The sequence below is a fragment of the Oncorhynchus tshawytscha genome, linkage group LG09, assembly GCF_018296145.1.
Source record: "Oncorhynchus tshawytscha isolate Ot180627B linkage group LG09, Otsh_v2.0, whole genome shotgun sequence".
Classification (NCBI taxonomy): domain Eukaryota; kingdom Metazoa; phylum Chordata; class Actinopteri; order Salmoniformes; family Salmonidae; genus Oncorhynchus; species Oncorhynchus tshawytscha.
In genome coordinates, this window is record NC_056437.1 from 84,393,630 (window position 1) to 84,537,808 (window position 144,179).

A 144,179-nucleotide genomic window follows, 5' to 3' on the forward strand; every position below is an offset into this window, starting at 1 on the left:
TTCGACTCGACTGGGGAATAGCCAAGTACCAAACGAGCAGGGTTGCCAGGTCAAGCTAAAATAACTAGATCAATGACCAGTCAAAACCTGCCCACAGGTCCTGAAAACTAACCCATATGTTGCAGCAAGAGAGGAGTTGCCACATTTATCCAATGAAGCTTTTTTCACAACATTATGGAGCGAATTAAGAAGGAATATCGACGCAATTTGTAATGACCTAGGCTAAGAAGCAACATTCGGTTTTTCATCAAAATAATAATTCTTCCAAGTTTAAGAATATGTTGCCATATACCACAAACCTCTGTGGTGACTTATTGCTATTATAATCATGTTACCAACGTAATGACAACAGTAAAAAGTAATTTATTGTCATACCCGTGGTACACGGTCTGATATACCAAGTGTTCAACCAATCAGCATTTAGGGCTCAAACCACCCAGTTTATAATAGTAAATAAATCCAGTTTGCACATGTGTATAACTATAGATAAATCCAACAGGAGAGTTTGAGGAGAGTTTGCGTGATGAACGTTGTACAGAGGATCTCGAAATCTCTGTACAAGAAATACTTAGACAAACTTCGAAAATATTATATTAGGCTATTTTCTGGCAATTGTGCCTTTATTATGTGCCAGATGTTAAGACTACAAAACAATCCGTGGTGATTTTAGCATGTAAATCTTGGTGGGGCAACAACATCAAAAAGTGTGATGCATGCCAGCAAAGCCACTACACAACACAACACTAAGCAATACATTAATTGCACTATACCACTGCTATACCACCTGGCTGTCAGCGGAGCCTTGTCTGGCAGCGAAACAGTTCATTCAGCCTAATTTACTGCCTTTAAAAAATATATAGCTGATATGGCTGACTTGCTTAAACAAATATGGTTTCTACTGACAATTGAGATGTACAAACTATGGCATAAGGGGACAACAAGCGGATAAGAGGCAATCTGTAATTTCGATTACGACATTAATGAGCGAGCTAGGATGTACGTTCAGCACTTTTGAAATGTACTGTGACAGAATTCAGAACATGCACCGTTCTTACAGTGTTCTTCCTGTACACCAAGTCAGACAATGAAAGCTCTTACAATATTCAACGATCACGTCTCTCAAAAACAGTTTATAGGCTACATGTGCACCACCAAGTCAGAACATTAGGCTAAATTAAGAGGTGAAAATTATTATGATGAGGCACAGGGGCTACTAACAGCTTACTACACAACATACACTTAGTATTACATTCTTAGTTACAGTCTACATATCTCCAGGGAATATTACATCATTTATGCAGCAGCATACAATACATTGTTGGATGCACCTTGTTGTGCTGTGCTCACTTGAACAGGAAGGTCCTTCATGGCCAATATTTTTTTATTAAACTTTGTCATCAAAGTCTGGAATTCTCTGAATTCATGGTGCTTTCAAGACAACTGGGAACTCAAAGAAGAAGTTGAATCACGATGATGTCAGTGATCTTCAAGTAGTAGCTCTAGAAAGAGGCCCAAGTTCCTGATTTACAATTCCGAGTTGGATGAAAGTTCTAAACCTATTTTCCCAGTTGCAGCTCAGATTATGCCGTCCCGAGTTAACAGTTGTTTTGAGAGCGGCACAAATTATGCATCATTGACATCATGGCCAATTTTTTATTGAACTAGACAAGTCAGTTAAGAACAAATTCTTATTTACAATGACAGCCTAGGAACAGTGGGTTAACTGCCTTGTTCAGGGGCAGAATGAAATAATTTGACCTTGTCAGCTCAGAGATTTGATCTAGCAACATTTCAGTTACTGGCCCAACCTGCCACCAATGTTGAATGTTTATAATTTTAAACTAGGAAAAGAGTCCCTTATTCTTAGACCACACAGCTACAGGCATTCCACTGAATAGCAGGCTAATGATTGCTTTGCATGCTTTCAGTTAGCCACTGATTCCTTCCAAACCACTCATTGTTGAATTTGCAATTTCCAACTTGTTGTGTAATGGCCAATGAGCACTGCTACATTTTATCTATATTTCTCTTCATATTTTTTTTAACCTTTATTTAACTAGGTAAGTCAGTTAAGAACAAATTCTTATTTACAATGACGGCCTAGGAACAGTGAGTTAACTGCCTTGTTCAGGGGCAGAACGACAGATTTTTACCTTGCCAGCTCGGGGATTCAATCTAGCAACTTTTTGGTTACTGGCCCAATGCTCTAACCACTAGGCTACCTGCCGCCCCATATGACAAGGATTAAAAAGGATTTGCCAGTAGATTGTCGACTTGATTATATTCAACCAATCCCTATACCAGTCTGCTGTTCCCACATGCTTCAAGAGGGCCACCATTGTTCCTGTTCCCAAGAAAGCTAAGGTAACTGAGCTAAACGACTACCGCCCGTAGCACTCACATCCGTCATCATGAAGTGCTTTGAGAGACTAGTCAAGGACCATATCACCTCCACCCTACCTGACACCCTTGACCCACTCCAATTTGCTTACCGCCCAAATAGGTCCACAGACGATGCAATCTCAACCACACTGCACACTGCCCTAACCCATCTGGACAAGAGGAATACCTATGTGAGAATGCTGTTCATCGACTACAGCTCGGCATTCAACACCATAGTACCCTCCAAGCTCGTCATCAAGCTCGAGACCCTGGGTCTCGACCCCGCCCTGTGCAACTGGGTACTGGACTTCCTGACGGGCCGCCCCCAGGTGGTGAGGGTAGGCAACAACATCTCCTCCCCGCTGATCCTCAACACTGGGGCCCCACAAGGGTGCGTTCTGAGCCCCCTCCTGTACTCCCTGTTCACCCACGACTGCGTGGCCATGCACGCCTCCAACTCAATCATCAAGTTTGCGGACGACACAACAGTGGTAGGCTTGATCACCAACAACGACGAGACGGCCTACAGGGAGGAGGTGAGGGCCCTCGGAGTGTGGTGTCAGGAAAATAACCTCACACTCAACGTCAACAAAACTAAGGAGATGATTGTGGACTTCAGGAAACAGCAGAGGGAACACCCCCATCCACATCGATGGAACAGTAGTGGAGAGGGTAGCAAGTTTTAAGTTCCTCGGCATACACATCACAGACAAACTGAATTGGTCCACTCACACAGACAGCATCGTGAGGAAGGCGCAGCAGCGCCTCTTCAACCTCAGGAGGCTGAAGAAATTCGGCTTGTCACCAAAAGCACTCACAAACTTCTACAGATGCACAATCGAGAGCATCCTGGCGGGCTGTATCACCGCCTGGTATGGCAACTGCACCGCCCTCAACCGTAAGGCTCTCCAGAGGGTAGTGAGGTCTGCACAACGCATCACCGGGGGCAAACTACCTGCCCTCCAGGACACCTACACCACCCGATGCTACAGGAAGGCCATAAAGATCATCAAGGACATCAACCACCCGAGCCACTGCCTGTTCACCCCGCTGTCATCCAGAAGGCGAGGTCAGTACAGGTGCATCAAAGCTGGGACCGAGAGACTGAAAAACAGCTTCTATCTCAAGGCCATCAGACTGTTAAACAGCCACCACTAACATTGAGTGGCTACTGCCAACACACTGTCAATGACACTGACTCTACTCCAGCCACTTTAATCATGGGAATTGATGGGAAATTATGTAAATATATCACTAGCCACTTTAAACAATGCTACCTTATATAATGTTACTTACCCTACATTGTTCATCTCATATGCATACGTTGATACTGTACTCTATATCATCGACTGCATCCTTATGTAATACATGTATCACTAGCCACTTTAACTATGCCACTTGGTTTACATACTTATCTCATATGTATATACTGTACTCGATATCATCTACTGTATCTTGCCTATGCTGCTCTGTACCATCACTCATTCATATATCCTTATGTACATATTCTTTATCCCCTTACACTGTGTATAAGACAGTAGTTTTTTTTTTTTTTTTTTTGGAATTGTTAGTTAGATTACTTGCTCGTTATTACTGCATTGTCGGAACTAGAAGCACAAGCATTTCGCTACACTCGCATTAACATCTGCTAACCATGTGTATGTGACAAATAAAATAAAATTTGATTTGATTTGATTTGATTTGATTTGATTTATGATGATTACTGCTAGCTAAGATTTTGAAAGTCCAATCAAAGCTACGGTAGATATAACATGATTTGATGTCATTTTATCTGTGGCCAATGACCTTGAGCCTTCTTGGATGGGCACTTCTAATGTAACTCAATGGCAGCACCCAAGGGGCTAGAATTTTCGAGATCTACCCTTAGAATTGGCTGTGACATAGTGTCCACATGAATGACAGAACACTGAGACAATCACGGCGCAACACTCCGTATTTCCTGCTGGCTTGCACCACCACCACCACAGAAGCACTGAGTTAGGCAGAAACACCTGTATTTTGGAGTTGCCTTACTCAAGAAAACAAAAAGAGACCATGTTTTGTATGCGGCTTTATTAACTCAATGATATATATTTTTTTACATTGTTTGCAAACTGACATGTGACACATGTTAATGCCAAAATAACATGCAAAACAGGCAAGCCCCCCCAAAACATAAACAGGTGGGGCTCTGACCCCCCTGCCCTGAATGACGGGTCGCCACTGCAAACAATTCTATATTGCCTATTTACGAGATTGACTTGTTAAGTCAGTAGGCATAGGCTACCAACTAAAATCTGGGTTTATAATTGTAATTCAACTTTGCCATGGTCTGTTGAGCTAGATGCAGGTAGTCTGACCCCTGATAGGCCAACATCTCATTTCAGGGAAAAGTCCACAATGAAACTGACATTAAATGTGGAGAATGATACATTTGCGATAAAGCTGTGACCATGAACACAATTGATAACTTCCAATTTAATTAACTAAACATGGCTGAAGTAATAGACTATCTATTAAATCCATTTGCCAGCTCCAGGTAGGCTACACAAGTTGCAGAAATTTACTTGCAATGACTCCAGTAATATTGTCATTTCAACATATTTATTGTAATAGCCTACTTGATGGCCAACAGATACAAATGTATCCTTCTACACATTTAATGTCAGTAGCATGTGAGGGAGTTTCCACCTGAACAGCACTTGAGACCCAAGAACTGAGCATGAGTAAAACCCTTCCCATGATACTGTTTTCCATATTTTCCAGTGCTTTGCTGCCGTTATATCAGTTCTAGCACGTTAATATGTTTTATGGAAAACGGTTGGAAATAGGTATCTCTATAATGACCAATCTAATTATCCTACCTACAATGATCCTACCTACAATTATCCTACCTACAAGTTGTCACAAGGTGCTTTGCTGCAGGGCACTCTCATCCGGCCCACCTTCCACACCACTCCCTCAGTCAGCAACAGCCGGCGTGCTTACTGCCTGATAGTCAGTAGCAGCAGGTCACAGTAAAATATACTGTATATATAGTTTTTTTTAAAGAGAAATGCCATGGCGGCCGGCAGTGCAATTTAGAAGCAGCCCAAAAACCCACAACCCATGGCCAATACATTTTCACCCACGACATTGTTTTCAAGGTAGCCTAATTGTCCGAAAACTGTGGACATGGCAACCCTGCAAACAACTGTGCTTGCAAATTACTTTAGATGTTTGCTTGAAAAATGAAAAGGGGGGGAAACCGGCAATATTACCCTGGGACAGTGGAGGGCTATGAGCTGGAAATAGCCATCTACGGCCAAACAAGGAAGTGACGACACACCCAAACAAGGAAGAGACGTGCAAGAGAATAAAATCAAAGATAGTACAGGCAGAAACTGCTTCTCCAATAGAAAACCCTGATCACACTTGTAGGTGATGTCAAGGTAATGTTGGCTAGCTAAGCTCATGCGCAGAAGCACATCATCGGGTCCAACTGTTTTCTCGTTCCGAACTGAGCATGTGCAGGCCGTCAAATCAAAGGCACCTTTTCGATATAAAGTTGTTTTTGGCTAAAATTAAAATGTGTCAGATTGTCACTTTCACAAGGTTGGAGTAATAACAAGTTGGCTCTAATCTAGATTGTGCCTTTAGATTTAGAGAAGATTAACAACTAAGGAAGACATTTTCACTTCTCTCATTGACTTCTCAAACCCCAAACCCCGGCTTGGTATGCTTGGCCTGTTTCGCAAGCGTTCCTGGAAGTCTCTCAATGTTGCGCCTCTAGGTTTAGAAAGTGTGATAAAATAGTGTACACAGATACTTTTGGAGGAGATGGGAAACGAAGGTTACGTCTGTAACCATGGTTATGTGTGCTATTGGATCACTTCAATATGCTATTCTTCCGCATACGTTCTTCTGCATACATCTCGAGTAAGAATTTCAGATTAGTCCAGTGTACCGGGTAATGCTGCGGCTGACCCCCTTAAATAGCTGCCTCTGCACTACTTCCACCTTGTGTCCTTTTTGAGGCGCCGGCAACAATGAGTCGATAGTGCCTAGAAAAAGGTGCTAGACGATGTAGCTACTCCTCTAGTAGAATGCATCACTACAGCAGACGGCAGAGGATGGCTGGCCAGCTGATATGCTGTAGTAATAGTGTCCACAATCCAATGTGAGAGTCTTTGTATCGATAGGCTCTGGCCCAGAACTCTCTCACCTAGCAAATGAATAGCCAATCAGACTGTCGTATTGCCTGTGTCTGTGCAAGTGTCCAAGGCCCTGACCCGGGCAGAGCACACTTGGATAAAAACACCCAGCTCACCCGCAGCCGCGGGAGCAGCATATGCGAACAAATGTCAAATCAAATCAAATTGTATTGGTCACATACACGTGGTTAGCAGATGTTAATGCGAGTGTAGCAAAATGCTTGTGCTTCTAGTTCTGACAGTGCAGTAATATCTAACAAGTGATCTAACAATTCCCCAACAACTACCTAATACACACAAATCTAAAGGGATGGAATAAGAATATGTACATATAAATATATGGATGAGCGATACCGAGTTCAAACTTGATGATTGATTCACATGTCTGTCAAACAGGACCTTGAGCAAGAAAGAGAGGTTAAGACGGAGGGTGACACTCCTCTTGTCTGGAAACATTCAGAAAAACATTCAGTGCTCACTGAAAAGGCATGAAGTTCATTCACCCTCTTAGTGGAGGTAATAGCCAACAGGAATTCCACCTTCACGAATAGGTGAACTCTTGGGGTTCGAGACAGCACCACGCCAACGTTCCAGTTTGGCACAGAGCTGGCCACTGCTGGACACGGACGTCGAACTCCCTTCATAAATTTGGAGAGCAATGGGTAGTCAGCCATGGGTCACTCTTGGCATCCGTCTTGGCATGCCGAGACAGCGGCTAAATACACTCTCAATGTGGATGGCACTCGGCCCGCATCGAGCAGTGACTGTGAAAACCGTAAAACCGTTTGCACATATGGCTTTCAAACCAAGGACAGAATATGCCCCACCACATTTGATATGATGCATTGGTGGAAGAAAACATGGCGCCCCGCAATGTGTTCACGACATTGTCCTGAAGGCCTAGACTGGTCCACTAACACCTCTCAGAGGCCAAACCCGAAGCTGGAAGCGGTGCGGGTCCGGATGCCACAGTGTCCCCCCAGCCTGAAAAGAAGGTCAGGCCTCATGTGGTCCTGAGTGGAGAGACAACAGAAGACTGAACCATGGTGGTCTCGGCCAGCATGGAGCTGTCAAGAACAGCTGGTGGCCAATCAAGATGACCCTGTAGCTGTGATCAGGGGAAATGGTGGGAAAGTGTAAAGCGGCATTGCGGGCCAATCGTGAGAGAGGGCAACGAGAACTAGCTGGGGCAATAAGTGTTCTCCTGAAATGCAAACAGGTCCACCTGTGCTCTCCCGAACCTGTCCCAAAGCTGTAGCACAGGTCCTGTGCACTCATCACCAACAGTTGACGGTGTCTGTGTTATTTTGGGTCGGCTGTGGGAGTTGAACCATCGCTGGAGTGGCCTGATATAGAACGCCAAGCGGAACCAACAGTGAAGCCACCAGCATGGCTCGTCCGAGCCGGAAACGGTTGAGGTAGGATAGGATTTTGTTACTCTCACCTGAGGGAGACGTGACCTCATGAGAGTCTATGGGCATCCCGAGGTAGATCACCTTCCGTGAGGAGGTCAGGTGACTCTTCTCCTCGTTTAGGGCAAGGCCCAGAACTCTAATGTGGTTGAAGAGGGTCTTCGTGTCTGTTGTGGCCTGTTCCCTGGATGGGGCAGACTATCCAATCGTTCAGGTAAGGCCCAGAACTGTAATGTGGTTCAAGAGGGTCCTCGTGTCTGTTGTGGCCTGTTCCCTGGATGGGGCAGACTATCCAATCGTTCAGGTAAGGCCCAGAACTCTAATGTGGTTCAAGAGGGTCCTCGTGTCTGTTGTGGCCTGTTCCCTGGATGGGGCAGACTATCCAATCGTTCAGGTAAGGCCCAGAACTCTAATGTGGTTCAAGAGGGTCCTCGTGTCTGTTGTGGCCTGTTCCCTGGATGGGGCAGACTATCCAATCGTTCAGGTAAGGCCCAGAACTCTAATGTGGTTCAAGAGGGTCCTCGTGTCTGTTGTGGCCTGTTCCCTGGATGGGGCAGACTATCCAATCGTTCAGGTAAGGCAGTAGAATGTGCCACCACAGCAAAAGATAAAGGCTGGTGGACCAGCCGAAATGCTGCAGTAACAGTGTCCACCATGTAATGTGAGAGTTCGGTCCGATAGGCTCTGGCCCAAAACTCTCTCACCATAATTAACAAAAACTGATAAAGCTTTCGTATTGCCTGCGTCTGTGAAAAGTGTTCATTGCCCTAGCCGGGCACAACACACTGGAGGAAGCCCCTAGTTCACCCGCAACAGCGAGAGGAGCGTGTGGACAATTGTAATGGCCGGTTAACGTATCTGTCGATTAGAACCCTTGGCCAGAATGAGGGGTTTGGGTGTCGGTTGACTCCTTCATCTGAACTCTTTCGGAAACATCCAGTCAACCAGGGCTTCAACATTATGTGGAAGGACCACCAGAGGGCCAGCTGGGCTCACGGATAGTAGCCCAACAAGGCATGGGAGACAAGGTAACCAGAGGCAATAAAGCACAGCTGACGGTACTAATGACATACTCTCCTTCCCCTATAAGAGAGAGCATGGAACCAGCAGATAGGGGGGGAAAACTATCTCTGGAAGATGGCCACCGAGACAGAGGAGCTATCCATGAAGAACCACTAAGACGGTGACAATCTCGTGACTTTTGTTGTAGTTTAAAGATAATCGTATTGTGTTCCTGTTTCATCTGGAGAAGAAGATGTATGTTTTTCCTTGGGAGAGTTTCATTGATTATGTTGGAGTGTTTGTGTTGACCAAATGCCCTCAATAGAGAACTGTATTCAATCAAGAAAACCTACTCCTGACTCGTTTATTCCACCTTTCCGCTTTAGAGTGACACCCAATTACTTGGTCCGCTCACATTTAGAAGACCCTGAGACATTAGAGGTGCCAGAATTATAGTGGTGGCCAGCATCGGAATTGGAGTTCGCAGCCTTCCATCACTGTATTCAGTGCCCATGGGGATTCCACTTGCCTCTCTCACTTTGGCCTTTGGATCTGTGAGAAGCTGCCAATGCCAGCGGCAAGCACCTCAGGGTGACAGCAGAGTACCACCCTTCTTAGATGCAGTCCGCTGCCTGTGGGCAGGGACTCCTCGCATTTCTCAAGGCGAAAAGCCATACTGGACATGGTAGTTTCTCACTGTGGGAAGAAGAGGTGGATAGTGTATACCCTGCAGTATATCAAAATAATATGGCAACCCCATCTATACACTGTGTAAGACCAGCAGTGTAATCTAGCTGTTATGGGAGTTTCTAAGGGAAACTAGGATAGTTACTGTCTGTACTGTAAACTAATGTAACAAAAATATAGTAAAGTATAGTTCTGACCATCGTTCGTGTGTGTTTTCCTTGTTTTAGTGTTGGTCAGGACGTGAGCTGGGTGGGCATTCTATGTTGTGTGTCTGGTTTGTCTATTTCTATGTTTGGCCTGATATGGTTCTCAATCAGAGGCAGGTGTTAGTCATTGTCTCTGATTGGGAACCATATTTAGGTAGCCTGTTTTGTGTTTGGTTTTGTGGTTAATTGTTCCTGTCTTTGTGTTTGTGGCACCAGATAGGACTGTTTTGTTTTTTTCACGTTTCTTGTTTTGTGGATTGTTGTACTTTCATCTTTATTAAATATGTACAAAACTAACCACGCTGCATTTTGGTCCGCCTCTCTTTCCCCAGAAGAAAACCATTACAGAATCACCCACCAACCAAGGACCAAGCGGCGTGGTAAACAGAGGCAGCAGCAACAGCAGCAGCAGGAGAAGCGACAGGTGCAGCAGAAGCAACAGCAGCAGCAGCAAAGGCAGCAGCAGGAGAAGCAACAGAGGCAGCAGCAGCAGTGGGAGAGGCTGCACTATTTGGAGAAATGGACTTGGGAGGAGATCCTTGACGGGAAAGGACCCTGGGCAGAGCCAGGGGAATATTGCCGCCCCAAAGCCGAGCTGGAGGCAGCGAAAGCAGAGAGGCGGCATTATGAGGAGCTAGCATGGCAGAGCGGCTGGAAGCCCGAGAGGCACCCCAAAAAATTCTTGGGGGAGGGGGGCACAGGGAGAGTGTGGCAGAGTCAGGAGCCAGACCTGAGGCAACTCCCCCTGTGTACCGTAAGGAGCCATGGATGTTATCGGAGCTATCGGTGAAGCTGAGGGCTGAGTCTGAGAGGGTCGAGGAGTTATTGGACAGAATGGAGGAGAGTGAACGGATGGGAGATGAGGAGACACTCGAGGAGGTGTTAATAGAATTGGGGGAGTGTGAAGAGAGAGAGCAGATGATTTGGCGTAGTATGCAAGGCATTCGCCCTGAGGTGTGTGTCCCCAGCCCGGTACCACCAGTGCCGGCACCCCGCACCAGGCTGTCTCTCCGTCCCATCAACACAGGTGCTCCCGCCTGTCCGGCGCTACCAGAGTTTCCGCCCCTCAGTCCAGAGGCGCCAGAGCCCCTCAATCCAGAGGCGCCAGAGCTTCTCTGTCCAGCGCTGCCAGAGTCTCCCGCCTGTCCAGCGCTGCCAGAGCTCCCGCCCCTCAGTCCAGAGGCGCCAGCGCTCCTCAGTCCAGAGGTGCCAGCGCTCCTCAGTCCAGAGGTGCCAGAGCCCCTCAGTCAAGCGCGGCCAGAGCCTTCCTCCTCTCCAGCGCAGCCGGAGTCTCCCACCTGCCCGGCGCTGCCAGAGCTCCCACCCCTCATTCCAGAGGCGCCAGAGCCCCTCATTCCAGAGGCGCCAGAGCTCCTCAGTCCAGCACTGCCAGAGCCTTCCTCTCCAGCACCGTCTGAGCTACCCGTCTGCCCAGAGCCGTCTGAGCTACCCGTCTGCCCAGTGCCGTCTGAGCTACCCGTCTGCCCAGCGCCGTCTGAGCCACCCGTCTGCCCAGCGCCGTCTGAGCTACCCGTCTGCCCAGCGCCGCCTGAGCCACCCGTCTGCCCAGCGCTATCAGAGTCGCCAGTCTGCCCAGCGTCGCCTGAGCCACCCGTCTGCCCAGCGCCGCCAGTGCCGCCGCCAGTCTGCAAGGAGCCGCCAGTGCCGCCAGTCTGCAAGGAGCCGCCAGTGCCGCCAGTCTGCAAGGAGCCGCCAGTGCCGCCAGTCTGCAAGGAGCCGCCAGTGCCGCCAGTCTGCAAGGAGCCTCCAGTGCCGCCAGTCTGCCAGGAGCCGCCAGTGCCGCCAGTCTGCCAGGAGCCGCCAGTGCCGCCAGTCTGCCAGGAGCCGCCAGTGCCGCCAGTCAGCCAGGAGCCGCCAGTGCCGCCAGTCAGCCAGGAGCCGCCAGTGCCGCCAGTCTGCCAGGATCCGCCAGAACTGCCAGTCTGCCAGGATCAGTTAGATCCGCCATTTAGCCAGGATCCGCCATTCAGCCAGGATCCGCCATTCAGCCAGGATCCGCCAGTCAGCCAGGATCTGCCAGAACTGCCAGTCAGCCAGGATCTGCCAGAGCCGTCAGTCTGCCAGGATCCGCCAGTCTGCCAGGATCCGCCATTCAGCCAGGATCCGCCAGTCGACCAGGATCTGCCAGAACTGCCAGTCAGCCAGGATCCGCCAGTCTGCCAGGATCCGCCAGTCAGCGCCGCCCAGCGCCGTCTGAGCTACCCGTCTGCCCAGCGCCGTCTGAGCTACCCGTCTGCCCAGCGCCGCCTGAGCCACCCGTCTGCCCAGCGCTATCAGAGTCGCCAGTCTGCCCAGCGTCGCCTGAGCCACCCGTCTGCCCAGCGCCGCCAGTGCCGCCAGTCTGCAAGGAGCCGCCAGTGCCGCCAGTCTGCAAGGAGCCGCCAGTGCCGCCAGTCTGCAAGGAGCCGGCACGTACCTCCGCCCCGCCGGACACTGAGGAGGCGCGGGTTCAGCCCGTAACGCCCGCTCGATGTCCGAGTCCACCTCCCATACCACCGGTGCCATCAGCTTTGAGGCCGGAAGGATGGGAGTAGGTTCGGTGGACCTATCCTCCATGTCGTAAAGGCGGGACAGTGCGTCCGCCTTCACGTTCTGGGAGCCCGGTCTATATGATAAAGTGAACCGGAATCGAGTGAAAAACATGGCCCACCTTGCCTGCCGCGGGTTCAGTCTCCTAGCTGCCCGAATATACTCCAGATTTTGGTGGTCGGTCCAGATGAGAAAGGGGTGCTTAGCCCCCTCAAGCCAGTGTCTCCACACCTTCAGAGCCCTGACCACCGCTAACAACTCCCAGTCCCCCACATCATAGTTACGCTCCGCTGGGCTGAGCTTACTCGAGAAGAAAGCGCAGGGGCGGAGTTTTGGTGGCGTACCCGAGCGCTGTGATAGCACGGCACCCACCCCAGCCTCGGACGCGTCCACCTCCACCATGAATGCTAGAGAGGGGTCCGGATGCGCCAACACGGGTGCATCCGTGAACAGCGCCCTCAACCTGTTGAAAGCTCTGTCCGCCTCTGCTGACCATCGCAACTGCACCGGGCCCCCCTTTAGCAGTGAGGTAATTGGAGCCGCTACCTGGCCAAAACCCCGGATAAACCTCCGGTAGTAGTTGGCAAAACCCAAAAACCTCTGCACCTCTTTTACCGTGGTTGGAGTCGGCCAATTACGCACGGCCTTACTGCGGTCACCCTCCATCTCCACCCCCGAGGTGGAAATGCGATAACCCAGAAAGGAGACGGCTCGTTTGGAGAACACACACTTCTCAGCCTTGACGTATAGGTCATGCTCAAGCAGTCTACCAAGCACCTTGCGTACCAGAGACACATGCGCGGCGTGAGTGGCTGAGTAGATCAGAATGTCATCGATATAAACAACCACTCCCTGCCCGTGCAGGTCCCTGAGAATATCGTCTACAAAGGATTGAAAAATGGCTGGAGCATTTTTTAACCCATACGGCATGACGCAGTACTCATAGTGGCCCGATGTGGTACTAAATGCGGTTTTCCACTCGTCTCCCTTCCGAATATGCACCAGGCTATACGCGCTCCTGAGATCCAATTTTGTGAAGAACTGCGCTCCCTGAAAGGATTCCACTGCCGTAGCAATGAGAGGTAGTGGGTAGCTGAACCCCACTGTGATGGCATTTAGACCTCTATAATCAATACACGGACGCAATCCTCCCTCCTTCTTCTTCACAAAAAAGAAACTCGAGGAGACGGGTGAAATGGAGGACCGAATGTACCCCTGTCCCAGAGACTCCGTGATATATGTCTCCATAGCCAACGTCTCCTCTTGGGACAATGGGTACACGTGACTCTTGGGAAGCGCAGCGTTACCCTGAGATCTATCGCACAATCCCTTCCCGGTCGATGTGGTGGTAATTTAGTCGCCTTCTTTTTACTAAAAGCGATTGCCAAATCGGCATACTCGGGGAATGCACACTGTGGGACCCTGGTCTGGACTTTCCACCGAGGTGGCACCGACGGAAACTCCCAGACACCTTCCAGAACACTCCTCTGACCACCCCTGGAGAACCCCCTGTTTCCACAAAATTTTAGGATTGTGCCGGGCCAGCCAGGGAATCCCTAACACCACTGGAAACGCAGGCGAATCAATAATATAGAGACTGATACGCTCCCTATGATTCCCCTGCGTTACCATGTCCAGTGGGATCGTGGTCTCCCTGACCACCCCTGACCCTAATGGCCGGGTATCTAAGGAGTGCACGGGAATGGGAGAATCTATCGGCACAAGCGGAACACCTAATTTAATAGCAAGTCCGCGATCCATAAAGTTCCCAGCTGCGCCTGAATCGACTAGTGCCCTATGCTGGGAAGAGGGAAAAAATTTAAGAAAAAAAATCAAGACAAACATGTGACCAACAGGGGGTTCTGGGTGAGTTTGGTGCTGACTCACCTGGGGTGATCAAGAAATGTTCCGCCTGCCATCTCGACTCCCAGACGGACCCCCCCAGCACCGATCGGCCGTGTGTCCTCTCCGACCACAGTTGGTGCAGAGGGAGCCTCCTCCTCCGGTACCCCTCGGCAAAGCCCCTCCCAACTCCATCAAAACAGGAGTGGAGGTGCTGGGTGGTGGAACACACAGGACCCTCTCCGAACGCCCGCGGGCAGCCAGCAGATTGTCCAGTCGGATGGACATGTCAATTAGGTCATCCAATGAAAGAGCGGTGTCCCGACACGCTAGCTCCCTGCGGACGTCCTCCCGGAGACTACACCTGTAGTGGTTGATAAGGGCCCTGTCGTTCCACCCGGATCCTGCAGCCAAGGTACGGAACTCCAACGCGTAATCCTGGGCGCTCCTTTTCTCCTGCCGAAGATGGAAGAGTCGTTCTCCCGCCGCTCTGCCATCTGGAGGATGGTCAAACACGGCGCGGAAGCGGCGAGAAAACTCGGGGTAGTGCTCCTTAGCTGAGTCTGGGCCATTCCAAACTGCATTTGCCCACTCCAGAGCACGACCCGTGAGGCAGGAGATGAGGACATTCACCCTCTCCGCTCCCGAGGGAGTGGGTCTGACGGTGGCCAGGTACAGTTCTAGCTGGAGTAAGAACCCCTGGCACCCTGCCGCCGCTCCATCATAGACCCTCGGGAGCGTAAGACGGAGGGTGCTGGAGTCGGGAGATGGGGAATCCTGAGGAGGGGGGGCCGAAGGTGGAGAGAGGAGACGCTTCTCTTCCATCGGTCCATTCTCTCCATCACCAGATCCATCGCCGTTCCGATCCGATGGAGAACGGTGGTGTGATGTAGAACCCTCTCTTCCATCGATGGGAGGGGAGTGGCTGTTGCTACTGCTGACTCCATTCTCCAGTGGTGCGGGATTCTGTAACGATCTGAGTGTAATTGGTGAGGAGTCAAGCGCAGGAAGCAGAGAGTTCAGGTGAGTGCTATTTTAATGCACCGACAAACGGCGAAAATAAGCCAGCCCTCACGAACACACAGGGCGTAATGAACAAACAAATGCCCCCAAACAGGGGGACTTAAACGGTCCAGGGAAAACCCACAAAATGGGAAAAACACAAAACCCATAGACGTGCACACAAGCACACTAAAACAGATGGTCACAATAATTAATCCCGCACAAGGAACTCTGCGGGCCGGCTGACTAATAAAGCCTACTACCTAATTCAAAACAGGTGCACTCAATCAACACATAAGGAGGGGGAGGAAATAATCAGTAGCAGCTAGTAGGCCGGCGACGACGACCGCCGAGCGCCACCCGAACGGGAAGGGGAGTGTCCTTCGGTCGGAGTCGTGACAGTTTAACAACCCATCCAAAAGACAGCACCCTACACAGGGCAGAGTCCCCAATCACTGCCCTGGGGAATTAGAATATATTTTAGACCATAGGAAAGAGTGCCTCCTACTGGCCCTCCAACACCGCTTCCAGCAGCATCTGGTCTCCCATCCAGGAACTGACCAGGACCAACCCTGCTTAGCTTCAGAAGTAAACCAGCTGTGGTATGCAGGGTGGTATGTTGCTGGTAATAAGAGTATGTTGGGGAAAGGATTTGGTTGACACAGAAGTGGAGGCATTGTACTAAAAGAAAAGCCTAGTGAATGGTTCAATATTCCCCTGTACATACTTCATATTTCCCTGTGTCTCTGTGCTTCATCTTTCCTCCACAAGACACTGGGTTCAGGGAGATTAAATATGGGCCCTGCTTTCACATTGGGATTCCCCAGCATGTTCACGCCACACTACTTTGGTGGTGACACATTGCTAAACTAAATAGATTGGATTGAAAAAGTGCTGTGACTGGGAAGGTCAAGTCTTCCAATACCACTGAAGCAAGCACAATCTGATTCAGCTCGCCTGCTTTAACTTGGTGCTGGGCTGGCAGACCCCTCCCCACCCCCTACTCTCTTCCTACTAATACCATATAGTTAAAGCTGTGTATCAACGCAAACATATCCAGTAGATATGGAAAAAGAAGTGAAAACTGGTGGATGAAATTACAACAATACTATAATTGATTGGTTTCATAAACTGTGATCTGTTATAACAAGTGAATTATGGTCATATATGACATCCCCTTAGGAATAAAAAGGGAAAAAACAGAATGAAATAATTGTGCTGCGTTTAACTGTGTCTTAATCAAAATAAAGCTTTACCTCTTGTCTCAGATCATTCTTTGTGACGTAATGCCCAGACAGAGGCGGAGATGGTCCTGCATACAGAGCCACAGCATACTGCAGCTAGAGAGAGAGAGAGAGAGAGAGAGAGAGAGAGAGAGAGAGAGAGAGAGAGAGAGAGAGAGAGAGAGAGAGAGAGAGACAGAGAGACAGAGAGAGAGAGAGAGACAGAGAGAGAGACAGAGAGAGACAGAGAGAGAGAGAGAGAGAGAGAGAGAGAGAGAGAGAGAGAGAGAGAGAGAGAGAGAGAGAGAGAGAGACAGAGACAGAGACAGAGAGAGAGAGAGAGACAGAGAGAGAGAGAGAGAGACAGAGAGAGAGACAGAGAGAGACAGAGACAGAGAGAGAGACAGAGAGAGAGAGAGAGAGAGAGGGAGAGAGTGCCCATTCACATACATTCATATGCACAAATGTACACACACCCTCACCAATGTGCACAAATCAACGTTCAGATGATCATGATCTATACAACATACACCCCCTGAACATATTATGCATGCAGGCTCTTTAAAGCGCACACACAAATTCACACACAAAGTCTCTGCTCACAAGCGGCAGCAGTCGGGGAATGTACAATGGGCCAGTGCTGAAACCGGGGAAACTATTTATAGCTATTGCCATTCATGGATTAAATAAGGTCAATATATGTATGTCTTTTTTTATCTCTTCACTGTGTCCGTTTTTCTTTTCCTGCAGAGTCTCTCATCTGCTATGTTGCGATCTAAAGCAATCTCTCAATCTCCCAAGCACACTTACACAGTCGCACGCATGGACCAACTCAAAAACACACAAACACTAATAATAGAGCATGGAATATACACGGACATTGACCTAGGAATTCACAGACATGTTTTATGACACATCTATAGACAAGTGTGAACCAGGCTGTATGTAGCCTAGCGTGTGCAAGCTGAAGATGCGGGTGGGGTGGAGTGCAGGCTTGGTGCTGTTTCCATGGAAACAGACCAGTCAGCACATCTGTATTTCTGCCCCTGTCACAGCTGGATCTTCCGGGTTCCCCCTGCTGCTTCTTTACCACTGCCCTCAGTGCGATCTCGTTTCACACCACACCACAGCACGCACAGCCAGCTCTCTAGTATAAACAGGTCTCAGATCAGATTACAGTACTATCACAAGCAGCCATTGCAGAGCATCAATGATGTCATGAGCAGTTGGAACAGGATATTGGAATATGAGGACTGCAGAAACTACACTCTGATCCATCTCCCAATCCCAGCATTTTGTACAAAAACCAAACTCTAAAATCCTCACTCTCACTCTCGTCCATCTCTCTTTCTGTCCATCTCTGTGTCTGTGTGTCTGTCCCCGCTCTCTCTCTGTGTCTCTGTGGCTGTGAGTAAGGGAGGACAGAAGTTCTAATTAGAATGCGAGGGAGCGAGTCACTGCTGTAAATTGAAAACATATTGATTCCCTGTGCTCTGCTCTCCAGAGTGTGGAACCAGCAAAGTGAGAGAGAGAGAGAGAGAGAGAGAGAGAGAGAGAGAGAGAGAGAGAGAGAGAGAGAATGGTGGACTATGGGGAAAAGGGGGATGAGCCTCACAGATAGAGTATTTCCTTGAAATGGACATGGGAACAATAGCATATAGTGGTCTCATAAGTCTTCCAACTGATAGTGCATTCGGGAAAAGTATTCAGACCCCTTGACTTTTTCCACAAATTTGTTACGTTACAGCCTTATTCTAAAATTGATCAAATAAAGTACAGAGAGATCCTTGATGAAAACCTGCTCCAGAGCGCTCAGGACCTCAGACTGCAGCTAAGGTTCACCTTCCAACAAGACAACGACTCTAAATACACAGCCAAGACAACACAGGAGTGGCTTCGGGACAAGTCTCTAAATGTCCTTGAATGGCCCAGCCAGAGCCCGGACTTGAACCCGATCGAACATCTCTGGAGAGACCTGAAAATAGCTGTGCAGCGATGTTCCCCATCCAACCTGACAGAGCTTGAGGATATGCAGAGAAGAATGAGAGAAACTCCCCAAATACAGGTGTTCCAAGCTTGTAGCCTCATACCCAAGAAGACTCGAGGCTGTAATCACTGCCAAAGGTGCTTCAACAATGTACTGAGTAAAGGGTCTGAATACTTATGTAAATGTGTAATTTCAGTTTACAATTTTTGAAAATTCTAAAAACCTGGTTTTGTTTTGTCATTATGAGGTATTGTGTCTAGATTGATGAGGAAAAACAACTATGTAATACCATTTAGAATAAGGCTGTAATGTAACAAAATGTGGAAAAAGTCAATGGGTCTGAATACTTTCCAAATGCACTGTATTTGCTTTAGGCCCATTCACACCATAGAAAAAGATTGATTAATGAAGAAAGGCCAGAGCGAGAGAATGACCAAGCATTGAAGTGGCACAGGAGGGAGAGAGGAAAACAGTGGATAGCGAGGTGTGTGTGTGTGTGTGTGTGTGTGTGTGTGTGTGTGTGTGTGTGTGTGTGTGTGTGTGTGTGTGTGTGTGTGTGTGTGTGTGTGTGTGTGTGTGTGTGTGTGTGTGTGTGTGTGTGTGTTGAGGGTACGATCAGGCCCTTGCTGAGCCTGTATGTCTGTTAGAAACGGAACACAAGCAGAAATGAAATGGGAAAAGACAGATGGTAAGTTCGAAGTGAGTAGCTGTCAGTTTGAGTCGCACACATACCTGTGTGTCTGCCCCTGGGCACTGCAATAACATCCTCACTCAGTACAGCACTGTCTCTAAATAGCACAGCAGTAACAATGAGTGCCTTCAACAGCACCAGGCACTGAACACATACTGCTCCAATGCTGAGATATTGAGTGTCATGTAGACTGGTCACGCCACTCTGCCAGACAGAGTGCCTTGCAGAAAGCATGCACAGCCCTTATGTTTTTAGTTGCACAATTACATTGATGCACCATGTAGACTATGTTTCTGATAGCACTGACGTTGTACATAGGGAAATCACATAAGGTTATGCCAGATAGAGAAACATGAAAAAAGATACAATGCTCCAGTGGGCATTCACAATTTTGTGCAAAATCCCCATATCTTTTATGGAACATTGGGTGACCAAGACAATGACCCAGTATTGGACCCTGATTGGATGCCATCCAGGCGGCCAGTGTGGATCACAACCGCAGAACACCAGTCAGGTGAAGAAGCTGAGGCGCTGCAGCAGAGAGAGACAGCCATGTCAGAACGCTCACTCAGCTCAGCTCAGAGCAGGCACCCGGGGATCAGAGAGGAACCGCTGCTGACGGGGCAGTGTCCTCAACATGCAACACAGCCGCAGAACACTGGAGAACACAGCTACACAAAGACGCAGAAGACTGGGGATCACAACAGTGGAGAAGAACACAGGCTAACACAGGCCAACACCACAGAACACAGTTGAACAGGACAGAGCGGAACCAAGGAATAGAGGAACAGAGGAATACAGGAACAGAGGAGTAGAGGAATACAGTAACAGAGGAATAAAGGAATACAGGAAGAGAGGAATAGAGGAATACAGTAACAGAGCAATAAAGGAATACAGGAACAGAGGAATAGAGGAATAGAGGAACAGAGGAATAGAGGAATAGAGGAGCAGAGGAACACAGGCATACAGGAACAGAGGAATACAGGAATACAGGAACAGATGAAAAGAGGAATTGAGGAACAGAGGAAGAGGAACAGAGGAATAGAAGAATAGAGGAACAGAGGAATAGAGGAACAGAGGAATAGAGTAATAGAGGCACAGAGGAACAGAGGAATAGAAGGATAGAGGAACAGAGGAATAGAGGAACAGAGGAATATAAGAATAGAGGAACAGAGGAATAGAAGAATAGAGGAACAGAGGAATAGAGGAACAGAGGAATATAAGAATAGAGGAACAGAGGAATAGAAGAATAGAGGAACAGAGGAACAGAGGAATAGAATAATAGAGGCACAGAGGAACAGAGGAATAGATGAAAACAGGAACAGAGGAATACAAGAATACAGGAACAGAGGAACAGAGGAATAGAGAAACAGAAGAATAGAGGCACAGAGGAACAGAGGAATAGATGAAAACAGGAACAGAGGAACAGAGGAATAGAGAAACAGAAGAATAGAGGAACAGAGGGATAAGGGAAGAGTAGATAGCTGGGTAGGGAGGAATTGTGGCACCTGACATGAGAGTGATTCAATTCATTACACACATAATCAATCTAGTGGAGAGAGGGGAGGAAGGTGGGGATGGTGGCAGGGAAGATGTTTGGTACGTTGTCTTTTGACTGTCTGAATGTAGTTTGGATTGAACTGGAATGCAAACAATTTTGTGGCGTAGGGACATGTTTCCACTGGCAGCCTGGTTGATAGGCTACTCTCAGTCTGAGAATGGGACTGCTGTGGAGACTGTGGTCTGTCAGTTGGTAACGATGAGAAACAATAAGTAGGTCCATGCCCCCACATCCACCTGGTGAAGAGAAGACTAGCACCCCCTGGTGAATGAGTCTAGCCAGCTGCCAGTCATCAGCTTTATCTAAAATAACTGTCAATGTTCACAATGAAAACATTATGCTATCCATTTAGAGGGGAGGAAATTGTTGTATTTTTACACTGTCCTGTGAAACAGACTGGAAAATGAAAGCAAGGGGTGACATTTGAGTGAGGTCAACAATGGGATGAGCTTGGTGGATTCATGCAGTTTGTCCAACACAACCATATCCATTGTGTACCCTGTTAATATATCTCTCAACATCTCTCTCATCATCATTCAATACCTAGGTTTACCTCCACTGCATTCACATCCTACCATACCTACCATTTGTCTGTACATTATACCTTAAAGCTATTTTATCGCCCCCAGAAACCTCCTTTTACTCTCTGTTCTAGACGACCAATTCTCATAGCTTTTAGCCGTACCCTTATCCTACTCCTCCTCTGTTCCTCTGGTGATGTAGAGGTGAATCCAGGCCCTGCAGTGCTTAGCTCCACTCCTATTCCTTAGGCGCTCTCTTTTGATGACTTCTGTAACCGTAATAGCCTTGGTTTCATGCATGTTAACATTAGAAGCATCCTCCCTAAGTTTGTTTTATTCACACTCTACCAACCGAGATGTTCTAGCCATGTCTGAATCCTGGCTTAGGAAGACCACCAAAAATTCTGAAATCTCCATCCCCAACTACAACATTTTCAGACAAGATAGAACGGTCAAAGGGTGCGGTGTTGCAATCTACTGCAAAGATAGCCTGCAGAGTTCTGTCCTACTATCCAGGTCTGTACCCAAACAATTTGAGGTGAGGACCAAAGCGCAGCATGGTAAGTGTTCATCATATATTTATTAAACCTAGAACACTAAACAAAATAACAAAGGAGAAACTAAACAAAAAAGTTCTGAAAGGTGACATGCACATACATTGTAACAGAAAATAATCACCCACAACTCAAGGGTGAAAACAGGCTGCCTAAGTATGGTTCTCAATCAGGGACAACAATAGGCAGCTGCATCTGATTGAGAACCATACCAGGCCAAACACAGAAATACCAAATCATAGAAAAACTAACATAGACAACCCACCCAACTCACTCCCTGACCATACTAAAACAAAGACATAACAAAATAACTAAGGTCAGAACATGACACCTGGTCCGGGTATCCTGGAAGGATATTGATCTCATCCCGTCAGTAGAGGATGCCTGGTAATTTTCTTTAAATGCCTTCCTCACCATCTTAAATAAGCATGCCCCATTCAAGAAATGTAGAACCAGGAACAGATAGCCCTTGGTTCTCTCCAGACCCGACTGCCCTTAACCAACACAAAAACATCCTATGGCGTTCTGCATTAGCATCGAACAGCCCCTGTGATATGCAGCTTTTCAGGGAAGCTAGAAACCAATATACACAGGCAGAAGCCAAGCAAGCTTTTTCAAGCAGAAATGTGCTTCCTTCAACACAAACTCAAAAAAGTTCTGGGACACTGTAAAGTCCATGGAGAATAAGAACACCTCCTCTCAGCTGCCCACTGCACTGAGGATAGGAAACACTGTCACCACCAATAAATCCACTATAATTGAGAATTTCAATAAGCATTTTTCTACGGCTGGCCATGCTTTCCACCTGGCTACCCCTACCCCGGTCAACAGCACTGCACCCGCCACAGCAACTCGCCCAAGCCTTCCCCATTTCTCCTTCTCCCAAATCCAGTCAGCTGATGTTCTGAAAGAGCTGCAAAATCTGGACCCATACAAATCAGCCAGGCTAGACAATATGGACCCTTTCTTTCTAAAATTATCTGCCGAAATTGTTGCAACCCCTATTATTAGCCTGTTCAACCTCTCTTTCTGTTGTCTGAGATTCCCAAAGATTGGAAAGCAGCTGCGGTCATCCCCCTCTTCAAAGGGGGGGAACACTCTTGACCCAAACTGCTACAGACCTACATCTATCCTACCCTGCCTTTCTAAGGTCTTCGAAAGCCAAGTAAACAAACAGATTACTGACCATTTCGAATCCCACCATACCTTCTCCGCTATGCAATCTGGTTTCAGAGCTGGTCATGGGTGCACCTCAGCCACACTCAAGGTCCTAAACAATATGTTAATAAGAAACAATACTGTGCAGCCGTATTCATTGACCTGGCCAAGGCTTTCGACTCTGTCAATCACCACATCCTCATCGGCAGACTCGATAGCCTTGGTTTCTCAAATGATTGCCTCGTCTGGTTCACCAACTACTTCTCTGCCAGAGTTCAGTGTGTCAAATCGGAGGGCCTGTTGTCCAGGCCTCTGGCAGTCTCTATGGGGGTGCCACAGGGTTCAATTCTTGGACCGACTCTCTTCTCTGTATACATCAATGATGTCGCTCTTGCTGCTGGTGAGTCTCTGATCCACTTCTACGCAGACGACACCATTCTGTATACTTCTGGCCCTTCTTTGGACACTGTGTTAACAACCCTCCAGACGAGCTTCAATGCCATACAACTCTCCTTCCGTGGCCTCCAATTGCTCTTAAATACAAGTAAAACTAAATGCATGCTCTTCAACCTATCGCTGCCTGCACCTGCCCGCCCATCCAATATCACTACTCTGGATGGTTCTGACTTAGAATATGTGGACAACTACAAATACCTAGGTGTCTGGTTAGACTGTAAACTCTCCTTCCAGACTCACATCAAACATCTCCAATCCAAAGTTAAATCTAGAATTGGCTTCCTATTTCGCAACAAAGCATCCTTCACTCATGCTGCCAAACATACCCTTGTAAAACTGACCATCCTACCGATCCTCGACTTTGGCAATGTACAGTGCCTTGCGAAAGTATTCGGCCCCCTTGAACTTTGCGACCTTTTGCCACATTTCAGGCTTCAAACATAAAGATATAAAACTGTATTTTTTTGTGAAGAATCAACAACAAGTGGGACACAATCATGAAGTGGAACGACATTTATTGGATATTTCAAACTTTTTTAACAAATCAAAAACTGAAAAATTGGGCGTGCAAAATTATTCAGCCCCTTTACTTTCAGTGCAGCAAACTCTCTCCAGAAGTTCAGTGAGGATCTCTGAATGATCCAATGTTGACCTAAAGGACTAATGATGATAAATACAATCCACCTGTGTGTAATCAAGTCTCCGTATAAATGCACCTGCACTGTGATAGTCTCAGAGGTCTGTTAAAAGCGCAGAGAGCATCATGAAGAACAAGGAACACACCAGGCAGGTCCGAGATACTGTTGTGAAGAAGTTTAAAGCCGGATTTGGATACAAAAAGATTTCCCAAGCTTTAAACATCCCAAGGAGCACTGTGCAAGCGTTAATATTGAAATGGAAGGAGTATCAGACCACTGCAAATCTACCAAGACCTGGCCGTCCCTCTAAACTTTCAGCTCATACAAGGAGAAGACTGATCAGAGATGCAGCCAAGAGGCCCATGATCACTCTGGATGAACTGCAGAGATCTACAGCTGAGGTGGGAGACTCTGTCCATAGGACAACAATCAGTCATATATTGCACAAATCTGGCCTTTATGGAAGAGTGACAAGAAGAAAGCCATTTCTGAAAGATATCCATAAAAAGTTTGCCACAAGCCACCTGGGAGACACACCAAACATGTGGAAGAAGGTGCTCTGGTCAGATGAAACCAAAATTGAACTTTTTGGCAACAATGCAAAACGTTATGTTTGGCGTAAAAGCAACACAGCTCATCACCCTGAACACACCATCCCCACTGTCAAACATGGTGGTGGCAGCATCATGGTTTGGGCCTGCTTTTCTTCAGCAGGGACAGGGAAGATGGTTAAAATTGATGGGAAGATGGATGGAGCCAAATACAGGACCATTCTGGAAGAAAACCTGATGGAGTCTGCAAAAGACCTGAGACTGGGACGGAGATTTGTCTTCCAACAAGACAATGATCCAAAACATAAAGCAAAATCTACAATGGAATGGTTCAAAAATAAACATATCCAGGTGTTAGAATGGCCAAGTCAAAGTCCAGACCTGAATCCAATCGAGAATCTGTGGAAAGAACTGAAAACTGCTGTTCACAAATGCTCTCCATCCAACCTCACTGAGCTCGAGCTGTTTTGCAAGGAGGAATGGGAAAAAATGTCAGTCTCTCAATGTGCAAAACTGAGACATACCCCAAGCGACTTACAGCTGTAATCGCAGCAAAAGGTGGCGCTACAAAGTATTAACTTAAGGGGGCTGAATAATTTTGCACGCCCAATTTTTCAGTTTTTGATTTGTTCAAAAAGTTTGAAATACCCAATAAATGTCATTCCACTTCATGATTGTGTCCCACTTGTTGTTGATTCTTCACAAAAAAATACAGTTTTATCTTTATGTTTGAAGCCTGAAATGTGGCAAAAGGTCGCAAAGTTCAAGGGGGCCGAATACTTTCGCAAGGCACTGTAATTTACAAAATAGCCTCCAATACCCTACTCAATAAATTTGATGCAGTCTATAACAGTGCCATCCGTTTTGTCACCAAAGCCCCATATACTACCCACCACTGTGACCTGTACGCTCTCATTGGCTGGCCCTAGCTTCATACTCGTCGCCAAACCCACTGGCTCCAGGTCATCTACAAGACCCTGCTAGGTAAAGTCCCCCTTATCTCTGCTCGCTGGTCACCATAGCAGCACCCACCTGTAGCACGCGCTCCAGCAAGTATATCTCTCTGGTCACCCCCAAAACCAATTCTTACTTTGGCCGCCTCTCCTTCCAGTTCTCTGCTGTCAATGACTGGAACGAACTACAAAAATCTCTGAAACTGGAAACACTTATCTCCCTCACTAGCTTTGAGCACAAGCTGTCAGAGCAGTTCACAGATTACTGCACCTGTACATAGCCTATCTATAATTTAGCCCGAACAACTACCTCTCCCCCTACTGTATTTATTTATTTTGCTCCTTTGCACCCCATTATTTCTATCTCTACTTTGCACATTCCTCCACTGCACTCCACTCCAGTGTTTACTTGCTATATTGTATTTACTTGGCCACCATGGCCTTTTTTTTGCCTTTACCTCACTTATCTCACCTAATTTGTTCACATTGTATATAGACTTATTTTTCTACTGTATTATTGACTGTATGTTTGTTTATTCCATGTGTAACTCTGTGTTGTTGTACGTGTTGAACTGCTTTGCTTTATCTTGGCCAGGTCGCAATTGTAAATGAGAACTTGTTCTCAACTTGCCTACCTGGTTAAATAAAGGTGAAATAAAAATAAATAAATAAATAAAAAATATAGACTACAGAAGCACATGATGCACTTTACTGTTAGCCCCTATGGCAGCAGTGCAGCCCTGTCTCTGGGATCCCTTCCTCCCTGCCTCAGAGCAGAGCTGTAGAGCCTAGAGAGATCGGCCCCAGAGACCAAATGGCTCCAGGGGAGAACCTCGCCCAGAGACTCCCACTTAACGGGGATCCCCTTCATTTAACAGGGATTGAGACTATCGTTCAAAGGGCTGCTGCCTCCTTCAAAGTGGGCCAACACTTTTCTTCCCTCTCCTCCCTCTCCTCCATCTTTTTTTACTCCAGAGCACAATTTACTGAAAGCATTCCTTAAGCCAATGCTCCAGGGGTGCTTTACCAAGGCCCTGATTAGGCCGGACCTATAGATTGACATCAAGAGTCCATTTGGGAGTTGTGTGGGTGCGGAACTGGGCTCCCTCTGATTGGTGCAGGCTCGCCTGTCAGGGGTAATTGTTTAATAAACGTGAGGGTGTCCCAAATCCTGGCTGCGGCGGCGAATCAGAGAGGTCTTTAGTCAGAGCACAAGGCCCCCCTCCCAGCTGGGTAGTGGTAGTGTGAGTGAGGGATCTAGATTGAATGAAGAGAGGGGAAGGGCAAGCAAAAGAAGACACAGAAAGACAGATGAAAAATACACACAAATATGAGGGTGAAATGAAGGTGCTGTTTATTGACTTAGGAAAAATTGCATTTTCCACAGGACTAGGGATTACAGAGAATAAGCATTTTTCATCTTGACCCAGATGAGGGGAATGGAGGAAGAAATAAGTAAAGGAGAGAGAGGACACAGTGAGCTGAGAAAAAAGTATGTGAGGTTTCCATTCAGAGCAAGACTCCGATGAAAATGTTTAATCTCAGTCGCACATTAAAGACCTACAGTGTGAGGGAGTGTTTCTCTGTTCAGAACTGATAAATGCTGAAGTAAGAGAAACACACATCACCTTGTCCAAACGTGTCACGGAGACATTGGCCACAGCTCATAACCTAATGCTTGGGAAGAAGATGATGATGACTTTTTTTTTATGATGAAGCTCCCAGCTATTCAACCTGCACAGACCAGATGACAGAGCCAGTGGTATGTGTGTGCCAGGGCCAGGTTTCTGCTCACCTTATAGGCTCAAGTGTTTATTTGATATACAATGGAAGGGCTGTATAAATCAGAGGTGGGTCCCATGGGTCTAATACATCAGGCTTATTAATGAGTGGGGCGCTAGGGACTGCCAATACAGTCAGTAACCAGGTTCAAAATGGCCTGCATTATAAAAACACTAAAATTAGGACGGATGACTATGGCCAGCAGGTTTTCGTGATCATATGACTTGCCCAGGAAAGTCTCTTGGCCCAGTTAGATGGTACCTAAAACTAGGCCCAGAGTTTTTCCAGATCATGTCGATCTTGTGTTGACATCTCACTCCATCCCTATGCAACAGTCGCTGTGTACCCAATACCCAGCTCCCAGTCCCCAGCTCCCAGTCCCCAGCTCCCAGTTCCCAGTCCCCAGCTCCCAGCTCCCAGTCCCCAGCTCCCAGTCCCAATCCATTGTTCATGCATCAGTTTATTTTCTCCATCGGTTTGTTGAGATCACAGAGTCCCTGGCCAAAACTAGCAGTGCTATTTGTTTGCTAATTGCTCGGTAAAGCCACTGCGACACGGGCTAATGGGCCCCCAGATCTGTGTACATGGCTGGGTTGGGTAAACATTAGAGATGAGTGATGGAGGGAGAAGCCTGCCATAGTTGAAGAGTTGAACTGAAGAATCACCAGGAAGATCAAATGAATGGGCCTTATTGCGAGGAGCAAGAGTCGACACGACTCCACCCTAATGGAATGGCAGAAAAATATCCATACGCAAACTATAGCCATACATTGCATGAGTTAATTGCACAAATGTATGGTAGGCCTATGGTTGGTTCTCTAAGGCAGTCCAGAGAGCACATATTAATACAACAATTATTGCATTGTTATGTCGAGATCACAACTTATTTATCTTCTGATCACGACATAACCAAAGTTGTTTTGTCGAGATCACAAGATAAACTCTATAAATATGAGTGGATGTATTGATGATAGATTGACAGCAGTGTCATAGTGGACCAAAGGCAGTAAGACTCTACAAAGATCTAAGATCTTTGATTAGAGCACAACTGTTGTCAGTATCCTATAGGCCTGAGCCTTCTTATCAAAGCAACAGCAATATAAGACAAACTGAGGAATTACAAACTGTACATGTTACAGTATGGAAAGGAGATACCTAGTCAGTTGGACAACTGAATGCATTCAACCGAAATGGGTCTTCCGAATTCAACCCAACCCTTCTGAATCAGAGAGAGATGCCGGGGGCTGCCTTGATCAATGTCATCTGCACAGTGGTTTTTGGGGGTAAACTGCTTTTCTCAAGCGCAGAACAGCAGTTTTTTCCCACCTTGCAAGCTCTTACTGGCCCAACGCTCTTAACTGGTAGGCTACCTGCCGCCCGAAATGTGTCAGTGAGATGATTTTTATAACAGGTCCTTCAGTAACACAACATTTTGCCCACTATTTAAGGCTGAAATGAGAAATAGACTGTAACCTTCATGAAATGTTTGAGTATTTAGAAACCTCAACACTTCACCTGTTTTACTAGTTGTATTTTTCTGTACTAGTTTTTAATTGTTGTTTGTGACTGTGTTTGGCTGCTATTGACAGGACAACCTCCCTGTTAAAACTATTCAAGAAATTCAAATAAACTTTCATTGGTAGTCTGCAACCACAAACCTCAATGTTAACTTTTCTTGCCATAAACATTCAACATTCAATTTAAAACAGTAGTGCAACATCACTTTTACATCTTTAAAATTGGGTTGTACTGGAGCCAAAACTGGAAGCAATATATAACAGCCAGACAAAATGCAATTTCTGCCTGGGTTAATCCCTTATCAATATAAAAATGGATGCATTGATCCACCCTTGGCTCTACCTTAGCCATATTGTCAAGCTATCATCAATACATCCACTCCTATGTATAGAGTTCATCTCCTGAACTCGACAGAACAACGTTTGTTATGTAATGATCACTAGAAAATGACCTTGTGAACTCGACAAAACAACGTCTGATATTTCATGATCACAAGAAAATATCTTTACAATAGGAGGGAATATTTTTTTTATTCATATGTCCTCTCTGGATTTCCGTAGTTCTTTCTTTTGCTGTTGGAATGAAAAGCTCAATTGCAGTTACGGCACATGAAAGCTAGGGGGAGACAAGCTCCTGAACACTGAACGACGATTACGGCGCGCGAAGAGAGCTGTTCTTTCAGCACCTTTAGGGTGGACCACACATTCAAGAGCAGTGGCGGACAACTCGCGCGCGTTTCTCTGGCTTCCTACTGCATAGTTCCCCATTCAGAGTTATTGCAGTAAAGGTGCATGGAGTAATTACATGTATAGGACCGAGAAAATATTTTGCTGGCAGTGGCAGGAGCTAATAAATCTGATTGCTTTGCAATTATAAATGACACTGTGATTGTTTGGATCAAAATAGCCAAGTCTGAAAACACCCCAAAAACGAGTCCAAAAGCGTCAAAATATGGAAATGTTATTTGGTAATTAAACAAATTATAATAGATGGAGAGAAACCAAAATCTGAGAAATTGGCACCCAAAGTCCAATCCAAGCGAGCACGAAAAATACTAGAGTCACGCAATTCAGGCTCAATCCAATAAATCATTTTGGGGGATTATTTTAGGAACATTATGGGCACCATGAATAGACTATCATAAAAACCTGGGGTGGCGATAACCCAAAGCACGTCAGGGTTTATAATGCTAATGCATTAATATAAAATACAGTCCTCCATAATCCTTCAACCAGTTCTAACTAACCCCACCCCCTCTTTTCACACACACACTCACACACACACACACACACACACACACACACATACACAAAACCAGCCCGAAACCCCCGCACCCCCTACTCACCCCTCCCTCCACTCCAGAAATGGAATTAAAATCTTTAATAGGCTATTTTTCCAGCATCGGTGGACGAGCACTGTAGCCTACTAAAGCCAGAGTATAGCATCAGTCAATGTGGGAAGAAAATATACTCATAATCTTCAGCACTACAATCAGCATTCAAACACTGACATAAACCATCGTTTTAGAGGAGAAAACCTCAATTAAATGCATAGCGCTGACACTGACATCCAGAATATACGGACTCCAATTTGCGCCCCTCTCAACGGCTCTGTGGATCTGTGCTGTTGGGTCGGCGTGGCGTGCTGTCGGTCTCTTCCTCCGGTTGTGTAATATTTTTCTAGCCCAGCTACACACTCCTACACCCTCAGAAGAAAAACTCCGCTGTCATCTGAACGAACAACGGAAGGAACAAGGATTGGAACATATACTGTCGTTTTTTGCTTTGATTTGCAACTGAGTTTTCTATCAGATCATTTTCGATTTACATGGCGCAAGGGCTATGCAAGTGGGAAGGTTCTGGTTCCGGTTCTGGGTGTGATACAACCGTGCATTTGGATATCCAAGTAACAACAGTATTAACAGTGGTACTAAAACGGATCAGTTCCAGCGGCATCCCCAACTCCTCTTTCTCCTCTTCCCGGCTCTATGTCGAGTAATGGTCGGCTTGCCTTGCTGGATGCACCCCGCTCCCTCCGGATCGTCGACTGCACCCTTTCCAACCGCAAATCCCCATTTTCAGTGGACACCTTCAAAGAGCTAAGGGCTACATATGGAAACTGGGGATCAGAATTTTAGGAAAAAGGAAATCTAGCGTTTGTTTAATTTGTTTTCGACCCGATTTATCTGTTTCTTTACTAATTAATTAATTAATTAATTGGGCATGATTCCTTCATTCCATTGATGGTTGATATATCAAATTGATGCAAGCCCTATAGTATTTTACTTTCTTATATAATACAGACCCCAGGGTTATTTTCATTTGTTTCCACTGGACTTAAATCGTCCATTTATTTACAATTGCTTTTCTTATTTTTCCCTGTCCTTCATTTCCCGTCCCTGTTTCTCTCCTTGCTTTTCCACCTTGACTATATAATAGCCCTGACATAGGGTTATTCAAACATAATTAAACATAAAATATATACAAATTCAGCATTATATGCCAACAATAATTGTAATTAATTTCGCATCTAAGAGACGTATTGACTTGCCAGGCAGGATTGTTGTAAGCCTACCATTACTCTAACACCACCCCCACCCTCTTCTCTTCATCCATTTCAGCTCATTCAGTGCTGTCCATAGAATAGTACTTGTCTTCAAAACCTTGCATATCAAGAAACACATTGCCAGCGATCTACATGTGTTGAATGCTACATTGTAAAGCACGAGACAAAAACTAGTCTCAAAGCGTAATAGCCTACTGAATTTTGATTGACGCTATCCCCTTTTCCATTTATATTACAGTCTCTCTCTACCTATCACTTACGGTGATTGTATAATATACATAATATTATCTTTACATTAGTAGGTTTATGCTGCAACTGCCAGTGTAGGCTAGTTGTAGTCACAGGGATAACAGTTGACGCTATAGTCCATTTTAGAGGCCATTACCTTGTCCATAATTCTTATATTTGGGGTAACATTTAGAAAGAACCCATCTGGGGAGAGAGACACTGCGTCCTCCTCCCCAAACTACCCTAAAAGGAAACCCAATTTCTCTTAGTCAGTCCTCAACCAAACGCAACCATAAGGTTCCTACCGCATCCACCTCCTTCCCCCTCCTTTCGTTCAAATATATCCCATTTTTTTAGTTTGGTTTGGTCCCGTAAATTTTCAAATATTTATTTCCTATATATCAAGAGGAAAGGGGGTCCCCCTTTCATGGAATGCGGAAATATGGGTCTGTTTGACCGCGGAGTTCAGATGCTATTGACCACGGTCGGCGCATTTGCCGCCTTCAGTCTCATGACCATCGCGGTTGGCACGGACTACTGGCTGTACTCGCGCGGCACGTGCAAGTCAAAGTCGGTCAGCGATAACGAGACCAGCAAGAAGAACGAAGAGGTGATGACCCATTCGGGATTGTGGAGGACGTGTTGCTTAGAAGGTAATTGAGCCACATGCGTTTTGCAGTCACTTTATTTTCTCCATGTCAGTATACCATAGTGAACCTTTTAACCTTTAGCTACATGTAGTAAAACCTATCCCACTCGTTGACGTTATAACTTGTATCCCTTCCTTTGCTTTTCTACTGACATATGCCATGTGGATCCGGTTTATCTTAAGCCCCATACAGTGTATCAAATACAGAATTGGGCCAATGAACTACTGTAAGAACCCTCCATTTCACACCTCTTAGGTCTATACACTATCCCCAAGTGACACCTTCAAAACATGACTTTTCTACATTCTTTGCCACCAGTCGATTGTATTGTTCAAAACAGCACCAAGTGACCATGCCATTCTTCAAACATTTCTAATTGTGAAAACATATGATAATGACCAGTGCACAAGAGCAGCAGAGAGTCAGCCATTCCTGTCAAAGGTCTATTTCCATCCAGACCCCACGTTTGACCTCAGTTTGATGGGGTACCTTAACAGAGCTTGTCATTTACCCTTTGACCTGGCAGTGCTTAGTATTTTCTGAGTTGTCAAACACAGTCACCTCTCAAGCGCAGGTTCAAGACCACCTCCCACGTCTTGACTTGACACACAGCGGGGTCTTGTTTCCTGTCATGCTCTGGCGGAGGCGTCAGATGCTGACTTTGAGCGTAACCTTGTGAGGTTATGCAGCATTACATCTTCTTAGCAGAGAGATTCACGCAGGCCTCCTGTCTCTGTGCACACTCCTCTGTCATTTGATAAGCAGTATGCAGTCAGTCTCAGGTCAGATCTCTGCTCTAACAGCCTGAGGTGAAGTCAGCCCCAGGAAGTAGTTGATGAAAATAATGTCAGTGCCACTCAACTGTAAAGATCTGATGATTTGAACTCTTCAAAATGTGTATGTTTGCACAGAATAAAGTTGTGTTTTTTGGCATGTTAAATTCACATTGGCAAAAATGTATAAAAAATGGGAAATTACAGGGATGTATTTTTATTTAGAGAGTTTCCTGGGCAATAAAAGTACTGTTGTATGTTAATGTATTAATCAACATTACTGGGTGATTTTGACCAAGGTAGGATGGCTGACGCTGGCCATATCTGTCAGGGCGGCTTAAGCATCTGCTTAAGGTTTGTTCAAGGACTGTCTGACACCCTGCAGCTACCCTTTCCAGGAGCTCTCTGCATCTGTTCTCCTGTGCTAGCCAGGACATACAGTGGGAGAGACATTTTAGGTCTCAATGTGACCCATCACTGGTTACCTACAGCTGTGAAGAGGTTTTCAAAGACTAGAGGTTTTTAACCTCTGTTGACAATTCACACTCATCTGTGAAGGTGGAGAAAATCAGTGGTGTGATATGACTGGCCTTTGCCTTAGTCAGGCTGTTATGTAATTAACAGACAGTTGTTCATAGTCCAGACCTGACCAAAATCTCCTATACTTGGCACAAGGTGAATTACAATTACAAAGCCCATATGCCGCAGCTTCTCTTTTGTGGCAAGATAACAGCCACCCTCCTTTGAATTGGTGATCCAAATAGCAGGAAATGAACACTGATTTCTAATTTGTGATTCATGAATGGTCTCAGGCCTTGATGAGGGGAGGAAGCGGAGAACGGCACCATCGCATTTACACATCGAGGTCAGATTCATTTGAATACCAATCCAAACGACTTCCTGCTGTGGAAATTGGGCTTAAAAAAATGCAATCGGGTAAATTTATTCATGGGTAATTAGCAGAATTTGTACCGAAATCTGTGATATTGAAAAATAGGAAGTAAACTGCAGAGCCGGATCCAGCTGCAGTGGAGTATAAGCAGCAGCTCAGCCACAAGAAGCTCCTGCTACAGACCAGGTGTGGTGCTGCTATGTCTGCCATCTCAGGTGGATACTGTAACTACAGCATGAAGAGGTTCATGCCAATGCTGAAATCAAGTGGGTACTTTGTATGGAGAATCATCATCCTACACCTTGTGTCTCATATATCGGTAGCTAACTTGTTGCGATGGATGATGATGCATCCTGTCTGTATCACAACTGACAATGCAGACAGTGATTTGCTGTAGCCCAGCTCTGGCCCACTCATACAGCTCATGTTGTGTGCCCAGGTGGGCGAGGGGATGTGTTTGTTTAATCAGCTCCTGGAGAGGAGAGCCCCTGATCACAGAGGGGAATGCCCACACAACCATCTACCACTCTACTGCTCACTCCAGTCACTGTAATACCATACATAGCCTCACCCATGAGAAAGTAACCATGCAGGCTGAGTGTGAGTGTGAGTGTGAGTGCGTGCATGCGTGCGTGTTTGAAGGTAGAGGCACTTCTCACTGATCTCTCCTCCGGTGAACATTCAGGTCCTTTTCCCTCTCCAGCACTGGAAAGAGAGTGGAGCACTTCGATGGTTCCATAAAATATGGTTTATATAGATTTTGTAGATTTACACTTGTTTTCACTAGTTGCCTGTGCTATCAGTCGTACAATAGCATATGCCATTGCCAAAGCATGCAATTCATTTGTGAAATTTCACATTGCCCTTGGAGCTGGTTCATATGAATGCTGAGTCCCTTGATCTGTTGCAGTATTTGATTCAATTGTCCTGACATTAGAGGAACCAAAATATGTGTGCTATCAGCAAAGAGCCCTCCACAAGATTTGGCAACAATGTGCCCCTGGCTCACTATTTGGGCAAACAACATCTAACAGGAGTAACACAGTCCATTACAAGGAATGTCAAAGATTAGAGTTCAGCATACATCACAGTTCTATGCTTGCTTCACTCATTCACATCAAATGAGACGCAGTCATTTTAATATGTTTTGTATTGTAATGTGCACTGTATTATACAGTATATTGTATTATGTAGGTGGGTGGCCTTGTTAGAGCCAGAACGGCTCATAGGGCAGGAGTCATCTCCTGTTTCTGAAGCGTGAGGTAGAGGCAGGAGGTTATGTAGTACTATGTAGTGTTATGTATGTTATTCACATTTACATGTTAGTCAGTTAGCAGACGCTCTTATCCACAGTGACTTACAGTACATATATGTTCATACATTTTCATACGGGTCCCCAAGGGTATCAAACCCACAAACCATGCTCTACTACTAACAGGGGGATTATGTATATATTATATTTTGTTGTTTTGTTTCCTGTTTGGACCTGAGGAAGAGTAATTAGGTATCCCAATACAATACTAAATACTAAATTCCTCTTCTATAGTGAGAAATACAATTCCAAGACTACATTTTAAACAGAGTTAAATCCTTTGGAACCTCTTTTGTAATAGTCATCCTAATACAGTTGGCAGTTATACTAGCAGTTATACTAGCAGTTATACTGGCAGTTATATTACCAGTTATACTACCAGTTATACTACCAGTTATACTACCAGTTATACTACCAGTTATACTGGCAGTTATACTACCAGTTATACTAGCAGTTATACTGGCAGTTATATTACCAGTTATACTACCAGTTATACTACCAGTTATACTGGCAGTTATATTACCAGTTATACTAGCAGTTATACTGGCAGTTATACTACCAGTTATACTACCAGTTATACTAGCAGTTATACGAGCAGTTATACTAGCAGTTATACTGGCAGTTATATTACCAGTTATACTACCAGTTATACTACCAGTTATACTACCAGTTATACTAGCAGTTATACTAGCAGTTATACTAGCAGTTATACTGGCAGTTATATTACCAGTTATACTACCAGTTATACTACCAGTTATACTACCAGTTATACTACCAGTTATACTGGCAGTTATACTACCAGTTATACTAGCAGTTATACTGGCAGTTATACTACCAGTTATACTACCAGTTATACTAGCAGTTATACGAGCAGTTATACTAGCAGTTATACTGGCAGTTATACTACTAGTTATACTAGCAGTTATACAAGCAGTTATACTAGCAGTTATACTAGCTGTTATACTGGCAGTTATACTAACAGTTATACTAGCAGTTATACTAGCAGTTATACTAACAGTTATATTACCAGTTATACTAGCAGTTATATTGACAGTTATACTGCCAGTTATACTACCAGTTATACTGGCAGTTATACTAGCAGTTATACTAGCAGTTATATTACCAGTTATACTAGCAGTTATACTAACAGTTATACTAGCAGTTATACTAGCAGTTATACTAACAGTTATATTACCAGTTATACTACCAGTTATACTAGCAGTTATACTACCAGTTATACTACCAGTTATACTGGCAGTTATACTACCAGTTATACTAGCAGTTATACAAGCAGTTATACTAGCAGTTATACTGGCAGTTATACTAGCAGTTATACTGGCAGTTATACTGGCAGTTATACTAGCTGTTATACAGGCAGTTATACTGCCAGTTATACTGGCTGTCAGGTATACTGGCAGTTATACTAGCAGCAATACTGGCAGTTATAGTAGCTGTTATACTGGCAGTTATACTGGCAGGAATACTGGCAGTTATACTACCAGGTATACTGGCAGTTATATTATCAGTTATACTAGCAGTTATACTAACAGTTATACTAGCAGTTATACTAGCAGGTATACTGGCACTTATACTACCAGTTATACTAGCAGCAATATTGGCAGTTATACTACCAGTTATACTAGCAGGCATACTGGCAGTTATACTACCAGTTATACTAGCAGTTATACTGGCAGTTATACTAGCAGCAATACTGGCAGTTATAGTAGCTGTTATACTGCCAGTTATACTACCAGTTATACTGGCAGTTATACTAGCAGTTATACTAGCAGTTATATTACCAGTTATACTAGCAGTTATACTAACAGTTATACTAGCAGTTATACTAGCAGTTATACTAGCAGGTATACTGGCACTTATACTACCAGTTATACTAGCAGTTATACTGGCAGTTATACCGGCTGGCAGGAATACTGGCAGTTATACAAGCAGTTTTACTGGCAGTTATACTAGCAGTTATACTAGCAGTTATACAAGCAGTTATACTAGCAGTTATACTAGCAGTTATACTGGCAGTTATACTAGCTGTTATACTAGCAGTTATACTAGCAGTTATACTACCAGTTATACTAGCAGTTATACTGGCAGTTATACTAGCAGTTATACCTGCAGTTATACTACCAGTTATACTAGCAGTTATACAAGCAGTTATACTAGCTGTTATACTGGTAGTTATACTGGCTGTCAGGTATACTGGCAGCTATACTAGCAGTTATACAAGCAGTTATACTGGCAGTTATACAAGCAGTTATACTGGCAGGTATACTGGCAGTTATACTAGCAGTTATACAAGCAGTTATACTGGCAGTTATACAAGCAGTTATACTGGCAGGTATACTGGCAGTTATACTGGCAGTTATACTGGCTGTTATACAGGCAGTTATACTGCCAGTTATACTGGCTGTCAGGTATACTGGCAGTTATACTAGCAGTTATACAAGCAGTTATACCGGCTGGCAGGAATACTGGCAGTTATACAAGGAGTTATACTGGCAGTTATACTAGCAGTTATACTGGCAGTTATACTAGCAGGTATACTGGCAGGTATACTACCAGTTATACTAGCAGCAATACTGGCAGTTATACTACCAGTTATACTAGCAGGCATACTGGCAGTTATACTGGCAGTTATACTACCAGTTATACTAGCAGGTATACTGGCAGTTATACTAGCGGATATACTAGCTGTTATACTAGCAGTTATACTGCCAGTTATACTGGCTGTCAGGTATACTGGCAGTTATACTAGCAGTTATACAAGCAGTTATACTAGCAGTTATACTGGCAGTTATACCAGCTAGCAGGAACACTGGCAGTTATACAAGCAGTTATACTAGCAGTTATACTAGCAGTTTTACAAGCAGTTATACTAGCAGTTATACTAGCTGTTATACTGGCAGTTATACTAGCAGTTATACTGGCAGTTATACTGGCAGTTATACGAGCAGTTATACTGGCAGTTATACTACCAGTTATACGAGAAGTTATACTACCAGTTATACTAGCAGTTATACAAGCAGTTATACTAGCTGTTATACTGGCAGTTATACTAGCAGTTATACTGCCGGTTATACTGGCTGTCAGGTATACTGGCAGTTATACTAGCAGTTATACTGGCAGTTATACAAGCAGTTATACTGGCAGTTATACTAGCAGGTATACTGGCAATTATACTGGCAGTTATACTGGCTGTTATACAGGCAGTTGTACTGCCAGTTATACTGGCTGTCAGGTATACTGGCAGTTATACTAGCAGTTATACAAGCAGTTATACCGGCTGGCAGGAATACTGGCAGTTATACAAGGAGTTATACTGGCAGGTATACTGGCAGTTATACTAGCAGGTATACTGGCAGGTATACTACCAGTTAAACTAGCAGCAATACTGGCAGTTATACTACCAGTTATACTAGCAGGCATACTGGCAGTTATACTGGCAGTTATACTACCAGTTATACTAGCAGTTATACTAGCAGTTAAACTACCAGTTATACTGCCAGTTATACTGGCTGTCAGGTATACTGGCAGTTATACTAGCAGTTATACTGGCAGTTATACCGGCTAGCAGGAATACTGGCAGTTATACAAGCAGTTATACTAGCAGTTATACAAGCAGTTATACTAGCAGTTATACTAGCTGTTATACTGGCAGTTATACTTGCAGTTATACTGGCAGTTATACTAGCTGTTATACAGGCAGTTATACTAGCAGTTATACTAGCAGTTATACTGGCAGTTATACTAGCAGTTATACGAGCAGTTATACTGGCAGTTATACTACCAGTTATACTAGCAGTTATACTAGCAGTTATACTAGCAGTTATACTGGCAGTTATACTACCAGGTATACTATCGGTTATACTAGCAGTTATACAAGCAGTTATACTAGCAGTTATACTGGCAGTTATACTAGCTGTTGTACTGGCAGTTATACTGGCAGTTATACTGGCCTATGCTTTGGAAGTCTGTGCAAACTAGTCTGTGTATTATTGTCATACTAAGGCTGAGCCATACAAAGGGGATGAGGTAATGGGATTTGTCTGGGTCTATGTTCTGTGTGTGTTAAGCATTCAATAAACATGTGTGGTGCTAATGGATTGAGCCCCAGAGGGAGGGGGGAACACTACTCCATTCTGCCTGGGCTGGGCGCCTGCCTGCCGGAGCATCCACGTCGGTCGGCACGGCCTCCTCTCCTCACATCCAGGTATCCAACCCCTGCCTCGGCTATAGGAGGAGAAACGGAGGAAGGGAGGAGGAAGGGAGGAGGAGGGGGGGCGGGCAGGAGGTGCAAAAGAAGATGGGAAAATCAAAAACAAAAGAGGGCTACTTTGGTGGCTGTGTTTCCCCCCCTTTCCCCGTATCACCTGTTGTATGAGTGGTTTTCTTCAGTAAGACCAATAATTCACCCCCTGCCTCGGGATTCACTGGCAGAGCCGTTTCCCATGAAGGACTATCAGCAATAGAGGGAATACATGTGCTTTCTTTGCTACCTCGATGCCGCTTGGAAGAGTAGTCCAATGCTTTGTGATGCCATATGAATGAAAATATATGGGGGCAGCTTTACCCTCTGCATGAAAAAAACTTGAAATCCACCCACTTAGTACCCTTTCCTGGTTTTTCAGTTGTGGAAATGGACTGGTGCTGAAGAGAATGCATGTAGGATGGTTGAGGAAATGAATGACCAAACTCCAGGACATGTTTGTGTGGCCTCCCTCGGTTCCTTCCTGTCAATCACCTTGAGACTATACCCGTGTGTGTGTACAGGCACTGTATCTTATGGTTCTCTACATGAGTAAGTGGGTGTAGCGTTTTGAACAAGTGGGAGTAATCTATGAGTGTTTTCTCCATGTGTATGTTTTTGTTGGTGTATGTGGGTTTGAGCCTGAGCACTTGTTTGTGTGTGTGTGTACACGTTTGTGTGTGTGTCTGTGTGTGTGGGGGTGTGCGTGTGAATGTTTACACGCGCGTGTGCGTACATGCATGTGTATATATCCGGCATATATATATGTGTGTGTGTGTGTGTGTGTGTGTGTGTGTGTGTGTGTGTGTGTGTGTGTGTGTGTGTGTGTGTGTGTGTGTGTGTGTGTGTGTGTGTGTGTGTGTGTGTGTGTGTGTGTGTGTGTGTGTGTGTGTGTGTGTAAGAGAGAGACACAGAATGAGAGATAGTGCAGAGATTGTTGGGCTGGGCAGTGCCAGTGCTCCAGAGCAGGATTAGTCTCATAGTCCAATCAGATAAGGATTACACCGGCTGGCACAGGCCCACCCAGGCTAATGACCCGACCCTAAAGTGGCTATAGGCTGTATTATGACACGGCTCCACTGTACACCCAAATGCATGAACAGGATAACATGCCCGCATATCTGCCATCAAGGAACCCAAGCGTAGCCACGCACACCAGTGTACTGGATGGCCATATCAAGTTGAATACAGAGTACTATATCCGTGGCAATTCAGAGTGGTCTGGTCTTCAACCACTTGTTGAGATAGGTGCAATAGGGGTTCATGGACAATCCCTCCCTTAGTTTCATTGGACTGGCTATCCACACTCGGAGGGTTGTGGAATGACATCTGCCCCAGTCACATCCCTCCTCTCAGCTGCTATCTAAGTGACTGGGCTCTATTGCACTGTCACTTCTCCCAGAGCCCATAGATAGATGTGATTCATTTAGCTCTGACCTGTCTGCCGCTGTGGCTACAGTAGCTCTGCTCTGCTGGGACTGCAGACAGACACTACTGGTCTGGACTGTTTTATTGGTCTGTACACTGGTCCGTTCTATTGGCCACTAAGGCCTGATTATTACAGTACAGTCATTACTAGATGGGGCTGTGTGAGACTCAATCACCTTCATTACAGTAGTGCAGTGTCTGTGGTGTCAGTCTGTCTCTTCATTGTCCCACTGTGGAGATGGCCATGTACTGTAGTTCTACTCCTTTATAATGTACTGTCCATTGCCTTGGGGTTTCCTCTTATTGGAGAGAGAGTGAATAGTGGGAGTGATTATGGTTCAGTACAGTCTTATATGCTGTTGCAGTATTTTGGTCATGTGTAGGTCAATCACTAAGCCCCTCCTTTCTGATGTTATAACATGCTTTAGTACAGTGAAGGTTATATCACTTTCCTATCTGGTTTTCTCATTCTCATTCTATGCTCCAGTATAGTGGAGGTGTGTAGTATGTAGGAGTCTCCATGCTATTCTGAATCTCGCCTCCCCCACACTTAGCTAACTGTACCTGCCAGAGAAGGCCTCTCCTGGCTTGGCAGTGGTGTGAAGCAGCATAATCCTCATCTTCTTCTCCTCTATGTGCCCGTGTTTTGTGATGGGCAATGGAGGGGGAAATGCCATAGGAATTGGTTTAGGGTATGATTAACGGCACTGATGGCTTTGATCGATGGGAGACGTGCTGTAAACTTTGGTAGCCCTGTCCCATAAAAGCTGTTGTCGTGTCTTTGGCTATGCCGGATTAAGTGATATGACATGCTATTCCATAAAATAATTTCTCCGTAATTAATATCACCTGATTGAGCTAATCATGTAAATGTAATTAACTAGAGAGTCGGGCACCACAAAATAATATTTATAGAGCTGTTATCTTCCAAATAAACTCTTAAAGACCTAGTAATATTTTACATCAATAGCAGTCAATCTGAGAAATAGAGCGTTTGGCCAAACGCAGGGCTATTTCTGCCTGGCGCGTTTCAGATGTGGGTAGGCTCGGTCATTATTAATTTCTCAAGTGAGGACAAAGAGCCAGCCGATTGAAATTCACGAGATAAAAGCTTGACCAGCGATATATATCTCTGTCTCTCTCACGAGTAGACCAAGGTGCATTTTGTTGTTTTTGCCGCGTGTTCCGGTTAAAACATCGTCAAAAAATGCCGAAAAGTGTTTGAACATAATACGTTATAAGTAAAACCTTTCCCTTGCCAAGGGAATCCTATGTGCTGCATTTTCAGGCACAAAGGAGGGTTTAGCTTGCATGCTAAAGCTAACAAGGGAAAATAGCCATTTTTCGTTCCTTGTGCCATGTTGAAATTGCTCTGCCTTGCGGAACGAAAGTCCCGGCCCGGGTAGTTCCGTTTGATTTCAGCGTGTGAAATCATTGACCTCTGACGTGTGCCCAGGATATTCGTTCATGAAGAATTATTTAGGTCACACTCAAGTCATTACTTATGATATCCAGACAGATATCAATGTCTTATCCAATTGAACTAGTAAGTATAAATCTGGCAATTTACATTCTGAAATAGATATTTTAAAAAATATCCAAATTGATGAGTTTTCTAAATAAGACATTGTAAACTTTTTCCAAACTAACCTAGATGAAGCAATTCTCAGGTTAATTAAAGTTTAATTCCCAAGTAGCCTATACATGTCTGATTTATCATTAAATTGATCAATCAGTAAAATGTGTTTTTTGCCAAACCATTCAGTAATCCAGTACTGACAGAAGCCCCGCCCCAGAGGGAATCCCATGTGGCTTCGGCCTTAGGGAGAAGTGTACCACAGTGTTGAATGTTCCCAACATTTGATCTACTGTTTACACTTAGGATATCCAATCAATGGAGATTGTATGGATTATCGTCTCATTCAATTTAATAAGTTAAATTGTTGAACATACTTTAATGTTCTTCCAATCAAATGAGACACTTTTAAACTTCTCATATTAACATGGATGAAGCAACATCTCAGGTTAATTAAAGTTTAATACCCAGATAGCCTACCCAGGTAGGATGAATCATTGGCATTGATTAATTAATTCAATTTGCTATTGCAAATTCATTCACGTCCAACTTCCACATTACTGGTACGGTATTGATGGTTCGTCAACATCTATAAATAGATTAAACTTGTCTTTGCAGCTTCCAATAAATTCCAAACCCAAACTTTGAAAAATAAATTAGGAACATTTTTCCTCTAAAATGTTTCTAATAATGTGCAAGCTATCAAAGGAGGTGGTCACCTCCAACGCGTCCTCCGAACAACACGGAGGCAGGGGAATCTTCAGCACACACACCCAATAATGCTTGTCTACCACTCCAAAAATTTGTACGAAAAACTTGGTATATTATGTAATCTGTTTATAAAATTTATACAGGCTGAATGATAATGAAAGCCTCATTCTATTATAGATTCCTCACAGGGGGCACCAATAATGTAGTGTCTTTGGCCATGCCGGATTAAGTGATGTGACATGCTATTCCATAAAATAGTTTCTCCGTAATTAATATCACCTGATTGAGTTAATCATGTAAATGTAATTCACTAGAGAGTCGGGCACCACAAAATAAAATTTATAGAGCTGTTATCTTCCGAATAAACTCTTAAAGACCTAGTAATATTTTACATCAATAGCAGTCAATATTAATCGTCCTCTTAATTCAGTCTCATCTGAAAGTTGTAAATTCTTCGTTATCTGCATGAACCCTGGCTAACTATTTGAATCAGCAATACGACATTGGGTTTAATCATTTATTTACTAAATACCTAACTAATCACACAGAATTACACATACCCATAATTAAATCATAACTTGATTACAAATTACGTCATAAAGGAAAACGTCCCTAGCGGGCGGAACAGATATGACAGCTTGTTACACAAAGGAAAAGGGCTGAGGTTGAGTGAAAGAGCGGGAAGACTGAGGAACAAAGGAAAGAAGCTGTGCTATCGTAAATACAGTATCTTATGCATTCTAAATTACCGGCCATTTGGAAAAGGAAAATGCAATAAATATTTACTCTGAGCTGCGCTTCGGTAGGTTGGGGGTAGATGGAAGGCCGTGTTGCCAAACCGAGTCCTTTGAAGAATGTCTCTGGTTGTCAATTGGATACGTTGTAGTAACATCGTTGGGTGATAGGTGGGATACTCTGTCTGTTCCTTCCTAACCCTCGTTGCATCTGCTGTTGCTAACTCAACGGCTAGGAGGTATCACTTCTGTAGTGAATAAGAGTTCAAAGTTCATACCATTCGCAACCAAAGCTCACGCTGATGTTGGCTTCATTCTGTAGTTATTATATGAACCATTTTGACGTAGGACCATCGTCCTACATCCTCGGAACAGATAGTTATATTGTCGTCAAGGGCTTATATAGGAAAGGATAGGATGGCGTGTTTGAAAAGTTTTATAGCCCATGTCCCTTCACAGGGTGGGCCACTGATTGAGCAGCCCTATCTTGTGAAAACCCACATCTCACATTTTAGAAGCTAAAATCACATTTCATCCAATCACAAATAATTTCACGAGATGGCCAGTCATAAATTAGAAAAAAAGGACACATGTCAAAGAGAGGACGGCGTCCGGGTCACCACATGATAATTACATCAGTCCTCTCCAGTCACTGAAACTCGTGTGTGTGTGTGTGTGTGTGTGTGTGTGTGTGTGTGTGTGTGTGTGTGTGTGTGTGTGTGTGTGTGTGTGTGTGTGTGTGTGTGTGTGTGGCTCTCGCCTTCATTTACACATGTTATTTTTAGCTGCAGTCAGTTGTGTTGAGGGGGAGTCTATCTTTATCCTGCATGGCCAGGGAACAAATCAGTAGTGCATATGGGCTGGGCAGTTGGGCCAGACATACCCTGGGCCAGTCATACCCTGGGCCAGTCATACTCTGGGCCAGTCATACCCTGGGACAGTCATCATATCCTGGGATAGTCATACCCTGTGTCAGTCATACCCTGTGCCAGTCACACCCTGTGCCAGTCACACCCTGTGCCAGTCACACTCTGGGCCAGTCACACCCTGGGCCAGTCACACCCTGGGCCAGTCACACCCTGGGCTAGTCTCTGTAACACTATTGAATGGACAGGGGGCACTAGACTCTGGCTGCCAATATAGATGTTATTGTACCCATTACAGTTGACTGTTATAGTACACAAACTTGATGAAAATACATGTGATGCACTGGCACCAGAAACAGTGAGATGAGACTGAAAGAAATGAATGTATCCTGGCAGGATATTGCATGGTTACAGGCACAAATAAATAGTTCACTGCTCCTAACAACACAGTAGTCTCTTACCTTGGTTCCACATCAGCAGCCATTTCCTTAAGCAGTGGAAATCTCCTAAAGAGACCCAATAGTAAATAATAATTAACCTCAGATACAATCCATTCATTTTAAGGAGGTGAGATCCACTCCGTTTTTCTGCAATAGTGAGGAGAAACTACAGCAATCTGCCTTTTGATTAATTGGTGTAGTCCACAGCGCAGTTCATTTGCCATCTATTACACCGTATTTGCTTTGTGTCAGCGCGGAGCCCAAACACACTGCATCATCCCAGAGAGTGGGAGTGGGTAGAGTTCTGTCTGCTCCCCAACACCCTGCCATACTGTATGGGGTGTGAGGTGAGCCTGCACCTGCACCTGAATCCAGTAAGACCAAGTGTTTCACGGGGTTACGACTCCAGCCCTAGCACAACAGGCTCTCAGTGTTGCTGTGGAGAGGAGAATTAGATATTCCCACCTCTGTAGAACCCTCTTAGCACCTAGTGGGAAAGGTGCTGACAGCTCCACTCCCTGCCTGGTCCAGGTATATTTACTGTAGATAGCGTAACTCCAGTTTCATATACTCTGCAATCAATGTGTTTTAGGTATAACAATACAATGGAGCTAGACAGAGTTGTAATATGAGATGTACAGAGTTTTGAGGGTATTGGATTTCTGCACAAGTAACATTTGAGGTTGCAAAGGCAAATGGAAATCTTTCTCACAGCACACTGACTGAAGGTATTCTGTGCCTTACCTCCTTTAAGGGGATGTCGGTGGCCATGTTTGTATGGGGGCCTGCAGAGGCGATACTTAGCTCTGACTGTGTGTCAATCTCCAAAGACGGGACTGGCCACTGTATGTGTAAGACTGTGTGTGTGTGTGTGTGCGTGCGTGCGTGCGTGCGTGCGTGCATGCGTGTGTGTGTGTGTTTGCGTGCGTGCGTGCTGTGTGTGTGTGTGTGTGTGTGTGTGTGTGTGTGTGTGTGTGTGTGCGTGCGTGCATACGTGTGTGTGTGTGTGTGTGTGTGTGTGTGTGTGTGTGTGTGTGTGTGTGTGTGTGTGTGTGTGTGTGTGTGTACTCACGCATGTGTGTGCATGTGGGGCTGTTCAGATGGTCCTGTTAACTACACTCCAGAGTGAGTTTTTACTGCAACTGACAGAGCTGGCAGACCCCACTGTCACAGCAAATGGTGCTGTTGGGAAAACAAACACTTGTAATGAGACTCTATCTGTCAAATGAGACAGAGAAAATGCTCCAAGCTAAGAAAAAAAATGGAAGGTGGTGATGTCACCGGCTGACTTGAATGGGAGTAATGATGTTGACAAGGTCAAAGGGAGAGTACTGAACATTTGATTATTGGTCCAAAAAAAAAATATATATATATATATATATTTATAGTTATGCAATCCAAATATTTATTTTTAAACAGATAAACATTATTAAAGCCATCCCATTTTAATCTACACAAACTTTGTGTAAGTTACACTCAAATGTTATTTCAGAATGAATCTTACCTGTGAACTGTAGCTTTAGCAGTGACGGAGTGAGTCGGGGGTTAATCTGAAGGCTGATGATGGAATATGTTCTTGTCACACCCTGACCATAGTTTGCTTTGTATGTTTCTATGTTTTGGTTGGTCAGGGTGTGAGCTGGATGGGCATTCTATGTTACATGTCTAGTTTGTCTAGTTCTATGTTTGGCCTGATATGGTTCTCAATCAGAGGCAGGTGTTCGTCATTGTCTCTGATTGGGAACCGTATTTAGGTAGCCTGTTTGGTGTTGGTTTTTGTGGGTGATTGTCCTTGTAACTGTCTAGTGTTAGTTTGCACCAGTTTAGGCTGTTTCGGTTTTCACTTTACGTTTATTGTTTTTGTATTGATTCGTGTTTACTTTGTTTTTATTAAACATGAATCTCAATAGCCACGCCGCATTTTGGTCCGACTCTCCTTCACATCAAGAGATCCGTAACAGAATCACCCACCACAAACGGACCAAGCAGCGTGTAAACAGGCAGGAGCCACAGGAGAGGCAACAGAGGCAGCAGCAGCAGCAGCAGCAGCAGCAGCAGCAGTGGGAGAGGCTGCACTATTTGGAGGAATTGGAAGGAAGAGGACCCTGGGCTCAGCCAGGAGAATATCGCCGCCCCAAAGAAGAACTGGAGGCGGCGAAAGCGGCGAGGCGCTGGTATGAGGAGGCAGCGCGGCGTCGTGGATGGAAGCCCGAGAGTCAGCCCCAAAAATGTATTGGGGGGGGGCTCACAGGAAGTAGGGCGAAGCCAGGTAGGCGACCTGCGTCAACTTCCTGTGGTTACCGGGGGGCTAGAGAGACCGGGCAGGCACCGTGTTATGCTGTGGAGCGCACGGTGTCCCCAGTGCGGGTGCACAGCCCGGTGCGGTACATTCCAGCTCCGCGTATCGGCCGGGCTAGAGTGGGCATCGAGCCAAGTGCCATGAAGCCGGCTCTACGCATCTGGTCTCCAGTGCGTCTCCTTGGGCCGGCTTACATGGCACCAGCCTTGCGCACGGTGTCCCCGGTTCGCCTGCATAGCCCAGTGCGGGCTATTCCACCTCGCCGCACTGGCAGGGCGACCGGGACCATTCAACCGGGTAAGGTTGGGCAGGCTCGGTGCTCAAGAGCTCCAGTGCGCCTGCACGGCCCGGTCTATCCGTCACCACCTCCACGCACCAGCCCTCCGGTGGCAGCCCCCCGCCCCAGGCTGTCTCTCCGGTCCATCCTTACGGGGGCTCCCTCCTCTCCAGCGCTGCCGGAGCCTTCCTCCTCTCCAGCGCTGCTGGAGTCTCCCGCCTGTTCAGCGCAGCTAGAGCCTTCCTCCTCTACAGCGCTGCTGGAGTCTCCCGCCTGTTCAGCGCAGCCAGAGCTGCCAGCCTGCATGGAGCAGCCAGAGCTGTCAGTCTGCATGAAGCAGCCAGAGATGTCAGTCTGCATGAAGCAGCCAGAGCTGTCAGCCTGCATGGAGCAGCCAGAGCTGTCGGTCTGCATGGAGCAGCCAGAGCTGCCAGTCTACATGGAGCAGCCAGAGATGTCAGTCTGCATGGAGCAGCCAGAGATGCCAGTCTACATGGAGCAGCCAGAGCTGTCAGTCTGCATGGAGCAGCCAGAGATGTCAGTCTGCATGGAGCAGCCAAAGCTGTCAGTCTGCATGGAGCAGCCAGAGCTGTCAGTCTGCATGGAGCAGCCAGAGATGTCAGTCTGCATGAAGCAGCCAGAGCTGCCAGTCTGCACGGAGCTGCCAGTCTGCACGGAGCTGCCAGTCTGCAAGGAGCTGTCAGTCTGCAAGGAGCTGTCAGTCTGCAAGGAGCTGTCAGTCTGCAAGGAGCTGCCAGTCTGCAAGGAGCTGCCAGTCTGCACGGAGCCGCCAGAGCTGCCAGTCTGTAAGAAGCCGCCAGAGCTGTCAGCCTACATGGAGCAGCCAGAGCCGCCAGTCAGCGTGGAGCAGCCAGAGCCGCCAGTCAGCATGGAGCAGCCAGATCTTTCAGTCTGCCAGGATCCGCCAGTCAGCCAGACTCTTCCAGATCTGCCAGTCAGCCAGACTCTTCCAGATCTGCCAGTCAGCCAGACTCTTCCAGATCCGCCAGTCAGCCAGACCCTTCCAGATCTGCTAGTCAACCAAATTAAACATGAATCTCAATAGCCACGCCGCATTTTGGTCCGACTCTCCTTCACATCAAGAGAACCGTAACAGTTCTCTACAGGAAATGATGTAAACCTGGTGTCCAGGTATGGCTGACACTCGATTATTCATGTCTATGGAGGGATAATGTATGTGTTCTGACTCTGAAGCTCAGCTACAGCCTTAGCCAAAATGCTGACAACGCATCTGATTTTCCTGAAGATGAAAGACAATGCTACGGTAATCTCCAGATCAGGTCGAATCAGGAAGTTTGTCAAAATGAAGGTGCTACATACTGATGTAGCTGGGGATACGGCTCTGCTAAATCACAGAGGAAGATGATGCAACACTTCCTGTCCAGCCCATCACGTTTAACCCCTCCTGTCCCACTCCTTTCTGTGTGTGTGTGTATGCTCATTGCCTGTGTGCACTAAGGAACAGTATGAATGTTTAATGGCGAGCAGCGTGGCTTTCCTTTGCTCTCTCAGATCGTTTTCCAGGACAGGAGTCTCTCATGAGTTCACAACAGCATGCACATGGACTGCTCCTGTGCCATAACACACACACACATTCACAACCAGGGTCAGGAAGGAATTATTCTCTATCACAGCTAGTGTGCACCGCTACTCTTACTGACACGCATACCTGACAAACACATGCATACAGAGAGGGAGAAATACAGCAGCCTGTGCTTGAACCAGCCTAAAGGTGCTGTAACCACCATACCCCAGACCTGCTGGTCTCATGTTGCTGTAACCACCATACCCCAGACCTGCTGGTCTCATGGTGCTGTAACCACCATTCCCCAGACCTGCTGGTCTCATGTTGCTGTAACCACCATACCCCAGACCTGCTGGTCTCATGTTGCTGTAACCACCACACCCCAGACCTGCTGGTCTCATGTTGCTGTAACCACCATACCCCAGACCTGCTGGTCTCATGTTGCTGTAACCACCATACCCCAGACCTGCTGGTCTCATGGTGCTGTAACCACCATACCCCAGACCTGCTGGTCTCATATTGCTGTAACCACCATACCCCAGACCTGCTGGTCTCATGGTGCTGTAACCACCATACCCCAGACCTGCTGGTCTCATGTTGCTGTAACCACCATACCCCAGACCTGCTGGTCTCATGGTGCTGTAACCACCATACCCCAGACCTTTTTTTTCACCTTTATTTAACCAGGTAGGCTAGTTGAGAACAAGTTCTCATTTGCAACTGCGACCTGGCCAAGATAAAGCATAGCAGTGTGAACAGACAACACAGAGTTACACATGGAGTAAACAATTAACAAGTCAATAACACAGTAGGGAAAAAAGGGGAGTCTATATACATTGTGTGCAAAAGGCATGAGGAGGTAGGCGAATAATTACAATTTTGCAGATTAACACCGGAGTGATAAATGATCAGATTGTCATGTACAGGTAGAGATATTGGTGTGCAAAAGAGCAGAAAAGTAAATAAATAAAAACAGTATAGGGATGAGGTAGGTAAAAATGGGTGGGCTATTTACCGATAGACTATGTACAGCTGCAGCGATCGGTTAACTGCTCAGATAGCAGATGTTTGAAGTTGGTGAGGGAGATAAAAGTCTCCAACTTCAGCGATTTTTGCAATTCGTTCCAGTCACAGGCAGCAGAGAACTGGAACGAAAGGCGGCCAAATGAGGTGTTGGCTTTAGGGATGATCAGTGAGATACACCTGTTGGAGCGCGTGCTGCAGGTGGGTGTTGCCATCGTCACCAGTGAACTGAGATAAGGCGGAGCTTTACCTAGCATGGACTTGTAGATGACCTGGAGCCAGTGGGTCTGGCGACGAATATGTAGCGAGGGCCAGCCGACTAGAGCATACAGGTCGCAGTGGTGGGTGGTATAAGGTGCTTTAGTGACAAAACGGATGGCACTGTGATAAACTGCATCCAGTTTGCTGAGTAGAGTGTTGGAAGCTATTTTGTAGATGACATCGCCGAAGTCGAGGATCGGTAGGATAGTCAGTTTTACTAGGGTAAGTTTGGCGGCGTGAGTGAAGGAGGCTTTGTTGCGGAATAGAAAGCCGACTCTAGATTTGATTTTCGATTGGAGATGTTTGATATGAGTCTGGAAGGAGAGTTTACAGTCTAGCCAGACACCTAGGTACTTATAGATGTCCACATATTCAAGGTCGGAACCATCCAGGGTTGAACGGTTGAACGGTTGAAAAGCATGCATTTGGTTTTACTAGCGCTTAAGAGCAGTTGGAGGCCACGGAAGGAGTGTTGTATGGCATTGAAGCTCGTTTGGAGGTTAGATAGCACAGTGTCCAATGACGGGCCGGAAGTATATAGAATGGTGTCATCTGCGTAGAGGTGGATCAGGGAATCGCCCGCAGCAAGAGCAACATCATTGATATATACAGAGAAAAGAGTCGGCCCGAGGATTGAACCCTGTGGCACCCCCACAGAGACTGCCAGAGGACCGGACAGCATGCCCTCCGATTTGACACACTGAACTCTGTCTGCAAAGTAATTGGTGAACCAGGCAAGGCAGTCATCCGAAAAACCGAGGCTACTGAGTCTGCCGATAAGAATATGGTGATTGACAGAGTCGAAAGCCTGTCTTTTATCGATGGCGGTTATGATATCGTTTAGTACCTTGAGCGTGGCTGAGGTGCACCCGTGACCGGCTCGGAAACCAGATTGCACAGCGGAGAAGGTAACCTCCTGTTTCGAGGATGTAGGACAACGGTTCGATGTCAGAATGGTTCAGATAATAACTACAGAATGAAGCCAACATCAGCGTGAGCTTTGATTGCGAATGGTATGAACTTTGAACTCTTATTCACTACAGAAATGATACCTCCTAGCTGTTGATTTAGCAACAGCAGCTGCAAACGCAGGTTAGGAAGGAACAGACAGAGTATCCCGTCTACCACACAACGACGTTACTACAACGTATACAATTGACAACCAGAGAAATTCTTCAAAGGACTCGGTTGGGCAACACGGCCTTCCATCTACCACCAACCTACCAAAGCGCAGCTCAGAGTAAATATTTATTGCATTTTCCTTTTCCAAATGGCCGGTAATTTAGAATGGATAAGATACTGTATTTACGATAGCACAGCTTCTTTCCTTTGTTCTTCAGTCTTCCCACTCCTTCACTCAAACCCAGCCCTTTTCCTTTGTGTAACAAGCTGTCATATTTGTTCCGCCCGCCAGGGACATTTTCCTTTATGACGTAATTTGTAATCAAGTTATGATTTAGTTTTGTGTATGTGTAATTCTGTGTGATTAGTTAGGTATTTAGTAAATAAATGATTAAACCCAATTTTGTATTGCTGATTCAAATTGTTAGCCAGGGTTCGTGCAGATAACCAAGAATTTACAACTTTCAGATGAGACTGAATTAAGATGACGATTAATATTGACTGCTATTGATGTAAAATATTACTAGGTCTTTAAGAGTTTATTCGGAATATAACAGCTCTATAGATATTCTTTCGTGGTGCCCAACTCTCTAGTTAATTACATTTACATGATTAGCTCAATCAGGTAATATTAATTACGGAGAAATAATTTTTTGGAATAGCATGTCATATCACTTAATCCGGCATAGCCAAAGACACGACAAGCTGAAATAACCGAATCCACTCATTTGAAGGGTTGTCCACATACTTTTGTATATATAGTGTACTATCTGAGCCAGTATGCATATTAGACTAAATAGGATGGAGCTCTGCTGTTCTATTTGTCTCTGAGTCAAATGTGCAGACAAAATAGGGCATGTCATATCAACCCGGTTTTTACATGTGGTTTTATCTAGCTTGTTTTAAGCAGACTCCTCGATCATAGTCTTCTGTAGACAGACACATTCTAAATCCAACAACTACTTGTATCCCAGTTAGGATGGAAACTTTTTTAGGTCACCCCCGATTCATTTCTCACCTTCAACACAATAGTACAGAGTTGGGAGGGAACTGTAGAGAGAGAGAGACAGAAAGGGGATTCCAGGACTGGGAGGAGAGGAAGAGGAGCACACAGTCAACAGGGACTGTAGGGCGTTCTAAAAACAGCTGGTGAGGGAAAGGTAGAGATAGAGGCGAGAGAGAGGAGTGAAGGGTCTCTGTCTCTGTCCCTTTCTCAGTCTCTGTCCCTGTCTCTGTTCCTGTCTCTGTCCCTGTCTCTGTTCCTGTCTCTGTCCCTGTCTCTGTTCCTGTCTCTGTTCCTATCTCTGTCTCTGTCTCTGTACCTGTCTCTGTCTTTGTCTCTGTCCCTGTCTATGTCCCTGTCTATTTTCCCATCTCTGTATCGGTCCCTCTGTCTCTGTCCCTGTCTCTGTCTGTCTCTGTCTCTCTCTGTCTCTGTATCGGTCCATGTCTCTGTCTCTATCTCAGTCCCTATCCCTGTCTCTGTCTCAGTCCCTATCCCTGTCTCTCTGTCTCTGTCCATGTCCCTGGCCCTATCTGTCTCTGTCTCTGTTAATGCCCATGTCCCTGGCCCTATCTGTCTCTGTCTCTGTCCATGTCCATGTCCCTGGCCCTATCTGTCTCTGTCTCTGTCCATGTCCCTGGCCCTATCTGTCTCTGTCCATGTCCCTGGCCCTATCTGTCTCTGTCTCTGTCCATGTCCCTGGCCCTATCTGTCTCTGTCTCTGTCCATGTCCCTGGCCCTATCTGTCTCTGTCTCTGTCCATGTCCCTGGCCCTATCTGTCTCTGTCCATGTCCCTGGCCCTATCTGTCTCTGGGGCTGTTTATCATGGTTTGGGCTAGGTCCCTTAGTTTCAGTGAAGGGAAATCTTAACGCTACAGCATACAATGACATTCTAGATGATTCTGAGCTTCCAACTTTGTGGCAACAGTTTGGGGAAGGCCTTGTCCTGTTTCAATGACAATGCCCCTATCCCTGTCTCTGTCTCTGTCCCTGTCCATGTCTCTGTCTTTGTTCCTGTTTCTGTCTCTGTCTCTGTCCCTGTCTGTCTCTGTCTGTCTCTATCTCTGTCCCTGTCTCTGTCTCGGTCCCTTTCTATTTGTCTTTGTCTCTGTCTCTGTCCCTATCCCTGTCTCTGTCCCTGTCTTTCTCTGTCTCTGTCCTTGTCTTTCCCTGTCTGTCTCTGTCTCTGTCCCTGTCTCTGTCTCAGTCCCTTTCTCTTTGTCTTTGTCTCTGTCCCTATCCCTGTCTTTGTCTCTGTCCCTATCCCTGTCTCTGTCCCTGTCCCTGTCTGTCTCTTTCTCTGTCCTTGGCCCTGTCTGCCTCTGTCCCTATCCCTGCTGTCTTTGTGTCAACAGGCAGGAGCTCTGAGTCTGGGCTAGGTTCTGCCGTTAGGGCCTCCTCCGTGCTCCGCCACAGGACCCAAACACTCCCCTCTGCATGAGTAGGCTGAAGCTTGGAGCATGGAGCCAAGCTCAACCATACCCACACAGACTAATCCCTGAGTTAATGGTCCGGAGGTGTCTTGGGCACCAGTGATACATTCAGCTCCCTCATCTGATACACAGAATGCAAATTATTACACCTACATGCACACAGGGCCTACATCAGGGATGGACAACTTTGATGGGGGTGGGGGCCACAAAAATCTGAACTCATCATGAGGGGCCGCATTAGCTGGCGGTTCTGCGTATCCACATCCACATATGCAGTCAGAGCCTTTTGGGGCTGTTTTAATAAAAGTGTACATTTGGCCCCTATTGAGCATAGTCTGTGAACTCAAATACACACAGCATCGTGGTCAGAGCACACACACACACACACACACACACACACTCTTCATATGCAATTACACAGGAGCACACAGAGAAGAAATAAACATTCACATAGAAATAAACATTCACATAGCCCAAGTCCACATTGAGGACGACTTAATTGGCAAACCACACTCTGACATCAATCTGTATTTGCCTGTGGTGGCAGGCAGTGTGATCGTAGTGATGTCATCATTGTGGTCAGAGCACAGACACACACACACACACACACACACACGCACGCACGCACGCACACACACACACACCCACACACACACACACACACACACACACACACACACACACACACACACACACACACACACACACACACGCACACACACACACACACACAGAGGGCATCTCTGGGGCTGTGATGTCATCTGGCTGTAGCCAGTTATTTGTTAAGCCAGCAGGTGAGTGGCTGTGCTGCTCTCATTAGAAGGCTAAGACCTGGTCAAGTCCCTAGCAGGGCTAATTGAATAGCATTATACAGTAGCAGTGCTGCCTTCCCCATTGGACAACCGCTTTATCCCGCGTGATGCCTCTATCCAGCATGGATGTCATATTGTGTAAACACACAATTAAGTGTACACACACATTAAAGTAACACGTGCATGTACGCACGGACGCATGCACACACAACACACACACACACGTCTACACACACATTTACTCACAACACTGTTCATTTTTTTCAATCAGTTAGGCCTATTTTTCAGGTGTAAGTGGTATATTTTCAAAACTCTAAACTAAACACTTGTAATGCCCCTATTTTATGTTCAGAATCTTGTACGTTCATTGGGGTTTCACACATCTTTCACCCCTGAGTCATCCATGTAAAATCAAGGTTTTCTGTGCAATACCATGAGAACATTAAGTTTGGTCACCAATACATGTAGCACATAGAGTGACTCTTTCCACTTTGTCCTATACAAGCACACTGGCTGATGGAGAATGATGATGTAGTAGTTACAGCCACATCCATATAAGATTTCCAACATAAATTGATTTCAAATTGACACATTTCTGAGGTAAAAATATAAACATGTACAGTGTTCAGCAGGTATCAAATTACATGCATTATATATACAAAAGTATGTGGACACACCTTCAAATGATTGGATTCTGCTATCGAGCACACAGCCATGTAATTTCCGTAGACAAACATTGGCAGTAGAATGGCCTTACTGAAGAGCTCAGTGATTTTCAATGAGGCACCGTCATAGGATGCCACATTTTCATCAAGTCAGTTCGTAAAATTCCTGCCCTACTAGAGCTGCCCTGGTTAACTGTAAGTGTTGTTATTGTGAAGTGGAAACGTCTCAGAGTAACAACGGCTCAGCAGCGAAGTGGTAGGCAACACAAGCTCACAGAACAGGACTGCTGAGTGCTGAAGCACGTAGCGCGTAAAAATTGTCTGTCCTCGGTTGCAACACTCACTACCGAGTTCCAAACTGCCTCTGGAAGCAACGTTGGCACAATAACTGCTTGTCGGGAGCTTCATGAAATGGGTTTCCATGGCCAAGCAGTGGTCTGGGGCTGTTTTTCATGGTTTGGGCTAGGCCCCTTAGTTCCAGTGAAGGGTAGTCTTAACGCTACAGCATACAATGACATTCTAGACGATTCTGTGCTTCCAACTTTGTGGCAACAGTTTGGGGAAGGTGCTTTCCTGTTTCAGAATGACAATGGCCCAGTGCACAAGGCGATGTCCATACAGAAATGGTTTGCCGAGATCAGTGTGGAAGAACTTGACTGTCCTGCACAGAGCGCTGACCTCAACCCCATCGAACACCTTTGGGATGAATTGGAAAGCCGATTGTGAGCCAGGCCTAATCGCCCAACATCAGTGCCCGACCTCACTTATGCTCTTGTGGCTGAATGGTCCCTGCAGCAATCTTCCAACATCTAGTGGAAAGCCTTCCCAGAAGAGTGGAGAATGTTATAGCAGCAAAGGGGGGACTAACTTCCTAATAATGCCCATGATTTTGGAATGAGATGTTCGACTAGCAGGTGTCCACATACTTTTGGACATGTAGTGTAAATAAGCTAACTAGACAGCACATCGTTTTCGCTGCGTAATTATCTGTTTGGAGCAGGGTGATGTGAAGGTCAAAAGTCAAGTGAAAAGCAGATACAGATTGAATATGTATCCAAACTGATCGAGTGATTTGTGAGTTTTTGTTCTACTCAGTCATGAGCCACGTTAATGATCTGTTTAGATTTGTGTGCTTAGAGTTGTGAAACATGAGCCACGCTGATGATCTGTTTAGATTTCTGTGCTTAGAGTTGTAAAACATGAGCCACGTTAATGATCTGTTTAGATTTGTGTGCTTAGAGTTGTGAAACATGAGCCACGTTAATGATCTGTTTAGATTTGTGTGCTTAGAGTTGTGAAACATGAGCCACGTTAATGATCTGTTTAGATTTGTGTGCTTAGAGTTGTGAAACATGAGCCACGTTAATGATCTGTTTAGATTTGTGTGCTTAGAGTTGTGAAACATGAGCCACGTTAATGATCTGTTTAGATTTCTGTGCTTAGAGTTGTGAAACATGAGCCACGCTGATGATCTGTTTAGATTTGTGTGCTTAGAGTTGTGAAACATGAGCCACGCTGATGATCTGTTTAGATTTGTGTGCTTAGAGTTGTGAAACATGAGCCACGTTAATGATCTGTTTAGATTTGTGTGCTTAGAGTTGTGAAACATGAGCCACGTTAATGATCTGTTTAGATTTCTGTGCTTAGAGTTGTGAAACATGAGCCACGCTGATGATCTGTTTAGATTTGTGTGCTTAGAGTTGTGAAACATGAGCCACGTTAATGATCTGTTTAGATTTCTGTGCTTAGAGTTGTGAAACATGAGCCACGCTGATGATCTGTTTAGATTTCTGTGCTTAGAGTTGTGAAACATGAGCCACGTTAATGATATGTTTAGATTTGTGTACTTGGAGTTGTGAAAATGTAGCACATACAAAGTGATAAAAAGCCTGTAATGTATAAGACTTTCTTCTGCAAGACGCACATTAACCAAGGTGTTCACAGCCCCGTCATGTTAACACACAAAGGCAATTTCATTTAATAAACAGCTGGTAACAGAACCCAATCTACAAGGCAGATTGTTCGCTGTGCTACAGAGGTGATAAAGCTGTGGCCGAGGCTCATATACTCTCATGAAAACCTAAGCGATTTGACCCCTCTGCCACCCTTTGCTATGATTTACATTATAGCTGTGGAAGTGAGCTCATGCTATCAGTGTAAAATCTGCACAGTGAGCACAGCGAGGCAGTGGCTGAGCATCATAAATTCACCCTTAAAACAGCTAGCCATTGATCTTAGGACGTGCCGTACTTTTATCTAAATCAATTGGATTTCCAACCAACATTAATAAGAGTGTGAACACTTCGGGATAGATCTGGGCGGGGGGGTTACTTTTACTAGAGACTATAAAAGATCACAAATCAAAGGCGGTCGATGCAGCTGTTTCACTAGATTCTAAAGATGACTGTATGAGCACTGACCCACAGAGAGAGAGAGAGCGAAAGAGAGAGAGGGAGACTGATAGAGAGCTGGGGGCATGTGAAGATGGGAGAAGTATGGAAGGGACAGGTTAAAGAAAGAGAGGGAGGATTAAAGAGAGAGAGAGAGAGAGAGAGAGAGAGAGAAAGAGAGAGGGGGAGGGAGGGAGGGAGGGAGGGAGGGAGGGAGGGAGGGAGGGAGGGAGGGAGGGAGGGAGGGAGGGAGGGAGGGAGGGAGGGAGGGAGGGAGGGAGGGAGGGAGGGAGGGAGGGAGGTGAAGATGGGAGAAGTATGGAAGGGACGGGTTAAAGAAAGAGAGGGAGGATTAAAGAGAGAGAGAGGGCAAAAGAGAAAGAGAGAGGGATAGAATGAAAGAGAGAGGGAGATAGGGAGGGAGAGAGAAAGGGAGGGAGGGAGGGAGAAAGAGAGTGAAAGAGAGAGAGAGAAAGGGAGGAAGACAGAGAGAGAGAGAGAGAGAGAGAGAGAAAGATAAAAGAAAGAGGGAGGGAGGGAGGGAGGGAGGGAGGGAGGGAGGGAGGGAGGGAGGGAGGGAGGGAGGGAGGGAGGGAGGGAGGGAGGGAGGGAGGGAGGGAGGGAGGGAGGGAGGGAGGGAGGAGGAGATAATTGAAAGAGATTGAGAGTGAAAAAGAGTGAGACAGACAGAAAGCAGGAAGTCAAGCAGGCAGGAAGTGTGGGTTCAGTGTATTTCAGTGGTGACTGCTGAGGGGAGGACGGCTCATAATATCGTCTGGAATGGAGTCAATGGAAAGGTATCAACCATTTCTTTGAAGTTTGATGTGTTGGATACCTTTCCATTGACTCCATTCCAGACAATATAATGAGCCGTCCTCCCCTCAGCAGTCACCACTGGTGTGTCATCATGGGAGACTTCCTGCCCCCTGAATCCCCCTGATTACTGAACTGATGATGACATCACTACGATCACACTGCCTGCCATCACTATGTGAGTGGGACAAATACAGATTCATGTCAGAGTGTGATTTGCCAATGAAGTCGTCCTCAATGTGGACTTGGGCTATGTGAATGTTCATTTCTATGTGAATGTTTATTTCTGTAATTGCATAGGATGTGTGTGTGTGTGTGTGTGTGTGTGTGTGCGCGGTAATGTGTGTGCGATGTTTGTGTCTGTGTCCATTCGTGTGTGTGTGTGTGTGTGTCCATGAGCATCTCCATTGACTCAGTGCAGGAGAGGAACACAGCAGTAGAGTGAGTCACTGCGCTGGGACTTCTGGGTCCAGTACACTCTCCTGCTTCACACATTTCAGCACTGCTGTCAGGGATGGATGCAACCCAAATACACCCATACACACATAAATCAACACACACACACACACACACACACACACACACACACATGCACACACACACACACACACACACACACACACACACACACAGTACCTAACTCAACCTATACACCTACAAAATAATAAAATAACACCAACTATTACCACTATTCACACACAAATACTCTCCCATCCAACTGCAAGGTGCTGCTACACAGGGTTGAGAACTGAGATCTTGCTCCAGACTCAACTCTCCAGAGCCTACTTGTCTTGTCTGCCAGTATACTCTAGGAAGCCTCCATTCTCCCACTTGCCTTGTCTCCTCAGTTAGGCTTCTGCCAGCAACAGCACCAGTGACATATCCGGTTATCCCCACGCTGCACACAGAGCCAAGCCCGGCCAAGCCAAGCCACGCCATTCAGCCGACGGAGCTAATGGTGCAGAACACAGTGTTGATTTGTTGTAGCTGTTGATGCTGTTACTGTAGACCTCTTTAGGTTGGTTGCCAGAAAGATCATTGGGTGACACTGGGACCCACACGGCTGAGAAAGCACTTCACTTCATGCGCTGATTCATAGGGGTTAAATGTGGACGACACATTCTGGTTGAATGCATTCAGTTGCTGAACTGACTAGGTATCCCCTTTCCCTTTCCCTATGTAGGCCAATATACTGTGAGTGACTGGCTTTAGAAAGGATGGCGTATGCCATGTTATTTCTCTGGGAGTGAGGACAACAGTAATACAGTGTAATACAGTACATTTGTAATACGATGCATTTTGCAGGAATCAGGAATCTATTCCTAAAAAAATATCATTTCTGTATTGCAGAACCATCGGCCAATATTAGCTTCAGCACGTTTACTTTTTTCACAAAAGTAACATTCTAGCCCGAGTAGGCAGTGAATCCTTCATGTCCGTGAGGGGTGGTGTTTGGTATTCTCTCCTTCACTAATAAGTCATCATCAATTACATCGTATTGAAGAGATCTCATAAAGACATGGATGGCTGCCAACAGCTTGAGAGGGTGAAAGAAAACTGTTAACTGTGTATAATAAAAGGCCTGTATGCCATACCTTCAACATGAGCAATTACTCCCTATCCATCATGCATGCATTACACACAAACACACACAAACAGTCATGTATGCAAGCACGTATGCTACCGGTGCGAGGAGGCTACATTGTTTTCAGAATAGCACAAAGCTAAATGAATCACTGTTGAGACCTGTTGTCTTCTATACATCACTCATATGTCTCTCATAAATCATATCTCATATATATATATATATACCTCAATCCACATACTGTATGTATATGACTCAAATAGATACATGTTACAAGCATGAGGCATTATAAACATATACATCTGTTGGTATTCTTCACTCTCCTTCTCTCTCCCACTCTTTCTGTCTCTCTTTCCTGCTTTCTCCTCATTCTGCACAGATATGATATGAATCTTTCCCTCTTTTTTAATCTTAAATCCCCTTCCCCCTCTCTCAAATGGCCTCTCTACCTCCCCTTCCCCTCTTTCTCCCCCTCTCAGAAGTGTCTGGTAAAAGATCACTCCCACCAACACAGTGAGAGAGAGAAGCGAAGCATTTCCCAAGGCGAAATAAGTACTTGTGGTTTTGAGTGGAGTGAGAACTGGCAGATGGGGAACCCGTTCTGAACGGTGGCTTAAGGTCTAGCTGGGGAAATGTCATGCAGATTTCTCAAGGCTTATGTCTTGAGAGGTGTTCTCTGTACGTGAGACATCTACACACTGTGGTGGTGGAGACAGTACCACCGCTTCAAGCACCAACCCCAAGTCACTAGGCTATGTGCAGGGTAAATGTTATGGAAAAAAGATTACGTTGGACCAAAATCCTGTTGGAAAAGCCTGGATTTGGACGTAGCTGAAGGAGATATCCAAATGGTTCTAGGTTACTCCTCTGTCACCCAAGCACTAAATATTGTACATAAATTATGTTTTTCTTCTTATTGTACATACATTTGTGTTTTTTAAGCATTAAAGGGGCAATCTGCGGTTGTTACATACAGTTTTGGACAGTTAAATTATAGTTTTTCTCAATCACCTACAAGGATTCTTTGGAACTATGTTGTCTGTTTTCAAAACACAGTCTGTGCCCTTTTGATAAACAGTAAATGCGTTCCCAAAATGTAAATACAGTCATCAAAACTATATTACACTGTCAAAATGCAAATACATTCATCAAATGAACACAGCTGCTTGCAAAAAGATGAACCCAACCATACTTATCTTTGAGTCCAAACGTTAGCTCGTTTTTAAATCCCAGTAGATCAATAGATTTTTTTTGCAGTCACTAAATCATGACGATCAATATTGGAAACACAACTATCAGAAGGTGCAGAATGATGAGTCTTATTATGACTCTACTCTCATGTACTGTATGTTACACCAAACAGTTCCATACACATCAAATATGATTCCTGATCGAGGAGAAAATGGAAACTAAGCACGTGTGCAGGATTTATTCACTACTGGTATCATCACAATCCAATTCCATGTATTCAATACATATTCTTGTAGACTTTCCTTCAGCAAGCAGAAACACAATCCCCATTAGTGAATACAGTGGAGGAACACAACTGATATGAATGTATAGGCCTCAGTCCACACCAAAGCAAAGCTCTGTAATGGAAGGTCACAATGTCGGAGAGAGATGATTTAGGAGGAACCCAAAGTTACTTAGAAGTAACTCAACTTCATTCTCTACATCTCTGCAATCTTGTAAAACATCCTATAAATTAGGCAGCCCCCGTTGCCTAGATCTTTCCTATAGTGGACCTGTTGCAGGCATACTACTGTTAAAGACATGTACATTTTCGTGTAGTAGTATTTACTGATTGCCCGGAAACAGTGAACACATTTCCAACCTTTTCATTTCTGATGAAAACAACGTGTGGATATTCTGTGAACAAAGCACTTTATAGTGAATGTCAGATTCATTGAACATATGTTATGGCTGGATGGTCATAGTGTCACGTTCTGTCCATAGTTCTGTTATTTTATTCTTTGTTTTAGTATGGTCAGGGCGTGAGTTGGGGTGGGCAGTCTATGTTTGTTTTTCTATGTTGGTTTTTGTGTTCGGCCTAGTCTGGTTCTCAATCAGAGGCAGGTGTCATTAGTTGTCTCTGATTGAGAATCATACTTAGGTAGCCTGGGTTTCACTGTTGGTTTGTGGGTGTTTGTTTTCCGTGTGAGTGTTTGGTCCACACGGCACTGTTTTCGGTTTTCGTTCGCTCACTTTATTGTTTTGTATTTCAGTGTTCAGTTCGTTTCATTAAATATTACATCATGAACACTTACCACGCTGCACTTTGGTCCTCACCTTCTTCCACCAATGACAACCCTTACACATAGCTCTGTCTATCAGCTTGAGAGTGGTTCTGATTCTCAAGCCCCATTCCTCAGTTGTTTACCAGTACAAGTGGCGGGGTGGTGCTTCGTTAATGTTTGAACTTTGGAAAAAGACCAAGTACAGTATTGCACCAGCAGCTGTTTAGATCAGTGTCAAAGGATCATGTGTGTGTGTGTGTGTGTGTTTGTGTGTGTTTGTGGTTGCATGCACACGCAGTGACATATGCTTACCTGTATGCAGGCAAGTGTATCTGTCTATGCGCAGTACATTCCAGTGTGTCTAAGTACTTAATACATTGCCGTCAAAAAATAAAGATTTAAATCGAAGTCTCATTGAATTTAAATAATTCCATCAAAATTCCCTTGCTCCTTAAAATTGCATTCCTCAGCAACACTTGTGCAGTTTGGAAGATAAGGTTATTCAGTGTAGATAACAAAGTCTTTGCTGGAGGAAAAATGGAGCACTATAGAGTCATGCTAAAATGGAAAATAGCTATTCTATCAGGTGAATTCAGGTACGTCTCTACATATTTAACTAATGGTGAGTCTTGTTAAAGACGTGCTTTCAGGCAGCTACATAGACATTGAATTGTTAACCAGTTTTCAGCAATGAGCAAGATTATATTCAAAACAGTAGATAATTCAAATAGCAAAAATGTGCACTACCTCTAATGTTTCTATAACGGCAAAGGGCGAGACCCAGATGCAGACACATGAGGCAGATGGTTTGAGTCTCTGATATTTATTAAAATACAAGGGACAGGCAATAGGCAGGTCAAGGACAGGCAGAAGTTCATTAACTAGATCAGAGTCCGAAAGGTACAGGAGATGCAGGCAGGCTCAAGGTCAGGGCAGGCTGAATGGTCAGGCAGGTGGGCTCAGTGTCAGGGCAGGCAGAACAGGTCAGAACCGGGAGGGTAAGAAAACAGAGACTAGGAAATCCAGAAGCATGGCAAAACACGCTGGTAGTCTTGACAAGACGAACTGGCAACAGACAAACAGAGAACACATGTATAAATACACTGGGTATAATGGGGAAGATGGGTGACACCTGGAGGGGGGTGCAGACAAGCACAACGACAGGTGAAACAGATCAGGGTGTGACAGTTTCATTGAAATACCTTGTTATTAACTAAGCCTTGACAAGTCTGGACCCTGATGGTCAAATTCACTGACATAAGGGTGTGTGTGTTTGTTCACATGTGTATGTGTGTGTGGTCCAAAAACCCCTCAATTCTCTATCTCTCTAAACGACACATTCTCTCTCACTGGCTCATCCCCTCCCCCTATCTCACGGACTGCCTAAGGCACAATGATTAATTTGTGGCTATTGATTTCTCTTTCTGAGCTGAAAGTATGTGAGCAAGAGAGAGAGAGAGAGTGGGAGAGAGTGAGAGAGTGAGAGCATGTGTGAGAGAGGCTGAGAGAGAATGAAAAAAAATGTGGGTGTGTGTAAGACAGAAAAAGAGTGTGTGTTTGTGTGTGTGAGAGAGAGTGAGGGACAGAGAGAGTGTGTGTAAGACAGAGAAAGAGTGTGTGTTTGTGTGTGAGAGAGAGAGTGAGGGACAGAGAGAGTGTGTGAGAGAGAGAAGAATACATCCAGTATTCAGTGTAGTGCTTCTCTGCAGTTCTTTTTTTCTGATCTTTAATGTAGGAAAAAAAGCCAATGGTTGCAGCCTGGATGCGTCAAACCACCTCCTCTCTCTCTCTCTCTCCTTTCTCCTCTCTCTCTCTCTCTCTCTCTTTCTCCTCTCTCTCTCTCCTTTCTCCTCTCTCTCCTTTCTCCTCTCTCTCTCTCTCTCTCTCCTTTCTCCTCTCTCTCTCTCTCTCTCTCTCTTTCTCTTCTCTCTCTCTCTCTCTCTCTCTCTCTCCTTTCTCCTCTCTCTGGCAATTGGCAAGTCACTGAGTGTCCACATGTCATCTTCTGCCCTGCTGCAGCGGAAGGGAGAGCGAGGGATGGGGAGTAGGGAGGGAGGGTTAGGGCAGGCAAGATGGCGGGGTGGGTGGAGGAGGGTATTAATCTATTTCCCTGTTTTATTACATCTATGTAAATGTTGCTGGATTTGTGTTTGCTTTCTCCCTCCTTGAGTCCCCAAACACATACAAGACAAGCAGCTTCTCAGACACATCAGTGCTCTCTGATATATCACTCCCTGTCTCTCTCTGTCTTTCTTGCTGTTGTTCTTTCTCTCCCCCTTTCTCTTTTCTTTTGCCGCTTTGCCTTCAACCGAATCCCCCAAAAGTCCCTATGAATCTTTTACAGGGGAATATAATATCTTAATTGGCTGTAATACAGTGTTTCATTCCACCTATCAGTGTCTCTGTTCCTCTTTCTGCGCTGACAGTGTTGCTATGAACCCATATGACACTGTCTTCTCATCAAAATGTAGCTTGGCAGAGGGAAGCAGGAGCCATATGACCTGTTCTCTTGATCCCAGTCGAAACAGTTTGTGCATATATTATGACGAAATGTTGTGATATTTTTGTTTGTTTTGGTGTTTGGCAGTTTTTCACGCACACACATTTTTTTGTTGAGGCAAGTCGAAGTTTGGTAACTGAAGTCTACACCGCTTCGTCAGTGATTGGTCGACAGTACTACTCATAGGGGATTCTTCAAGGAAGTGTTTGTTGTCATTCATCGAGAGATGACTAGTTTTCATGCAAATGTTTTCACTTGAGACATACTGCACCACACATCTTAGTTAGATTGCACGACTAAAGCGTTGTTCACACTGCAGGCCTTAATGCTCAAATCAGTATTTATTTATTTTAAAAAATGCACCCCCTTTTTCTCTCCAATTTTGATCTGTCTCATCACTGCAACTCACCAACGCTCACGGGAGGCGAAGGTCGAGTCATGTGTCTTCCGAAACATGACCCGCCAAACCGCGCTTCTTAACACCCACCCGCCTAACCCGGAAGCTATCCACACCAATGTGTCGGAAGAAACACCGTTCAACTGACGACCTAGGTCAGCCTGCAGGCGCCGGGCCCGCCACAAGAAGTCGCTAGAGCATGATGAGCCAAGTAAAGCCCCCCCTGGCAAACCACGCTTCTTAACTTTTTATGGCTGCAGGGGCAGTATTGAGTAGCTTGGATGAAATGTGCCCATATCAAACGGCCTGCTCCTCAGTCATAGTTGCTAATATTTGCATATTATTATTAGTATTGGATAGAAAACACTCTGAAGTTTCTAAAACTGTTTGAATTATGTCTGTGAGTATAACAGAACTCATATAGCAGCCAAAAACCTGAGAAATTCCACTTCCTGTTTTGTTTTCTGGAGGGGTCAGATTTTCAACCAAGGTCTCATTGCAATTACAGCAAGATATGGATGAGTTTTCACTTCCTACATCTTCCACTAGATGTCAGCAGTCAATAGAACTTTGTCTGATGACTCTAATGTGAAGGGGGGTCGATTGACACGGGAAATAGTCACCACAGCCATGAGTGGACCATGCTTTCACCAGGCGCGTTCACAGGGGAAGGACTTGCGTTCCACCGCTCATCTGAAGTAATTCTAATTCTCCGGTTGGAACGTTATTCAAGATATATGTAAACAACATTCTAAAGATTGATTCAGTACATCGTTTGACATATTTCTACTGACTGTTACGGAACTTTTGGACATTTCGTCACGTTATAGTGGACGCGCTTTGTGACTTTGGAATTGTTTACCAAACGCGCTAACCAAAGTAGCTAATTGGACATAAATAACGGACATTTTAGAACAAATCAAGCATTTATTGTGGACCTGGGATTTCTAGGACTGCATTCTGATGAAGTTCATCAAAGGTAAGGAAATATTTATCATGTATTTTCTGGTTTCTGTTGACTCCAACATGGAGGCTAATTTGGCTACTGTTCTGAGTGCCGTCTCAGATTATTGCATGGGTTGCTTTTTCCGTAAACCTTTTTTGAAATCTGACACAGCGGTTGCATTAAGGAGAGGTATATCTATAATTCCATGTGTATAACTTGTATTACCATCTACATTTATGATGAGTATTTCTGTTGAAACGATGTGGCTATGCAAAATCACTTGATGTTTTTGGAACTAGTGAATCTAAATAGCCAATGTAAACTCAGATTTTTTTTATATAAATATGAACTTTATCAAACAAAACATGCATGTATTGTGTAACATGAAGGCCTATGAGTGTCATCTGATGAAGATAATCCAAGGTTAGTGATTAATTTTATCTTTATTTATGATTTTTGTGAATGCTATATTTTGCTGGAAAATGGCTGTGCTTATTGTGGTTTGGTGGAGACCTAACATAATCGTTTGTAGTGCTTTCGCTGAAAAGCCTATTTGAAATCGGACACTTTGGTGGGATTAACAACGCGAATAGCTTTAAAATGATATAAGACACATGTATGTTTTAGGAATTGTAATTATGAGATTTCTGTGGTTTGAATTTGGCACACTCTATTTTCACTGGTAGTTGTCATATCAATCGCGATATCGGGATTGCAGCCATAACAGGTTAACAATCCCCTGCTTAACCCGGAAGCCAGCCGCACCAATGTGTTGGAGGAAACACTGTTCAACTGACAACCGAGGGTCAGCCTGCAGGCGTCCGGACCGCCACAAGGAGTCGCTAGAGCGCGATGAGCCAAGTAAACAATTAACAAGCTAGTTAGCTACCACATGTTCTTGTAAAACTGTCAACAGAGTTGCTAGCAAGCAACAAGATATGCCAAATAACAGTCTAAAAACCACGCAAGGGCAAATATATCAGATTTGACCATTCAGACACAAGTTGCATGGCTGGGGATCAGATTTGTATCTGACTTTAAACCACCAATGAAGGTGGTTTGAAATGTGGCTTGAAATATTCGATTCCATTAGCTTTTTAGCTGTTCAGACTGAAGAAAAAGAAGGTTTTAGACCTCAGCAAAAACGTCAAAAGGAATGACAGATTTCTTGGTTTATCTTAGATTAATTCAGACTTTTTTGAGGAAGTGTATACTGGCTTTGTTGATGCTACAGCGTCTCAAAGGGGACAAACAGTAACATTGCCATTTTTTCTAGTTTTTGAAGCGAAGATCTTTTAAGGGAGTATGCGAGGCACAGACGTTCATTTCGCCTAGCCGAGTTCTGCTAGGAGCAAACCAAATCCAGTATGCGGGAGCCTTTAGCCTCTAGCTATCCGGATAGCATAGCACTGCAGCCTTGCGATCCAATGCAATTATTCTGTACTGTGAACAAAGATGGGCGCCCTGCAGCAAGTCACACAACATGATGGGCTAAGCTTCTGACTCCAGCTCTAGAGTTTGTTACACACCGCTTATCTTTAAAACACAGAGGGCAAACAGCATTAGCACCAACATTGATCAAAATCAGACAGACATAAGGAAACAAGGCTAGCAAAAGGCTAGAGCTAGCAGTGTGCGGTTAGCATTAGCATTAGAGCAGAAAAGTAGTCTAGCAATGGTCAGCCTTTGGCCCGGGGGGCAATGGTAAGGCTGTGTGTGATCTCTACTTAATTCACTTGATGTTTTAATTAGGCCTCTGGATAACACTTCCTGTGTGTGAAAACACTTCACATAGTATAAGCACATTTTATTATAATAGTAATAATAATAATTTGGTGGGTGCTTATATTTTTCCTATTTCACACACTTCACATGTGTGAATTAGAAATGTGTTTTTGGCATATACCAACTCTACCTGAGACACCCTCAGAGAGTGGGGTCACAGCCAGGGTCTGCCATTATCAACGGCAACCCTGGAGCAATTAGGGTTAACCCTATAAAGTCTAAGCCCTGTCTAAGGGATCCACTAAGCTACAGTGCATTCGGAAAGTATTCAGAACCCTTGACTTTTTCCACATTTTGTTACGTTACAGCCTTGTTCTAAAAATGTATTTAATAGTTTTTTTTCCTCATCAATCTACACTCAATACACCATAATGACAAAGCAAAAACAGGTTTTTACAAATGTTCGCAAATAAAAATGATATAAAAACAGAAATATCACATTTACATAAGTATTCAGACATTTACTCAGTACTTTGTTTAAGCACCTTTGGCAGCAATTATAGCCTTGAGTCTTCTTGGGTATGACGCTACAAGCTTGGCACACCTGTATTTGGGAAGTTCCTCCCATTCTTCTCTGCAGATCCTCTCAAGCTCTTTCAAATTGGATGGGGAGCATTGCTGCACAGCTATTTTCAGGTCTCTCCAGAGATGTTGGATCAGGTTCTAGTCCGGGCTCTGGCTGGGCCACTTAAGGACATTCCGAGACTTGTCCTGATGCCACTCCTGTGTTCTATTGGCTGTGTGCTTAGGGTCGTTGTCCTGTTGGAAGGTGAGCCTCCACTCCAGTCTGAGGTCCTGAGCACTCTGGAGCAGGTTTTCATCAAGGATCTCTCTTTCACTCGATCCTGACTACTCTCCCAGTCCCTGTCGCAGAAAAACATCCCCACAGCATGATGCTGCCACCACCATGCTTCACAGTAGGGATGGCATTCAGGCCAAAGAGTTCAATCTTGGTTTCATCAGACCAGATAATCTTGTTTCTCGTGGTCTGAGAGTCCTCTAGGTGCCTTTTGGCAAACACCAAGCAGGCTGTCATGTGCCTTTTACTGAGGAGTGTCTTCCGTCTGGCCACTCTACCATAAAGGCCTGATTGGTGGAGTGCTGTAGAGATGGTTGTCCTTCTGAAAGGTTCTCCCATCTCCACAGCGGAACTCTGGAGCTCTGTCAGACAGAACTTCGGGTTCTAGGTCACATCCCTGACCAAGGCCCTTCTGCCCAGAGTGCTCAGTTTGGCTGGCGGCCAGCTCTAGGAAGAGTCTTGGTGGTTCCAAACTTCTTTCATTTAAGAATGATGGAGGCCACTGTATTCTTGGGTACCTTCAATGCTGCAGAAATGTTTTGGTACCCTTCCCCAGATCTGTGCCTCGACACAATCCTGTCTCGGAGCTCTAAGGACAATTCCTTTGACCTCATGGCCTGGTTTTTGCTCTGACATGCACTGTCAACTGTGGGACCTTACATAGACAAGTGTGTGCCTTTCTAATTCATGTTCAATCATTTGAATTTACCACAGGTGGACTCCAATCAAGTTGTAGGAACATCTCAAGGATGATCAATGGAAATAGGATGCACCTGAGCTCAATTTCGAGTCTTATAGAAAAGGGTCTGAATACTTATTTAAATCAGGTATTTCTGTTTTAAATTTTTTATAAATAGCCTAAATAGCCCAAAAAAACAAACAACTGTTCTCACTTTGTCATTATGGGGTATTGTGTGTAGATTGATGAGGAATTTAAAGAAAAATCTATTTTAGAAAAAGGCTGTAACGTAACAAAATGTGAAAAAAGCCAAGGGATCTGAACACTTCCCGAATGCACTGTATATGGAATTGTTTTAAGAATGTCATAACAAGGATCATTTAGCTATTTGATTTTAAGACCCCTTGAAGTATAGAAAAATCAATATACAGTATATAATAAAGTATTTGATAAAAAAATGTCATTTGGCCTTACTGCTATTAGCCCATACAAATGTATTGAATAACAGATTCACTACATGGAACAACAGATAATCCCCCCCAAAAATCTAAAGGCAGTTTGTTCTGAAGTGTCTGTCTTATCTGAGAGATATAAGAAATACAATGACCATCATTTTTTTTTTTTTTTTTTACATGTATTTAACCCCTTATTTTTGACAGCAAACCGTCTCCATATACAGTATACTGTTCTTCTATTAATGTTTCCAACCGATACCGGGGGCCTTGTGAGGCCTGTGGGCGTCCTAGAGCAAAACAACCAACATGTATGTGTTTGTGAGAGTCTCACCTTTCCACTGTAGACACATATGACAATGGCTAACTTGGTTACAGGGTTGTCGTAGGATGTCATTCCTACACAGATATAGTGAGCCAGTGAAATATTCAGTCAATTGTATAAGTGATACTGACATTGTCAGTAGCAGACACTGAGGCCGATAGTAATACAGTGTTGTGTTCTGAGCCTTTGTCTGCCATCTGCCGCGGAGCTCTCCAACAGGTGATATGAGGCGTACTGAAGCAAAATATAAAGGCCAGGCTCCTTACAGCCCATCATCGCAACTTAGCTTCATTTTGATACAATATGTTCAGTTTTGACTTATGCAACCCCATGAGACCAGCAGGTCTGGGGTATGGTGGTTACAGCACCATGAGACCAGCAGGTCTGGGGTATGGTGATTACAGCACCATGAGACCAGCAGGTCTGGGGTATGGTGGTTACAGCACCATGAGACCAGCAAGTCTGGGGTATGGTGGTTACAGCACCATGAGACCAGCAGGTCTGGGGTATGGTGGTTACAGCAACATGAGACCAGCAGGTCTGGGGTATGGTGGTTACAGCAACATGAGACCAGCAGGTCTGGGGTATGGTGGTTACAGCAACATGAGACCAGCTGGTCTGGGGTATGGTGGTTACAGCAACATGAGACCAGCAGGTCTGGGGTATGGTGGTTACAGCAACATGAGACCAGCAGGTCTGGGGTATGGTGGTTACAGCAACATGAGACCAGCAGGTCTGGGGTATGGTGGTTACAGCAACATGAGACAATCAGGTCTGGGGTATGGTGGTTACAGCAACATGAGACCAGCAGGTCTGGGATATGGTGGTTACAGCAACATGAGACCAGCAGGTCTGGGGTATGGTGGTTACAGCAACATGAGACCAGTAGGTCTGGGGTATGGTGGTTACAGCAACATGAGACCAGCAGGTCTGGGGTATGGTGGTTACAGCAACATGAGACCAGCAGGTCTGGGGTATGGTGGTTACAGCAACATGAGACCAGCAGGTCTGGGGTATGGTGGTTACAGCACCATGAGACCAGCAGGTCTGGGGTATGATGGTTACAGCAACATGAGACCAGCAGGTCTGGGGCATGGTGGTTACAGCAACATGAGACCAGCAGGTCTGGGGTATGGTGGTTACAGCACCATGAGACCAGCAGGTCTGGGGTATGGTGGTTACAGCACCATGAGACCAGCAGGTCTCCAACTCCAAAAGGCTCTGGGACACTGTGAAGTCCATGGAGAACAAGAGCACCTCCTCCCAGCTGCCCACTGCACTGAGGCTAGGTAACACGGTCACCACCGATAAATCCATGATTATCGAAAACTTCAACAAGCATTTCTCAATGGCTGGCCATGCCTTCCGCCTGGCTACTCCAACCTCGGCCAACAGCTCCGCCCCCCCCGCAGCTACTCGCCCAAGCCTCTCCAGGTTCTCCTTTACCCAAATCCAGATAGCAGATGTTCTGAAAGAGCTGCAAAACCTGGACCCATACAAATCAGCTGGGCTTGACAATCTGGACCCTCTATTTCTGAAACTATCCGCCGCCATTGTCGCAACCCCTATTACCAGCCTGTTCAACCTCTCTTTCATATCGTCTGAGATCCCCAAGGATTGGAAAGCTGCCGCAGTCATCCCCCTCTTCAAAGGGGGAGACACCCTGGACCCAAACTGTTACAGACCTATATCCATCCTGCCCTGCCTATCTAAGGTCTTTGAAAGCCAAGTCAACAAACAGGTCGCTGAACATCTCGAATCCCAGCGTACCTTCTCCGCTGTGCAATCTGGTTTCCGAGCCGGTCACGGGTGCACCTCAGCCACGCTCAAGGTACTAAACGATATCATAACCGCCATCGATAAAAGACAGTACTGTGCAGCCGTCTTCATCGACCTTGCCAAGGCTTTCGACTCTGTCAATCACCATATTCTTATCGGCAGACTCAGTAGCCTCGGTTTTTCGGATGACTGCCTTGCCTGGTTCACCAATTACTTTGCAGACAGAGTTCAGTGTGTCAAATCGGAGGGCATGCTGTCCGGTCCTCTGGCAGTCTCTGTGGGGGTGCCACAGGGTTCAATCCTTGGGCCGACTCTTTTCTCTGTATATATCAATGATGTTGCTCTTGCTGCGGGCGATTCCCTGATCCACCTCTACGCAGATGACACCATTCTATATACTTCCGGCCCGTCCTTGGACACTGTGCTATCTAACCTCCAAACGAGCTTCAATGCCATACAACACTCCTTCCGTGGCCTCCAACTGCTCTTAAACGCTAGTAAAACCAAATGCATGCTTTTCAACCGTTCGCTGCCTGCACCCGCACGCCTGACCAGCATCACCACCCTGGATGGTTCCGACCTTGAATATGTGGACATCTATAAGTACCTAGGTGTCTGGCTAGACTGTAAACTCTCCTTCCAGACTCATATCAAACATCTCCAATCGAAAATCAAATCTAGAGTCGGCTTTCTATTCCGCAACAAAGCCTCCTTCACTCACACCGCCAAACTTACCCTAGTAAAACTGACTATCCTACCGATCCTCGACTTCGGCGATGTCATCTACAAAATAGCTTCCAACACTCTACTCAGCAAACTGGATGCAGTTTATCACAGTGCCATCCGTTTTGTCACTAAAGCACCTTATACCACCCACCACTGCGATCTGTATGCTCTAGTCGGCTGGCCCTCGCTACATATTCGTCGTCAGACCCACTGGCTCCAGGTCATCTACAAGTCCATGCTAGGTAAAGCTCTGCCTTATCTCAGTTCACTGGTGACGATGGCAACACCCACCCGTAGCACGCGCTCCAGCAGGTGTATCTCACTGATCATCCCTAAAGCCAACACCTCATTTGGCCGCCTTTCGTTACAGTTCTCTGCTGCCTGTGACTGGAACGAATTGCAAAAATCGCTGAAGTTGGAGACTTTTATCTCCCTCACCAACTTCAAACATCTGCTATCTGAGCAGCTAACCGATCGCTGCAGCTGTACATAGTCTATCGGTAAATAGCCCACCCATTTTTACCTACCTCATCCCCATACTGTTTTTATTTATTTACTTTTCTGCTCTTTTGCACACCAATATCTCTACCTGTACATGACCATCTGATCATTTATCACTCCAGTGTTAATCTGCAAAATTGTAATTATTCGCCTACCTCCTCATGCCTTTTGCACACAATGTATATAGACTCTTTTTTTTCTACTGTGTTATTGACTTGTTAATCGTTTACTCCATGTGTAACTCTGTGTTGTTGTCTGTTCACACTGCTATGCTTTATCTTGGCCAGGTCGGAGTTACAAATGAGAACTTGCTCTCAACTAGCCTACCTGGTTAAATAAAGGTGAAATTAAAAATTTAAAAAATAAAAGATGACAACCGAACTGACATCATATTCATTAAGTACCACCTCATATGTTCCAGTTCATTTCCCCCACCTTCTGATGTTCCCTGAATCTCTATGTTAACCAAGGGTTTTGCAAATGTAACATCAGTAGGGTAGAGAGAGGAAAAAGGGGGAAAGAGGTATTTATGACTGTCATAAACCTACCCCCCGGCCTTCCTGTCAGGTGTGTAAAATTGAGCACACAGCCATGCAATCTCCATAGACAAACCTTGGCAGGAGAATGGCCTTACAGAAGAGCTTAGTGACTTTCAACGTGGCACCGTCATAGGATGCCACATTTCCAACAAGTCAGTTTGTAAAATGTCTACCCCACTAGAGCTGCCCCGGTCAACAATAAGTGCTGTTATTGTGAAGTGGAAATGTCTAGGAGCAATAACGGCTCAGCCGTGAAGTGGTAGGCCTCACAAGCTCACAGAATGGGACCGCCGAGTGCTGAAGTGCGTAGTGTGTAAAAATTGCCTGTCCTCGGTTGCAACACTCACTACCAAGTTCCAAACTGCCTCTGGAAGCAACGTCAGCACAAGAACTGTTCGCCAGGAGCTTCATGAAATGGGTTTCCATGGCAGCCGCACACAAGCCTAAGATCACCATGTGCAATGCCAAGCATCAGCAGGAGTGGTGTAAAGCTCACCGCCATTGTACTCTGGATCAGTGGAAACACGTTCTCTGGAGTGATGAATCACACTTCACCATCTGGCAGTCAGACAGACCAATCTGGGTTTGGCGGATGCCAGGGGGAGGGTACCTGCCCCAATGCATTATTCCAACTTTAAAGTTTGGTGGAGGAGGAATAATGGTCTGTGGCTGTTTTTCATGGTTCGGACTAGGCCCCTTAGTTCCAGTGAAGGGAAATATTAATGCTACAGCGTACAATGAGATTCTAGACGATTCTGTGCTTCCAACTTTGTGGCAACAGTTTGGGGAAGGCCTTTTCCTGTTTCAGCATGAAAATGCCCCGGTGCACAAAGCGAGGTCCCTACAGAAATAGTTTGTTGATATCGGTGTGGAAGAACTTGACTTGCCTGCACAGAGCCTTGATCTCTGAGTGGAGGCTGTTACAGCAGCAAAGGGGGGACCAACTCCATATTAATTCCATGGTTTTGGAATGAGATGTTCCATGTACTTTGATCATCTAGTGTATTAATTGACTTTGCACATGGATAAAAATAGACACAAGTCTCCCATGTGGAGATAATGAGATGGTTGTGATTGGCATAGGTGGGTTGTTGTTGATAGTGTTGTTGTTGTTTACTCTGATCTTTGTTCCGAGAATGTCCTTGTCTCTCTCTGTGTGCTAGCCAGCACTGAAGGACTCTTCTTCTGAGAAAGGGACGTCTCTGGCTCTGACTTTGTCTGACCCCACTTAGACACCCGTTACTCACTGACTCACTGTTCCTGGATCTGTGAAATCTCATCACTCACTCTCTCTCTCAGCTCCCATCATGCCCCTTCATGACCTCACTTCCCCCAAGAGTGTCAAGATTCTCAGCTGGGCTCAGTCATCATGGAGTCCTATGGGCTGTCAGGAGGAATCCGTCACTCCCCTCTCTCCCTTCTCTCCCCTCTTTCCCTTCTCTCCCCTCGTTCCCTTCTCTCCCCTCTCTCTCCCTCTCTCCCCTCTCTCTCCCTCTCTCCCTTCTCTCACCTCTCTCTCTCCCTCTCTCCCCTCTCTCCCTCCCTCCCCTCTCTCCCCTCTCTCACCTCTCTCTCCCCTTTCTACCCTCTCTCTCCCCTTTCTCCCATTTCTCTCCCCTCTCTCTCTCCCCTCTCTCTCCCTCTCTCCACTCTCTCCCTTCTCTCCCCTCATTCCCTTCTCTCCCCTCTCTCTCCCTCTCTCCCCTCTCTCTCCCTCTCTCCCCTCTCTCCCTCTCTCCCCTCTCTCACCTCTCTCTCTCCCCTTTCTCCCCTCTCTCTCCCTCTCTCCCCTCTCTCCCTCTCTCCCCTCTCTCACCTCTCTCTCCCCTTTCTACCCTCTCTCCCCTTTCTCCAATTTCTCTCCCCCTCTCTCTCCCCTTTCTCCTCTCTCCCCTCTCTCTCCCTCTCTCCCCTCTCTCCCCCTCTCTGCCTTCTCCCCTATCTCCCGTTATCCACTCTCTCTCCCTCTCTCCCCCTCTCTGCCTTCTCCCCTATCTCCCGGTCTCCCCTCTCCCCCCTCCCTCCCTCTCCCTCTCTCTCTCTCTCTCTCTCTCCCCTTTCTCCCCTCTCCCCCCCTCTCTCTCCCTCTCTCTTCCTCTCTCCCCTTCCTCTCCCTCTCTCCTTCTCACCCCTCTCTCCCCTCTCTCTCCCTTTCTCTCCCTCTCCCTCCCTCTCTCCTCTCTGTCCCGTCTTTATCTCCATCTATTCCACCTGTTATTTACCTCTCATTACTTTGTGTCTGAGGTCCCAGAGTGCCTCTAAAACCTTGTTTAGGGTTCTTGTGTTGGTGCTTCTCTGTGTTTGGCACTTTGGTTATACAGTATGTGGAAATGGCTTGTAGAAAATAGGGGCTGACACAAAAGAGTCGGAAAAGAGGGGAGAGAAAAACTTGATAGGTTGAGGAAACTATAAATAATTGTATTTGTATTTGTATTTATTATGGATCCCCATTCAGCTACTCTTCCTGGGGTCCAGCAAAATTAAGGCAGTTTATACAATTTTTTAAAAATTACAATACATTCAGACTGTGTGCCCTCAGGCCCCTTCTCCTCCACTATCACATATATACAGTACAAAATCTATGTGTATGTGTGTATGGTGCATATGCTCTAGTGTGTGTGTGTGTGTGTGTATGCTTCACAGTCCCTGCTGTTCCGTGTTTTTTATCTGTTTTTTAAATCTAATTTTACTGTTTGCATGAGTTACTTGATGTGGAATAGAGTTCCATGTAGTCATGGCTCCTTTTAGTACTGTGCGCCTTCCAAAGTATGTTCTGGACTTGGGGACTGTGAAGAGACCTCTTGTGACATGTCTTGTGGGGGGGTATGCATGGGTGTCTGAGCTGTGTGCCAGTAGTTTAGACAGACAGCTCGGTGCAACCAATATGTCAATACCTCTCATAAATACAAGTATCCCCCTATATCCCCCTGTATCCCCCTGTATCCTCCCTGTATCCCCCTATATACAGCTGTATCCCCCTATATACCCCTGTATCCCCCATATACCCATATATACCCCTGTATCCCCCTATATACCCCTATATACACCTGTAACCCCCTATATACCCCTGTATCCCCCTATATACCCCTATATACAACTGTATCCCCCTATATACCACTGTATCCCCCTATATACCCCTATATACACCTGTATCCCCCTATATACCCCTATATACAACTGTATCCCCCTATATACCCCTATATACAACTGTATCCCCCTATATACCACTGTATCCCCCTATATACCCCTATATACACCTGTATCCCCCTATATACCCTGTATCCCCTATATACCCCTGTATCCCCCTATATACCCCTGTATCCCCCCATATACCCATATATACCCCTGTATCCCCTATATACCCCTATATACCCCTGTATCCCCCTATATACCCCTATATACATCTGTATCCCCCTATATACCCCTGTATCCTCCCCTGTATCCCCCTATATACACCTGTATCCCTCCTATATACCCCTGTATCCCCCATATACCCATATATACCCCTGTATCCCAACTATATACCCCTATATACCCCTGTATCCCCCTATATACCCTTATATACCCCTGTATCCCCCTATATACCCATATATACCCCTGTGTCCCCCTATATACCCATATATACCCCTGTATCCCCCATATACCCATATATATACCCCTGTATCCCCCTATATACCCCTATATACCCCTGTATCCCCCTATATACCCCTATATACCCCTGTATCCCCCTATATACCCATATATACCCCTGTACCCCCCATATAACCATATATATACCCCTGTATCCCCCTATATACCCCTATATTCCCCTGTATCCCCCTATATACCCCTGTATCCCCCTATATACCCTTATATAACCCTGTATCCCCCTGTATCCCACCTTGTATCCCACTATATACCCATGTATACCCCTGTATCCCCCTGTATCCCACCTTGTATCCCTGTATCCCCTATATACCCATGTATACCCCTGTATCCCCTCTATATACCCTTAATACCCCTGTATCCCCCTATATACCCCTGTATCCCCCTATATACCCTTATATACCCCTGTATCCCCCTATATACCCTTATATACCCCTGTATCCCCCTATATACCCTTATATACCCCTGTATCCCCCTATATACCCTTATATACCCCTGTATCCCCCTGTATCCCCACTATACTCCTCTGTATCCCCTTTGTATCCCCCTGTATCCCCCTGTATCCTCCCTGTATCCCCCTATATACACCTGTATCCCCCTATATACCCCTGTATACACCTGTAACCCCCTATATACCCCTGTATCCCCCTATATACCCCTGTCCCCCCCATATACCCATATATACCCCTGTATCCCCCTATATACCCCTGTATACACCTGTAACCCCCTATATACCCCTGTATCCCCCTATATACCCCTGTCCCCCCATATACCCATATATACCCCTGTATCCCCCTATATACCCCTGTATCCCCCTATATACCCCTGTATCCCCCTATATACCCCTGTCCCCCCCATATACCCATATATACCCCTGTATCCCCCTATATACCCCTGTATCCCCCTATATACCCCTGTCCCCCATATACCCATATATACCCCTGTATCCCCCTATATATACCCCTGTATACACCTGTAACCCCCTATATACCCCTGTATCCCCCTATATACCCCTGCCCCCCATATACCCATATATACCCCTGTATCCCCCATATACCCATATATACCCCTGTATCCCCCTATATACCCCTGTATCCCCCTATATACCCTTATATACCCCTGTATCCCCCTATATACCCATATATACCCCTGTGTCCCCCTATATACCCCTATATACCCCTGTATCCCCCTATATACTCCTATATACCCCTGTATCCCCCTATATACCCTTATATACCCCTGTATCCCCCTATATACCCATATATACCCCTGTGTCCCCCTATATACCCATATATACCCCTGTATCCCCCATATACCCATATAAATACCCCTGTATCCCCCTATATACCCCTATATTCCCCTGTGTCCCCCTATATACCCCTATATACCCCTGTATCCCCCTATATACCCTTATATAACCCTGTATCCCCCTGTATCCCACCTTGTATCCCACTGTATCCCCCTATATACCCAGGTATACCCCTGTATCCCCCCTGTATCCCACCTTGTATCCCCCTGTATCCCTCTATATACCCATGTATACAAATCTGTCGTTCTGCCCCTGAACAGGCAGTTAACCCACTGTTCCTAGGCTGTCATTGAAAATAAGAATTTGTTCTTAACTGACTTGCCTAGTTAAATAAAGGTAAAATATATATATATATATATCCCCCCTATATCCCCCTTGTATCCCCTGTATCCCCTCTACACTACCTCCATCAACACATCATAAACACTGAGACACAACCCGCCTTCAAGTCCCTACACGTTCCTCCATCTACTACTGTACAGATAGTGTATAACTACTGTGTCTGTACATCAGAAACACTTCCCATCCCACAGCTAAGGGCAGGAATCACAGATTCTGAAAGACAGTCTGTAGGAAAATATCTGCCTAAATGTATAGTCAGCGTTCTTCAAAGAGGATGATATGTAGATGTTTTGCAAAGATTGTCAAATCAGTCTGATCAATCCATCAAACATCAAGCAGTATTAGCACAGTAGAGAGAGCTGTAGCTTATCCACAGCATACTGGCTTGTATTCCATTGCAGATTAGCAGCTACAACAGTCAAATATGTATTTACAGTATGCTTTATCATCACAATCATTATCATCCCCATGTCGCTCCCTTTCCTGTGTGTGTGTGTTTTGTGTTTGTTTGTGTGTGCGTGCCTGAGTGCGTCTGTGTGACGCTGCACTAGGCTCCCACCTTAGCAGGGTCATTATGAAGATGAATAGCGTGATTATAAGGATGAATAGTGTGATTATAAGGATGAATACAGTGATTAGGCCTGTCCTTGCTGCTGGGTGCTGGGGCTGCCTACCCCTCATTAAGGAGGGGACGTAAGCTTGCCTACCACACCCCACACACATTAACCACCTTACTCAGTCATCCATAGGGTACACATCCATAGGGTATATATCCATAGGGTACACATCCATAGGGTACACATCCATAGGGTACACATCCATAGGGTACGCATCCATAGGGTACACATCCACAGGGTACACATCCATAGGGTACATATCCATGGGGTACACAGCCATAGGGTACATATCCATAGGGTACACATGCATAGGGTACACATCCATAGGGTACACAGCAATAGGGTACACATCCACAGGGTACATATTCATAGGGTACACAGCCATAGGGTACATATCCATAGGGTACATATCCATAGGGTACATATCCATAGCGTACACTTTAAGGACTTTTGAAAGACTAGCCCTTGGGTTTAAAGAGATCCTAATAAAATCTAAATCAAATTAAACTACGGGTTGGGTAGGGTACAAGTCCATAGGGTACACAGCCATAGGGTACATATCCATAGGGTACACATCCATAGGGTACACATCCATAGGGTACACAGCAATAGGGTACACATCCATAGGGTACACATCCATAGGGTACACATCCATAGGGTACACATCCATAGGGTACACAGCCATAGGGTACACATCCATAGGGTACACATCCATAGGGTACATATCCATAGCGTACACTTTAAGGACTTTTGAAAGACTAGCCCTTGGGTTTAAAGAGATCCTAATAAAATCTAAATCAAATGAAACTACGGTTTGGGGATGCCTCTGTCAGTGTGATACCAGGACAAGGGAGATTCATTGTGTTCAGCTGAGTGCTGAGCTCCAGTCATGTCCTTAGTAGCTGTTTTGTATGTTTGCTGCTAAATAATACTACAGTGAGCTCCAAAAGTATTGGGACAGTGACATTGTTTTATTGTTGTTTTGTCTCTGTACTCCAGCACTTTGGATTTGAAATGATACATTGACTATGATGTTGAAGTGCAGACTGTCAGCTTTAATATGAGGGTATTGTTATCCATATTGGGTGAACTGTTTAGAAATTACAGCACTTTTTGTACATAGTCCCACCATTTTAGGGGACTAAAAGTAATGGGACAAAGTCACTTACATGTGTATTAAAGTTGTCAGAAGTTTAGTATATGGTCCAATATTCATAGCATGCAATGACTACATCAAGCTTTGATTCTACAAATTAGTTGGATGCATTTGCTGTTTGTTTTGGTTGTGTTCCAGATTATTTTGTGCCCAATCGAAATTAATAGTTAATAATGTATTGTGTCATTTTGGAGTCACTTTTATTGTAAATAAGTGTAGAATATGTGTCTAAACACTTCTACATTAATGTGAATGCTACCATGGTTACGGATAATCCTGAATGAATTGTGAATAATGATATTTGTGAGTTTATAACTTTCTCAGTCATCATTATTTACAATTCATTCAGGATTATCTGTAACCATGGTAACATCCACATTAATGTGTGGTAGCATCCAACACATCTGTAGAGTCACAAGCGTGATGTAGTCCAAAGTGCTGGAAAAGAAAGACAAAACTGTATATGTTATTGTCGGCGGCAGGGTAGCCTAGTGGTTAGAGCGTTGGTCTAGTAACCAGAAGGTTCCAAGTTCAAATCCCTGAGCTGACAAGGTACAAATCTGTCGTTCGGCCCCTGAGCAGGCAGTTAACCCACTGTTCCTAGGCTGTCATTGAAAATAAGAATTTGTTCTTAACTGACTTGCCTAGTTAAAGTAAAATTTAAAAAATAAAATTCCAAGTTGTAAACAACTTACAATAACATATACAGTGAGCTCCAAAAGTATTGGGATAGTGACAAATTTTTGGTCGTTTTGTCTTTGAACTCCAGCAGTCTACAGGCATTATTCCATATGTGTTCTTTCATAGTTTTGATGTCTTCACTTTTATTCTACAATGTAGAAAATAGTAAAAATAAAGAAAAACCCTTGAATGAGTAGCTGTGTCCAAACGTTTGACTGGTACTGTATATTATGTTAAACAAATCTAAATATATTTTATACTTTTGATTCTTCAAAGTAGCCACCCTTCGCCTTGATGATATGCTTTTCCAACAGTCCTGAAGGACTTCCTTCACTCTGCAGTCCAACTCATCCCAAACCATCTCAATTGGGTTGAGGTCAAGTGATTGTGGAGGCCAGGTCGTCTGATGCAGCACCATCACTCTCCTTCTTGGTCAAATAGCCCTTACACAGCCAGGAGGTGTGTTGGGTCATTATCCTGTTGGAAAACAGTGATAGCCTCCCAGGTGGCGCAGTGGTCTAGGGCACTGCATCGCAGCGCTAGCCGTGCCAACAGAGACTCTGGGTTCGCGCCCAGGCTCTGTCGCAGCCAGCCGCGACTGGGAGGTCCGTGGGGTGATGCACAATTGGCCTAGCGTAGTCCGGGTTAGGGAGGGTTTGGCCGGTAGGGATATCCTTGTCTCATCGAGCACCAGCGACTCCTGTGGCGGGCCGGGCGCAGTGCGCGCTAACCAAGGTCGCCAGGTGCACGGTGTTTCCTCCGACACATTGGTGTGGCTGGCTTCCGGGTTGGATGTGCGCTGTGTTAAGAAGCATTGCGGCTTGGTTGGGTTGTGTTTCGGAGGACGCATGACTTTCGACCTTTGTCTCTCCTGAGCCTGTATGGGAGTTGTAGCGATGAGACAAGATAGTAATTGGGGAGAAAAAGGGGGTAAAAAATAAATAAATAAATAAAATAAATAAAAACAAATGATAGTCCCACTAAGCTCAAACCAGATGGGATGGTGTATTGCTGAAGAATCCTGTGGTAGCCATGCTGGTTAAGTGTGAATTCTAAATAAACCACTGTCAGTGTCACCAGCAAAGCACCCCCACACCATCACACCTCCTCCTCCATGCTTCACGGTGGGAACCACACATGCGGAGATCATCTGCTCTGCGTCTCACACGGCGGTTGGAACAAAAAAGCTCAAATTTAGACTCATCAGACCAAAGAACAGACTTCCACCGGTCTAATGTCCATTGCTTCTGTTTCCTGGCCAAAGCTTCTTCTTATTGGTGTCCTTTAGTAATGGTTTCTTTGCAGCAATTCAACCATGAAGGCTTGATGTTGAGATGTGTCAGTTACTTGAACTCTGTGAAGCATTTATTTGGGCTGCAATTTCTGCGGCTGGTAGCTCTAATAAACTTATCCTCTGCAGCAGAGGTAACTCTGGGTCTTCCATTCCTGTGGCGGTCCTTATGGGAGCCCGTTTAATCATAGTGCTTGATGGTTTTTGTGACTCCACTTGAAGAAACTTTCAAAGTTCTTGAACTTTTCCGTATTGGCTGACCTTCATGTCTTAAAGTAATGATGGACTATCGTTTCTTTTTGCTTATTAGAGCTGTTCTTGCCATAATATGGACTTGGTCTTTTACCAAATAGGGCTATTTTCTGTTTACCACCCCTACCTTGTCACAACACAACTGATTGGCTCAAATGCATTAAGAAAGAAAGAAATTCCACAAATTAACTTTAAACAAGACACACCTGTTAATTGAAATGCATTCCAGGTGACTACCTCATGAAGCTGGTTGAGAGAAAGCCAAGAGTGTGCAAAGCTGTCATCAAGGTAACGGGTCGCTACTTTGAAGAATCTCAAGTATAAAATATATTTTGATTTGTTAAACACTTTTTTGGTTATTACATGATTCCATTAGTGTTATTTCATAGTTTGATGTTTTCGCTATTATTCTACAATGTAGAAAATAGTAAAAATAAAGACAACCCCTTGACTGAGTAGGTGTGTCCAAACTTTTGCCTGGTACTGTATAGAATGTTGCTAACATGTAGAGGTTGATGCACAGCGATAGCCAAATTCTATGTTATACTAATCTTGGTTGGCAACATAAAGGTGCAGGGCAGCTTAGTGAGTAGGTACACTGTATAAAGACAAGTGAGCAGTGGGTCAGTCCAGGGGTTAAACACATCACTAGATTGGCCCAAACATCAGCTCCACCCATGTGATCATCTTCAAGTGGGCCCCAGATAACTGTCTCCATGGCAACCCCCACACCAGGAATCTTTTATATTTTTTCACAGCGACTGGTTCTGATGTCCACATGGCAACAGCTGCCGAGGGGGCAGTGCGGGGGGGAGGGGATGTGTGGGGGTGGCTGCTGCTGACGCACTAGGTGGCTGCCTGCAAACTTTTCCAGAATTCCGCCCACCGACTCAGAAGTAAGCACTCGGCTGGAATCTGGTGCACCAAGCTGCGTTTCCTCTCTCTTTTTCTCTCTGTCTGTCTCTCAACAACGCCTCCTACTTGAACTAGGCCTGTTGACCCTCCCTTCTTCATCCAGCCACAGAACCTCATAGCACCTCCTCCATGGTTATGTCCCAGAACAACAAACTACTGCCTGTGTTTCGGGAGCTGTGGTGGTGACACTACTGTTAGGAAGTCAGTGTGTGTGGGCGGGCCCTCCTGTGTGTCTGTGTGTGGCTAGGGGTCTGGGGATTGGCCGGTTCTCTATGTTCTGTTCTGTTGTGTCCTAAGGGAATCTCTGGAGTCTTAGACACCACTGATGGATGACAGCAGCAGCAGCAGCAGCAGTAGAGGGGGTGGTTAAGGAAGAGGAGGAATGCTTAGCTCTCTCACCTGCGTCCATACACACCCACACACACACACACACATTTACTCCCATATTGTCAAGGATGAGTGTTTTAGTCTTTCTTTAACAGGACTAAGCTGACAGTGTCAAGATCATGTCTAGACATTGTTGTTTTTGTTTGGGCACAAGTGTCACATCCAAAATGTATTACACATGTAGTAGGGAGAGCATTTCCAGATGTCATATTAGTTGGAGAAGTTGAGGGGGGAGGTGGGAGGTGGGTCAGTTGGTAATTGAACACTCCCAATTATCTTGAATAATCCCTCAGTAATCTTTTCCTGTGAATGGAAATTGTGTGGAAAGAAAATGTCTTGGGAGTCAAAGATTACAATTAAAATAAAAATCACAATTTCTTCTGCCGTAATTTGGCCCATTGTATCTGGCGGCTCCCCGGGTTTTATGGGCCAGTGCTTATTTCTATCAGCCGGACGTTGGGAGAGAGAGCGAAAATGAGAGAGAGGGGGAAAGAGAGTAAGAGAGAGGGGAGAGACAGAGAGAGAGAGAGAAAAAAGAGTGAGATAGTACGATTTCCGTCCAAGTGGGGAAAGTCACAGCCGACTTAAACCGTCAAAAAAATCCAAAGCACCAGGGCCAAGAATCCTCTCCTCAGTGAAAGCCAGAGAGAAAAATTTGACTTTTCTCGCTCTAGCTTGAGCCCAGCAGGGGTTGTGTTTGTGGCTTCAATAGCATTGGAAAAAGTGCCTTTGTGTGATTCTTAAACAGTTAACCCCAACCTTGGAATGTATTGATTTCAATATGAGTATTTTTATTCAGAATGTTGATCCCAACATGACGGTCATGCCAATAGAGTAGGACTCCCCAGAGCAGAGGCCAATTTACAAATCACAGCGTCATCACTGGAATCTCCCCATGAAGACACAACCTTGGAGACATACTATACAGCCATCTCTAGGGAACAGAAAATGGGGGCACATCGACCGGAAAATCCAGGTGCTGAGCAGACCAGGAGCCTCTGTGGGATGGGCGATTGTAAATCTACACCCACCCACCAGCCCCACTCACTTGACCTTGTCCACCTCCCTCTTCCCTTCTTCCTCCTCTCCTCTCCTGAATGGATCTCAGTCTCCCCCTGGTCTGCTCTAGTATTGAAGTGCTTTATGGCAGTGTGGGGTAGGGAGGACAGGAAAGGACCTAGGTGTTAGGCCATAGCTCATCCCCACAGTAGGGGTCATGGTGGCCAGTGGTCGTTAGGGTGATTGAGAAAGTCCAGTGCTGATCCCTAGTATGGAGCCAGCTGATGGGACCCAGTGGGTCGGTCCCATGGCCTGGCTCTGCTCTTAATGCTAACTGCTTTATAAATGATTAGCACAAGACTTATACGCCCAGTTAGAAGGCTAGCTATACTTACAATGCCTCGATTGCTTTTTAACACCAAGCACTTTCAACAGGGTGTTGAAACAGTATGTACTGACATGATGCTATTGTAGTACTACAGCTTTATATAGTGAGCAACCCTCAGATAGAGGTAACATAGTGGATACTATGGCCTGTCTGTAAACGCTGAATGAAGATGTCGTGACCCACCAGACACCTGTTGTGGGTCCCCTGCCAGATGGGCCTCCCCCTCTGCCCCCTACTCTCCCCCCTCCGCCCTCCTCCCTTCCTCCCCCTCTCCCCCCTCCACCCTCCTCCACCCTTCCTCCCCCTGGGCTGTTTACAGATAGGCTAAGTACAGGTGCAGTGATCTGTAAAATGCTCTGACGGCTGGTGCTTAAAGCTAGTGAGGGAGATGTGAGTCTCCAGCTTCAGAGATTTTTGCAATTCGTTCCAGTCATGGGCAGCAGAGAACTGGAAGGAAAGACGACCAAAGGAGGAATTGGCTTTGGGGGTGACCAGTGAGATATACCTGCTGGAGCGCGTGCTACGAGTAGGTGCTGCTATGGTGACCAGTGAGCTGAGATAAGGCGGGGCTTTACCTAGCAGAGACTTGTGGATAACCTGTAGCCAGTGGGTTTGGCGATGAGTATGAAGCGAGGGCCAACCAACGAGAGCGTACAGGTCGCAATGGTGGGTAGTGTAAATGGCTTTGGTGACAAAACGGGTGGCACTGTGATAGACTGCATCCAGTTTGTTGAGTAGAGTGTTGGAGGCTATTTTATAGATGACATCACCGAAGTCGAGGATCGGTAGGATGGTCAGTTTTACGAGGGTATGTTTGGCAGCATGAGTGAAGGATGCTTTGTTGCGATATAGGAAGCCGATTTTAGATTTAATTTTGGATTGGAGATGCTTAATGTGAGTCTGGAAGGAGAGTTTACAGTCTAACCAAACACCCAGGTATTTGTAGTTGTCCACGTATTCTAAGTCAGAGCCATCCAGAGTAGTGATGCTGGACGGGCGAGCAGGTGCGGGCAGCGATCGATTGAAAAGCATGCATGAAAAGCTGTTGATAAGACAAAGACACGTGGTGCACTGTGGGTGGATGCTGTGTTCTCAATGTTATACGTTATGTTCCGACAACTCCGTGGCGACTGTGCTGTGTAACTACATAAACAGTCATATCCTTATTGAAATGGATTTGAAATGAAAGAGTTCAGGATATTCCTTATTTTTCTCCTGTAAACGCTTCACTGCATTTGACCCACTTCTTGATAGATGTTATTTATTGTGGAGGCTCAGTGGCTGTACTGTGATGTCAGTGGTGGTAAGAGTCGCACACTGAGTTTCATGTGCTTTTTAGGCCTATGAGTTTCGATCCAACAATGATGAAAGTGTGACAATGGAAGCAGATCTATCCCCCTCTCTTCTGGACTTCAACCTTCTCTCTGTTCATTGCCCTTCCTCTGCCTCTCCCTCTTTCCCATATATTCCTCCCTGTCTCTTGTTAATTGCCGCAGAGCTTGTTGATGGAAATCAATGAGTGCTTTTTGATTATGAGCCAGAGCTGGGGAAGGTGAGAGAGAAGTGGACACACACACACACAGTCAGCACTTTGGACTCTGTCCACCGAGGAAGGATTAGTGTGTGTTTCACACGGAGGTTCCCACACTCCTCTGCTGCGGCCCAACTCCAGCCTAGCAAGGCCTCTGCCAACCGCTCGGTCAAAACTCAATGACATTGGAACAATCACAACAAACTCTCCTCTGATGAAACCTTAACTACCTTCAGACAGTTAACAGACAGTTACCTCTGTGGTATCTAACACTGTCTCCCCTCAGCCTTCTGTGAGCCCTACCACACACAGTGTGCACAGAAAGAAGAGCAGTGTTAAGTCTGTCTTATAGCTCTTCCTTCAGACACCAGTCGCTCTCATATCCGAGCGGTCCTCGCCGGGGGTCCGTTCTCCGTACGTGGGGTCCATTCACAAAACCAGCACCCCACCCAGCCGCACCCATCCTGCCATCTTCACCTCGGCAACACCTGGCACCCGGCTAACAAACACCTGTTCACCTAATTAGACAGACACTGGAGGGAGAAGGAGATGAATAAGTTAATGAGACAGTAATCTGGCCCAATCACATGCTCCGGGGTCTGCTTCCTCCTCGCCTGTTTCCTCCTCGGCAGCAGGGGTGCAGTAATGACCTCTGTATTGGGTGATTCCTTCGCCGTGCGACCTTGAGTGACCCCATCACGGATGGACCTTCTGTGGTACCACAGCATGGAGGAATGGAGGGATGAAGGTATAGAGAAAGGTGGGAAGTGGGAAGAAAGACAGGCCAGGCCAGGCAGGCTGCTTCCTGAAAGGGCAGAGCGAGTGACTTGGCAGCCTGGGCACTGAGGCGTCAGCCAAATGAATGAGCATTAGGAGATGAGGTTCCCACTGCACAGCAGTTGGAGTCGCTCCAGGTCTCACCAGCTGTGCCACTCTTGTTTACAAGCCGCCACCTGCTGCCGGAGAGGCCTCCATTCTGACTAGCAACCTCAGGCTCACATTACCACCAAAGCCAGACCAGGGCATGTGCTGCCTGGGCTAGGGAAACCCAGTCCCTGGTGCTTATGAGAAGGGCAGAGCGCCCACTCCTCTGTGGAGTTTCATCCTCATGTTTCCTAACATCGCTGTGTGTTACATTTACATACAAACATACATACATACAGGCAGGGGCGCCACTTTGGTTTTAGAAGTGAGTGGGACATATTATTATCCAGTCAGATAAAAAACGTGACCGGGAGACCCATGGGGCAGTGCACAATTGGCCCAGCATCATCCGGGTTAGAGGAGGGTTTGGCTGGCAGGGATGTCCTTGTCCCATCGCGCTCTAGCGCCTCCTGTGGCGGGCATGCGCTGACACGGTCACCAGGTATACTGTGTTTCTTACAACACATTGGTGTGGCTGGCTTCCGGCTTAAGCGGGCATTGTGTCAAGAAGCAGTTTTGCTTGGTTGGATCGGCTTGGTTGGATCGTGTTTCGGAGGACGCATGGCTCTCGACCTTCTCATCTCCCGAGTCTGTACACGAGTTGCAGCGATGAGACAAGGCTGTAACTACCAATTAGATACCACGAAATTGTGTAGAAAAATATTATATTATATTATAAATTACAACAAAAAAATCACAAAATAGCTAAGTTGGGTCGGAGCTTGCAAAACGGCAGCCATCTAGAACGGATGTAATGACCAAATGTCCAGGATCCTATCACTCATTATATATTCATCTCTCTGCTGCCCACACAAACAAATCACTGGCCCATATGTTTCACACACCGGAACAGTATCCACATCCTCCTCCATTCCTCTGTGCTCCAGGTATCCCCAAAACACGCATCCATTCATCCATCCATCCCTCCCTTCATCACTTGACCTCCTCCCGTGTCTCACCATCCCTTCCTTCCTGCAGGCGTACAATACCTTCACTTAAGTGCTGTGTTGCTCCATAATAATTCATCTGTTCTATTCAAATCTTCCTGTGGATCTCACAAGCCCTTTCTTTATGTTGTTATGTCATGTTGGTGTTTCCTTTATTTTGGCAGTTACCTGTATACTCATAACTACATGGGTTTGAACTTACTCAGGTCACGCTTTGTGTTACCATGGCGTTTCTCTTGGTTCTATTATTGTTTTTCCTCTGTGACTGCTTTTCTGACCCTGTGTGTTTTCTCTCTTGTTTCTCCTCCAGGGAACTTTAAAGGGATGTGTAAACAGATAGATCACTTTCCTGAGGACACGGACTATGAAGCGGACCCCTCTGAGTACTTCTTACGTGAGTCTCCTCTCTTTGGCTTTCACTTTTACAGTACAGAGGAGCCAGTGAGCCTCAAGGGATAGTGTGGTCTGGGCATCCCATCTGCGCATTTGATACTGTATTGTAGTGAATAGTGTAAATACTACACAAATACTACACAAATGTACAACTGTCTACTTTCTAATCTTGTTAAGAGAGGGTCGTATTTAATATGAGGTAACCAATCAGGTGACAAGGTGGGACAGAAATCAGCCAGCAACGCCTCTTCTTACTTCCACTGACAACTTGTTCATATTTAATACCTGAGTCCACTTTCCCCACCCAGCCCCTGACAGTCAATACAGTGACAGTAGTTCTGGTGGGCCTGTGTGTTATTTTATATATCTCTAAACTGTATCCTGCTTTTAGTGAGTGCCTGTCTGTCTGGTCTGAACTCCTCCTCTCCTGGCTGTTTTTACTGCCTGCCATGTGTAACGTAACGTGCAGTATTACAGTCCACTGTGTACCCTGTAAACTCCACACATTGATTTGTGCTCTGTTTTCCTCACTGCTAGCAAGACATGGAAATGAGTGTCAAACAAGCTGTGCTAATAATCCTAAAATTACATGATTTCAATGCCAACAGAAATTGTAGTTGAATTCCATAATTTAGAATTTGTATTAGGATATTGAATTTGAATGTAATATTTTTGAATTTGTAATGCACAAACTTGTATTTCATGATTTGAAACCGAATTGAGTGAATATTCCATTCAGTTTTAAAAGTAAATTTACATGTAATTGAATATTCAAATTCAATATTATATATTCAGTTTCAATATGATAGATATTGCATTCATTGTCTGTGTATCAAGTTACCAAACTATCATTTCAAGTTTACAAAAGTATTATATATGAAACTTCTCAGATGCGTTTAGATTAATTTTTTAAGTTCAGGTCTCTAAATTCAGATTCAAAACCAGAGACAACATCCTGATCCTTTGCCAGCCAGGAAAAGTAGAGGAGAACAGATGATTACAGTTTTTTACGATTAAAATGTAACTTTTCCCACAATTAGCAAAACCTTACACTCAAGGAGCAAAAAACAAGGCTAGATTTGCACAACTGTAAGCACATTGTCAGCTTCACACTATTTGCAAAACATTACACACAGTGATTTGCAAAACACTAAACACACTTGTATACATCAGACACAGAAGTACAGTGGGGCAAAAAAGTATTTAGTCAGCCACCAATTGTGCAAGTTCTCCCACTTAAAAAGATGAGAGATAATTTTCATCATAGGTACACTTCAACTATGACAGACAAAATGAGGGAAAAAAATCCAGAAAATCACATTGTAGGATTTTTTATGAATTTATTTGCAAATTATGGTGGAAAATAAGTATTTGGTCACCTACAAACAAGCAAGATTTATGGCTCTCACAGGCCTGTAACTTCTTCTTTAAGAGGCTCCTCTGTCCTCCACTCGTTACCTGTATTAATGGCACCTGTTTGAACTTGTTATCAGTATAAAAGACACCTGTCTACAACCTCAAACAGTCACACTCCAAACTCCACTATGGCCAAGACCAAAGAGCTGTCAAAGGACACCAGAAACAAAATTGTAGACCTGCACCAGGCTGGGAAGACTGAATCTGCAATAGGTAAGCAGCTTGGTTTGAAGAAATCCACTTTGGGAGCAATTATTAGGAAATGGAAGACATACAAGACCACTGATAATCTCCCTCGATCTGGGGCTCCACGCAAGATCTCACCCCGTGGGGTCAAACTGATCACAAGAACGGTGAGCAAAAATCCCAGAACCACACGGGGGGACCTAGTGAATGACCTGCAGAGAGCTGGGACCAAAGTAACAAGGCCTACCATCAGTAACACACTACGTCGCCGGGGACTCAAATCCTGCAGTGCCAGACGTGTCCCCCTGCTTAAGGCAGTACTGGTCCAGGCCCGTCTGAAGTTTGCTAGAGAGCATTTGGATGATCCAGAAGAAGATTGGGAGAATGTCATATGGTCAGATGAAACCAAAATATAACTTTTTGGTAAAAACTCAACTCGTTGTGTTTGGAGGACAAAGAATGCTGAGTTGCATCCAAAGAACACCATACCTACTGTGAAGCATGGGGGTGGAAACATCATGCTTTGGGGCTGTTTTTCTGCAAAGGGACCAGGACGACTGATCCGTGTAAAGGAAATAATGAATGGTGCCATGTATCGTGAGATTTTGAGTGAAAACCTCCTTCCATCAGCAAGGGCATTGAAGATGAAACGTGGCTGTGTCTTTCAGCATGACAATGATCCCAAACACACCGCCCGGGCAACGAAGGACTGGCTTCGTAAGAAGCATTTCAAGGTCCTAGAGTGGCCTAGCCAGTCTCCAGATCTCAACCCCATAGAACATCTTTGGAGGGAGTTGAAAGTCCGTGTTGCCCAGGAACAGCCCCAAAACATCACTGCTCTAGAGGAGATCTGCATGGAGGAATGGGCCAAAATACCAGCAACGGTGTGTGAAAACCTTGTGAAGACTTACAGAAAACGTTTGACCTCTGTCATTGCCAACAAAGGGTATATAACAAAGTATTGAGATAAACTTTTGTTATTGACCAAAATACTTATTTTCCACCATAATTTGCAAATAAATTCATTAAAAATACTACAATGTGATTTTCTGGATTTTTTTCTCATTTTGTCTGTCATAGTTGAAGTGTACCTATGATGAAAATTACAGGCCTCTCTCATCTTTTTAAGTGGGAGAACTTGCACAATTTGTGGCTGACTAAATACATTTTTGCCCCACTGTATATCATGGTGTCACTTCCTTGCAATTCCAAAGCACTGACTGTCAAATTACCACATTTATGAGCCAATCTGTTAAACACAGCCATCAGGTGCACAAACACATGATTGCTAAATTGTAGACACACCAATCAGGTTTAAGCACTATAAAAATGCAGCAGGTAGGTTCACCTGCCTTCAACCAAAATGGAAGGAGTCAGAAGAAGAGTGAGGGTGAGAGGAGAAGTACACAGAGAAGGAGGTAGAGGCAGAGGCATAGGACGAGCCAGAGGTCGAGGAAGACCTGAAGCAGGAGGAGAATGTGCACAAAGAAGAGGACCAAACTTATCAAATGACATTCGTGCAACACTAGTGGACCATGTTGCAAACCACAGATTGACGCTGAGGGAGGCTGGACTGAGAGTTCAGCCAAATCTTAGCAGATATACAGTGGCATCTGTCATAAGGACTTTTCGACAGGAAAACAGGTAGAAGATCTGTCTACAGTTACAGTAATCAGATGCTTATTGTATGCACCATATCAGCACTTGTGATATTGTACAGTAAGTTACATGTATTGTTCTCTACATAGGATTGAGGGTCGGGAACAACAAGGAGGAAGGGGGCCCATATTCACGCAAGAACAAGAGAGAGAGAGATAATAAACAGCATTATTGGCCAAAACCATATCAGGCTCAGAACTACAAGCCAACATTATCAGTGACCATGCCATTTTCAATAATGTCCATCAGGTCTCAGTCAACACTGGCACGCATCCTGAAAAGACATCAGGTTCAAATGAAACAACTTTATCGAGTGCCTTTTGAGCAGAGTTCAGAGAGGGTCGAACGGCTGCGGCATGAGTATGTGGAGGTTTGTATTGTTCACTTTACCACTGTGATGTTGCATACTGCACACATTACTTTTTTACATTGACTGTATACTAGTTCTATCCTGAACTACACAATCTTGTCTTTCACTGTATTTCAGGGAGTTTTGCAGATGGATGCTGAGAAAATCCTGCATGAATTCATATGTATTGATGAGGCAGGGTTCAACCCCACAAAAGCAAGAAGGAGAGGCAGAAATATCATTGGCCACAGGGCTATAATCAATGTCCCAGGGCAACGTGGGGGTAACATCAACCTTTGCGCTGCCATTTCACAGCATGGGGTTGTCCTCCGCCATGCCAAAATGAGCCCTTACAACACACCTCACATTCTCGCATTTTTGGACCTATTGCACCACATCGTCACAGCAGGTAATGAAATGCACCAGATGCAATACATGGTCATCTGGGACAATGTGTCATTCCACCGCTCTGCTTTGGTCCAGAACTGGTTTCAACACCATCCACAGTTGACAGTACTATACCTTCCACCATACTCTCCGTTTCTAAACCCTGTCGAAGAGTTTTTCTCTGCATGGCGGTGGAAGGTTTACGATCTCCAGGCTCAGGTACCCCTCATTCAGGCCATGGAGGACGCCTGTGACCAAGTCGACGCCTCAGCTGTTGGATTCGACATTCAAGACGGTTCTTCCCGCGTTGTCTTGCTAATGACTATATTGCTTGTGATGTTCATGAAATTCTCTGGCCAGATCCAGCTAGGCGAAGAGATCATGTATAGTATAGTTTACTGTAGTATTTTCTGTTGTCCGTTTTTTTCAGATGATTTTTTATGTTGCTATTTACTGTAATTGTAACCTGTACTGGATACAGTAGTTTACCTGTGTCTGTTTGCTGAGCTAACAGTGTTATGCACACCACTGTAGTAGCATGACAACTGGGACATGTTTGGTTGTGGTTCTCCATGTTGACTGATTTGGGTATATGGAAAGCATTGGTCTTGTGTAGTGTTTGTATAGTTTCAATTTCTGTGCACTTCATTTACAGTACTCTAATCACTGACTATTAGACTTGCTGAAGGTGTTTTAGGTTACCAACAGCAGTGTGTAACTGGTTCAAAAAGATTGAAGTCATAAGAAATGTGTGTTTCGTATGGTAACAAAATATTATTTGTATGAAGTCGTGTATAGTTTTGACAAGTGTTCCATTTTGCAAATGATCTGAAGTGTTGTGCTACTTTGGTGTAGGGTTGTGCTAATTGTGTGTAGTGTTTTGACAAACTGGGCCCTGTTTTCAAAATTGTGTTTAAACAATTGAAAAAAAACTGTAACAGAAGCTTCTGGTGGTTTCTGAAGTCAATGTGGCATGTTGAATACATGTTTTCCTATGAATTTGGCTCTAGCATTTGAACCGTTTTGGCTGAGCTCTTATGACCCCATTCCTGAAAGACTGGAACATGGTCATGCCTTCTGTTTCCCTCTATGATTGCAGGCCTTGTTAGAAAGGATTGTCACAAGAACTGCAATTTGGCCCCAATAAGAACAGACTGTAGTTGAATAGCCCTGAATAGTCCTATCCTTCTAAGGATAGGATCCCTATTTAATGTTTCTCTTGGGACTAACTGGGATCAAAACATGTCTCCTGCGTCTCACAAGATTCCTGTGACTGTGACTTTGAAGTGTACAGTATTGAGAGTTTCAAACAAATGAGTTAAACTAACACTACCTCTGCATATTGACCTAGTACATTCAAAAAGTGCTGCAAGGTCCCCTCCTTTTTCCCCTGAACAGTTCTCTCAAAATATAGGAAAAGGAATTGATTAGCACACATTTCCATGTTACGAGCAGTGCCTCGGCCCCACGCCTGTTTAACAATGCTCCAGACATTTGACCCCTCCCTTCCCCCACCCAGTGATGCTCAGCTGAACTGGATTCAGGTTGTGTTCATCTCCTGGTCTCCATCAGAACAGACAGTAATTGAAGCCCACTCTGACAGAAGAGGAGATCAGAGCAGTGTGTGTTACTGCCAGTCCTGGAGATGAAGCCTAACCAATTAGTCTGTGTTTGACTTAACGCTCTGAGCGACTGTGCTCGTCCATATGTGCCAGAGAGGACGGTTATGATAACAGCTCTGGTAATGGTGCCCGAAGTCACTGGCCTTGACAGGGGCGCAGGGGTGAGGTGACACTGCGGACCTCAGACCATGTACCCAAGTGCGCGTGTGTGTGTGTGTGTGTGTGTGTGTGTGTGTGTGTGTGTGTGTGTGTGTGTGTGTGTGTGTGTGTGTGTGTGTGTGTGTGTGTGTGTGTGTGTGTGTGTGTGTGTGTGTGTGTGTGTGTGTGTGTGTGTGTGTGCGTGCGCGTGCGTGCGTGCATGGCTGTGTGCGTGCGTGTTTGTGTGCTTTAACCGCTTCCTACTCTGTGATTGGACTAGAGGGCCGCAGTGCTCCCAGTTGCTTGCCAATTAGGACACTCACATCCATAAATATTTCAGCCTCCTTCCTATATAGGTCAGGCCTCTATCACTCTCTCTCTCTTTCTCCCTCTCTCTCCCCGAACACCCGTCTGTGACTGGCATGTCTTTTTAGTCTGGAGTTGTACCTCTGTACTTTAGTGACAAAGTGAGCCCCCATTCAGGCCACTCAGTGTGTCTGTGTGTCTGTGTGTCTGTGTGTCTGCGTTTGTATGTTTGCGTTACATTTGTGTGTTCTCTTATGTGAAGGTCGGGCAGGGTGAGGTCATGAGGGTACAGTAGGCCACATTGGGACAGGTTCAGAGAGAGGTGGATGTCATACTGTAGCTTTACTATCTCCGCTGCCTGTTTCATCGTAGCCAGGCTGGTGTGGTCTGTGAAGGGAATTCGTTTATATACTTAGCCCATTTGACTTTAGTGGAGGACACACAGCTGGTATTTCCATAATGTGGTCTGTGAAGGGAACTCGTTTATATACTTAGCCCATTTGACTTTAGTGGAGGACACACAGCTGGTATTTCCATAATGTGGTGTTGCACAGAGCATCTGGAGAGAGACCAAAGAGAGAGAGAGTATGCCAGCCACTTACAGGGTAGAACGAGAGGGGAAGGGTTATTACCTCAGGTAAAAACCCACAGGAAGTGACATCAGAGGGAGTTCACACTCAGACTGAGGGGACTCGTCTATGATGTATGTAATCCTGTGATTCAGCACCTGCTAGCTCACAGTACACCAGCCTACACCAGTATTGGAAGTGAGCAAATCTGACATATACAGAAGAAAGGCACAGAATGTTCTTGAATACGTACGTGCACCACCCCTCCCCCATACTTGAACACACACAGACAGACACAGACATAGACACACAGACATCCCCAAACACACACACTGTAGTGACTGTGAATCCTCGGCTCTCCCCGTAGCCAGGCGGTTCACACATCCACACACGGTTATATAACCCAGCTGAGGCATACTAAAGCGCCAGTGGGTTTTTAGATCATGCCTGGTCCGAGCTCCCATCATCCACTACTGTACTGGGCGCTAAGCAGCAGAGAGAGAAAGAGAGAGAAGAGAGGAGTAAAAGAAAACACCCAGTTGATGCAGGAGGAACTAGAACACCTAAATACATTACTGTGATAACCACACTTACACACAGAGAGAGATACAGAGAGAGAGAGAGATACAGAAAGAGAGCAATACAGAGAGAGAGAGAGATCGATACAGAGAGAGAGATACAGAAAGAGAGAGAGAGATACTGAGAGAGAGATACAGAAAGAGAGAGATACAGAGAGAGAGATACAGAAAGAGAGAGAGAGATACAGAGGGAGAGATACAGAAAGAGAGAGAGATACAGAGAGAGAGATACAGAAAGAGAGCAATACAGAGAGAGAGAGATACAGAAAGAGAGAGAGAGAGATACAGAAAGAGAGTGATACAGAGTTAGAGAGATACAGAAAGAGAGAGAGAGATACAGAAAGAGAGTGATACAGAGTTAGAGAGATACAGAAAGAGAGAGAGATACAGAGAGAGAAACAGAAAGAGAGAGAGAGAGATACAGAGAGAGATACAGAAAGAGAGAGAGTGATACAGAGAGAGAAAGAGAGATACAGAAAGAGAGTGATACAGAGTTAGAGATACAGAAAGAGAGAGAGATACAGAGAGATACAGAAAGAGAGAGAGCGATACAGAGAGAGAAAGAGAGATACAGAAAGAGAGTGATACAGAGTTAGAGATACAGAGAGATACAGAAAGAGAGAGAGATACAGAAAGAGAGAGAGCGATACAGATAGAGATATAGAGAGATACAGAGAGAGAGAAAGTGAGAGAGAGAGCGAGAGAGAGAGAGAGAGAGAGAGAGGGATACAGAGAGAGATACAGAAAGAGAGAGTTACAGAGCGAGAGAGATACAGAAAGAGAGAGATACAGACGGAGTGATACAGACAAAGCGATACAGAGAGAGAGAGAGATACTGAGAGAGAGCGAGAGAGACAGAGACATAGAGTCAGATTGAGTAGAAAATTGTAGTCTTGTTGTAGCTATAGTGGATGTTCTGCCAGTAGTGACAACGATGGCAGAATGTGGTAAAGATGTCTCATGTTTGTGGATCCTAGCCAGGGTTCACTAGGGGTCAGAGCATGGTGTGATGAGCTACATAGTTAATACAGAAAGGGGGCCGGATTCTGGCCTAATCTGTCCCAATAAAATCAATGGGTCTGGGGTAGGACACACACAGGGGGCTTGGTAGAGGATAGTCATCAGGATAATGTGTTAATCATGAGTGACAGGCTTAAAGGGATTCTATTACAGACTATTATTACTATGACTGTCCACTTGGATTCACTGTGTGGTGTTAGGTAGCTAGAGAGAGATGTCACAGTGTAGCTGTGTAACAGTGGTGGCCTAGGCGACAGATATGGAGTCCATCGATAGATACGTAAACACATACAGGCCCATAAAGGAAAAGGCAATCATTTTAGTGGCCTGGTGGAGCGAGCAAGTACCAGCGCTCTGACTACACATCTCATTAAGGCTGGAAATATGGAAGCCTCCTCTTATAAACTCAGAGGTGAGAGAATGTACAGTATCTCGTAAACAAAAGGACAGTAACACAGAGATTACACAACCGTTATTTGTGACTGCATATGGACACTTGTTAGCCTTCCTTCACACACACATTGACATATCCACATTGAATGCAGGGTTTCTCTGTACTGACCCATGTTAGTCCGTGCTGTGGTACTATGCTAACAGTGGCGTATCGTGACATAAACCACAGTATTACCAGTCTTATCCATATGTATTGGAGAATCTCTCTGTGCTATCATGCTGTTGTACCAGGCTAATTTTAAATTGAGCTTCCTCTGCCCTGTGCTCTGGGCTACTAATCATGCTTTTCTGGCTGCTAAGCTAGCTAACAGACTAAGCAGGGTTACTGTTCAGTTTGTTCAAACTAATAGGGCCTCCTCTACCCTGTGTTAGTCTATGGGCTACTATGCTGTTTGTGTAAACGCTAAGGCTAAGATAAGCTAACACAGACAGCAGTGATTATGTAGGCTACTGTGTCAATGCTAAGCTAACAGAGCGAGTAGTGATTCTGGGCTGTTGGTGCTAAGCTAACCCAGAGCAGCTAGCTATGGCACAGTGCTGTCAGGCAGGCAGGCAGATGGGCAGGCCTGATCTATGGGGACATCAGCAGTGGAGTGGAGGGTAATTACAGTAATTGAAATGTGGTCTTTAATTGTCTGAGCAGTCCTGTCATGTGAAGGAACTTCAATGTGTCGGGTGGCCCAGATTCTTTCCACCGCGCTCCAGTGACCAGTCCGTGTGTGGATGAGTGTGTGAGGGCTGTGTGTGGATAGGGATTTTGCTGTGTGATATGTTATGTTAGTATGACAGAGCGATATTCAGTGGGGGACTGCAGTGTCAGAGAGCATGCAGCCCACTTTAGGTCTATGTCGTACAGTACTTTTCTGTGTAAGAAAAAAATGGAGAAAAATAAACTTTGGCTGTGTGCATATAGAGAGTGTACATGTATAGTGGTTGTGTGCATATAGAGAGGGTACGTGTATAGTGGTTGTGTGCATATAGAGAGTGTACGTGTATAGTGGTTGTGTGTATATAGAGAGGGTACGTGTATAGTGGTTGTGTGCATATAGAGAGTGTACGTGTATAGTGGTTGTGTGCATATAGAGAGTGTACATGTATAGTGGTTGTGTGCATATAGAGAGTGTACGTGTATAGTGGTTGTGTGCATATAGAGAGGGTACGTGTATAGTGGTTGTGTGCATATAGAGAGGGTACGTGTATAGTGGTTGTGTGCATATAGAGAGTGTACGTGTATAGTGGTTGTGTGCATATAGAGAGTGTACGTGTATAGTGGTTGTGTGCATATAGAGAGTGTACGTGTATAGTGGTTGTGTGCATATAGAGAGTGTACATGTATAGTGGTTGTGTGCATATAGAGAGTGTACATGTATAGTGGTTGTGTGCATATAGAGAGTGTACGTGTATAGTGGTTGTGTGCATATAGAGAGGGTACGTGTATAGTGGTTGTGTGCATATAGAGAGGGTACGTGTATAGTGGTTGTGTGCATATAGAGAGTGTACGTGTATAGTGGTTGTGTGCATATAGAGAGTGTACGTGTATAGTGGTTGTGTGCATATAGAGAGGGTACGTGTATAGTGGCTGTGTGCATATAGAGAGGGTATGTGTATAGTGGTTGTGTGCATATAGAGAGTGTACGTGTATAGTGGTTGTGTGCATATAGAGAGTGTACGTGTATAGTGGTTGTGTGCATATAGAGAGGGTACGTGTATAGTGGTTGTGTGCATATAGAGAGTGTACGTGTATAGTGGTTGTGTGCATATAGAGAGTGTACGTGTATAGTGGTTGTGTGCATATAGAGAGTGTACGTGTATAGTGGTTGTGTGCATATAGAGAGTGTACGTGTATAGTGGTTGTGTGCATATAGAGAGGGTACGTGTATAGTGGTTGTGTGCATATAGAGAGGGTACGTGTATAGTGGTTGTGTGCATATAGAGAGTGTACGTGTATAGTGGTTGTGTGCATATAGAGAGTGTACGTGTATAGTGGTTGTGTGCATATAGAGAGTGTACGTGTATAGTGGTTGTGTGCATATAGAGAGGGTACGTGTATAGTGGTTGTGTGCATATAGAGAGGGTACGTGTATAGTGGTTGTGTGCATATAGAGAGGGTACGTGTATAGTGGTTGTGTGCATATAGAGAGTGTACGTGTATAGTGGTTGTGTGCATATAGAGAGTGTACGTGTATAGTGGTTGTGTGCATATAGAGAGTGTACGTGTATAGTGGTTGTGTGCATATAGAGAGGGTACGTGTATAGTGGTTGTGTGCATATAGAGAGTGTACGTGTATAGTGGTTGTGTGCATATAGAGAGTGTACGTGTATAGTGGTTGTGTGCATATAGAGAGGGTACGTGTATAGTGGTTGTGTGCATATAGAGAGTGTACGTGTATAGTGGTTGTGTGCATATAGAGAGTGTACGTGTATAGTGGTTGTGTGCATATAGAGAGTGTACGTGTATAGTGGCTGTGTGCATATAGAGAGGGTACGTGTATAGTGGTTGTGTGCATATAGAGAGGGTACGTGTATAGTGGTTGTGTGCATATAGAGAGTGTACATGTATAGTGGTTGTGTGCATATAGAGAGTGTACGTGTATAGTGGTTGTGTGCATATAGAGAGTGTACGTGTATAGTGGTTGTGTGCATATAGAGAGGGTACGTGTATAGTGGTTGTGTGCATATAGAGAGGGTACGTGTATAGTGGTTGTGTGCATATAGAGAGGGTACGTGTATAGTGGTTGTGTGCATATAGAGAGGGTACGTGTATAGTGGTTGTGTGCATATAGAGTGTACGTGTATAGTGGTTGTGTGCATATAGAGAGTGTACGTGTATAGTGGTTGTGTGCATATAGAGAGTGTACGTGTATAGTGGTTGTGTGCATATAGAGAGGGTACGTGTATAGTGGTTGTGTGCATATAGAGAGTGTACGTGTATAGTGGTTGTGTGCATATAGAGAGTGTACGTGTATAGTGGTTGTGTGCATATAGAGAGGGTACGTGTATAGTGGTTGTGTGCATATAGAGAGTGTACGTGTATAGTGGTTGTGTGCATATAGAGAGTGTACGTGTATAGTGGTTGTGTGCATATAGAGAGGGTACGTGTATAGTGGCTGTGTGCATATATAGAGGGTACGTGTATAGTGGTTGTGTGCATATAGAGAGGGTACGTGTATAGTGGTTGTGTGCATATAGAGAGTGTACATGTATAGTGGTTGTGTGCATATAGAGAGGGTACGTGTATAGTGGCTGTGTGCATATAGAGAGGGTACGTGTATAGTGGTTGTGTGCATATAGAGAGGGTACGTGTATAGTGGTTGTGTGCATATAGAGAGTGTACGTGTATAGTGGTTGTGTGCATATAGAGAGTGTACGTGTATAGTGGTTGTGTGCATATAGAGAGTGTACGTGTATAGTGGTTGTGTGCATATAGAGAGTGTACGTGTATAGTGGTTGTGTGCATATAGAGAGGGTACGTGTATAGTGGTTGTGTGCATATAGAGAGTGTACGTGTATAGTGGTTGTGTGCATATAGAGAGTGTACGTGTATAGTGGTTGTGTGCATATAGAGAGGGTACGTGTATAGTGGTTGTGTGCATATAGAGAGGGTACGTGTATAGTGGTTGTGTGCATATAGAGAGGGTACGTGTATAGTGGTTGTGTGCATATAGAGAGTGTACGTGTATAGTGGTTGTGTGCATATAGAGAGGGTACGTGTATAGTGGTTGTGTGCATATAGAGAGGGTACGTGTATAGTGGTTGTGTGCATATAGAGAGTGTACGTGTATAGTGGTTGTGTGCATATAGAGAGGGTACGTGTATAGTGGTTGTGTGCATATAGAGAGTGTACGTGTATAGTGGCTGTGTGCATATAGAGAGTGTACATGTATAGTGGTTGTGTCCATATAGAGATTGTACGTGTATAGTGGCTGTGTGCATATAGAGAGGGTACGTGTATAGTGGTTGTGTGCATATAGAGAGGGTACGTGTATAGTGGCTGTGTGCATATAGAGAGTGTACGTGTATAGTGGTTGTGTGCATATAGAGAGGGTACGTGTATAGTGGTTGTGTGCATATAGAGAGGGTACGTGTATAGTGGTTGTGTGCATATAGAGAGTGTACGTGTATAGTGGTTGTGTGCAACTCTGAAGGCATTTTATTCTATTTTATTTATTTTATTTCACCTTTATGTAACCAGGTAGGCAAGTTGAGAACAAGTTCTCATTTACAACTGCGACCTGGCCAAGATAAAGCAAAGCAGTTCGACACATAAAACAACACAGAGTTACACATGGAGTAAAACAAACATACAGTCAATAATACAGTAGAAAAATAAGTCTATATACAATGTGAGCAAATGAGGTGAGGTAAGGGAGATAAAGGCAATAAATAGGCCATGGTGGCGAAGTAAATACAATATAGCAAATAAAATATAGCAATTAAAACACTGGAATGGTAGATTTGACAGTAGATGCGTTTGTAAAGTAGAAATAATGGGGTGCAAAGGAGCAAAATAAATAAATAAATACAGTAGGGGAAGCAGTAGTTGTTTGGGCTATTTATAGATGGGCTATGTACAGGTGCAGTGATCTGTGAACTGCTCTGACAGCTGTTGCTTATAGCTAGTGAGGGAGATAAGTGTTTCCAGTTCCAGAGATTTTTGTAGCTCGTTCCAGTCAATGGCAGCAGAGAACTGGAAGGAGAGGCGGCCAAAGTAAGAATTGGTTTTGGGGGTGACCAGAGAGATATACCTGCTGGAGCGCGTGCTACGGGTGGGTGCTGCTATGGTGACCAGCGAGCAGAGATAAGGTGGGACTTTACCTAGCAGGTAGATGACCTGGAGCCAGTGGGTTTGGCGACGAGTATGAAGCGAGGGCCAGCCAACGAGAGCGTACAGGTCACATGATAACTTTGTGTGCATATGTGTGTCACAGGCGGCTGGTGGCATGGTCATTTGGAAGGACAGGAGGATAGTAATGGCTGGAACGGCGTAAATGGAATGGTATTAAACACAGCAAACACGCTGTTTCCATGTGTTTGATACCATTCCATTTCAGGCATTAATATGAGCCATCCACCCCTCACCTCCTGCAGGAGGCTTCTTGGTTGAGGCTGAGTATTGAGGAGGAGGAGGAGGGCGAGGCTGGATTAATAAGTGTTTGTAGTTTTAAATCAATGTGCCTGGGAGCTGAGGCACCTGATTAGCATGACCCTGTCCTGCACATCAGCACATTCAGTGCTGGGGGAGGCTGATTAAGAGCCAATGCTAATTTCCTCTCACAATGCTGTCAATGAGAGAGAAGAGAGAAGAGAAGAAGGTTCAAAGAGATGCCTTTGTCAAGAGAACTCTGCATATTCATTGGTGTATGTACGTGTGTGTGTGTGCGTTCATGCATGCGTGCATTTTTTTGTGTGTATACAACATACTATTTGGTTTATATGCTGAAGCCATAACCTGGCAGTGTACTGGTAAATGGACATGATGTTAAGTGTGAATTTGTGTTATGTGGTGTTAATGCAATAGAGTGATCCCTGGTTGTGAGTCACTGTGAGTCACTCTGGAGCTGTGTTGGGTAGTGTTGGTAGGGGAGAGTGGGTAAGTTGAGCCACCGTTGTTTCTAAGACACCATACACAAAATGTCTCATTTGACCAAATATTTAGGAAGAGGTCATCATTTCATGGAGAAGGTGAAGGAAAAAAACACATGGAAAAAGTGGAAGCAAGTTCGGTCCAAAAAACAGATTTTCACCAAGTCAAATGAATTTATTGTGTTATTGTGTGGGCTAATATAGTCATGTTTGCCTTGGGGTAAGTTGAGCCAATGGAAGTGTTTTCTTTCCAGGCATAATGCAAGGAATTATGGCTTGGATATGAAGTAGGGCCTATGTTAAACGTGTTTGTTAGGTGTTCAGCCTGTCTAAAAAGATGACAAAATGATTCAAATACAAAAAAGTGATTGTGGTCATGTTGAATTGTGTTTGGGAAATAAAGATAGACATGATTTTAAAAAGGTAGTGGTAATATTTCATTCAGTACAGACATTTGTAGCAACTAAAATTACCCCGTAGTAAGTTGTGCCAAGTTTTGTTTTCACTACTGTAAAGTTTACATGAATTCTATTTATAGAGATACGCAACATCCTGAAATATATGTAGATATCTTTATTAGAATGAATACTATATTTCCCTTGATGGAGAGATGCTGAATGTAAACAAAGGCTCACCTTACCCCCCTCTCCCCTACTACTTCATTATGAGGTGATGTGTGGAGAGGTGGTTAGATACTGTAAAGACACTGATGTGTTACATATGTGTACAATAGTCTGCGTGAAGTCGTGTGTAAGAGCGGGGTGAGTCAGTGTTCAGGACTGCTGCTGCCCAGGTGCCAGCCTGTAGTTGTGCCCATCAATACAGAGCACACCAGCTCTGTATCTCTGCGGGCAGCCTGGCACGCACACTGGCACGCACACTGGCACGCACACTGGCACTCATACTGGCACGCACACTGGCACTCACACTGGCACGCACACTGGCACGCACACTGGCATGCACGTACACTGGCACTCACACTGGCACGCACACTGGCACTCACACTGGCACGCACACTGGCACGCACACTGGCACGCACACTGGCACTCACACTGGCACGCACACTGGCACGCACACTGGCATGCACGCACACTGGCACTCACACTGGCACGTACACTGGCACTCACACTGGCACTCACACTGGCACGCACACTGGCACTCACACTGGCACTCACACTGGCACTCACACTGGCACGCACACTGGCACTCACACTGGCACTCACACTGGCACTCACACTGGCACGCACACTGGCACTCACACTGGCACGCACACTGGCACGCACACTGGCACGCACACTGGCACGCACACTGGCACTCACACTGGCACGCACACTGGCACGCACACTGGCACTCACACTGGCACTCACACTGGCACTCACAGACAGGCGGCAAAGCGGGGCAGGGCAGCTCTAACAAGCCACTATCAGTCATCACTACGCCTTTCCCATCCTAATAGGAAATTGGTCCCAGGCGACCCTCACAGACAGAAGTGGGCCCTGGCGAGGCTCTTTGTGATAGTAACCTCGACCCAAAACGGTGACCTGGCTGATAATCACAGGGCTCCAGAGCGCATTCTCGATTAGCGCTCCGCCTTTCATGTGCCGCGTCGCCAAGAGGGACTTCAGAAACACAAGACGCGACCGAGGTCGCCGCTGTCTCTGGCTATCAGCAGAGAGGTCAACGCTTTCATTTAGACAGGGTCATTGTTTTCCAGCTTGATAGATTTCTGAGACACAAGAGAGTCCCCAAAGCCACCTCCCAGGACAGGGTCCATAGTCCACCTCCCAGCAGCCCAAAGTCAGAATAATGTCCTACTCAGATAATGGGATATTACTGTACCTGCCGCAGTAGGATAACTAATCACAGGACACTTAGTCGGCATACGGTGTGTTGTTGGTTCATAGATCATGTTGAGCTGTTACAGTGAGTGTTACAGTGAGTGTTACAGTGAGTGTTACAGTGAGTGTACTGTATGTGTTTCATTACTCCTGGGAAGTTTAGGGAAAGCTTATCAGAAGTTATGCTCTGAATTGAGCTGTTCAAACACTGCTGTTTCTCAATCTGAAATCCATCTACTCTCACTCACACAAATCTTACTACTGTCCACTAAAGCCCACTGTTAGCCACACATCACACTGGCATGACTGTGGAGAGGAACCTTCACTAACTGTGATAATCAATCCTATACTCAGCTGGAGAACACAGTCTGTCTGTCCAGCGTCCCGCAGGTTATCTGCCATGTTAAAACACACCCCTCCAGGCATGAGCCAAACCCCTGACAGACGCTTAAAAGAACCAAAGAAGATGTGAAACTTCCTATATTTGGCAACACTGAGGTATTTTTCACCGGGTGGAGGTAGCAGCACTCACTGCCTTGGGGCATAGTTATCTCTCCGTCTCCCTCCGAGAATTTCCATCTCCAGCCCTCACTCATGCCCTCACTGGAACGAAGGAACAGGAGCCATCATAGAAACGCCTGTCTGAATTGCATACATCCACTAAGCGAACACTTCACCCACATATTCAACATTATAGTAAAATAGAGTGAGTTCTGGCGTAAGAAATCTGCAGGGACCACAGCCTTTCTTTGTTTCGGAGGTAGAGCGTGCTCAGCCAAACCCAGGGGCACTTGGCGCAGTAAACGGCAGCCTGAACCGAGGGAAGGCACAGCATGCTGGGAGGTTACTGTGAAGGTCAGTGCACTTTGGAGTGCGCTACTAAGCATAGTGGGTAATATAAAGAGAATACATAGGCACTCTGGGCTGACTGATACCATTCTCTTGCCCTTGAAAAGCTCCCCATCGAAAGTCTATACTATAGTTGCTTTCAAGAGTTCCCCCTGCGGTCATAACCTAGGGAGTTCTGCCTGGGAGTCCAGCTGCTTCTCAGTCCAGTAAGTGATTCTTAAATCATTGGCTCAACGCACATTAAATGTAGCAATGCATTTAATAAAGAATGACATTTTTAACAAGGCCCAAATGATAGCTGAACATACCAAAGAGCTAAATTATTCAACTCAGCCTAATGTGCAGTTCTTTTTACGCAACGTGGCAAACTTACCCAGCAACCACTGAGCTGGCCCTTCTATCTCTCTATCTCTCTTTCTCACTTCGTCTCTCTCTCACTCACTCTCTCTCACTCTCTCTCTCTCTCACTCTCTCTCTCTCTCTCTCTCTCTCTCTCTCTCTCACTCTCTCTCTCTCACTCTCTCTCTCTCTCTCTCTCTCTCTCTCTCTCTCTCTCTCCCCACTATCTCTCTCTCTCTCTCTCTCTCTCTCTCTCTCTCTCTCTCTCTCTCTCTCACTCTCTCTCTCTCTCTCTCTCTCACTCTCTCTCTCTCTCTCTCTCTCTCTCTCTCTCTCTCTCTCTCTCTCTCTCTCTCTCTCTCTCTCTCTCTCTCTCTCACTCTCTCTCACTCTCTCTCTCTCTCTCTCTCTCTCTCACTCTCTCTCTCTCTCTCTCTCTCTCTCTCCCTCTCACTCTCTCTCTCTCTCTCTCTCTCTCTCTCTCCCACTATCTCTCTCTCTCTCTCTCTCTCTCTCTCTCTCTCTCTCTCTCTCTCTCCCCACTATCTCTCCCTATCTCTCTCTCTCTCTCTCTCTCTCTCTCCCTCTCACTCTCTCTCTCTCTCTCTCTCTCTCTCTCTCTCTCTCTCTCTCTCCCACTATCTCTCTCTATCTCTCTCTCTCTCTCTCTCTCTCTCTCTCTCTCTCACTCTCTCTCTCTGAGGTTTCCTTCACATTGGCGTCACCTTGAGAGCTGCAGTATTAAAAACTCTCTCTGTCAACAATCAATACAATTTGTCTGGCCCTTTATCCCTCTTTTGTCGGTGGAAATGAAGCTGATGGATGAGAAAGAGCCCCTCTGCCCTCTCCCAGGTAATTTAGAGTGACGGGCCATTTTAATATCTCCAGGGTTAACTTGAGCCCGCATTGGAGGGATGGAGGGGGGAGGGGGAGGTGTGAGAAGGGGGACAAAAGAGCAGGGTCAACTCCCAGGACAACTTCATATTTAATCACCACGCCACCTGTAACTCTACACCCCACTACTCCCTCTGCTCCAAGGACAGGGAGAGGAGGAGGATGAAGGGATGGAGAGAGAGAGAGAAGGGGAAAGGGAGAGAGATAGCAGGAGAGGGTGAGAGGGAGAGAGAGAGAGAGAGAGAGAGAGAGAGAGTAAGAGGGGGAGAGAGAGAGAGAGAGAGAGAGATGAAGAAAGAGATACAGCACTTCAACTAATAATGGCATAAAACACAAATTACAAATCCTACTAGTAATACATAACTCCACAACCACATACAGTATCAATACAGTCTTGATGAACATCCATCCTCAGTACCCTACAGGGCCTTCTCAGTCTCTCCTGTCTCCAGTCTTACTGTAGTTACTGTTGTGGGCCCAGTGGAGGGTGAGTGAGTGATGGTGACCCAGCCAGCCGTGGCCACCACTTGGCCCAGTCCTCCTCAGCTGTTGGCCTGCTGCTGCTACTGCCATCTCCCAGGGTGCCTGTGGGCTCACCGTGGCTCTCCTCTCCCCTACCGTGCATGGAGGGGATTGGAGGCTGTGTGATGTGTGATGTGGCGTGTTAGGGCATAGGGGAAGGATGAGAGGGGAAGGGAGGGAGGCGGGCAGCAGGTAGACAGGGAAGGCAGTTGGGCCGCCAGGAGCCCCGGGTCCCCGCGGAGGTGCAGGCGGCAGAGTTCAGCGCACAGCCACCCAGCCCTGGCGACGGCGTCAGCATTTTGGGGAGAAGCTGGGGAAAGTGCTGAGCTGGCATCCGCGCAGAGAGGCAAGGTGAAGTAGTGAAAAAACTGGTGGAAAAAATGTGACCAGCCTGATGAAAGTTTAAGTGTGCATGTTAAACAGGAGAGAGAATATGAGGAGAGGGAGGATGGGGAGGTGAGAGAGGAGGGAGGCATAAGGAAGAAGGAAGGATGGGCACGGGTGACCTGAGGAGGTTGAAGTATTGACCTCAGCACCACATTCAGTCTCACTTGTGAGTTCCATCCTCAACACCTTAATGCTCCTCAGTACCTCACCCTTCCGTTCTAGCTGTGTCATCAGTACCTCAACCCTTCAGTTATATCCCTGTCATCAGTACCTCAAACCTTCAGTTCTAGCTCTGTCATCAGTACCTCAACCCTTCAGTTATATCCCTGTCATCAGTACCTCAAACCTTCAGTTCTAGCTCTGTCATCAGTACCTCAACCCTTCAGTTATATCCCTGTCATCAGTACCTCAAACCTTCAGTTCTAGCTCTGTCATCAGTACCTCAACCCTTCAGTTATATCCCTGTCATCAGTACCTCAAACCTTCAGTTCTTGCCCTGTCATCAGTACCTCAACCCTTCAGTTATATCCCTGTCATCAGTACCTCAACCCTTCAGTTCTTGCCCTGTCATCAGTACCTCAACCCTTCAGTTATATCCCTGTCATCAGTACCTCAACCCTTCAGTTCTAGCTCTGTCATCAGTACCTCAACCCTTCAGTTCTAGCTCTGTCATCAGTACCTCAACCCTTCAGTTCTAGCTCTGTCATCAGTACCTCAACCCTTCAGTTCTAGCTCTGTCATCAGTACCTCAACCCTTCAGTTCTTGCCCTGTCATCAGTACCTCAACCCTTCAGTTATAGCTCTTTCATCAGTACCTCAACCCTTCAGTTATATCCCTGTCATCAGTACATCAAACCTTCAGTTCTTGCCCTGTCATCAGTACCTCAACCCTTCAGTTCTTGCCCTATCATCAGTACCTCAACCCTTCAGTTCTAGCTCTGTCATCAGTACCTCAACCCTTCAGTTCTAGCCCTGTCATCAGTACCTCAACCCTTCAGTTCTTGCCCTGTCGTCAGTACCTCAACCCTTCAGTTATAGCTCTGTCATCAGTACCTCAACCCTTCAGTTATAGACCTGTCATCAGTACCTCAACCCTTCAGTTCTTGCCCTGTCATCAGTACCTCAACCCTTCAGTTCTAGCTCTGTCATCAGTACCTCAAACCTTCAGTTCTAGCCCTGTCATCAGTACCTCAACCCTTCAGTTATAGCTCTGTCATCAGTACCTCAACCCTTCAGTTCTAGCCCTGTCATCAGTACCTCAACCCTTCAGTTCTTGCCCTGTCATCAGTACCTCAACCCTTCAGTTCTTGCCCTGTCATCAGTACCTCAACCCTTCAGTTCTTGCCCTGTCATCAGTACCTCACCCCTTCAGTTCTTGCTCTGGCATCCATACCAGTATCAAAAACATAGAAAACAGAACATAGAATGCCCACCCTAGTCACACCCTGGCCTAACCAAAATAGAGAATAAAAGCCTCTCTATGGCCAGGGCGTGACAGCCCCTGGAGCTCTGGTGGAGTTCATGTCATTTGCACTACATGACATGGTGTAATGCAACGCTCCAATCTGGGGAGCTGTGTGTGCTAACTGAGTGTTGTGTTGTGTGTAGTCAGGTGGCGTGATTACATAAAGTTGGGTAACAGAGGCTCACTGAGGGGATACACTCACTGGCTGGTGTTGATCAAGACTTTCACAGCGCTGATGGAGTGTTGATTATGATGTGGCTCAGATAGGGAGCTGATGTTGGGAGTCTAATTTACATTCTCTCTTCTCTCTCCCTCATTTTTCACTGTTCCCCACTCTTATTCTTCCTCTCCTATCTCTCTCTCTATATTTAACATTTTATTTAACCTATCTCTCTCTTCTTCTCTATCCCTATATAACCCCCCCTCTCTTTTATTTTCCTCCTCTCCTGTCCTCTATCTGTTCTCAGGTGCGGTGCGAGCTTCCAGCATCTTCCCCATCCTCAGTGTCATCCTGCTCTTCATGGGAGGCCTGTGTATAGCTGCCAGCGAGTTCTACAAGTCACGCCACAACATCATCCTCAGCGCAGGGATCTTCTTTGTGTCTGCAGGTGAGTCTGGAGAGAGAGGGGAAGAGATAGAGGGGAAGAAAGAGGGGAAGAGAGAAAGGAAGAGAGAGGAAGAAAGAGGGGAAGGGAGAAAGGAAGAGAGAGAGGAAGAGAGAGAGAAAGAGGAAGAGAGAGGAAGATATATCAAATCAAATTTATTTATATAGCCCTTCGTACATCAGCTGATATCTCAAAGTGCTGTACAGAAACCCAGCCTAAAACCCCAAACAGCAAGCAATGCAGGTGTAGAAGCACGGTGGCTATGAAAAACTCCCTAGAAAGGCCAAAACCTAGGAAGAAACCTAGAGAGGAACCAGGCTATGTGGGGTAGAGAGGAAGAAAGAGGGGAAGGGAGAAAGGAAGAGAGAGAGGAAGAGAGAGAGGAAGAGAGAGAGGAAGAGAAAGGGGAAGAGAGAGAGGAAGAGAGAGAGGAAGAAAGAGGGGAAGGGAGAAAGGAAGAGAGAGAGGAAAAGAGAGAAGAAGAAAGAGGCCAAAACCTAGGAAGAAACCTAGAGAGGAACCAGGCTATGTGGGGTAGAGAGGAAGAAAGAGGGGAAGGGAGAAAGGAAGAGAGAGAGGAAGAGAGAGAGGAAGAGAGAGGTGAAGGGAGAAAGAAAGAGAGAAGAAGAAAGAGGAAGAGAGAGAAGGAGAGAGCGGAAAAGAGAGAGGAAGAGAGAGGAAGAGAGAGATGAAGAGAAAGAGGAAGAGAGAGAGTAAGAAAGAGTGGCAGATAGAGAGGAAGAGAGAGTGGAAGAAAGAAAGGAAGAGAAAGAGGAAAAGAGAGGAAGAGAGAGTGGAAGAAAGAAAGGAAGTGAAAGAGGAAAAGAGAGGGAGAGAGAGTGGAAGAAAGAAAGGAAGTGAAAGAGGAAAAGAGAGGGAGAGAGAGTGGAAGAAAGAAAGGAAGTGAAAGAGGAAAAGAGAGGAAGAGAGAGAGTGGAAGAAAGAAAGGAAGAGAAAGAGGAAAAGAGAGGGAGAGAGAGTGGAAGAAAGAAAGGAAGTGAAAGAGGAAAAGAGAGGGAGAGAGAGTGGAAGAAAGAAAGGAAGTGAAAGAGGAAAAGAGAGGAAGAGAGAGAGTGGAAGAAAGAAAGGAAGAGAAAGAGGAAAAGAGAGGAAGAGAGAGAGTGGAAGAAAGAAAGGAAGAGAAAGAGGAAAAGAGAGGGAGAGAGAGTGGAAGAAAGAAAGGAAGAGAAAGAGGAAAAGAGAGGAAGAGAGAGTGGAAGAAAGAAAGGAAGTGAAAGAGGAAAAGAGAGGAAGAGAGAGAGTGGAAGAAAGAAAGGAAGAGAAAGAGGAAAAGAGAGGGAGAGAGAGTGGAAGAAAGAAAGGAAGAGAAAGAGGAAAAGAGAGGGAGAGAGAGTGGAAGAAAGAAAGGAAGAGAAAGAGGAAAAGAGAGGGAGAGAGAGTGGAAGAAAGAAAGGAAGTGAAAGAGGAAAAGAGAGGAAGAGAGAGAGTGGAAGAAAGAAAGGAAGAGAAAGAGGAAAAGAGAGGAAGAGAGAGAGTGGAAGAAAGAAAGGAAGAGAAAGAGGAAAAGAGAGGGAGAGAGAGTGGAAGAAAGAAAGGAAGAGAAAGAGGAAAAGAGAGGAAGAGAGAGTGGAAGAAAGAAAGGAAGAGAAAGAGGAAAAGAGAGGGAGAGAGAGTGGAAGAAAGAAAGGAAGAGAAAGAGGAAAAGAGAGGGAGAGAGAGAGTGGAAGAAAGAAAGGAAGAGAAAGAGGAAAAGAGAGGGAGAGAGAGAGTGGAAGAAAGAAAGGAAGAGAAAGAGGAAAAGAGAGGAAGAGAGAGAGTGGAAGAAAGAAAGGAAGAGAAAGAGGAAAAGAGAGGGAGAGAGAGTGGAAGAAAGAAAGGAAGAGAAAGAGGAAAAGAGAGGAAGAGAGAGAGTGGAAGAAAGAAAGGAAGAGAAAGAGGAAAAGAGAGGGAGAGAGAGTGGAAGAAAGAAAGGAAGAGAAAGAGGAAAAGAGAGGAAGAGAGAGTGGAAGAAAGAAAGGAAGAGAAAGAGGAAAAGAGAGGGAGAGAGAGTGGAAGAAAGAAAGGAAGAGAAAGAGGAAAAGAGAGGAAGAGAGAGAGTGGAAGAAAGAAATGGAAAGTGTACACAAATGCAAATGTTTTCAGTCACTACTTTTTAGTCACTAAAATGCAATGTTATTATGGTTCACTTACATAGAACAGTTGTACAGATGGATGTAAATCCAGCAAAGAAGAGACTGTTGACTAATCCAGCTAAGGTGCAGTGCACAAGCAGTCTCTCTCTCTCTGCTGGTCATCCCCAGTACTGCAACTCCTCAGTCAGCTCAGCCTCCACTCAGCAGCAGCCACAAGTCACGCACTCTATTTTTCCCTCTTTATCCACTTATTTTCTCCTGATCTGGGTGCTGGGCTAGAAGCTACCCATTGGGATTCAACTCTATAAATATGGTGTCCCTGACATACTTTCCCAATGATCCATCATCCCAGCTCTACTAAGTCACACACTTCTCTCTCTCTCCGTGACTAAACTCTACAGTTAAAGTAGATATATATACACTGAGTGTACAAAACATTAGACCTAAACATCAGAACAGCCTCAATTTGATGGGGCATGGACTCTACAAGATGTCAAAAGTGCCCTACAGGAATTCTGGCCCATGTTGGCTCCAGTGAGTCCCACAGTTCTGTCATGTTGGCTGGTCCCTTGGGTGATGGATCATTCTTGATACACTCAGGAAACTGTTGAGTGTGGAAAAACCCAGCAGCGTTGTAGTTCTTGAAACACTCAAAACAGTGCGCCTGGCACCTACTACTGTACCCCATTCAAAGTTACTTCAGTATGTTGTCTTTCCCATTCACCCTCTGAATGGCACACACTCAATCCATGTCTCAACTGTCTCAAGGATTACAAATACTTCTTTAAACTGACTCCTCTCCTTTATCTACACTGATTGAAGTGGATTTAACAAGTGACATCAATAAGGGATCATATCTTTCACCTGGATTCACCTGGTCAGTCTATGTCATGGAAAGAGAAGGTGTTCCTAATGTTTTATACACTCAGTGTATATGAGTAAATGATTATTATCCCTATCATAGGATGTGATCCCTATGTGAATCAGATGAATGATCATGTTATGTGCTGTCCCAACTGATCTGACTCAGGATCTCAGTCTTTGTTCTTAAACACTATAAGGGCAGGGGCTCTGGCTTGGGTCATATTTCTGGTTCGTATTCAGTCATATTTTTGACAGTGAGAAGTACAGTATGTATGTACATTATCCTTTGGTGAGTCTGTGGTACTTGTCTGAAAAGGTTTGTCTTGGTAATGGCGTATTCACTGTGGTGGATAGATGCACTCAGACTACTACGTATGTGGTATGCCCAGAAAAGGTAAATGTCCTGTCTTAACCGATTGCATAATTCCTGCTCTCTCATCTCGCCCCTCCAACTCCCCAACCCTCCACCCCCCCCACCCCCCCACCCCTCCCTCAGGCCTGAGCAACATCATCGGGATCATCGTGTACATATCAGCCAACGCAGGGGACCCCTCTAAGAGCGACTCGAAGAAGAACAGCTACTCCTACGGCTGGTCCTTCTACTTCGGAGCCCTGTCCTTCATAATGGCCGAGATGGTGGGCGTCCTGGCAGCCCACATGTTCATCGACCGCCATCGGCAGCTCCGGGCAGGGGCCAGGGCTGCTGACTACCTCCAGGCCTCGGCCATCACACGCATCCCATCCTACCGTTACCGCTACCGACGCCGCTCGCGCTCCTCCTCCCGGTCCACAGACCCCTCGCACTCCCGCGACACCTCGCCTGTGGGCCTCAAGGGCTTCAGCGCGCTACCCTCTACAGAGATCTCCATGTACACGCTGCCCCGGGACACCCTGAAGGCCGGGGGCACGCCGACCGCCACCTACAACTCGGAGAGGGACCATACCTTCCTGCAGGTCCACAACTGTATTCAGAAGGAAAAAGACTCGGCCAACACCAACACAGCCAACCGCCGCACCACACCAGTATGAGGGAGCCCTGAGAGCAGAGCCCGGGGGAGCGAAGGCAGGGAGGCCCCCACCCAGGTCTCTAATATACCATAGGCCAGGATGAGGTTCCATCTTTATAGAGATTGATGATTTTATTTCATTCAACTGCATGATTTTCCCATCTACCATTGTTGAGAGAGTCTAAAGAGGTTTGTTGAGTTCCTTTGGAGTAAATGGTTGTACTGGGAGAATGGGGCAGATTGTCCTTAGAGACTGAGTCATTTTAATGGGTGGGGATGGGTGATGAGGGTGGAGCACTTAAAGGGAGGGTTTTGATCATGATTTCATAACCTTTCGGTTTTGACAGTTTGTCTCCACAGTTTTGGTGGTGCAACATGCTGCTGTACTTTCCCATCATACCACCTGCCATATGCCTCTGATTTGTTGTCATATTTATTCATTTATTTATTTTCTGTATTAAAACTGTGAATTTTTGCAGCTTGGGGTTCAGTAAGAATTCGCCCAGTCTGTAAACTCTAACAAAGGTACTATATGTGTATTACATTTATAAATAAATGATTAAGTTAATAATCAAGAGATACAGACTTTACTGAAGCAAAAAAACGTACAAGTAAACTAAAGTAAGTGCTGTTGGTAACACGAGAAAAGACTCTTTTAGGATCTGCTGGAAGGATGACAGAGCCAGAGAATGTGCTGTAGGTACACTACACTACGGAGCTGCTGAGACATGATGAGGGACAGACGCACTCAGTCAACAGTAGAAAAATAGAGATTATTTTAATAGAACCTTCTCGCCTTTTTCTGAGTCCCTGTTCGCTTTCTTTTTGGGTTGGGGGGGTCGTCATGGGAGTGTTGAACCCCTCAAGAGAAGCCACCAACAACAACACGAGGGGTCAAAGTTCAAACCAAGAAAAAAAAAGACTTCAAACACGACTTCTCGAAGAAAAAGGAAGGAGGAGAGGGGGAGGAAAAGAAGAGGACGCCAAATACAACAATAAATACTTGTGTAATAGGCAAGCAACTAGATAAATACGAAATAGTACTAGAGAAGCGAAGTGAATCAAATTTTCTGAAATTAAATGCATGCTATAAAATTGCAGCAAATCTGCTCTCGAGAAACTTAAGTTTTAAAAGATAATGATAATTAGAAGGGGGAAAAAGTGATGACGTTAACGTTGAAACTAGTCATGTTTCATGAGTATTTTTTTCTCTTATGTTTTTTTATTTACTTCATTTTATCTTATGCTTTTGTGAAAGAAACCAAACAATCGACATTGAACAAAAACACATTTTTTTTTAAATGGTTTGGTTTAATTCTTTATATAAATATATATATATGTATGTATTTTATTTTTCAAATTCACACAGCCTTAGTCATTTCTTTGTTTCTTTTGATTGTCAATGTGTTGTTCAAATTGAAAATGAAATCTTTAAAGGTGCCAAAACCGAATGATCCTTTACTTGGATGCATCAAGTCCTGATGAATAAAATACCAATCCTAGGGAGAACAAATCAGCCTGTTTCACTGTGTCTCTAACCTACTGTATCCTTACACTTAACACCCTTGTTCTATGTTTCTGATACCCTCTCACACTGTCTCTCTGTGTGTCTCTACTCTCTACCATGTACTAACACTTGTGTTAACAAGCATGTTTCTGTCTTCAGGCTACAGAATGGGAGAAACCATGATTGTAAAGATAAAACAGCACAAAAGACACATCACCACGTGGTGTCTTTCTAGGACATGACATTCCTGGAAAAGGAACACAGGTTTGCAATAAAACCAGGACTCTGTAGGTGGAGCTATCCATGTAGAAATGATATACGACACCCTTCCACACGACCGCCCTAAAAGCATCACTTTCAGGACCTGATGCACCCCTTTTTCTCTGCAATGAGGTGAGAGCGTGTGTGTGTGTGTGTGTGTGTGTGTGTGTGTGTGTGTGTGTGTGTGTGTGTGTGTGTGTGTGTGTGTGGTGGCAAGCATGAACGTGTGTGTGTGAGGCAGACACGGAATGTCAGCCCTCTGAGTGGAGCCAAAGGGTCTGACGCTGTGGCAACACTGGCTGTGTTTGTGTATTTTGTATTAAGAGGGGGCAATAGAGTGATCTCTCTGTCCAGCATGGCTCATGAAGAAGGAGTAATATAGTGGTCTCTCTGTCCAGCATGACTCATGAAGAGGGCAAAATATAGTGGTCTCTGTCCAGCATGACTCATGAAGAGGGAGTAATATAGTGGTCTCTGTCCAGCATGACTCATGAAGAGGGCAAAATATAGTGGTCTCTGTCCAGCATGACTCATAAAGAGGGAGTAATATAGTGGTCTCTCTGTCCAGCATGACTCATGAAGAGGGAGTAATATAGTGGTCTCTGTCCAGCATGGCTCATGAAGTGGGAGTAATATAGTGGTCTCTGTTCAGCATGGCTCATGAAGAGGGAGTAATATAGTGGTCTCTCTGTCCAGCAAGGCTCATGAAGAGGGAGTAATATAGTGGTCTCTGTCCAGCATGGCTCATGAAGAGGGAGTAATATAGTGGTCTCTGTCCAGCATGGCTCATGAAGAGGGAGTAATATAGTAGTCTCTGTCCAGCATGGCTCATGAAGAGGGAGTAATATAGTGGTCTCTGTCCAGCATGGCTCATGAAGAGGGAGTAATATAGGGGTCTCTGTCCAGCATGGCTCATAAAAGGGAGTAATATAGTGGTATCTCTGTCCAGCATGGCTCATGAAGAGGGAGTAATATAGTGGTCTCTCTGTCCAGCATGGCTCATGAAGAGGGAGTAATATAGTGGTCTCTCTATCCAGCATGGCTCATGAAGAGGGAGCAATAGAGTTGTCTCTCTGTCCAGCATGACTCATGAAGAGGGAGCAATAGAGTGGTCTCTCTGTCCAGCATGGCTCATGAAGAGGGAGTAATATAGTGGTCTATCTGTCCAGCATGACTCATGAAGAGGGAGCAATAGAGTGGTCTCTCTGTCCAGCATGGCTCATGAAGAGGGAGTAATAAAGTGGTCTCTGTCCAGCATGGCTCATGAAAAGGGAGTAATATAATGGTCTCTCTGTCCAGCATGGCTCATGAAGAGGGAGTAATATAGTGGTCTCTCTATCCAGCATGACTCATGAAGAGGGAGCAATAGAGTGGTCTCTCTATCCAGCATGACTCATGAATAGGGAGTAATATAGTGGTCTCTCTGTCCAGCATGACTCATGGAGAGGGAGCAATAGAGTGGTCTCTCTGTCCAGCATGGCTCATGAAGAGGGAGTAATATAGTGGTATCTCTGTCCAGCATGGCTCATGAAGAGGGAGTATGGCTCATGAAGAGGGAGTAATATAGTGGTCTCTCTATCCAGCATGACTCATGAAGAGGGAGTAATATAGTGGTCTCTCTATCCAGCATGACTCATGAAGAGGGAGTAATATAGTGGTCTCTGTCCAGCATGGCTCATGAAGAGGGAGTAATATAGTGGTCTCTGTCCAGCATGGCTCATGAAGAGGGAGTAATATAGTGGTCTCTCTGTCCAGCAAGGCTCATGAAGAGGGAGTAATATAGTGGTCTCTGTCCAGCATGGCTCATGAAGAGGGAGTAATATTGTGGACTCTCTGTCCAGCAAGGCTCATGAAGAGGGAGTAATATAGTCATCTCTGTCCAGCATGGCTCATGAAGAGGGAGTATGGCTCATGAAGAGGGAGTAATATAGTGGTCTCTCTATCCAGCATGACTCATGAAGAGGGAGTAATATAGTGGTCTCTCTGTCCAGCATGGCTCATTAAGAGGGAGTAATATAGTGGTCTCTGTCCAGCATGGCTCATGAAGAGGGAGTAATATAGTGGTCTCTGTCCAGCATGGCTCATGAAGAGGGAGTAATATAGTGGTCTCTCTGTCCAGCAAGGCTCATGAAGAGGGAGTAATATAGTGGTCTCTGTCCAGCATGGCTCATGAAGAGGGAGTAATATAGTGGTCTCTGTCCAGCATGGCTCATGAAGAGGGAGTAATATTGTGGACTCTCTGTCCAGCAAGGCTCATGAAGAGGGAGTAATATAGTCATCTCTGTCCAGCATGGCTCATGAAGAGGGAGTACTATAGTGGTCTCTCTATCCAGCATGACTCATGAAGAGGGAGTAATATAGTGGTCTCTCTGTCCAGCATGGCTCATGAAGAGGGAGTTATATAGTGGTCTCTCTGTCCAGCATGGCTCATGAAGAGGGAGTAATATAGTGGTCTCTCTGTCCAGCATGGCTCATGAAGAGGGAGTAATATAGTGGTCTCTCTGTCCAGCATGGCTCATGAAGAGGGAGTAATATAGTGGTCTCTCTGTCCAGCATGACTCATGAAGAGGGAGTAATATAGTGGTCTCTCTATCCAGCATGGCTCATGAAGAGGGAGTAATATAGTGGTCTCTGTCCAGCATGGCTCATGGAGAGGGAGCAATAGAGTGGTCTCTCTGTCCAGCATGGCTCATGAAGAGGGAGTAATAAAGTGGTCTCTGTCCAGCATGGCTCATGAAAAGGGAGTAATATAATGGTCTCTCTGTCCAGCATGGCTCATGAAGAGGGAGTAATATAGTGGTCTCTCTATCCAGCATGACTCATGAAGAGGGAGCAATAGAGTGGTCTCTCTATCCAGCATGACTCATGAATAGGGAGTAATATAGTGGTCTCTCTGTCCAGCATGACTCATGGAGAGGGAGCAATAGAGTGGTCTCTCTGTCCAGCATGGCTCATGAAGAGGGAGTAATATAGTGGTCTCTGTCCAGCATGGCTCATGAAGAGGGATTAATACAGTGGTCTCTCTGTCCAGCATGGGTCATGAAGAGGGAGTAATATAGTTGTCTCTGTCCAGCATGGTTCATGGAGAGTGAGTAATATAGTGGCCTCTCTGTCCAGCATGGCTCATGAAGAGGGAGTAATATAGTGGTCTCTGTCCAGCATGGCTCATGAAGAGGGAGTAATATAGTAGTCTCTGTCCAGCATGGCTCATGAAGAGGGAGTAATATAGTGGTCTCTGTCCAGCATGGCTCATGAAGAGGGAGTAATATAGTGGTCTCTCTATCCAGCATGACTCATGAAGAGGGAGTAATATAGTGGTATCTCTGTCCAGCATGGCTCATGAAGAGGGAGTAATATAGTGGTCTCTGTCCAGCATGGCTCATGAAGAGGGAGTAATATAGTGGTCTCTCTATCCAGCATGGCTCATGAAGAGGGAGTAATATAGTGGTCTCTCTGTCCAGCATGGCTCATGAAGAGGGAGTAATATAGTGGTCTCTCTGTCCAGCATGACTCATGAAGAGGGAGTAATATAGTGGTCTCTCTGTCCAGCATGGCTCATGAAGAGGGAGTAATATAGTGGTCTCTGTCCAGCATGGCTCATGAAGAGGGAGAACTATAGTGGTCTCTCTATCCAGCATGACTCATGAAGAGGGAGTAATATAGTGGTCTCTCTGTCCAGCATGGCTCATGAAGAGGGAGTAATATAGTGGTCTCTCTGTCCAGCATGGCTCATGAAGAGGGAGTAATATAGTGGTCTCTATCCAGCATGGCTCATGAAGAGGGAGTAATATAGTGGTCTCTCTGTCCAGCATGGCTCATGAAGAGGGAGTAATATAGTGGTCTCTCTATCCAGCATGGCTCATGAAGTTGGAGTAATATAGTGGTCTCTGTCCAGCATGGCTCATGGAGAGTGAGTAATATAGTGGTCTCTCTGTCCAACATGGCTCATGAAGAGGGAGTAATATAGTGGTCTCTGTTCAGCATGGCTCATGAAGAGGGAGTAATATAGTGGTCTCTCTGTCCAGCATGGCTCATGAAGAGGCAGTAATATAGTGGTCTCTGTCCAGCATGGCTCATGAAGAGGGAGTAATATAGTGGTCTCTGATCAGCATGGCTCATAAAAGGGAGTAATATAGTGGTCTCTGTCCAGCATGGCTCATAAAAGGGAGTAATATAGTGGTCTCTGTTCAGCATGGCTCATGAAGAGGGAGTAATATAGTGGTCTCTCTGTCCAGCATGGCTCATTAAGAGGAGTAATATAGTGGTCTCTGTCCAGCATGGCTCATGAAGAGGGAGTAATATAGTGGTGTCTGTCCAGCATGACTCATGAAGAGGGAGTAATATAGTGGTCTCTGTCCAGCGTGGCTCATGAAGAGGGAGTAATATAGTGGTCTCTCTGTCCAGCATGGCTCATGAAGAGGGAGTAATATAGTGGTCTCTCTGTCCAGCATGGCTCATGAAGAGGGAGTAATATAGTGGTCTCTCTATCCAGCATGGCTCATGAAGAGGGAGTAATATAGTGGTCTCTCTGTCCAGCATGGCTCATGAAGAGGCAGTTATATAGTGGTCTCTGTCCAGCATGGCTCATGAAGAGGGAGTAATATAGTGGTCTCTGTTCAGCATGGCTCATAAAAGGGAGGAATATATTGGTCTCTGTCCAGCATGACTCATGAATAGGGAGTAATATAGTGGTGTCTCTGTCCAGCATGACTCATGGAGAGGGAGCAATAGAGTGGTCTCTCTGTCCAGCATGGCTCATGAAGAGGGAGTAATATAGTGGTCTCTGTCCAGCATGGCTCATGAAGAGGGATTAATACAGTGGTCTCTCTGTCCAGCATGGGTCATGAAGAGGGAGTAATATAGTTGTCTCTGTCCAGCATGGCTCATGGAGAGTGAGTAATATAGTGGCCTCTCTGTCCAGCATGGCTCATGAAGAGGGAGTAATATAGTGGTCTCTGTCCAGCATGGCTCATGAAGAGGGAGTAATATAGTAGTCTCTGTCCAGTATGGCTCATGAAGAGGGAGTAATATAGTGGTCTCTGTCCAGCATGGCTCATGAAGAGGGAGTAATATAGTGGTCTCTCTATCCAGCATGACTCATGAAGAGGGAGTAATATAGTGGTATCTCTGTCCAGCATGGCTCATGAAGAGGAAGTATGGCTCATGAAGAGGGAGTAATATAGTGGTCTCTCTATCCAGCATGACTCATGAAGAGGGAGTAATATAGTGGTCTCTCTGTCCAGCATGGCTCATTAAGAGGGAGTAATATAGTGGTCTCTGTCCAGCATGGCTCATGAAGAAGGAGTAATATAGTGGTCTCTGTCCAGCATGGCTCATGAAGAGGGAGTAATATAGTGGTCTCTGTCCAGCATGGCTCATGAAGAGGGAGTAATATAGTGGTCTCTCTGTCCAGCAAGGCTCATGAAGAGGGATTAATATAGTGGTCTCTGTCCAGCATGGCTCATGAAGAGGGAGTAATATAGTGGTCTCTGTCCAGCATGGCTCATGAAGAGGGAGTAATATTGTGGACTCTCTGTCCAGCAAGGCTTATGAAGAGGGAGTAATATAGTCATCTCTGTCCAGCATGGCTCATGAAGAGGGAGTACTATAGTGGTCTCTCTATCCAGCATGACTCATGAAGAGGGAGTAATATAGTGGTCTCTCTGTCCAGCATGGCTCATGAAGAGGGAGTAATATAGTGGTCTCTCTATCCAGCATGGCTCATGAAGAGGGAGTAATATAGTGGGCTCTCTGTCCAGCATGGCTCATGAAGAGGGAGTAATATAGTGGTCTCTCTGTCCAGCATGACTCATGAAGAGGGAGTAATATAGTGGTCTCTCTGTCCAGCATGGCTCATGAAGAGGGAGTAATATAGTGGTCTCTCTATCCAGCATGGCTCATGAAGAGGGAGTAATATAGTGGTCTCTGTCCAGCATGGCTCATGGAGAGTGAGTAATATAGTGGTCTCTCTGTCCAACATGGCTCATGAAGAGGGAGTAATATAGTGGTCTCTATTCAGCATGGCTCATGAAGAGGGAGTAATATAGTGGTCTCTCTGTCCAGCATGGCTCATGAAGAGGCAGTAATATAGTGGTCTCTGTCCAGCATGGCTCATGAAGAGGGAGTAATATAGTGGTCTCTGATCAGCATGGCTCATAAAAGGGAGTAATATAGTGGTCTCTGTCCAGCATGGCTCATAAAAGGGAGTAATATAGTGGTCTCTGTTCAGCATGGCTCATGAAGAGGGAGTAATATAGTGGTCTCTCTGTCCAGCATGGCTCATGAAGAGGGAGTAATATAGTGGTGTCTGTCCAGCATGACTCATGAAGAGGGAGTAATATAGTGGTCTCTGTCCAGCGTGGCTCATGAAGAGGGAGTAATATAGTGGTCTCTCTGTCCAGCATGGCTCATGAAGATGGAGTAATATAGTGGTCTCTCTGTCCAGCATGGCTCATGAAGAGGGAGTAATATAGTGGTCTCTCTCCAGCATGGCTCATGAAGAGGGACTAATATAGTGGTCTCTGTTCAGCATGGCTCATGAAGAGGGAGTAATATAGTGGTCTCTCTGTCCAGCATGGCTCATGAAGAGGCAGTTATATAGTGGTCTCTGTCCAGCATGGCTCATGAAGAGGGAGTAATATAGTGGTCTCTGTTCAGCATGGCTCATAAAAGGGAGGAATATAGTGGTCTCTGTCCAGCATGGCTCATAAAAGGGAGTAATATAGTGGTCTCTGTCCAGCATGGCTCATGAAGAGGGAGTAATATAGTGGTCTCTGATCAGCATGGCTCATAAAAGGGAGTAATATAGTAGTCTCTGTCCAGCATGGCTCATAAAAGGGAGTAATATAGTGGTCTCTGTTCAGCATGGCTCATGAAGAGGGATTAATATAGTGGTCTCTGTCCAGCATGGCTCATGAAGAGGGAGTTATACAGTGGTCTCTCTATCCAGCATGGCTCATGAAAAGAGAGTCATATAGTGGTCTCTCTATCCAGCTTGACTGATTAAGAGGGAGTAATATAGCGGTCTCTCAGTCCAGCATGGCTCATGAAGAGGAAGTAATATAGTGGTCTCTGTCCAGCATGGCTCATGAAGAGGGAGTAATATAGTGAGTGGTCTGTCTATCCAGTATGACTCACGAAGAGAGAGTAACATAGTGGTCTCTCTATCCAGCATGGCTCATGAAGAGGGAGTTATATAGTGGTCTCTCTATCCAGCATGACTCATGAAGAGGGAGTAATATAGTGGTCTCTCTGTCCAGCATGGCTCATGAAGAGGGAGTAATATAGTGGTCTCTGATCAGCATGTCTCATAAAAGGGAGAAATATAGTGGTCTCTGTCCAGCATGGCTCATAAAAGGGAGTAATATAGTGGTCTCTGTTCAGCATGGCTCATGAAGAGGGATTAATATAGTGGTCTCTGTCCAGCATGGCTCATGAAGAGGGAGTTATACAGTGGTCTCTCTATCCAGCATGGCTCATGAAAAGAGAGTCATATAGTGGTCTCTCTATCCAGCATGACTGATGAAGAGGGAGTAATATAGCGGTCTCTCAGTCCAGCATGGCTCATGAAGAGGAAGTAATATAGTGGTCTCTGTTCAGCATGGCTCATGAAGAGGGATTAATATAGTGGTATCTGTCCAGCATGGCTCATGAAGAGGGAGTTATACAGTGGTCTCTCTATCCAGCATGGCTCATGAAAAGAGAGTCATATAGTGGTCTCTCTATCCAACATGACTGATGAAGAGGGAGTAATATAGTGGTCTCTCTGTCCAGCATGGCTCATGAAGAGGGAGTAATATAGTGGTCTCTCTGTCCAGCATGGCTCATGAAGAGGGAGTAATATAGTGGTCTCTATCCAGCATGGCTCATGAAGAGGGAGTAATATAGTGGTCTCTCTGTCCAGCATGGCTCATGAAGAGGGAGTAATATCGTGGTCTCTCTATCCAGCATGGCTCATGAAGAGGGAGTAATATAGTGGTCTCTGTCCAGCATGGCTCATGGAGAGGGAGCAATAGAGTGGTCTCTCTGTCCAGCATGGCTCATGAAGAGGGAGTAATAAAGTGGTCTCTGTCCAGCATGGCTCATGAAAAGGGAGTAATATAATGGTCTCTCTGTCCAGCATGGCTCATGAAGAGGGAGTAATATAGTGGTCTCTCTATCCAGCATGACTCATGAAGAGGGAGCAATAGAGTGGTCTCTCTATCCAGCATGACTCATGAATAGGGAGTAATATAGTGGTCTCTCTGTCCAGCATGACTCATGGAGAGGGAGCAATAGAGTGGTCTCTCTGTCCAGCATGGCTCATGAAGAGGGAGTAATATAGTGGTCTCTGTCCAGCATGGCTCATGAAGAGGGATTAATATAGTGAGTGGTCTGTCTATCCAGTATGACTCACGAAGAGAGAGTAACATAGTGGTCTCTCTATCCAGCATGGCTCATGAAGAGGGAGTTATATAGTGGTCTCTCTATCCAGCATGACTCATGAAGAGGGAGTAATATAGTGGTCTCTCTGTCCAGCATGGCTCATGAAGAGGGAGTAATATAGTGGTCTCTGATCAGCATGTCTCATAAAAGGGAGAAATATAGTGGTCTCTGTCCAGCATGGCTCATAAAAGGGAGTAATATAGTGGTCTCTGTTCAGCATGGCTCATGAAGAGGGATTAATATAGTGGTCTCTGTCCAGCATGGCTCATGAAGAGGGAGTTATACAGTGGTCTCTCTATCCAGCATGGCTCATGAAAAGAGAGTCATATAGTGGTCTCTCTATCCAGCATGACTGATGAAGAGGGAGTAATATAGCGGTCTCTCAGTCCAGCATGGCTCATGAAGAGGAAGTAATATAGTGGTCTCTGTTCAGCATGGCTCATGAAGAGGGATTAATATAGTGGTCTCTGTCCAGCATGGCTCATGAAGAGGGAGTTATACAGTGGTCTCTCTATCCAGCATGGCTCATGAAAAGAGAGTCATATAGTGGTCTCTCTATCCAACATGACTGATGAAGAGGGAGTAATATAGTGGTCTCTCTGTCCAGCATGGCTCATGAAGAGGGAGTAATATAGTGGTCTCTCTGTCCAGCATGGCTCATGAAGAGGGAGTAATATAGTGGTCTCTATCCAGCATGGCTCATGAAGAGGGAGTAATATAGTGGTCTCTCTGTCCAGCATGGCTCATGAAGAGGGAGTAATATCGTGGTCTCTATCCAGCATGGCTCATGAAGAGGGAGTAATATAGTGGTCTCTGTCCAGCATGGCTCATGGAGAGGGAGCAATAGAGTGGTCTCTCTGTCCAGCATGGCTCATGAAGAGGGAGTAATAAAGTGGTCTCTGTCCAGCATGGCTCATGAAAAGGGAGTAATATAATGGTCTCTCTGTCCAGCATGGCTCATGAAGAGGGAGTAATATAGTGGTCTCTCTATCCAGCATGACTCATGAAGAGGGAGCAATAGAGTGGTCTCTCTATCCAGCATGACTCATGAATAGGGAGTAATATAGTGGTCTCTCTGTCCAGCATGACTCATGGAGAGGGAGCAATAGAGTGGTCTCTCTGTCCAGCATGGCTCATGAAGAGGGAGTAATATAGTGGTCTCTGTCCAGCATGGCTCATGAAGAGGGATTAATACAGTGGTCTCTCTGTCCAGCATGGGTCATGAAGAGGGAGTAATATAGTTGTCTCTGTCCAGCATGGCTCATGGAGAGTGAGTAATATAGTGGCCTCTCTGTCCAGCATGGCTCATGAAGAGGGAGTAATATAGTGGTCTCTGTCCAGCATGGCTCATGAAGAGGGAGTAATATAGTAGTCTCTGTCCAGCATGGCTCATGAAGAGGGAGTAATATAGTGGTCTCTGTCCAGCATGGCTGATGAAGAGGGAGTAATATAGTGGTCTCTCTATCCAGCATGACTCATGAAGAGGGAGTAATATAGTGGTATCTCTGTCCAGCATGACTCATGAAGAGGAAGTATGGCTCATGAAGAGGGAGTAATATAGTGGTCTCTCTATCCAGCATGACTCATGAAGAGGGAGTAATATAGTGGTCTCTCTGTCCAGCATGGCTCATTAAGAGGGAGTAATATAGTGGTCTCTGTCCAGCATGGCTCATGAAGAGGGAGTAATATAGTTGTCTCTGTCCAGCATGGCTCATGGAGAGTGAGTAATATAGTGGCCTCTCTGTCCAGCATGGCTCATGAAGAGGGAGTAATATAGTGGTCTCTGTCCAGCATGGCTCATGAAGAGGGAGTAATATAGTAGTCTCTGTCCAGCATGGCTCATGAAGAGGGAGTAATATAGTGGTCTCTGTCCAGCATGGCTCATGAAGAGGGAGTAATATAGTGGTCTCTCTATCCAGCATGACTCATGAGGAGGGAGTAATATAGTGGTATCTCTGTCCAGCATGGCTCATGAAGAGGAAGTATGGCTCATGAAGAGGGAGTAATATAGTGGTCTCTCTATCCAGCATGACTCATGAAGAGGGAGTAATATAGTGGTCTCTCTGTCCAGCATGGCTCATTAAGAGGGAGTAATATAGTGGTCTCTGTCCAGCATGGCTCATGAAGAGGGAGTAATATAGTGGTCTCTGTCCAGCATGGCTCATGAAGAGGGAGTAATATAGTGGTCTCTCTGTCCAGCAAGGCTCATGAAGAGGAAGTAATATAGTGGTCTCTGTTCAGCATGGCTCATGAAGAGGGATTAATATAGTGGTCTCTGTCCAGCATGGCTCATGAAGAGGGAGTTATACAGTGGTCTCTCTATCCAGCATGGCTCATGAAAAGAGAGTCATATAGTGGTCTCTCTATCCAACATGACTGATGAAGAGGGAGTAATATAGTGGTCTCTCTGTCCAGCATGGCTCATGAAGAGGGAGTAATATAGTGGTCTCTCTGTCCAGCATGGCTCATGAAGAGGGAGTAATATAGTGGTCTCTATCCAGCATGGCTCATGAAGAGGGAGTAATATAGTGGTCTCTCTGTCCAGCATGGCTCATGAAGAGGGAGTAATATCGTGGTCTCTATCCAGCATGGCTCATGAAGAGGGAGTAATATAGTGGTCTCTGTCCAGCATGGCTCATGGAGAGGGAGCAATAGAGTGGTCTCTCTGTCCAGCATGGCTCATGAAGAGGGAGTAATAAAGTGGTCTCTGTCCAGCATGGCTCATGAAAAGGGAGTAATATAATGGTCTCTCTGTCCAGCATGGCTCATGAAGAGGGTAATATAGTGGTCTCTCTATCCAGCATGACTCATGAAGAGGGAGCAATAGAGTGGTCTCTCTATCCAGCATGACTCATGAATAGGGAGTAATATAGTGGTCTCTCTGTCCAGCATGACTCATGGAGAGGGAGCAATAGAGTGGTCTCTCTGTCCAGCATGGCTCATGAAGAGGGAGTAATATAGTGGTCTCTGTCCAGCATGGCTCATGAAGAGGGATTAATACAGTGGTCTCTCTGTCCAGCATGGGTCATGAAGAGGGAGTAATATAGTTGTCTCTGTCCAGCATGGCTCATGGAGAGTGAGTAATATAGTGGCCTCTCTGTCCAGCATGGCTCATGAAGAGGGAGTAATATAGTGGTCTCTGTCCAGCATGGCTCATGAAGAGGGAGTAATATAGTAGTCTCTGTCCAGCATGGCTCATGAAGAGGGAGTAATATAGTGGTCTCTGTCCAGCATGGCTCATGAAGAGGGAGTAATATAGTGGTCTCTCTATCCAGCATGACTCATGAAGAGGGAGTAATATAGTGGTATCTCTGTCCAGCATGACTCATGAAGAGGAAGTATGGCTCATGAAGAGGGAGTAATATAGTGGTCTCTCTATCCAGCATGACTCATGAAGAGGGAGTAATATAGTGGTCTCTCTGTCCAGCATGGCTCATTAAGAGGGAGTAATATAGTGGTCTCTGTCCAGCATGGCTCATGAAGAGGGAGTAATATAGTTGTCTCTGTCCAGCATGGCTCATGGAGAGTGAGTAATATAGTGGCCTCTCTGTCCAGCATGGCTCATGAAGAGGGAGTAATATAGTGGTCTCTGTCCAGCATGGCTCATGAAGAGGGAGTAATATAGTAGTCTCTGTCCAGCATGGCTCATGAAGAGGGAGTAATATAGTGGTCTCTGTCCAGCATGGCTCATGAAGAGGGAGTAATATAGTGGTCTCTCTATCCAGCATGACTCATGAGGAGGGAGTAATATAGTGGTATCTCTGTCCAGCATGGCTCATGAAGAGGAAGTATGGCTCATGAAGAGGGAGTAATATAGTGGTCTCTCTATCCAGCATGACTCATGAAGAGGGAGTAATATAGTGGTCTCTCTGTCCAGCATGGCTCATTAAGAGGGAGTAATATAGTGGTCTCTGTCCAGCATGGCTCATGAAGAGGGAGTAATATAGTGGTCTCTGTCCAGCATGGCTCATGAAGAGGGAGTAATATAGTGGTCTCTGTCCAGCATGGCTCATGAAGAGGGAGTAATATAGTGGTCTCTCTGTCCAGCAAGGCTCATGAAGAGGGAGTAATATAGTGGTCTCTGTCCAGCATGGCTCATGAAGAGGGAGTAATATAGTGGTCTCTGTCCAGCATGGCTCATGAAGAGGGAGTAATATTGTGGACTCTCTGTCCAGCAAGGCTCATGAAGAGGGAGTAATATAGTCATCTCTGTCCAGCATGGCTCATGAAGAGGGAGTACTATAGTGGTCTCTCTATCCAGCATGACTCATGAAGAGGGAGTAATATAGTGGTCTCTCTGTCCAGCATGGCTCATGAAGAGGGAGTAATATAGTGGTCTCTCTATCCAGCATGGCTCATGAAGAGGGAGTAATATAGTGGTCTCTCTGTCCAGCATGGCTCATGAAGAGGGAGTAATATAGTGGTCTCTCTGTCCAGCATGACTCATGAAGAGGGAGTAATATAGTGGTTTCTCTGTCCAGCATGGCTCATGAAGAGGGAGTAATATAGTGGTCTCTGTCCAGCATGGCTCATGAAGAGGGAGAACTATAGTGGTCTCTCTATCCAGCATGACTCATGAAGAGGGAGTAATATAGTGGTCTCTCTGTCCAGCATGGCTCATGAAGAGGGAGTAATATAGTGGTCTCTCTGTCCAGCATGGCTCATGAAGAGGGAGTAATATAGTGGTCTCTATCCAGCATGGCTCATGAAGAGGGAGTAATATAGGTGTCTCTCTGTCCAGCATGGCTCATGAAGAGGGAGTAATATAGTGGTCTCTCTCCAGCATGGCTCATGAAGAGGGAGTAATATAGTGGTCTCTGTCCAGCATGGCTCATGGAGAGTGAGTAATATAGTGGTCTCTCTGTCCAACATGGCTCATGAAGAGGGAGTAATATAGTGGTCTCTGTTCAGCATGGCTCATGAAGAGGGAGTAATATAGTGGTCTCTCTGTCCAGCATGGCTCATGAAGAGGCAGTAATATAGTGGTCTCTGTCCAGCATGGCTCATGAAGAGGGAGTAATATAGTGGTCTCTGATCAGCATGGCTCATAAAAGGGAGTAATATAGTGGTCTCTGTCCAGCATGGCTCATAAAAGGGAGTAATATAGTGGTCTCTGTTCAGCATGGCTCATGAAGAGGGAGTAATATAGTGGTCTCTCTGTCCAGCATGGCTCATTAAGAGGGAGTAATATAGTGGTCTCTGTCCAGCATGGCTCATGAAGAGGGAGTAATATAGTGGTCTCTCTATCCAGCATGACTCATGAAGAGGGAGCAATAGAGTGGTCTCTCTATCCAGCATGACTCATGAATAGGGAGTAATATAGTGGTCTCTCTGTCCAGCATGACTCATGGAGAGGGAGCAATAGAGTGGTCTCTCTGTCCAGCATGGCTCATGAAGAGGGAGTAATATAGTGGTCTCTGACCAGCATGGCTCATGAAGAGGGATTAATACAGTGGTCTCTCTGTCCAGCATGGCTCATGAAGAGGGAGTAATATAGTTGTCTCTGTCCAGCATGGCTCATGGAGAGTGAGTAATATAGTGGCCTCTCTGTCCAACATGGCTCATGAAGAGGGAGTAATATAATGGTCTCTGTCCAGCATGGCTCATGAAGAGGGAGTAATATAGTAGTCTCTGTCCAGCACGGCTCATGAAGAGGGAGTAATATAGTGGTCTCTGTCCAGCATGGCTCATGAAGAGGGAGTAATATAGTGGTCTCTCTATCCAGCATGACTCATGAAGAGGGAGTAATATAGTGGTATCTCTGTCCAGCATGACTCATGAAGAGGAAGTATGGCTCATGAAGAGGGAGTAATATAGTGGTCTCTCTATCCAGCATGACTCATGAAGAGGGAGTAATATAGTGGTCTCTCTGTCCAGCATGGCTCATTAAGAGGGAGTAATATAGTGGTCTCTGTCCAGCATGGCTCATGAAGAGGGAGTAATATAGTTGTCTCTGTCCAGCATGGCTCATGGAGAGTGAGTAATATAGTGGCCTCTCTGTCCAACATGGCTCATGAAGAGGGAGTAATATAGTCATCTCTGTCCAGCATGGCTCATGAAGAGGGAGTACTATAGTGGTCTCTCTATCCAGCATGACTCATGAAGAGGGAGTAATATAGTGGTCTCTCTGTCCAGCATGGCTCATGAAGAGGGAGTAATATAGTGGTCTCTCTATCCAGCATGGCTCATGAAGAGGGAGTAATATAGTGGTCTCTCTGTCCAGCATGGCTCATGAAGAGGGAGTAATATAGTGGTCTCTCTGTCCAGCATGACTCATGAAGAGGGAGTAATATAGTGGTTTCTCTGTCCAGCATGGCTCATGAAGAGGGAGTAATATAGTGGTCTCTGTCCAGCATGGCTCATGAAGAGGGAGAACTATAGTGGTCTCTCTATCCAGCATGACTCATGAAGAGGGAGTAATATAGTGGTCTCTCTGTCCAGCATGGCTCATGAAGAGGGAGTAATATAGTGGTCTCTCTGTCCAGCATGGCTCATGAAGAGGGAGTAATATAGTGGTCTCTATCCAGCATGGCTCATGAAGAGGGAGTAATATAGGTGTCTCTCTGTCCAGCATGGCTCATGAAGAGGGAGTAATATAGTGGTCTCTCTATCCAGCATGGCTCATGAAGAGGGAGTAATATAGTGGTCTCTGTCCAGCATGGCTCATGGAGAGTGAGTAATATAGTGGTCTCTCTGTCCAACATGGCTCATGAAGAGGGAGTAATATAGTGGTCTCTGTTCAGCATGGCTCATGAAGAGGGAGTAATATAGTGGTCTCTCTGTCCAGCATGGCTCATGAAGAGGCAGTAATATAGTGGTCTCTGTCCAGCATGGCTCATGAAGAGGGAGTAATATAGTGGTCTCTGATCAGCATGGCTCATAAAAGGGAGTAATATAGTGGTCTCTGTCCAGCATGGCTCATAAAAGGGAGTAATATAGTGGTCTCTGTTCAGCATGGCTCATGAAGAGAGGAGTAATATAGTGGTCTCTCTGTCCAGCATGGCTCATTAAGAGGGAGTAATATAGTGGTCTCTGTCCAGCATGGCTCATGAAGAGGGAGTAATATAGTGGTCTCTCTATCCAGCATGACTCATGAAGAGGGAGCAATAGAGTGGTCTCTCTATCCAGCATGACTCATGAATAGGGAGTAATATAGTGGTCTCTCTGTCCAGCATGACTCATGGAGAGGGAGCAATAGAGTGGTCTCTCTGTCCAGCATGGCTCATGAAGAGGGAGTAATATAGTGGTCTCTGACCAGCATGGCTCATGAAGAGGGATTAATACAGTGGTCTCTCTGTCCAGCATGGCTCATGAAGAGGGAGTAATATAGTTGTCTCTGTCCAGCATGGCTCATGGAGAGTGAGTAATATAGTGGCCTCTCTGTCCAACATGGCTCATGAAGAGGGAGTAATATAATGGTCTCTGTCCAGCATGGCTCATGAAGAGGGAGTAATATAGTAGTCTCTGTCCAGCACGGCTCATGAAGAGGGAGTAATATAGTGGTCTCTGTCCAGCATGGCTCATGAAGAGGGAGTAATATAGTGGTCTCTCTATCCAGCATGACTCATGAAGAGGGAGTAATATAGTGGTATCTCTGTCCAGCATGACTCATGAAGAGGAAGTATGGCTCATGAAGAGGGAGTAATATAGTGGTCTCTCTATCCAGCATGACTCATGAAGAGGGAGTAATATAGTGGTCTCTCTGTCCAGCATGGCTCATTAAGAGGGAGTAATATAGTGGTCTCTGTCCAGCATGGCTCATGAAGAGGGAGTAATATAGTTGTCTCTGTCCAGCATGGCTCATGGAGAGTGAGTAATATAGTGGCCTCTCTGTCCAGCATGGCTCATGAAGAGGGAGTAATATAGTGGTCTCTGTCCAGCATGGCTCATGAAGAGGGAGTAATATAGTAGTCTCTGTCCAGCATGGCTCATGAAGAGGGAGTAATATAGTGGTCTCTGTCCAGCATGGCTCATGAAGAGGGAGTAATATAGTGGTCTCTCTATCCAGCATGACTCATGAAGAGGGAGTAATATAGTGGTATCTCTGTCCAGCATGGCTCATGAAGAGGAAGTATGGCTCATGAAGAGGGAATAATATAGTGGTCTCTCTATCCAGCATGACTCATGAAGAGGGAGTAATATAGTGGTCTCTGTCCAGCATGACTCATGAAGAGGGCAAAATATAGTGGTCTCAGTCCAGCATGACTCATAAAGAGGGAGTAATATAGTGGTCTCTCTGTCCAGCATGACTCATGAACAGGGAGTAATATAGTGGTCTCTGTCCAGCATGGCTCATGAAGTGGGAGTAATATAGTGGTCTCTGTTCAGCATGGCTCATGAAGAGGGAGTAATATAGTGGTCTCTCTGTCCAGCATGGCTCATGAAGAGGCAGTTATATAGTGGTGTCTGTCCAGCATGGCTCATGAAGAGGGAGTAATATAGTGGTCTCTGTTCAGCATGGCTCATAAAAGGGAGGAATATAGTGGTCTCTGTCCAGCATGGCTCATAAAAGGGAGTAATATAGTGGTCTCTGTCCAGCATGGCTCATGAAGAGGGAGTAATATAGTGGTCTCTGTCCAGCATGGCTCATGAAGAGGGAGTTATACAGTGGTCTCTCTATCCAGCATGGCTCATGAAAAGAGAGTCATATAGTGGTCTCTCTATCCAGCATGACTGATTAAGAGGGAGTAATATAGCGGTCTCTCAGTCCAGCATGGCTCATGAAGAGGAAGTAATATAGTGGTCTCTGTCCAGCATGGCTCATGAAGAGGGAGTAATATAGTGAGTGGTCTGTCTATCCAGTATGACTCACGAAGAGAGAGTAACATAGTGGTCTCTCTATCCAGCATGGCTCATGAAGAGGGAGTTATATAGTGGTCTCTCAATCCAGCATGACTCATGAAGAGGGAGTAATATAGTGGTCTCTCTGTCCAGCATGGCTCATGAAGAGGGAGTAATATAGTGGTCTCTGATCAGCATGTCTCATAAAAGGGAGAAATATAGTGGTCTCTGTCCAGCATGGCTCATAAAAGGGAGTAATATAGTGGTCTCTGTTCAGCATGGCTCATGAAGAGGGATTAATATAGTGGTCTCTGTCCAGCATGGCTCATGAAGAGGGAGTTATACAGTGGTCTCTCTATCCAGCATGGCTCATGAAAAGAGAGTCATATAGTGGTCTCTCTATCCAACATGACTGATGAAGAGGGAGTAATATAGTGGTCTCTCTGTCCAGCATGGCTCATGAAGAGGGAGTAATATAGTTGTCTCTCTGTCCAGCATGGCTCATGAAGAGGGAGTAATATAGTGGTCTCTATCCAGCATGGCTCATGAAGAGGGAGTAATATAGTGGTCTCTCTGTCCAGCATGGCTCATGAAGAGGGAGTAATATCGTGGTCTCTCTATCCAGCATGGCTCATGAAGAGGGAGTAATATAGTGGTCTCTGTCCAGCATGGCTCATGGAGAGGGAGCAATAGAGTGGTCTCTCTGTCCAGCATGGCTCATGAAGAGGGAGTAATATAGTGGTCTCTCTATCCAGCATGACTCATGAAGAGGGAGCAATAGAGTGGTCTCTCTATCCAGCATGACTCATGAATAGGGAGTAATATAGTGGTCTCTCTGTCCAGCATGACTCATGGAGAGGGAGCAATAGAGTGGTCTCTCTGTCCAGCATGGCTCATGAAGAGGGAGTAATATAGTGGTCTCTGTCCAGCATGGCTCATGAAGAGGGATTAATACAGTGGTCTCTCTGTCCAGCATGGGTCATGAAGAGGGAGTAATATAGTTGTCTCTGTCCAGCATGGCTCATGGAGAGTGAGTAATATAGTGGCCTCTCTGTCCAGCATGGCTCATGAAGAGGGAGTAATATAGTGGTCTCTGTCCAGCATGGCTCATGAAGAGGGAGTAATATAGTAGTCTCTGTCCAGCATGGCTCATGAAGAGGGAGTAATATAGTGGTCTCTGTCCAGCATGGCTCATGAAGAGGGAGTAATATAGTGGTCTCTCTATCCAGCATGACTCATGAAGAGGGAGTAATATAGTGGTATCTCTGTCCAGCATGACTCATGAAGAGGAAGTATGGCTCATGAAGAGGGAGTAATATAGTGGTCTCTCTATCCAGCATGACTCATGAAGAGGGAGTAATATAGTGGTCTCTCTGTCCAGCATGGCTCATTAAGAGGGAGTAATATAGTGGTCTCTGTCCAGCATGGGTCATGAAGAGGGAGTAATATAGTGGTCTCTGTCCAGCATGGCTCATGAAGAGGGAGTAATATAGTGGTCTCTGTCCAGCATGGCTCATGAAGAGGGAGTAATATAGTGGTCTCTCTGTCCAGCAAGGCTCATGAAGAGGGAGTAATATAGTGGTCTCTGTCCAGCATGGCTCATGAAGAGGGAGTAATATAGTGGTCTCTGTCCAGCATGGCTCATGAAGAGGGAGTAATATTGTGGACTCTCTGTCCAGCAAGGCTCATGAAGAGGGAGTAATATAGTCATCTCTGTCCAGCATGGCTCATGAAGAGGGAGTACTATAGTGGTCTCTCTATCCAGCATGACTCATGAAGAGGGAGTAATATAGTGGTCTCTCTGTCCAGCATGGCTCATGAAGAGGGAGTAATATAGTGGTCTCTCTGTCCAGCATGGCTCATGAAGAGGGAGTAATATAGTGGTCTCTGTCCAGCATGGCTCATGAAGAGGGAGTAATATAGTGGTCTCTCTATCCAGCATGGCTCATGAAGAGGGAGTAATATAGCGGTCTCTCAGTCCAGCATGGCTCATGAAGAGGAAGTAATATAGTGGTCTCTGTTCAGCATGGCTCATGAAGAGGGATTAATATAGTGGTCTCTGTCCAGCATGGCTCATGAAGAGGGAGTTATACAGTGGTCTCTCTATCCAGCATGGCTCATGAAAAGAGAGTCATATAGTGGTCTCTCTATCCAACATGACTGATGAAGAGGGAGTAATATAGTGGTCTCTCTGTCCAGCATGGCTCATGAAGAGGGAGTAATATAGTGGTCTCTCTGTCCAGCATGGCTCATGAAGAGGGAGTAATATAGTGGTCTCTATCCAGCATGGCTCATGAAGAGGGAGTAATATAGTGGTCTCTCTGTCCAGCATGGCTCATGAAGAGGGAGTAATATAGTGGTCTCTCTATCCAGCATGGCTCATGAAGAGGGAGTAATATAGTGGTCTCTGTCCAGCATGGCTCATGGAGAGGGAGCAATAGAGTGGTCTCTCTGTCCAGCATGGCTCATGAAGAGGGAGTAATAAAGTGGTCTCTGTCCAGCATGGCTCATGAAAAGGGAGTAATATAATGGTCTCTCTGTCCAGCATGGCTCATGAAGAGGGAGTAATATAGTGGTCTCTCTATCCAGCATGACTCATGAATAGGGAGTAATATAGTGGTCTCTCTGTCCAGCATGACTCATGGAGAGGGAGCAATAGAGTGATCTCTCTGTCCAGCATGGCTCATGAAGAAGGAGTAATATAGTGTTCTCTGTCCAGCATGGCTCATGAAGAGGGATTAATACAGTGGTCTCTCTGTCCAGCATGGGTCATGAAGAGGGAGTAATATAGTTGTCTCTGTCCAGCATGGCTCATGGAGAGTGAGTAATATAGTGGCCTCTCTGTCCAGCATGGCTCATGAAGAGGGAGTAATATAGTGGTCTCTGTCCAGCATGGCTCATGAAGAGGGAGTAATATAGTAGTCTCTGTCCAGCATGGCTCATGAAGAGGGAGTAATATAGTGGTCTCTGTCCAGCATGGCTCATGAAGAGGGAGTAATATAGTGGTCTCTCTATCCAGCATGACTCATGAAGAGGGAGTAATATAGTGGTATCTCTGTCCAGCATGACTCATGAAGAGGGAGCAATAGAGTGGTCTCTCTATCCAGCATGACTCATGAATAGGGAGTAATATAGTGGTCTCTCTGTCCAGCATGACTCATGGAGAGGGAGCAATAGAGTGGTCTCTCTGTCCAGCATGGCTCATGAAGAGGGAGTAATATAGTGGTCTCTGTCCAGCATGGCTCATGAAGAGGGATTAATACAGTGGTCTCTCTGTCCAGCATGGGTCATGAAGAGGGAGTAATATAGTTGTCTCTGTCCAGCATGGCTCATGAAGAGGGAGTAATATAGCGGTCTCTCAGTCCAGCATGGCTCATGAAGAGGAAGTAATATAGTGGTCTCTGTTCAGCATGGCTCATGAAGAGGGATTAATATAGTGGTCTCTGTCCAGCATGGCTCATGAAGAGGGAGTTATACAGTGGTCTCTCTATCCAGCATGGCTCATGAAAAGAGAGTCATATAGTGGTCTCTCTATCCAACATGACTGATGAAGAGGGAGTAATATAGTGGTCTCTCTGTCCAGCATGGCTCATGAAGAGGGAGTAATATAGTGGTCTCTCTGTCCGGCATGGCTCATGAAGAGGGAGTAATATAGTGGTCTCTATCCAGCATGGCTCATGAAGAGGGAGTAATATAGTGGTCTCTCTGTCCAGCATGGCTCATGAAGAGGGAGTAATATAGTGGTCTCTCTATCCAGCATGGCTCATGAAGAGGGAGTAATATAGTGGTCTCTGTCCAGCATGGCTCATGGAGAGGGAGCAATAGAGTGGTCTCTCTGTCCAGCATGGCTCATGAAGAGGGAGTAATAAAGTGGTCTCTGTCCAGCATGGCTCATGAAAAGGGAGTAATATAATGGTCTCTCTGTCCAGCATGGCTCATGAAGAGGGAGTAATATAGTGGTCTCTCTATCCAGCATGACTCATGAATAGGGAGTAATATAGTGGTCTCTCTGTCCAGCATGACTCATGGAGAGGGAGCAATAGAGTGATCTCTCTGTCCAGCATGGCTCATGAAGAAGGAGTAATATAGTGTTCTCTGTCCAGCATGGCTCATGAAGAGGGATTAATACAGTGGTCTCTCTGTCCAGCATGGGTCATGAAGAGGGAGTAATATAGTTGTCTCTGTCCAGCATGGCTCATGGAGAGTGAGTAATATAGTGGCCTCTCTGTCCAGCATGGCTCATGAAGAGGGAGTAATATAGTGGTCTCTGTCCAGCATGGCTCATGAAGAGGGAGTAATATAGTAGTCTCTGTCCAGCATGGCTCATGAAGAGGGAGTAATATAGTGGTCTCTGTCCAGCATGGCTCATGAAGAGGGAGTAATATAGTGGTCTCTCTATCCAGCATGACTCATGAAGAGGGAGTAATATAGTGGTATCTCTGTCCAGCATGACTCATGAAGAGGAAGTATGGCTCATGAAGAGGGAGTAATATAGTGGTCTCTCTATCCAGCATGACTCATGAAGAGGGAATAATATAGTGGTCTCTCTGTCCAGCATGGCTCATTAAGAGGGAGTAATATAGTGGTCTCTGTCCAGCATGGCTCATGAAGAGGGAGTAATATAGTGGTCTCTGTCCAGCATGGCTCATGAAGAGGGAGTAATATAGTGGTCTCTCTGTCCAGCATGGCTCATGAAGAGGGAGTAATATAGTGGTCTCTGTTCAGCATGGCTCATGAAGAGGAAGTATGGCTCATGAAGAGGGAGTAATATAGTGGTCTCTCTATCCAGCATGACTCATGAAGAGGGAGTAATATAGTGGTCTCTCTGTCCAGCATGGCTCATTAAGAGGGAGTAATATAGTGGTCTCTGTCCAGCATGGCTCATGAAGAGGGAGTAATATAGTGGTCTCTGTCCAGCATGGCTCATGAAGAGGGAGTAATATAGTGGTCTCTGTCCAGCATGGCTCATGAAGAGGGAGTAATATAGTGGTCTCTCTGTCCAGCAAGGCTCATGAAGAGGGAGTAATATAGTCATCTCTGTCCAGCATGGCTCATGAAGAGGGAGTACTATAGTGGTCTCTCTATCCAGCATGACTCATGAAGAGGGAGTAATATAGTGGTCTCACTGTCCAGCATGGCTCATGAAGAGGGAGTAATATAGTGGTCTCTCTGTCCAGCATGGCTCATGAAGAGGGAGTAATATAGTGGTCTCTGTCCAGCATGGCTCATGAAGAGGGAGTAATATAGTGGTCTCTCTATCCAGCATGGCTCATGAAGAGGGAGTAATATAGTGGTCTCTGTTCAGCATGGCTCATGAAGAGGGATTAATATAGTGGTCTCTGTCCAGCATGGCTCATGAAGAGGGAGTTATACAGTGGTCTCTCTATCCAGCATGGCTCATAAAAAGAGAGTCATATAGTGGTGTCTCTATCCAGCATGACTGATGAAGAGGGAGTAATATAGCGGTGTCTCAGTCCAGCATGGCTCATGAAGAGGAAGTAATATAGTGGTCTCTGTTCAGCATGGCTCATGAAGAGGGATTAATATAGTGGTCTCTGTCCAGCATGGCTCATGAAGAGGGAGTTATACAGTGGTCTCTCTATCCAGCATGGCTCATGAAAAGAGAGTCATATAGTGGTCTCTCTATCCAACATGACTGATGAAGAGGGAGTAATATAGTGGTCTCTCTGTCCAGCATGGCTCATGAAGAGGGAGTAATATAGTGGTCTCTCTGTCCAGCATGGCTCATGAAGAGGGAGTAATATAGTGGTCTCTATCCAGCATGGCTCATGAAGAGGGAGTAATATAGTGGTCTCTCTGTCCAGCATGGCTCATGAAGAGGGAGTAATATAGTGGTCTCTCTATCCAGCATGGCTCATGAAGAGGGAGTAATATAGTGGTCTCTGTCCAGCATGGCTCATGGAGAGGGAGCAATAGAGTGGTCTCTCTGTCCAGCATGGCTCATGAAGAGGGAGTAATAAAGTGGTCTCTGTCCAGCATGGCTCATGAAAAGGGAGTAATATAATGGTCTCTCTGTCCAGCATGGCTCATGAAGAGGGAGTAATATAGTGGTCTCTCTATCCAGCATGACTCATGAAGAGGGAGCAATAGAGTGGTATCTCTGTCCAGCATGACTCATGAAGAGGAAGTATGGCTCATGAAGAGGGAGTAATATAGTGGTCTCTCTATCCAGCATGACTCATGAAGAGGGAGTAATATAGTGGTCTCTCTGTCCAGCATGGCTCATTAAGAGGGAGTAATATAGTGGTCTCTGTCCAGCATGGCTCATGAAGAGGGAGTAATATAGTGGTCTCTGTCCAGCATGGCTCATGAAGAGGGAGTAATATAGTGGTCTCTGTCCAGCATGGCTCATGAAGAGGGAGTAATATAGTGGTCTCTCTGTCCAGCAAGGCTCATGAAGAGGGAGTAATATAGTGGTCTCTGTCCAGCATGGCTCATGAAGAGGGAGTAATATAGTGGACTCTCTGTCCATCAAGGCTCATGACGAGGGAGTAATATAGTCATCTCTGTCCAGCATGGCTCATGAAGAGGGAGTACTATAGTGGTCTCTCTATCCAGCATGACTTATGAAGAGGGAGTAATATAGTGGTCTCTCTGTCCAGCATGGCTCATGAAGAGGGAGTAATATAGTGGTCTCTCTGTCCAGCATGGCTCATGAAGAGGGAGTAATATAGTGGTCTCTGTCCAGCATGGCTCATGAAGAGGGAGTAATATAGTGGTCTCTCTATCCAGCATGGCTCATGAAGAGGGAGTAATATAGTGGTCTCTGTTCAGCATGGCTCATGAAGAGGAAGTATGGCTCATGAATAGGGAGTAATATAGTGGTCTCTCTATCCAGCATGACTCATGAAGAGGGAGTAATATAGTGGTCTCTCTGTCCAGCATGGCTCATTAAGAGGGAGTAATATAGTGGTCTCTGTCCAGCATGGCTCATGAAGAGGGAGTAATATAGTGGTCTCTGTCCAGCATGGCTCATGAAGAGGGAGTAATATAGTGGTCTCTGTCCAGCATGGCTCATGAAGAGGGAGTAATATAGTGGTCTCTCTGTCCAGCAAGGCTCATGAAGAGGGAGTAATATAGTGGTCTCTGTCCAGCATGGCTCATGAAGAGGGAGTAATATAGTGGTCTCTGTCCAGCATGGCTCATGAAGAGGGAGTAATATTGTGGACTCTCTGTCCAGCAAGGCTCATGAAGAGGGAGTAATATAGTCATCTCTGTCCAGCATGGCTAATGAAGAGGGAGTACTATAGTGGTCTCTCTATCCAGCATGACTCATGAAGAGGGAGTAATATAGTGGTCTCACTGTCCAGCATGGCTCATGAAGAGGGAGTAATATAGTGGTCTCTGTCCAGCATGGCTCATGAAGAGGGAGTAATATAGTGGTCTCTCTGTCCAGCAAGGCTCATGAAGAGGGAGTAATATAGTGGTCTCTGTCCAGCATGGCTCATGAAGAGGGAGTAATATAGTGGACTCTCTGTCCAGCAAGGCTCATGACGAGGGAGTAATATAGTCATCTCTCTGTCCAGCATGGCTCATGAAGAGGGAGTACTATAGTGGTCTCTCTATCCAGCATGACTTATGAAGAGGGAGTAATATAGTGGTCTCTCTGTCCAGCATGGCTCATGAAGAGGGAGTAATATAGTGGTCTCTCTGTCCAGCATGGCTCATGAAGAGGGAGTAATATAGTGGTCTCTGTCCAGCATGGCTCATGAAGAGGGAGTAATATAGTGGTCTCTCTATCCAGCATGGCTCATGAAGAGGGAGTAATATAGTGGTCTATGTTCAGCATGGCTCATGAAGAGGAAGTATGGCTCATGAATAGGGAGTAATATAGTGGTCTCTCTATCCAGCATGACTCATGAAGAGGGAGTAATATAGTGGTCTCTCTGTCCAGCATGGCTCATTAAGAGGGAGTAATATAGTGGTCTCTGTCCAGCATGGCTCATGAAGAGGGAGTAATATAGTGGTCTCTGTCCAGCATGGCTCATGAAGAGGGAGTAATATAGTGGTCTCTGTCCAGCATGGCTCATGAAGAGGGAGTAATATAGTGGTCTCTCTGTCCAGCAAGGCTCATGAAGAGGGAGTAATATAGTGGTCTCTGTCCAGCATGGCTCATGAAGAGGGAGTAATATAGTGGTCTCTGTCCAGCATGGCTCATGAAGAGGGAGTAATATTGTGGACTCTCTGTCCAGCAAGGCTCATGAAGAGGGAGTAATATAGTCATCTCTGTCCAGCATGGCTAATGAAGAGGGAGTACTATAGTGGTCTCTCTATCCAGCATGACTCATGAAGAGGGAGTAATATAGTGGTCTCACTGTCCAGCATGGCTCATGAAGAGGGAGTAATATAGTGGTCTCTCTGTCCAGCATGGCTCATGAAGAGGGAGTAATATAGTGGTCTCTGTCCAGCATGGCTCATGAAGAGGGAGTAATATAGTGGTCTCTCTATCCAGCATGGCTCATGAAGAGGGAGTAATATAGTGGTCTCTGTTCAGCATGGCTCATGAAGAGGGATTAATATAGTGGTCTCTGTCCAGCATGGCTCATGAAGAGGGAGTTATACAGTGGTCTCTCTATCCAGCATGGCTCATGAAAAGAGAGTCATATAGTGGTCTCTCTATCCAGCATGACTGATGAAGAGGGAGTAATATAGCGGTCTCTCAGTCCAGCATGGCTCATGAAGAGGAAGTAATATAGTGGTCTCTGTTCAGCATGGCTCATGAAGAGGGATTAATATAGTGGTCTCTGTCCAGCATGGCTCATGAAGAGGGAGTTATACAGTGGTCTCTCTATCCAGCATGGCTCATGAAAAGAGAGTCATATAGTGGTCTCTCTATCCAACATGACTGATGAAGAGGGAGTAATATAGTGGTCTCTCTGTCCAGCATGGCTCATGAAGAGGGAGTAATATAGTGGTCTCTCTGTCCAGCATGGCTCATGAAGAGGGAGTAATATAGTGGTCTCTATCCAGCATGGCTCATGAAGAGGGAGTAATATAGTGGTCTCTCTGTCCAGCATGGCTCATGAAGAGGGAGTAATATAGTGGTCTCTCTATCCAGCATGGCTCATGAAGAGGGAGTAATATAGTGGTCTCTGTCCAGCATGGCTCATGGAGAGGGAGCAATAGAGTGGTCTCTCTGTCCAGCATGGCTCATGAAGAGGGAGTAATAAAGTGGTCTCTGTCCAGCATGGCTCATGAAAAGGGAGTAATATAATGGTCTCTCTGTCCAGCATGGCTCATGAAGAGGGAGTAATATAGTGGTCTCTCTATCCAGCATGACTCATGAAGAGGGAGCAATAGAGTGGTCTCTCTATCCAGCATGACTCATGAATAGGGAGTAATATAGTGGTCTCTCTGTCCAGCATGACTCATGGAGAGGGAGCAATAGAGTGGTCTCTCTGTCCAGCATGGCTAATGAAGAGGGATTAATACAGTGGTCTCTGTCCAGCATGGCTCATGAAGAGGGATTAATACAGTGGTCTCTGTCCAGCATGGCTCATGAAGACGGATTAATACAGTGGTCTCTCTGTCCAGCATGACTCATGGAGAGGGAGCAATAGAGTGGTCTCTCTGTCCAGCATGGCTAATGAAGAGGGATTAATACAGTGGTCTCTGTCCAGCATGGCTCATGAAGAGGGATTAATACAGTGGTCTCTCTGTCCAGCATGGGTCATGAAGAGGGAGTAATATAGTTGTCTCTGTCCAGCATGGCTCATGGAGAGTGAGTAATATAGTGGCCTCTCTGTCCAGCATGGCTCATGAAGAGGGAGTAATATAGTGGTCTCTGTCCAGCATGGCTCATGAAGAGGGAGTAATATAGTAGTCTCTGTCCAGCATGGCTCATGAAGAGGGAGTAATATAGTGGTCTCTGTCCAGCATGGCTCATGAAGAGGGAGTAATATAGTGGTCTCTCTATCCAGCATGACTCATGAAGAGGGAGTAATATAGTGGTATCTCTGTCCAGCATGGCTCATGAAGAGGAAGTATGGCTCATGAAGAGGGAGTAATATAGTGGTCTCTCTATCCAGCATGACTCATGAAGAGGGAGTAATATAGTGGTCTCTCTGTCCAGCATGGCTCAT

The 144,179-nt window shown here is 45.6% G+C and overlaps 2 protein-coding genes across 3 annotated transcripts in view; one reads left to right on the forward strand and one right to left on the reverse strand.

Annotated features, from left to right (window-relative positions):
- LOC121847259 overlaps positions 1-77 on the reverse strand; it is a 2,917-nt gene extending 2,840 nt beyond the window's left edge. For both annotated transcript variants that reach the window (XM_042327721.1, XM_042327720.1), the window contains exon 1: positions 1-77. This exon is cut by the window's left edge and continues 66 nt beyond it. The gene's annotated coding sequence lies outside the window, so the exon portion shown is untranslated.
- A 30,193-nt stretch (positions 78-30,270) lies between these two features.
- LOC112259245 (voltage-dependent calcium channel gamma-2 subunit) lies at positions 30,271-116,762 on the forward strand. Its single transcript, XM_042327722.1, has 4 exons — positions 30,271-32,315; positions 89,892-89,975; positions 111,002-111,142; positions 114,593-116,762. The coding sequence occupies exons 1-4, from the start codon at positions 32,090-32,092 to the stop codon at positions 115,123-115,125; spliced, it is 984 nt and encodes a 327-aa protein (XP_042183656.1). The 5' UTR covers positions 30,271-32,089; the 3' UTR covers positions 115,126-116,762.
- Positions 116,763-144,179: the final 27,417 nt, after the last annotated feature.

Coding starts and splice junctions, on each gene's coding strand:
- LOC112259245 (XM_042327722.1), top strand. CDS start 32,090: ATGGAATGCGGAAATATGGGTCTGTTTGACCGCGGAGTTCAGATGCTA. Junction 32,316..89,891: donor GAGGACGTGTTGCTTAGAAG/GTAATTGAGCCA, acceptor TTTCTCCTCCAG/GGAACTTTAAAGGGATGTGT. Junction 89,976..111,001: donor CCCCTCTGAGTACTTCTTAC/GTGAGTCTCCTC, acceptor ATCTGTTCTCAG/GTGCGGTGCGAGCTTCCAGC.